At 56.3% G+C, this 130,015-nt stretch overlaps 5 protein-coding genes and 2 non-coding genes across 16 annotated transcripts in view; 1 reads left to right on the forward strand and 6 right to left on the reverse strand.

Moving 5' to 3' along the window:
* HNRNPC (heterogeneous nuclear ribonucleoprotein C) overlaps positions 1–10,713 on the reverse strand; it is an 11,044-nt gene extending 331 nt beyond the window's left edge. Inside the window, exons 1-9 of one of the 10 annotated variants that reach the window (XM_054045587.1) lie at positions 10,614–10,713; positions 8,258–8,412; positions 7,944–7,969; positions 2,902–3,162; positions 1,634–1,748; positions 1,057–1,104; positions 746–906; positions 415–528; positions 50–207 (exon numbers count right to left, since the gene is read on the reverse strand). In XM_054045587.1, coding sequence (XP_053901562.1) covers positions 50–207; positions 415–528; positions 746–906; positions 1,057–1,104; positions 1,634–1,748; positions 2,902–3,142 — 837 coding nt within the window. In that variant the 5' untranslated portion in view covers positions 3,143–3,162; positions 7,944–7,969; positions 8,258–8,412; positions 10,614–10,713. The other 9 variants (XM_054045585.1, XM_054045586.1, XM_054045593.1 and 6 more) reach the window with 9 other exon arrangements.
* Positions 10,714–21,248: 10,535 nt separating this feature from the next.
* On the reverse strand, positions 21,249–26,423 carry LOC128846152 (probable G-protein coupled receptor 132). The gene is made up of 2 exons (XM_054045213.1): positions 26,322–26,423; positions 21,249–22,342 (listed from the first exon to the last, which is right to left on the reverse strand). Exons 1-2 carry the CDS (start codon positions 26,421–26,423, stop codon positions 21,413–21,415), a joined length of 1,032 nt encoding a protein of 343 aa, XP_053901188.1. The 3' UTR covers positions 21,249–21,412.
* Positions 26,424–64,597: 38,174 nt separating this feature from the next.
* Positions 64,598–81,919, forward strand: RPGRIP1 (RPGR interacting protein 1). Its single transcript, XM_054045214.1, has 25 exons — positions 64,598–64,685; positions 64,976–65,032; positions 66,342–66,474; positions 66,798–67,099; positions 67,460–67,616; positions 68,991–69,110; positions 69,391–69,496; positions 69,908–69,931; positions 70,349–70,495; positions 70,676–70,749; positions 71,294–71,403; positions 71,739–71,818; positions 74,338–74,511; positions 74,615–74,732; positions 75,807–76,253; positions 76,622–76,791; positions 77,608–77,947; positions 78,088–78,272; positions 78,514–78,726; positions 79,086–79,227; positions 79,615–79,721; positions 79,975–80,167; positions 80,795–80,879; positions 81,372–81,502; positions 81,773–81,919. Exons 1-25 carry the CDS (start codon positions 64,598–64,600, stop codon positions 81,886–81,888), a joined length of 3,819 nt encoding a protein of 1,272 aa, XP_053901189.1. The 3' UTR covers positions 81,889–81,919.
* Positions 81,920–82,176: 257 nt separating this feature from the next.
* Positions 82,177–96,961, reverse strand: SUPT16H (SPT16 homolog, facilitates chromatin remodeling subunit). The gene is made up of 26 exons (XM_054045646.1): positions 96,836–96,961; positions 93,822–93,914; positions 93,481–93,651; positions 92,751–92,903; positions 92,446–92,592; positions 92,040–92,191; positions 91,531–91,703; positions 91,242–91,332; positions 90,834–90,907; positions 90,404–90,516; positions 89,941–90,006; positions 89,494–89,592; positions 89,167–89,282; positions 88,651–88,804; positions 88,151–88,278; positions 87,672–87,807; positions 87,438–87,564; positions 87,249–87,367; positions 86,971–87,096; positions 86,552–86,664; positions 86,171–86,246; positions 85,737–85,906; positions 84,332–84,461; positions 83,912–84,041; positions 83,517–83,594; positions 82,177–83,243 (listed from the first exon to the last, which is right to left on the reverse strand). Exons 1-26 carry the CDS (start codon positions 96,899–96,901, stop codon positions 83,092–83,094), a joined length of 3,153 nt encoding a protein of 1,050 aa, XP_053901621.1. The 5' UTR covers positions 96,902–96,961; the 3' UTR covers positions 82,177–83,091.
* Positions 96,962–97,822: 861 nt separating this feature from the next.
* On the reverse strand, positions 97,823–120,430 carry CHD8 (chromodomain helicase DNA binding protein 8). The gene is given in 41 exon segments (XM_054045837.1): positions 97,823–98,729; positions 99,119–99,244; positions 99,729–99,908; positions 100,127–100,240; positions 100,542–100,784; positions 101,088–101,227; positions 102,088–102,237; positions 102,240–102,284; positions 102,287–102,538; positions 102,541–102,582; positions 102,585–102,602; positions 102,720–102,928; positions 103,157–103,361; positions 103,581–103,635; positions 103,916–103,991; positions 104,565–104,679; positions 104,904–105,007; positions 105,181–105,270; positions 105,571–105,727; positions 105,865–106,064; positions 106,231–106,439; positions 106,976–107,086; positions 107,425–107,604; positions 107,838–108,005; positions 108,325–108,520; positions 108,737–108,950; positions 109,099–109,354; positions 110,365–110,508; positions 110,785–110,961; positions 111,309–111,552; positions 111,698–111,819; positions 113,307–113,444; positions 113,802–113,885; positions 115,445–115,562; positions 116,865–116,920; positions 117,150–117,218; positions 117,445–117,633; positions 117,940–118,054; positions 118,511–118,878; positions 119,160–119,534; positions 119,690–120,430. Coding segments are annotated over 41 exon segments (7,266 nt in total). The 5' UTR covers positions 120,422–120,430; the 3' UTR covers positions 97,823–98,249.
* LOC128847180 (small nucleolar RNA U6-53/MBII-28) lies at positions 100,354–100,461 on the reverse strand. Its single transcript, XR_008446864.1, has one exon. It is a non-coding gene; the product is annotated as a small nucleolar RNA U6-53/MBII-28 (small nucleolar RNA).
* Positions 104,076–104,177, reverse strand: LOC128847181 (small nucleolar RNA U6-53/MBII-28). The gene has a single exon (XR_008446865.1). It is a non-coding gene; the product is annotated as a small nucleolar RNA U6-53/MBII-28 (small nucleolar RNA).
* Positions 120,431–130,015: the final 9,585 nt, after the last annotated feature.

Here is a 130,015-nt window from a genome sequence, read left to right on the forward strand (position 1 = left end):
ACAGTGATACCCACTCTGCCCTGGCTCTCTCTGGTTTCAGGGTTCATACCTGGTCATCCCCTCGATCCTCATTATCATCATCGTCCAGCAGGTCCCCCTCCTCAGCAGAGTCATCTGCCCCAGCCTCAGACTCCATCTTCACGTTGCTCTCCTCCTTCTTCATGGAGCTGCTGCTCTGCTCCTCCTCAGACTTCTCGTTCTTCATCTCTGCAGGGGGTGAGGTTGGGTATCAGGGGAAATGCCACCCCAGGGCCTTGTGCCCACCCTCCATCCAGGGAGCTGAGGCTGCCCTGAGCAAAGCACACCCCATGGACGGGGACGGATTCTCCCAAGCCTACCACAGCTCCACACCAAGGACAAACCAACGTGGGTCCCCCGAGGGAGCCCCACGTCCTTCTCCACCCCCCCTCTCACCCGTTTGTTTACTTTGATCCTTCTCGATCTTTTCCAGGCTCTCCAGCAGCGAATCCACTTTCTGTTTGATCTGGGTCAGCTCCTTCTTAATGGTCTGGATGTCATCACCTTTCACTGAAACCCAAGAGAAGTAGGGGACTGATTGCCACTAGGACCCATCCCAACAGGGTTCAGGCTGCAACCCTAACTCCAGAATGCAGGGCCTTAAGACCCCGCACAGGCAAGGGAAAGTTAGTATCAGTACACACTACTCAGAATGGGTCTGGCACCTGCAGCCTGTCTGACCCCGCCCCAGACCCCTCAAGTCAGCACTGCAGGCTCCAACACGTACATTTACCAGACTTGGAGGATGATCCTCGCTGACCACTCTTGGAATTAAAGCCACTCTTGCCTCGGCGGGAGGTGTTGCCAGAGACACGCTGGCGTTTGGAGGGCACCACAGCCCGGGCGATGGGGGGAGGTGGGGGCACACGTGCTGGGTAGCTGTACATCCTAGGAGCAGGAGGAAAACAGTGACCCCCGAGCAACAGGAGGACCTCCATGCACCCACCTGCACACTGAGCTGCAGAGTGTTACGTCCCTTGAGAGATTGCATGTGCAGTGCTAAAGCTTATAGTCATCCTCCCAGGACACTCAACGTACCTGTCATAGTAATCTCGCTGGAAATCATAGTCCAGGTCAAAGGAGGACCTGGAAAAGAAAGCCCATGAGACAGGGTCAGGATGGGCAGACAGCCTGGGGGAGAGAAAGGGGGGAAGAGGAGGAGAAGGAGGAGGTGATGGTGGGGAGGGACCCTGCTGAGGAAGTGGGGAAAGAGGTGCTGCTGCACCGAACCTGCTCCTCATGGAGGGAGACAGGACCCAGCAGCCCAGCCTGAGGGACTCATTGGCTTCTCAGTGTAGGTTATACACACACACACACGGAGCCATGCTGCAGGAGGGCTTTGCAGAGCAAACCCACCAGCACCTGTCTCTCCAGTTTGCCTACCACCCAGCTGCTACGAGCTGGGATGGGCCTGGGCAGAACCTCCCACACCCACAGAGCCCCAGCAATTCATACACTTGGGGCAGGGGCCTAGGCAGCCCGAGACACCCAAGGGAGGCATCTAATGTGCAGCCACTTCCCAACATCCCTCCCCACCTCTGGGAGACAGAAAGAGAGAGAGAAGAGGTGCCCACGCAGGGCATAAACGCGATATAAAAAACATAAGGGTCCCGACCTGACTAGAGGGGACGGAGAAGGTGGTGCAGCTACTGACCCGTACATCTCTGCTGCCGACCGCTTCACGCCTGCCTTGCCCCGGTTCACCTTCGGCTCAGCCGCCAGGTTGATATCTGGAAGAGAAGCAGACACATGCTGAGCAGACAGCCCTACTCCTCATTGATGTGAGGAACTAACAACACTTCGACTGACTGGAGCCAGGCCCATAGGGGACAGCTCCTGGATCAGAGCCACTCTCCCCCACTGGAGTGCTAGCTCTGACCAGTGCAGCTCACCGGCATAAAGTGATAGCATGATCCGTGTTCCTCTCCAGCACGACCTGGTACCCAGACCCACCAAATGGGCCATGGGGAACAGCTGGCAGTGGGGAAGCAGACACACAAGCGCTCATCTACCACAGAGGCCAGGCAACGGGAAGGCTCCCCACACAGGCAAGGCTTGCCCAGAAAAAATTCCCAACTCTAGACTGTGACCACAATGTATCCAGCTTGCAACAGGGCCTGTGTGTGTCAGTGACCCAGCCATGCACTGGCAATAGGGAAAGGGGCAGATTGCATAATGGGTGCCTCAGTCTCCATAGAGCCCCACAGACATCCCCTGATTCACATCCCTGTGCCCAAGACTTCTTGAGCATCATACCAACCTCCCTTGACAGGTCAGCACTAGGTGTCTGTTGGCTGCTGGCCAGTGCCCATAATAGCTTCTGAGATAAACCTGAGCCCTGGGGGAAGAGGCAGTGGCATCTCTTGTATCAGAGATCTGCAGAGGGTCAGAAACCTGCTACTCTGAAACACACACCCCCATCCCCACCCACCCCCATCCATTCCATGTTCAGTTCTCCTGCTCCCTCCTAGCTCCTGTGATCAGGCGCTACAGGGGGGCACCTCAACAGCCCAACAACTAGCCAGGATGGGAGTGTTGGGTGAAACTCTCACAGAACCTGGCTGGTGATCAGCTTATCTTCTGCAGTACGCGCGGATGGGGTGGGAGGCACAGCTAGGGGACGCCCACCAAGGGTCTGGCCAGCAATCTCCCTCGTATGGTGGGTAGGGTTAGGGCAGACAGGAGGTGCTTACCTGGGAACAGGCCAATGCTATCCCTGACATCTCCCCAAGTATGTGAGGGTGGAGGACTGTCTGGTCTGGCTTAGGGATGCAGTCAGGAGGCGCTCACCTAGGACCATGCACATGCTAACTCTGCGATACTCCTCGGTGTGCAGAAAGGGGTATCTAATCTGAGTTAGGGATGCAGCCAGGAGGCACTCACCTAGAACCTGGCCTGCGATCATCCGGCCATCCTCCCCAGCCACAGCAGCGCGGGCATTCCGCTCGTTGACATACTGCACAAAGGCAAAGCCCTTGTGCACAGAGCAGCCCACAATTTTGCCATACTTGGAGAAGATAGCCTCCACGTCAGACTTCTTCACCACCAGCGTGTTGAGATTCCCGATGAATACGCGCGAGTTCATGGAGCGCGGGTCTGTCTTGTTGGTGACGTTGCTGGCCATGGCTCACACGCAGCACGGACCTGCTGGGGTGGGGAGAGCTGGTCAGAGGGACAGTCACAGAAATGAACACACCCCATCTCCCTGCATCTCGGAGCCAGGTCCTGTCTCTACTGCCATCCATCCGGGCATCCAAGTGCTTTAGGACGAGGGACCGCGATCTCAGAACCTCCAGTCACACCACAAGGCATGACTCTCACAATTAGACTTGGGTGAGCAGAGGGAAGGCCTGTCCATGACTACAGAGTGATCCAGTGCCAGGGACAGCCAGATCCACCCCCTTTTAGAACTACCACTGTATAAGGCACTGGTGAGAGCTCATCTGGAATATGCTGTGCAATTCCAGTCTCCCATGTTTAAGAAAGATGCAGTCAAACTGGAACAGGTGCAGACAGCCTGCTAGGATGATCAGATGAATGGAAAACCTACCTTATGAGGGGAGACTTAAGGAGCTTGCCTCATTTAGCCTAACAAAGTGAAGCCTGAGGGGAGATGTGACTGATCTCTATAAATACATCAGAGGGATAAACACCAGGAAGGAAAGAGTTATTTTAATTAAGGGCCAATGCTGGCACAAGAACAAATGGCTATAAACTGGCCATCAACAAGTTTAGGCCTGAAATGAGACAAAGGTTTGTAACCAGCATAGGATTGAAGTTCTGGAAGACCATAAGAACGGCCATACTGGGTCAGACCAAAGGTCCATCTAGCCCAGGATCCTGTCTTCCGACAGTGGCCAATGCCAGATGCCCCAGAGGAAATGAACAGAACAGGTAATCAGCAAGTGATCCATCCCATCGCCAATTCCCAGCTTCTGGCAAACAGAGGCTAGGGACACCATCCCCGCCAATCCTGGCTAATAGCCATTGATAGACCTATCCTCCATGCATTTATCTACTTCTTTTTTGAACCCTGTTAGTCTTGGCCTTCACAGCATCTTCTGGCAAGGAGTTCCACAGGTTGATTATGCATTGTGTGAAAAAATACTTCCTTTTGTTTTAAACCTGCTGTCTATTAATTTCATTTGGTGGCCCCTAGTTCTTGTGTTATGAGGAGTAAATAACACTTCCTTATTTACTTTCTCCACACCAGTAATGATTTTATAGACATCTATCATATCCCCCCTCAGTCATCTTTTCCAAGCTGAAAAGTCCCAGTCTTATTAATCTCTCCTCATACAGCAGCCGTTCCAAACCCCTAATTATTTTTGTTGCCCTTTTCTGAACCCTTTCCAAGTCCAATATATCTTTTTTGAGATGGGGCAACCACATCTGCACACAGTATTCAAGATGTGGGCATACCATGATTTATATAGAGGCAATATGATATCTTGTCTTACTATCCCTTTCTTAATGATTCTCAACATTCTGTTCACTTTTTTGACTGCCGCTGCACATTGAGTGGGTTTTTTCAGGGAATTATCCACAATGACTCCAAGATCCCATGCCAAGGGGAGCAGTGGAGGCAAAAAAAAAACCTACTTTGTTTCAAGACTGAGCTTTACAAGTTTAATAGACGTGATGATATGAGGCTACCTACATTGGCAAAAGGCCCATCTGTGACTTCTATTAGCAAATATCCCCAACAGTCAAAATGAAACACTAGAAGGGGAGGGTTGAGTTACTACAGAGAATTCTTTCCCAGGTGTCTGCCTGGTGGGTCTTGCCCACATGCTCAGAGTCTAAACACCATATTTGGGGTCAGGAAATAATTTCCCCCCAGAACAGATTGGCAGAGACCTTGGGGGGGGGGGGGGGGGGAGATATTGCACCTGCCTCTGCAATGTGGAACACGGTTCATTTGATAGCTTGAACTAAAGTAAATGGTGGATTCTTTGTAACTTGACGTCTAAGTCAAGATTTGAGGACGTCAGTAGCTCAGCCAGAGGTTTCAGGCCTACTACAGGAGCATATAGGTGAGATTCTATAGCCTGATGTGCCTGAGGTCAAGCTAGATCATCATGATTGTTTCTTCTGTCCTTCAAGTCTATGAGTAACACTGTGTATACAAGCCCCCAGAGCATCTGTTGCTGCAGAAGACACTACAATACCTACGGAGAGGAGAGGCCCAACACCTAGCCCTAGGCACTTGCCTAGCTCTCCAACTTTTCCTGGTCCTGGAATACAACCAGTGCCAGACCCAGTCACATAGGGCTCCGTCTGGCCCGGAATCACCTGGCAGCAGCCACCACCTCAGAGGAAGCGCTAAGAAACCTCGCAGCAGACAGTTCCCCACCCCCAGCCCCCACAGTTCCGGGTCAATCCAGAGTCTGAAGGAGGAAAGCTTAGATCCCTTCCACCCTTGGGTTTTAGGATGGGATTTCCAAAAGGAGCCTAGGAGTTTGGGACATGGGCAATAGCTCCCCCTCAGTACTTTTGGCTATCCCAGTCTTAACCCCGGCTAATGGAACTCTGGATGAACATGCCCAATCTGCCTGGACCCTACCAACCTCTTGGCCTCCTCAGCGACACCATGTGACGGGGAGTTCCACTGGCTATATGTCCATGGCATGAAACCATTTCCTTTTTAGCAGCATCACACTAGCTGCCTTTCCATTTCATTAACTCTGCCCTTGGTTCTGTAATGCGACTGCAGATCTACCAGCTGTTGTTGTGTACCCTCCATTCTCTCCCCTCTACGAGGGGCCGTCACAATCTCTTTGTGAAGCAGACAGGCTGGATGTGAACAAGCTCATGTGGACCCCTGGACCCTTTCTCCCAGCACGTCATTTCCATACTGGGAGTGGTGAGGGGCTGGACAGTCTTCGTGCAGACCCTGCCTTGTGCTCCACACCAGCCAATTCAGACCAAGGAGGCAGAGTGACCTTCTCTGGGTCACCCAGTGACATAGGGGCTCACCTCAGACCCAAGCACTTCACCAAGTGCTCTCCCTCCCCGACATTCTGTGCATGCTTTCCCAGCTGCCCTACAGACAAGAAGCTGTTCATGAAAGAGCAATAACTTGCCCCTTCTGATGCAGACAAGCACAGGATATGATGGGCATAGGGCAGTATACAGGCACTGTGCATCAGTGGTATGAGGCAAGGATCAGCATGGGGGCCATGCTGCATGACATGAAGATGGAGCACAGCTTTATTTCCACTTGCCTCTAATGAAGGGGATGTTCTCTCATGGAGCTGCAGGGGGCTAGGAGGGGAAGGGAACAGAGGTCTGGAAGACTTCTTGAGAACTGTCCCCCATCTCTCAGGATGGGAGTGACCCTTTACACTCAACTCTGCTGCAAAGAAGATTTTGTGGGGGGCAACAAACAGCCCCACTCCCCAAAAGGGCAAGGCATTGGGGGCTGGTGAGTTAACACACCTGCATTTCGACAGCCAGACAGAGCATCTGCCAAGGGCTCAAGGACCATACAATGAACATGGCGCCAGTGGCAGTCCCTGCTGCAGGAGCCCTTGGACTAAAGTAGCAGGGGTGGCTGCAAGTCAGGATTGAGGGGCCTCAGCAGAGCTTGGTGAGGACTCCAGGTCTTGAGAGCATGTCACTGAGTGGTGAGGTCAGCATGCTCTACCCCCACAGGTGGTTCAACCCCCTGCTGCTTTTGCACATACCAACCACTGACAAGGAAAGAGAGAACAACCTACATACAGCTCTAGCAAGACCCCATCTGGGACCTGGCGCTCAGGTCCAAGACCCTCAAACTCAAAGGCCTCCGGTCCCAGAGCAGGGAGGGGAGAGTCACTCTATACACAGGTTCAGAAGATCCCACCTGGGATCCTGTGCTCAGCTTCGGACTCCTCACTGGGAGGGACATCTGAGGAGAGCAGCAGAAGGGTTCATGGGATGCTGGAAGGCTTCACGTCTGGGGCAGCTGAGCCTAATTGTGTGTTGAGAACAGGATTTCCATGGCTTCCCTTCCTTGGTCTCTTTCAAACCCAGAACTCTTCTCGTGATGCAGCTTTTGGAAGTGGAAATGTGACCACACTTACACAGCCTGCTTGGTTATCACGGCTGATCTTTCCCCTCCCACCACCAGAGTCACATGACCATGGCCCTTACCATGGCAGCACCCCCACACCCTGCAGCTCTGCTAATGTATGTCTCTGCCACAAGCGAACCTTGGACCACGCCTGAAATACAACACTGGCACCCACAACAATGCCTCCTCCATGCCAGGGCCTTTAGTTCTGGCTGCTGAAGCTTGCAATAAAACCTATTGGCCCTCACACCTCTTACCATGGCCCAGGATGGGTTTGTATCTGCGCCGCACGTGGTACCACCAGCTGCCACTGCTGCTCCAGGCTGGGTTTCCATGTCGTTGTGGTGGGTTGTTTGTGAGGGAAGGACGGTGTAGAGGAAGAGCGGGAGGAGGGTTTGGGGGTCAAAGGAGGAGAGGGGCTGTTTGGGGAAGGGCCATCGCTATCAGGAGCGATCAGCACCACAGACATCATATTGCAGCAACAGTTTAAAAATTGTACAAATGAAAGATTAAAAATAAAAAATAAAAAAATAAAAAAAATACAGACTTCCAGAGATGTTCTAAAACAATTCAGGAGAAACCAGGTCCCGCTCTCAGCAGCCAGGCAGTCAGGGGGGAAAAAAAAGAGTTAGCGTGATCAATCCACTTTAAAAATTTAAAAACCTTCCACAGTCAGGAACACTCAGAAAAACTCGATTTCATCCGGTTAAAAATCAGCAGTGTCATTATCATCACCATCAGCAACATATCAGCATAGTCAAGTCATCAGCATTATAGTAGTATAATAGTAATAGTAACTAGCAACAACAATAAAAAGGAAATCAGTGGAAAGGCAGGAAAAATGGAAAAAAAAATTGGAATAACTTACTGTAGCTGAAGATCAAAAAAATCTCACTGTAAAAAAACAAAAATAAAAATAGCCCAGATTAGAAAAACGGGAGGTGCCAAAAGGTCAAGTCAGCAACGATCATTTCTGTTCTCTCCCTCTCTCTCTCTGTTCCAGCCACGGTTACCACAGAACCGCCTGGGGAGAGCTCTCGGTAGGAGACAATCACAGCCCTTTGCACATCATCATTTCACTCTAAAAATACCCGAGGAGAGGTCAGCTCATGAGGGGCGAAAAGGCTCCTCATCTACCCCAGCTGCTGCAGAAAAAATAGAGATAGAGACTTTAAAAATTACATCTTAAATCCAGCTCCAGTTTGGCGCAGGGAGCGCTAGGCCACGGGGACACCGTTAAAATGGCTCTATAAAATTGGGAGGTGTGCGTGTGTGGGGAGGGGGGTTAAAACGAAGCTGAGCTCCAGTGAGAAGGGATGGGGTTTCGCCTCGCTGCCCTGTGAAAGGAGAAGGGACAGATTGAGTCAGGGTTCCTCAAAAACACTGCACGCATCTCCCACTCGCCCACCAAGAGACCTGCCTACCTCCCAGGGGGCCGCAAGCTCACAGATGCCCTGGCTCAATTAGGGTTCTGGGTGCGATGAAACTCTGTCTCCATCTTAATCTCTCTGCTTCTCCCTATCGCCAAGGAAGCAGCTCTGATGACTTGTGAGCACAGACACTTGTGAGCTTGTGGCGGGAGGCAGCTTCAAGTGGGGGTGCATCATGTTCACACACCATGAGGCAATGAGGGCGAAGGGAAGGAGAACATACATATGCTGGAGCCAATCCTGACAGAGGATGGGGAGAGGAACCTGCAAGTCAGTTAACTGGAACTCCAGGAATGTGGGAGGTTTGAGGCACTACAGCCTCCTGGGGTTGGAAGCCCCCTTCCTGTCCCTGTCAGGTATTACAGAAGGCAGCTTGCTACTGGAAAAGGGGATGAGGTTGCCTTCTCTCCCTCTGAAGAGATCAGCATTAGATATAGCTGGAGATGGGATACCAGGCTAGGTGGGCCCACTGCCCTGTGGCCTGAGGGGCCATGGATATGATGTGAAAGAAATACCAGTCTACATGGGCCCATCTATCTGATCCAGCTTGAAAGGGGATGGGGAGGATCCCAGGGTAGATGAGCCCATTACCACACTGGTTCAGAACACAGACAAAGTGGATTAGATGTGCAGAAGTGTACTGGGGGAGACACTGGGAGAGGAAGTGTCCTGTGCCTTTAGTATACACTGCCACCACATGCTCCCCTGGCATGGTTCAGGGACAGCCTGAACTGCAGGGTCCGCGTTACCCCAACATAAGTCACATTGTAAGTCACTCTCTCCTTCAAATCATCTCTGATCACTAGGAATAAGGCAGAGTCCCAGCCTACAGCATAGGGGGACAGGATCCTCTCACTCTCACCTATTGCTATGTTTATTAAACAACAAGAATGTCTACATGAGGCCATGCCTCTAGGATCTGAGCTCCACAAGTTGTTTCCCCAGCCCACTGTTACCCAAGAGAGGTGGTGTGATAGTGGGGAGGCTGACACTCCGGTTTGCAGTCACAACAGACACCAAACGCCTGCTGTTTCACACAAGGTTTGGTTACCCCCCCAGGTAGACACACACACACAGCACTGATTTGCATCAGCTGCCCAAATCCCTGCAGTGATGTTTGTGCCCAGGGACCATTTACAGACACTTCTTGAACCAGAGATGATAAGGGGGTTAGCCGCCCCTCCCGGCAGGGGTCTGAATGTGTGGCCCCTCCCTACCATGTGAGTACCATGGCAAGTGTCCCCAACAAAGTGTGTTTTTGTGGGAGGGTATATGGGCCAGCCGATCCTGATCATGGAGGCAGTCTGTGCACCCTCATGTGGGCCCCCCACCACCACAGGCGCATCTGGGCTCCCTCCATCTGACATCCTGGGGGGAGGAGAGAGCACCCCCGCCCACACATCCCTCCCGCCAACCTCCAGGTCTCAGCCATCTCAGCCACGGGGGTCAGCACAAGGGGGATGCCTGTGGGGTTAGCCCGCCTCCCCCTGCAAGGGGGCACTGGTTTCTCCTGGGGCTGGAGGGAACACATACCAAGTGAGTTAGCGCAAGTTCCGGCACTCCCCCACAATCCTACTCGTTAGGACGTACCATTCCCCCCCCCGGGGGGGGTCCGCCTGAGGCAGGATATTTACTCTACCAGTTATCCCGAACTCCCCCGCCCCGCCTACCCTGGTCTCCGCGTTCCGGGGAAGAAAGGGAGGTTTTGTTTCGGCAGCGCCATCCCCCCCCCCCCCCCCCGAAGAGGAGACTCTCCCCCCGGAACAGACCATTATCTCACCCCCATTTCCGACACTGGCCTTCCCAAAGAAAGGGGTAATTTCCCTCCCGCGGGCCGCACCATTACGGGAGGGGCGATGTCCGCCCACCCGCTATTCCCGGAGAGGAATGTGTGTGTCCCGCCCGGGGCCGGGCTGCGCACCGTTACCGGGGGAGGAGATTGTGCGTGTCGTGTCGTCGTTCCCCCCGCTCCAGGGCCGCACCATTCCCGCGAGGGGGGCAATGTGTGTGCCGAGCCCCTCCCCGCACCGCCACTGGGGAGGGTGACGCCTCCCGGGCCAGGACCGCACCATTAACCCCCAGGAAAGGCTCGCGAACGACTCACTCACCGCTAGACCCCAATACAGCTCCGCGTCACGCTCACTATCTCTACGCGGCCGCCTCACTCCGAGCTCCTCACAAAATGGCGTCTGCGCCGCGCAGCCCGGACTTATCTGTGCCCGCCCCCTTCACGCCTCCATTGGAGGGCGGGAAACCCCCTTCTCAGCAGTAATTGGCTAGCATGGAAGTCGAACACAATATTGGCCAATGAGAGGAAAGAGAGTGAGGGCGAGGCTAGGAGTGGCTCTGCCCCTTTCTCCCGCATGCGACGGAAAAAAAGATAACGATTGGATGAGGAATGTGTCACTCCCCAACCCAGCTCCAACTTTCCATTCTGACTGGCCTGTCATTCTCCCCCGTCCCTATTACATTTTCCTTTCTGATTGGATGAACAACTCATCAGGCCCCGCCCTAGCCTATAGGCCTCTGTGATTGCTCTGCTTTTGTCCTCATTGGTTGGCTGCCATGTCTGTCACTCTAAGACATTTCAACTCTTATAAGCCACAATCGAGGAAGAGGCGGGATCAACAGTGTCTGATTGACTGAAAGGGCTCCATGGCGGCGGAATTGCATCCGGGGCCTGCGCCCTGATACCTTCCCATTGGTCACAGTGGGGATGATGACGATTCTGTTTCCTCGCGTTGTCATTGGTGAGCAAAGGTGCCCCCGCTCCTGCTGTGGGAACGGCTAGCGGAGAACGCGCGGGAGCGGGTAGGTCGTGCTTCAGCCAATCAGCGCCGGGCCGCTCCCTTCCCGTAACGGTGATTGGCCGCTTTGAAACCGACCCTCTCAAATCAACAGCAGCCAGAAGCCGATTTTCGGGTGGGGAGGGGCTAGAGAGGAGCGGATCTGGGAGGCCTTGAGCGAAAGTGGCGGGGCTGAGGCAGAGGGCTGGGGGCTAGGGGCTGAGACAGAGCCGGGGGGGGACAATGAACTGGGGCGGGGAGGGGCTGAGGTGGCGAGAGCCGGCTGTGCCCTTCCCCCAGGGCCTGACTCTGAGCGGGCTGGTTTCGGGGTGCAGACCCCCCTCCCCACGTAGCATCAGAGACCAGCAAGGGACAGGGAGAGGTCGCTGAGTCCAGTCCCCTGCACTAAGTATTCCCTAGGCCATCGCTGGCAGGTGTTTGTCCAGCTTTCTCTTAAAAATCTCCAATGATGGCGATTCCACAACCTCCCGACACAATTTGTTCCAGTGCTTAACCACCCTGACAGGAAGTTTTTCCTAATGTCCAACCAAAGCCTCCCTTGCTACAATTTAAGCCCATTGTGTCTTGTCCTATCCTCAGAGGTTAAGAAGAACAATTCTTCTCCATCTTCCTTGTAACAACCTTTTTTGTACTTGAAACTGTTATGTCCCCTCTCACTCTTCTCTTTTCCAGACTGAACAAACTCAATCTTTCCCCATAGGTCATATTTTCTAGACCTTTAATAATTTTTGTTGCTTTTCTCTGGACTTTTTCCAATATTTGTCCACATCTGGCACCCAAAACTGGACACAATACTTCAGTTGAGGCCTAATCAGCACAGAGTACAGCAAAATAATTACTTCTCGTGTCTTACTTACAACACTCCTGCTAATACATCCCAGAATGATGTTTGCTTTTTTTGCAATAGTGTTACACTGTTGACTGTTTAGTTTGTGATCCATTATAACCCCCAGATCCCTTTCAGCAGTATTCCTACCTAGGTAGTCACTTGTTTCAGCAGCGCCATTCTCCACCCCACCCCCGAAGAGGAGACTCTCCCCCCTGGAACAGACCATTATCTCACCCCCATTTCCGACACTGGCCTTCCCAAAGAAAAGGGTAATTTTCCTCCCCCAGGCCGCACCATTGTGGGGGGGAGATGTGTGCAACTGATTGTTCCTTCCTAAGTGGAGTACTTTGCATTTGTCCTTATTGAATTTAATCCTATTTTCTTCAGACCATTTCTCCAGTTTGTCCTGATCATTTTGAATTTTAATCCTAGTCTCCAAAGCACTTACAACCCCTCCCAGCTTGATATTGTCCGCAAACTTTATAACTGTACTCTCTATGCCATTATCTAAATCATTGATGAAGATATGGAACAGAACCAGACCCAGAACTGATCCCCGCAGGACCCCACTCGTTATGCCCTTCCAGCATGACTGTGAACCACTGATTACTCTCTGGGAACAATTTTCCAACCAGTTATGCACCCACTTTATAGTAGCTCCATCTAGGTCGTATTTAGGGTGACCAGATCACCCAAGTCAAATATCGGGATGCGGGGAGGGAGGGCAAAAAAAAACCCAACAACCCCCCCCCTCCACAAGCGCTGGAGGGAGGCCCGGGAGATGCAGGGGAAGTGTGGGGCTGGAGTGAGTGAGAGTCCGGCCTGGCCCCGAGTGCAGGCAGGACTCAGTCAGGCGGTAGGGAGAGTAGGGGGGCAGCCCGCAGGGCCAGGCGGCGGCTGTTCTCCACCCCAAGGCAGCTGGACTTGGAGCAGCCGCTGCTGCAGCTCCCACTGCCGCAAGGGGAGGAAGCGGCCGATGGCCAAGCTTGGCGGCTGCGGCTCTGGCGCCTCCGAACCCCCTGGGCCTGCTGCGGGGACCCAGCAGCGCACACGCTGTGCCCAGCCCCTGGCCAGTCGCGTCTGGGCTGCTGCCCAGCTGGTGCTATCCCGCAGCAGCCCCGGAGTGGGGGTAGCAGGCCCCAGCCCCCCCCGTCCCGCTCGGTCCCGCAGGGAAACGAACGGGGCTGGGCTGCTGATGCCTCCACCCCAGGATAGCACCAGCTGGGCAGCAGCCCAGACGTGACTGGCCAGGGGCTGGGCGCTGCGTGCGCGCTGCTGGGTCCCCGCAGCAGGCCCAGGGGGTTTGGGCCCGGGTGCCGCAGCCGCCGAGCTTGGCCATCGGCTGCTTCCTCCCCCCGCGGCAGTGGGAGCTGCAGCAGCAGCTGCTCCCGAGTCCCGCTGCCCGGGGGGGAGAACAGCCGCCCCCCTACTCTCCCTACCGCCCAACTGAGTCCTGCCTGCACTCGGGGCCAGGCCGGACTCTCACTCACCCTGGCCCCGCGCTTCCCATGCGTCTCCCGGGCCTCCCTCCAGCACTTGCGGAGGGAGGAGGAATGGTGAGCCTGGGGAAGAGGCGGGGATTCGGGGAGGGAGCCAATGAGGGAAGGAGGGGGCAGAGTCAGGGCGGGGGGTGGGGCGCGAGCACTTCCGGGCTCCGGAGTATTTGTTTGTTTGTCCAGTGTCCCAACCTAACATTGGTCGGGACGCGGGACAAACAAGGAAATATCGGGACAGTCCCGATAAAATCGGGACGTCTGGTCACCCTAGTTGAATTTCCCTAGTTTGTTTATGAGAAGGTCATGCGAGACAGTATCAAAAGTCTAAAGTCAAGATATACCATGTCTACCACTTCCCCCCATCTACAAGGCTTGTTACCCTGTCAAAGAAAGCTATCAGGTTGGTTTGATAGGATTTGTTCTTGACGAATCCATGCTGACTGTTATTTATCACATTATCTTCTCAGTGTTTGCAAATTGATTGCTTAATTATTTGTGTGACGGGTTCGGCCACAGAGACCCCCTTGGGACTGTCACCCGATGGCGCTGAGACTACCTCTGAGCCCGTTTTCTCTGCCAGTTTGGGCTTCCAGAACCCTGCCTTGTTGAGCCAGACACGCCAGTCTGCTCCAACACAGACCCAGGGTCTGAACCACACGCCCCAAAGCTGCAGACTTAACTGAAAACGGCTTAAGAAGTGCTCCTGTCTCCAGCACCCAGACACCCACTCCTAATGGGATCCAAACCCCAAATTAATCTGTTTTCTCTGTATAAAGCTTATACAGGGTAAACTCATAAATTGTCCACCCTCTATAACAACGATGGAGAGAGATGGACAGCTGTTTGCTCCCCCAGGTATTACTTACTTACTCTGGGGTAATTAATAAGCAAAAGTATTTTATTAAGTATAAAAAGTAGGATTTAAGTGGTTCCAAGTAATAACAGACAGAACAAAGTAAGTTACCAAGCAAAATAAAACAAAACATGCAAGTCTAAGCCTAATACATTAAGAAACGGATTACAGATAAAATCTCACTCTGAGAGATATTCCAATATGTTTCTTTCACAGACTGGACGCCTTCTTAGTCTGGGCCCAATCCTTTCCCCTGGTACAGTTCTTGTTCACTCCAGCTCAGGTGGTAACTAGGGGATTTCTCATTACTGGAACCTCCTTTGTTCAGTTCCACCCCCTTATATAGCTTTGGCACAAGGCAGGAATCCTTTGTCCCCTGGGTCCCCACCCCTCCGTCTAAATGGAAAAGCACTAGATTTAAGATGGATTCCTGTACCAGGTGACATGGTCACATGTCCTTTGAGACCCCAAGCCTTCATTCTTCCTGGCCTGACTCACAGGAAGGCTTGCAAGTAAACAACTACAACCAATTGTCCTGGTTGATGGGAGCCATCTAGATTCCAAACCACCATTAATGGCCCCCACTTTGCATAATTACAATAGGACCTCAGAGTTATATTTCATATGTCTAATTTCAGATACAAGAATGATACATTTATACAAATAGGATGATCACACTCAGTAGATTATAAACTTTGTAATGATACCTTACAAGAGACCTTTTGCATGAAGCATATTCCAGTTACATTATATTCACACTCATTAGCATATTTTCATAAAATCATATGGAGTGCAATGTCACAATTTGCTCTATTATCTTTTTGGGTACAGAAGTTAAGTTGACTGGTCTATAATTCCCCAGGTTGTCCTTATTTCCCTTTTTTGTAGATGGGCACTATATTTGCCCTTTTCTAGTCTTCCGGAATATCTCCCGTCTTCCATGACTTTTCAAAGATAATTGCTAATGGCTCAGATATCTCCTCAGTCAGCTCCTTGGATATTCTAAGATGTATTTCATCAGGTCCTGGTTATTTGAAGACATCTAACTTATCTAAGTAATTTTTGACTTGTTCTTTCCCTATTTTAGACTCTGATCCTACCTCATTTTCACTGGCATTCACTGTTAGACATCCAATCGTCACCAACTTTTTTGGTGAAAACCAAAACAAAGAAGTCATTAAGCACCTCTGCCATTTCCACATTTTCTGTTATTGTCTTCCCCACCACCACCACCATCGAGTAATGGGCCTACTCCCTGTCTTTGGTCTTCCTCTTGCTTCTAATGTATTTGTAGAATGTTTTCTTGTTTCCCTTTATGTCCCTAGCTAGCTGGATCTCATTTTGTGCCTTGGCTTTTCTAATTTTGTCCCTACATACTTGTGTTGGGGGAGGGATAGCTCAGTGGTTTGAGCATTGGCCTGCTAAACCCAGGGTTGTGAGTTTGGTCCTTGAGGGGGTCACTTAGGGATCTGGGGCAAAATCAGTACTTGGTCCTGCTAGTGAAGGCAGGGGGCTGGACTTGATGACCTTTCAAGGTCCCTTCCAGTTCTAGGAGATGGGATATCTCCATTAATTTATGTTATTTGTTTATATTCATCCTTTGTAATTTGACTGACTTTCCACTTTTTGTAGGACTCTTTTTTTAGTTTTAGAACATTGAAGATCTCCTGGTTAAGCCAGTGTGGTCTCTTACCATACTTTCTATCTTTTCTACACAGTGGGATAGTTTGCTCTTGTGCCCTTAATAATGTCTCTTTGAAAAACTGCCAACTGTCTTCAATTGTTCTTCCCCTTAGACTTGCTTCCCATGGGATTTTACCTACCAAATCCCTGAGTTTGCTAAAGTCGCCTCCTTGAAATCCATTGTTTTTATTTTGCTGTTCTCCCTCCTACCATTCCTTAGAATCATGAACTCTACCATTTCGTGGTCACTTTCACCCAAGTTGCCTTCCATTTTCAAATTCTCAACCAGTTCCCCCTTATTTGTCAAAATTAAGTCTAGAACAGCCTCCCCCCAGTAGCTTTCTCCACCTTCTGAAATAAAAAAAAATCTCCAATACATTCCAAGAACTTGCTGGATAATCTGTGCTCTGCTGTGTTATTTCCCCAACAGACGTCTAGGTAGTTGAAGTCCCCCATCACCACCAAGTCCTGTGATTTGGATGACTTTGTTATTTAAAAAACAAAAGCCTCATCCATCTCTTCTTCTTGGTTTGGTAGTCTGTAATAGACCCCTACCATGACATCACCCTTGTTTTTTACCCCTTTTATCCTTACCCAGAGACTTTCAATAAGTCTGTCTCTTATTTCTAGCTCAACCTCAGTCCAAGTATATACATTTTTAATATATAAGGCAACACCTCCTCCCTTTTTCCCTGCCTGTCTGTCCTGAGGAAGCTGTATCCTTCTATACCAATATTCCAGTCATGTGTATTATCCCACCAAGTCTCCATGATGCCAACTATGTCATAGTTGTGTTTATTTACTAGCATTTCGAGTTCTTCCTGCTTATTCCCCATACTTCTCACATTAGTATACAGACATTTAAGATACTGATTTGATTCCCTTCCCTCCCCCCCCCCCCAGTTCTGAATTGTCTCTCCCTTATTTCTGCTATAACAGCCCATGCTCCCCCCAGATTCCGACCCTTTTCCCAGGTCTCCATGTTTTTGACTTATTTGTGGGCTTTGGTCACCTGCCCCGCTGAACCTAATTTAAAGCCCTCCTCATGAGGTTAGCCAATCTGTAGCCAAATATGCTCTTTCCCTTCCTCAACAGGTGGACCCCCATCTCTGTTTAGCAGTCCTTCTTCCTGGAACAGCATCCCGTGGTCAAGGAAGCTGAAGTTTTCCTGGTGACACCATCCTTGCAGCCAGGCATTCACCTCCAGGATGCATCTGTCTCTGCCTGGGCCCCTACTAGGGTGACCAGACAGCAAGTGTGAAAAATCGGGACGGGGGTGGGGAATAATAGGAGCCTATATAAGAAAAAGACCCAAAAATCGGGACTGACTCTATAAAATCAGGACATCTGGTCACCCTAGCCCCTACCCTTGACTGGAAGGACTGAAGAGAACACCACCTGTGCTCCCAACTCCTTCATCCTTACTCCCAGAGCCCTGTAGTCACTTCTGATCTGCTGAGGGTCATACTTCGCAGTATCATTAGTGCCCACATGGATGAGCAGCATGGGATAGTAGTCAGAGGGCCGGATGATCCTCAACAATCCCTCCATAACGTCTCAGAACAGGCCCCTGGCAGACAGCATACCTCCCGGGATGCTATGTCAGGGCAACAGATGGGTGCCTCCATCCCCCTCAGAAGAGTCTCCAACCACCCCTACCCTACGTTTCCTCCTGGGAACGGTGGCTGTGATCCTCCCAGCCTTGGGGGTACATAGCTTCTCCTCTTCAACCTTTGGGGATGATTCCTCATCACTCGTTGCGAGGGCAGCATAACGGTTCTCCATCACCATAATGGGTGGGTTGGGAATAGGGGTGGAGCACTGCCTGCTGTCAGAAGTAACCAGCAGACTCCTTGTATCAGAGTCTTATCCTCCTCCGGGGGCATGACAACAGTCCTGTCTAGCTGGAGAGCGTCCTCAGCCTTAGAAGTCTCCATATGAATCAGTGGATTCCTCCTGTGCACGGATACTCCTCAGTCTAGCCACCTCCTCCTTCTGTAGCTCTTCCACCTGCTTCCTGAGAGATTCCACCAGCGGGCACCTTTCACACTGGATGGTCCCCCCAGCCTGGTTTTCTGAGAGTGGGAAATGCAGGCCACAGTTTCTGCAAATCCACACCAGGATCTGGGTAGAGGCATTCATGGTTAGGTTCTCTGTCTGGATACAGGCACAGGTGGAGGAGACAGGAGCAGTGTTGGCACTGGCGATTCGGCCCTTCCGAACCATAGCGATGTTATCTTGTCTCCCTCCTACAAGCTCCCTCTCTCAAACACCCCTGTTTGTTTGTGGTCCCCTATTCACTAGTTCCCCTTGGTCACTTAGCCTCTGGCTTTTAAGGCCTTCCCTCTTAGGTCAGCCCTACCCCCTCGTTAATCACACAGTGGGAGGGTGATCACAAGACTGATTGAGGCTGATCAAGGATGATCAAGGGAACAAAGGCTCAAACTGACCCCAAACACACAATCCCAATTGACCTTGTAACTGAAATAACCTGAAAGACAAAGAACAACACAAACAGCCAAACAAACTCACTCACCCCAAGGTTAGTACTCGCACCTTGTTCCTTTGCCCTCTCTCAAACTCCCCTGTTTGCAGTCCCCTGTTCACTAGCTTGAACACAGAATCTGGGTGGCCAACTCTCTGTTGGGCAGGGGCTGCACGACACCCCATAGCCTGCCACAGAGTCACTGCCAGGTCGGCCTGCACTGCCCAACAGGGGAGAGACCCTCCAGGGGGAAGGAATAGGGATCCTCCCAATCCCACCCCAAAATCATGGGGAGACCAGAGGCCAATAAAGCTTCCTCCCTGCCCCTTTCCCTGGGGGGAAGCCATGGCCCTTTGCACAGGAGAGGGGGGCTGCATGGAGCTGTATGAGATAGCGGTCTTAAGCAGGGAGCCAGCAGTGCTTCCCACTGGCAGGATGGATGAGGAGGTGTCTGCTCAGTGGGCAACACCGGTAGTAGATACATGTAGGGTTCAGTGCAGCTTTGAGCCATTTCAGACACTGTGCCCTCTGCAGCAGTCATCTGGCCTTCACTTCACAACAGCGCTATCTAGGTCCTGACACATGACCGCATCCCCTACCAACAGCATGTCCCAGATCCCCTCACCCCACTCCATCACCACACAGTGCAGCTCATTCCAGGAAGACAGAGAGATTCAGAAGCAAAGGAGAACACATTTAGTGGGCAGATGAGGGAGGCTGCTCCATCCAGTGTAGGAGGAAGCCCTCACCCGCCCACTCTCAGTTAGGAGGTGTCCAGTGTCAGTAAGCAGAGGTTAGCGACCTGGATTTTATTCAGACTGGTACCTTTAATTGTATTTCCCTGACAGAGGGCTGCTGTAAGAGGAGAGGGCAGCAGACCAGGACCCACCTTAGGTCTGTCTCTGCCATCCCCCTTTGTGGGACACATTTTACCCTCCCCCAAGTAGGAGGGGTGAAAGGTCTGGCTTGGAGGATTTCAGCCTGGCTGCTTCAGGCTCCAGCCACCCCAGTAGGAAGATTCTTTCGCAGAACTTCCAGGCCTGATTTGTCATTAGGGTGGTGGTGGTGGTGGGTTTAAAAATAAGGATTTGGTAAGACAATGTGTGTGGGGTACCAGTGGTGCCACTTTACAGCACTCAGGATGAGAGAGAGATGGGCAAAGGGGAGGCACTGCCAGAGGATAGACCAGTGGTTCTCAAACTGGGACTGCCGCTTGTGTAGGGAAAGCCCCTGGCTGGCCGGGCCGGTTTGTTTACCTGTCGGGTCCGCAGGTTCGGCCGATCGCGGCTCCCACTGGCCGCAGTTCACTGCTCCAGGCCAATGGGGGCTGCGGGAAGCGCCGGCCAGCAAATCTCTTGTCCCGCGCTGCTTCCCGCAGCCCCCATTGGCTTGGAGCGGCGAACCGTGGCCAGTGGGAGCCGCGATCGGCCGAACCTGCGAACCCAGCAGGTAAACAAACCGGCCCGCCCCGCCAGGGGCTTTCCCTACACAAGCGGTGGCCCCAGTTTGAGAACAACTGGGATAGATAATTTCTCACATCACCAGTCTCTGTGGCTGCTCAGTACTTGAGCTGGGGATGTGGCGTGGATGTGCACATAAGCGCCAACTTCTCCTGGCGCCGGTGGGTGCTCGACCCCCCCCCCCCGCCCCGCCCCGCCCCCATTCCAACCACTTCCCCAAAGTCCTCGCCCCAACTCCGCCCACTCCCTGCCCCTATTGGACTCCTTCCCCAAATCCCCGCTCTGTCCCCGCCTCTACCCTGCCTCCATCCCTGAGTGCGCCATGTTCCTGCTCCTCCCTCCCATAGCTTGTTACACTGCGAAACAGCTGTTTTGCAGCAGCAAGCGCTGGGAGGAGAAGCGGGGACGCGACGCGCTCAGGGGAGGAAGCGGGAGTGAGATGAGCTGGGGTGGGGAGCTTGGCTGCTGGTGGGTGCAGAGCACCCACCAATTTTTCCCTGTAGGTGCTCCAGCCCCAGAGCACCCACGGAGTCGGGACCTATGGACTTGGGTGCCTTTTTCTTTGTCCCATCATGGTTAAATTGACAGCTCCTTGCCTGCTCTTAGTCTCTCTCTTTCTCCCCAATGGGCACCATTTCGTTGCCTTTCTGCTCTTGCTGAGGGTGGGTCTTTTTTCACTGGTAGGGATCTGGGTCTCTCTCTCACACTCACTCCCATGTAAGTTTGGATGAATATCTTCTCCACTGTAGGTTGCTCCTATCCATCCATATCCACTCCTAGATCCTAGTCTAGTCTAGTGGTCTATGTTTTTTATACCTATCTGTTCAGTATTGCCACCTCTCACAGTTTTATCGTGAGTCTCAAAATATTAAATATTAAAGCCCCAGCTCTTGAAATTATATGATGCTGTTCATTTAAAAGAGCACGATAGCCCCCCAAATTGCAGTGAAAAGCTGGAGCTCAAACAATAAAGGCAAAAAGACCTAAAATTTATTATTCATAAGCCAATCTAATAATTTTTTGTGGCTTGACTCAGCCTGTCTCTTTGGCATTGAATTGCTTCTCTAAGAAGTTCTGAGTGACTGGAAGTCCCTGGGGGACCATATTTCCATGTTTGGCTGCAGGGGGCAGAGCTGCTTCACAAAGGGAAACAGACAGCAAGGCCAAGCCCTGGCATTCAGACCGGGATCAAATGGAGGGACTTTGAAGTCCAAATGGGTTTCCGCCACCTCACTGGGTATCTTATGCAGTGGTCTGGGTCAGTGTCCACCCAGTGTCTCCATTCCTATCTAATCTACTTGTGACCCTGAGCCAAGACCTTGCATTTTAAGTGATTTCCAAGTTCTGTCCGCACGTCTTTGAGGAGCAGGATGTACAGCAGAGGATCCAGGACATTGCCCAGAGTGGTGAGGCACAGTGCTACCTGGCTGTAAATGAAGAGGTTTGTCTCAAAGAGGCAGAGACCTTCATTGTTCTGAACCATCTCCCTCTGGTATTTGTAGAAGGAGGTCACCTGGTAAGGAGCACAAAGCAGGAAGAAGGAGATGATGATGAGGGAGATGAAGCTGTAGATTTGCCTCTTTGTCTTCCGCTCCAGTGATGGCACCTGCCTGAGCTTGTGCAGGACCTGGAGGTAGAAGAAGCCTATGAAGAAGCAGGGTAGGAAGAAGGACAAAGCCATGGTGGCCATCTTAAAACGTGCATAGGAGATGCCCAGTGGGTAACCCTCATAGCAGCGCCCTGCTTCTGGCTCCTTCAGCAGTAGCCCAGTGCCTACGGAGCAGATGCTGAGCACCAGCACCCACGCAGTAGCGCTGACCTTGGTGGCACCATGTATTGTCTGTAGCCCACGGAACCACAGGGGATGGACCACACCTATGTAGCGCTCCATGGCAATGAGGCACAGGAAGCCATTCTTGGCATAGAAGTTGGTGATGAAGCCCAGGCTGACTGCCACGCAGGCCCCGGTCCCCAGATCCCAGTTGTGATCCCAGTAGCTGTAGTAGATCCAGAAGGGCAACATCAGGGTCTGTAGCAGGTCAGCTACTACCAGGTTCAGCATATAGACAGAGAGGACGATGGATTTGTTTATCTGGGACACCAGCGTCCAAAGCGCTAGGCAGTTCAGCGGCAAGCCAGCCCCCAATACCACAGAGTAGACGGGGATGAGGAAGTATTTGGTGGAGTTAAAGGCTATTGGGCAGGGCGAGGCCATGGTATTCACCTTACCCAGCAGAGTCAGTGATTGTTACCAAGGCCCTTGGTTGCCATCCTGCATGGAAGGGGACACAGGCCCCTGTCTTCAAGGTCACTGTCTTACAGTGGAGGCTACATCCAGTTCTCCAGGATGACTGTCAAGGGGAACACAGCCACTCCCCTTACTCCCAAGCTGCACTCTTCAAAGAGTCTGTAAGAGACAGAAAAACCGAGTGCTATATAGAAAAAGCAAGGCAGCCCAAGCACCTGACTGTCCTTGATTCCTTGCTCCCTTTATCAAACAGCTAGGGAGAGATTTCACTGCCTAGTAACCCTTGTGTTAGGATCTGAGCTAGAGAACAAGCCTGAAACTAAGGCCTTTAAAGCCTCCTTGTTAGTGCAAACGCTACAGCAAAGCTGGGCTGTCTGGCCAGGAAGCAGTCACAACTTCCTGTCCCCCTGGCAGGCCAGTTATGCTCTTAAGCAAGGAAAGTCCACCCCAAACTCCCAACAAACTAAATGCAAACAAAAGTGATGAGCATTGGCTCTTGGTGCAAGGCTTCCATTTTGACAAAGCTTTTCCACTATAATCATATGATCTTTACAACAACTGCTCCCCACAAGCTCAAGCAGAGCTTCCCACAGCTGTGGAAGTGATAAAAGCTGAAGACTCAGTGAAATCTCCTAGGGATCTTGCTTTGCCAAATCATGAACTTGGGAGGCACTTGAACATTGTGATGATTGGTGCCAGTATCAGAAAGAAAAGGCTCATCAGAGTCACAGGCCAGGGCTAAAATCAAGGACAGCTAGGCGTTGGCTCCAAAAATTGCACCATGCATGGGTCAAATGCATCTCAGAACCTCCCCTCACCCCTTAGTCCCTTTTCCAACCCTCTTCAGCGAAGGGGCTTTGGACCCCATTCACCATTGTGTTGCCCCTTGTGTCATTATTTACAGTAGTGCAAAATGCCACCTTTTTGATTAAAGCTTTTCACACCCACTTTGCATTGGTGTTAAATGAAGCCCCAAGATGCAAGCCCCTTATGTGTAAAGCACTTAGTGCGCTTCTTGGTGTTGTGCAAATAACAGCGCAGTAAGCATATGGACAAATGCACACTCAGACTTATCGCTCCACCATCATTTGTAAGCACCACACAAGGCCAGGGCCACTGAGTCTGTGTGCATAAAAGAAACAGCCTTGGATACATGGAAGGAGCCTTTGAATGTAAGGGAAGGACCAGGTTCAGTTCAAACAAAGGAAATTGTGCCTGACTCACATACGGCAGCAGAATTGGTGGGGGGCAGAGCAATGAATGAGAGCTATAGAATGATCACAAATGGGGTCATGTTACACAATAACCCAGACTGCTACAGAAACTGTCAACTCTTCAGACTGATTCTGTTGCAGTTTAGATACCGGGGCTGGGATTTTCAAAGAGTCTAAGGAAGTTAAAAGCAACAAAGAGTCCTGTGGCACCTTATAGACTAACAGATGTATTGGAGCATAAGCTTTCGTGGGTGAATACCCACCACGTCTGACAAAGTGGGTATTCACCCACAAAAGCTTATGCTCCAATACATCTGTTAGTCTATAAGGTGCCACGGGACTCTTTGGCCTGGTCTACACTACGAGTTTAGGTCGACTTTAGCAGCGTTAAATCGAATTAAGCCTGGACACGTTCACACGACGAAGCCCTTTATTTCGACTTAAGGGGCCTGTGACAGGGTCGGTAGCTCACCGCTGCGGCGCCTCCTCCTGGCCGCTTCAGGGAATTAGTTTTGCGCCAGTAGAGCGCCCTCTTTGGGTGGCATTCCGCCTGTCGTCTCGCCTCCGTGGGGTGCACGGACTTGCGTTGCTCCCGACGTCGGCGTCCTCTTCCGGAGCACTGCCCTCCGACAGTGTCCCTTTGTCCAATCACACCCCTTCCGGGGGGGGTGGGGGTAAACAACAGCCCCACACCTTCAAGTCCGATCCTCACCGTCTAGGATCTGGTGTGGTTCTGACCGGCCGCTCCCTGCGGCCCGTGGCTGTGCGTGGGGTAGCACAGCAAACAAAGGGGGAAAAAGGGGGGGGGGGGGGGGGACTCAGTCCCGCCCACTACTCTGAGTCCCGGTCCAGAGGCCCTCGTGTGACAGTCTCACTGTCCTCCTTCTCCTTCCTCCTCTGACTATCCCTCTGGACCGCTTCCCCAACAGCCCTTCACTACGCTAGGCCTCCTCCTCCCAGGCCTGCCGCCTAGCAGGCTATGGAGTAGGGCCTTCTCCCACTCTCTCAGGCTGGCCTGCACTGCGCTGTCCGTGGTGCTGGCCTCCCAGCTCTGGAGACAGACCTTCCCCTCTGAAGGCCTGGGACAGACTGACTGCTCCTGCTCTGGGCAGCCTTTTATATGGCTAAGCCGGGCCCTGATTGGCTGGCTCCAATCTGCCTTCTTATTGGCTCCCAGTAAGCCCTCTCCTGATTGGCCGCGCGTCTACGCAGGCGCCTAGGCCTGCCGCAGCCCAGTCTCTCTAGGTGTGGGGTAATCGCCCCACCACACACCCTCCCCCTTAAGAACCCTCCCGGGGGGGGGGGGGGGTATCCTAACCGGCCTAATGGCCTAGAGCACGGAAAGCAACCTTTGTCTCGCAGTGGCTCGGCTTACCGGCTCAAAGTCTAGAAACTTAGCCCTTGTCACTGGGCCTTATGGCCTACTGGCCCCAAAGTCCCGGAAATTAGTCTTTGCCAACGGGCAACCCGGCTTATCCACCGTCTCAGCGGGGGGGTCCCACCGAAACACGCTGAGGCTTGCCGGGTCCGACGTACCAGTCCGTCTCTTCCCTTAAGCTGCCTCCTATCTGTTCCGCTGCTGGAGTGTCCCACGGGTCTCCTGATTCTCCACGGGTCTCGTGGTTCACCGCCTCGGCTGGTTCCTCCCACAGTGAGGCTCCCTCTCGACCTGGAGAAGTCGCAGTCCTCGGCGGTTCCAGGAGTGTGGGCTGGTCCTCCACCAGGGCTTCCCGCAAGGGTTCTTCTCCCACGGCCGTCTGCCTAGGCTGGGGTATGTTCCCTCCTCTCGCACTCTCTGTGCATTTGAGACACACCCCGTACAAGCGTGACGGATCCTCTGCTGGCAGGGCTAACTGTTCAGGGCCTCGGCAGTTGGATGGGAGCTTAACTGCCCCCTTGCAGACCACCCCCTGCGCTAAAGATCCCCCTCCTTGACCCGATTCTTCGCCCTCCTCCCCTAGCCTGGAGAAGAAATCGGCGTTAGTATGGGCCTTACCCGGTCGGTGTAGCACCTGGAAGTCGTAAGGCTGGAAGGCAAGGTACCACCGCATAATTCTAGCGTTCGTGTCTTTCATGCTGTGGATCCATCGCAAAGGGGCGTGATCTGTGATTAATTTAAAACTATTCCCTAGCAGATAGTAACGGAGGGCGTCGATAGCCCACCGTACCGCCAGGGCCTCTTTCTCTATTGTTGAGAAGTGTCTTTCTCGGGGGAACAGCTTCCGACTTAAATACAGTACTGGGTGTTCCTCCCCGTCTACTTCCTGGGAGAGTACTGCACCTAGGCCGACTTCCGAAGCGTCTGTTTGTAGTATAAACTCCTTCGTGAAGTCGGGGTGTCGTAGTACTGGTTCTTGAGCGAGCCATTCCTTGAGCGTGTTAAAGGCTCGCTCGCATTGTGTAGTCCACTGTACCTGTCGAGGTTGGGAGTTCTTCGTTAGGTCTGACAGGGGGGCGGCTATAGATACGAAGTCTGGTACAAAACGACGATAGTACCCAGCTAATCCCAAAAACTGACGCACTTGTTTCTTCGTCGTGGGGGTGGGTACATCTCTGAGGGCTTGTACCTTGCTAATCAGGGGTGTTAGTTTCCCCCCTCCTACCGTGTATCCCAGGTAGGTCACTTCTTCTTGGCCTAAGTGACATTTCGCCGGGTTAGCTGTTAGGCCGGCCGCTCTGAGGGCTTGTAGCACTGCTGCCAGGTGGTGTAAATGGCTCTCCCAGTCAAGGCTGTAGACTACGATGTCATCTATGTACGCCGCCGCGTATTGGTCGTGGGATTGGAGGATCTTGTTCATCAAACGTTGAAACGTGGCCGCCGCTCCATGTAACCCGAACGGCATGGTTACAAACTGGAAGAGGCCGAAAGGCGTAGGGAAGGCCGTCTTCGCTCGGGAGTTTGGCGTCAGTGGGATCCGCCAATATCCTTTAGTCAAATCTAAAGTTGACAGGTACTTGGCTCCTCCGAGGCGCTCTAACAGTTCATCCACTCTCGGCATTGGATAGGCATCAAAACGGGAGATAGCGTTGACCTTCCTGAAATCGATGCAAAACCGAGTCGTCCCGTCTGGTTTTGGCACTAGGACGATAGGGCTTCGCCACTCGCTCGTTGACTCCTCTACCACTCCCATCTCTAACATCGTCTCTACCTCCCGTCGCACTGTATCCCACATTTTCTTGGGCAGCGGCCGGTGGTTATCCGTCACCCTCTTCCCGGGGTCGGTGGCGATATGATGACTCATTAAAGTCGTCCGGCCCGGGCGGGCCGATAAAACGTCCGGAAACTTCTCTACCACCCGTTGTAGTTGCCCCCTTTGTCTAGGGCTGAGGCCTGACCCCAGCGTGGCCGGTCCGGGGTCGGGAAGGTCCCCTGCTAGGGGTCCAAGTTCCAAATCTGGGGTGGACGGGCCAATGAACATGACTTCCCGGGTTTTCCAGGCCTTTAGAAGGTTAACGTGATAAATGCGGGTCTCTTTCCGTCGACCAGGTAGTCTGACTTCATAATCGACTGGTCCCACTCGTCGGATCACTTCATAGGGACCCTGCCATTTGGCCAGGAGCTTCGACTCGGAAGAGGGCAGTAAAAGCAGCACCCGATCGCCTGGGGCGAACTTCCTCCCTCTAGCCCCTCGATTATAGAGGCACTCCTGACCGGCCTGGGCCCGTTCCAGGTTTTCACGGGCGAAGGCCCCTAATGTTTGGAGTCGCTCCCGGAGTTGTAGTACGTATTGTGTGGTCCCAAGGACCCGCGTTTCCTGTGTTTCCCACTCCTCTTTCAGGAGGTCCAGTATTCCTCTGGGCTGCCTGCCATATAGGAGCTCGAAAGGCGAGAACCCCGTCGAGGCCTGTGGTACCTCTCTTATTGCAAACAGTAGGGCCGGCAACAAGGTGTCCCAATGTGAGGGGTCCTCCTCCACAAACTTCTGCAACATGGCTTTTAGCGTACCGTTGAACCGCTCTACCAAGCCATCGGTCTGCGGGTGGTACACCGATGTCCGGAGGGTCCAGATATGGAGGAGGCGACATAGCTCGGCTATTAACTTGGAGGACACATTGGTGCCCTGGTCCGTCAATATTTCCCCGGGTATCCCAACCCGGGCGAAAATCTTTACCAGTTCACCCGCAATGGTCGATGCTGTCGCTGTCTTTAGGGGAACGGCTTCGGGGTAGCGTGTTGCGTAGTCCACGACTACTAGTATAAAGCGGTTCCCTGTCTTGCTTCGCTCAAGGGGGCCGACGAGGTCCATCCCGATCCGTTCAAAGGGTACCCCCACGACTGGCATGGGTACCAGGGGTGCAGGAGCTACCCCTTTCGGTCCGGCTCGCTGGCATTCTGGGCACGAGGCGCAAAAGTCTGCCACTTCCCGGTGGATGCCTGGCCAGAAAAACCGGCGGGCCACCCTCTGTAGGGTCTTCTCGCGTCCCAGGTGTCCGGCCCAAGGGTTTGAGTGGGCTAAGTGGAGGAGGCCGGCTCGCAGTCTCCGGGGGACCAATAGCTGGTGGAACGTCTCTCGGGTCTGGGGTTCCTGCGCTATTCGGTACAGGCGGTCCTGCCATACCTCAAAGCGGGGGCCCTGCGGAGTCCGTACCATCCCGTCCCCCTCAACAGCAGGGTTGGTGGCTTGTTCCCAGGCTCGGCTTAGGGTTGGGTCTTCCCGTTGCTCACGTAAGAAGTCCCCGTCGCGCTCTAACTCTACCCGGGCGTCCTCCACCGAACGGGGTCTGTCTCCCGGACAACTCGCAGGGGTCTCCGCCGTTGAGGAGGTCCCCTCGCCGGGGTCATCCCTTAGCCTGCTCCCAAGCAGCCCCGTTCCCGGTGCTATAGTCCTGTCTGGTCGGGGCTTGGGTGGCTGATATCTTAGGAGGACCTCTCCGAAGCCGGGCCAATCTCGTCCCAACACCACCGGGTAGGCCAGCCTAGGGGCCACTCCTACTCGGAGACCCTCCTCTCGGCCGCCTACTCCCATCTTGACCCAGGCTGTGGGATACTGGCGGATGTCTCCATGCACACACTGCAGGTAGATCGGGGGCCCCGAAAGATTGAGGTTCGGGACCAGCCCCTCTCGTATGAGGGTCTGACTACACCCCGAATCTACGAGGGCATTGGTGGGGTTCCCTTCAACCTGGACCGGGACTATCAATTTTCTTACCCCTTTCTGCCGTGCCCGTTGTCCGGCCATCCAGGCCTGCCCGTAGCTGCAGTCCATAAAAGGGCAATCTCGCCGGAAATGTCCCTCTTGACCGCAGCCCCAGCACCTCTCTCGGGTTTCGGCCGGGCTTGGGCCTCCTCCGGGGGGGCCTGTTCGCTCCGGGGGCTGTTGCTCCTTTCGAGTCGCCACCGGCAATAACTTGGGTCGGGGTTCAGGGTTGGGAGGTCTCGGGTGCCGATGGCTGTTGCCTGCCAGTGGTCCAGAGGCTCCCGTCCCACGAGGGTTCCCCTTCTCTGCGCCGCCCTTGCGACCAAGGCTCTCGGCTGCTTGGGGTGGTGCCTCTGCCCCCTCGGCGGATAAGTAGTCCTCCATTAAGGCCACTGCTGCGGAGAGGGTGGCCGGTCGATGCCGTCGCACCCAGGCCCTCCCTCCCGGGGGTAGGATCTGGGTGAACTGCTCTAAGGCTACCAGCTCCGCCACCTGGGGTCCCGTCAGGCCCTCTGGGTCCAACCATCTCCAGCAGTGGTCCCGGATGCGTTGGGCCACGGCGCGGGGTCGGGCCCCCGGGGGATATTGTTCTTTACGGAGACGCTGTCGGTAGGTCTCTGGGCTAATGCCGGTATGGTCTAGGATGGCCGCCTTGACTCGGGCGTACTCGAGTGCTTCCCGGGGGTCGAGGCTCCGATATGCGGCCTGAGCCTGCCCTGTCAAATAAGGGGCTAGTAACGTGGCCCAATGTTCTGAGGGCCACCGGGCAGCAGTCGCCACCCGTTCAAATGTGACCAGATAGGCCTCTGGGTCATCCTCGGGCCCCATCTTGGTGAGACGTATCGGTAGGGCCCCTGGGGTATCCCCCAGTCCGGTTCCCATGGGGGCGGCAGGGGTGCCTCCTGCCGGCCGTAACAGTGCGGCCATCTGTTGCACCAAATGTTCCTGCTGCACCCGCTGCTGGGTGGCCAACTCTCGGAGGAGCTGCTGCTGATTCTCTTGGTGCTGAGTCATCAGCAGCTGCTGCTGAGTGGTCATTTGCTGCAGCATTTGCATCTGCTGCTGGTGCTGCTGGGCCGACTGCTCCTGCCGCTTCTCTAGCAGCCATTTTAATAACTTCTCAGCCTCCATGTTGGGGTTCAGCGGGTTACTCCCGGTTCAATCCCCTCACTCTGGACCCCTTTGGTGGGTCCGGGTCTGGACCCACAATCTGGGTCGACCGTCTGTCTGCGCAAGACACTGCTCTGGGCAATAGTCCGCAGTCTTGGCGCTGGCCCCTCGTATCAGGGGCGGACCGCTATGCCCGCATTCTCCACCACGTGTGACAGGGTCGGTAGCTCACCGCTGCGGCGCCTCCTCCTGGCCGCTTCGGGGAATTAGTTTTGCTCCAGTAGAGCGCCCTCTTTGGGTGGCGTTCCGCCTGTCGTCTCGCCTCTGTGGGGTGCACGGACTTGCGTTGCTCCCGACGTCGGCGTCCTCTTCCGGAGCACTGCCCTCCGACAGTGTCCCTTTGTCCAATCACACCCCCTTCCGGGGGGGGGGGGTAAACAACAGCCCCACACCTTCAAGTCCGATCCTCACCGTCTAGGATCTGGTGTGGTTCTGACCGGCCGCTCCCTGCGGCCCGTGGCTGTGCGTGGGGTAGCACAGCAAACAAAGGGGGAAAAAGGGGGGGGGGGACTCAGGCCCGCCCACTACTCTGAGTCCCGGTCCAGAGGCCCTCGTGTGACAGTCTCACTGTCCTCCTTCTCCTTCCTCCTCTGACTATCCCTCTGGACCGCTTCCCCAACAGCCCTTCACTACGCTAGGCCTCCTCCTCCCAGGCCTGCCGCCTAGCAGGCTATGGAGTAGGGCCTTCTCCCACTCTCTCAGGCTGGCCTGCACTGCGCTGTCCGTGGTGCTGGCCTCCCAGCTCTGGAGACAGACCTTCCCCTCTGAAGGCCTGGGACAGACTGACTGCTCCTGCTCTGGGCAGCCTTTTATATGGCTAAGCCGGGCCCTGATTGGCTGGCTCCAATCTGCCTTCTTATTGGCTCCCAGTAAGCCCTCTCCTGATTGGCCGCGCGTCTACGCAGGCGCCTAGGCCTGCCGCAGCCCAGTCTCTCTAGGTGTGGGGTAATCGCCCCACCACAGGGCCCTTTAAACCGGTTTCTTTACTCCACCTCCGACGAGGGGATTAGCGATAAAATCAGCCTTAGCGGGTCGGAATTGGGGTAGTGTGGATGGAATTCGACGTTATTGGCCCCGGGAGCTATCCCACAGTGCTTCATTGTGACCGCTCTGGACAGCACACTCAACTCAGATGCACTGACCAGGTAGACAGGAAAAGCCCCGCGAATGTTTGACTTTCATTTCCTGTTTGCCCAGCGTGGAGAGCACAGGTGACCACGCAGAGCTCATCAGCACAGGTAACCGTGATGGAGTCCCAGGATCGCAAAAGAGCTCCAGCATGGACCGAACGGGAGGTATGGGATCTGCTTGCCATATGGGGAGATGAATCAGTGCTAGCTGAACTCCGTAGCAGTAAAAGAAATGGCAAAATATTAGAAAAGGTCTCCAAGGCCATGAAGGACAGAGGCCATAACAGGGACGCACAGCAGTGCCGCGTGAAAATTAAGGAGCTAAGGCAAGCCTACCACAAAGCCAGAGAGGCAAACGGAAGGTCCGGGGCACAGCCGAAAACATGCCGCTTCTAAGCGGAGCTGCATGCCATGCTAGGGGGTGCAGCCACCACTACCCCAACCGTGTGCTATGATGCCTTCACTGGAGAAACACACAGGGAAGAAGGTTCGGGGTACGAGGAAGAGAAGGATGAAGATAATGTGGATAGCTCACAGCAGCAAGGAAGCGGAGAAACTGGTTTCCCCAACAGCCAGGATATGTTTATCACCCTGGACCTGGAGCCAGTAACCCCTGAACTCACCCAAGGCGTGCTCCCAGACCCTGAGGGCACACCAGGGACCTCTGGTGAGTGTACCTTTGTAAATATTACACATGGTTTAAAAGCAAGCGTGTTTAATGATTAATGATTAATTTGCTCTGGCAATCGCGGCCAGTACAGCTACTGGAAAAGTCTATTAACGTGTATGGGGATGGAGCGGAAATCCTCCAGGGACATCTCCAGAAAGCTCTCCTTCATGTACTCCCAAAGCCTTTGCAAAAGGTTTCTGGGGAGGGCTGCCTTATCCCGTCCGCCATGGTAGGACACTTTATCACGCCAGGCCAGTAGCACATAGTCTGGAATCATTGCTTAACAAAGCATGGCAGTGTATGGTCCCGGTGTTTGCTGGCAGGCAGACAACATCCATTCCTTATCGCTCTTTGTTATCCTCAGGAGAGTGATATCATTCACAGTCACCTGGTTGAAATGGGGTGATTTTATTAAGGGGACATTCAGAGGTGCCCGTTCCTGCTCTGCTGAACAGAAATGTTCCCCGCTGTTAGCCACGCGGTGGGGGGGAGGGGTGAAGTGATCATCCCAGAGAATTGGGTGTGGGGGGGAGGGGGGTTAGTTGGGTTTGTGCTGCATGTTAATCTGGGAACCGCAGCCCCTCCTTTTACATTGCAAACCCATTTTAAATGGCCAACCCAACGGGTGCTTGGTATGGGAAATGAGTTTGAAACCATTCCCACATGTTAAGAAGGTGAAAAAAGCCAAAAGATTGTGGCTTACCATGGCTGCCTGCAAGCCGAAATCTGTTGCCTGGCACTGCGTGAGTGATCTCTCACACCAAACCGGCAGGCCCTCAATATAAGAGGAAAAATGCGACCTTGTAACGAAAGCACATGTGCTCTGTACAGCAAAATTTAACGTGAAAGAGTGTACCCATTGTTCTCTAAAATGTGTCTTTTTTAACCACCTCTCCCTTCTCATCCACCAGCTGCAAATGTTTCTCCTTCACAGAGGCTAGTGAAGATTAGAAGGAGAAAACGGCGGACTCGGGATGACATGTTCACGGAGCTCCAGATGTCCTCCCACGCTGAAAGAGCACAGCAGAATGCGTGGAGGCAGTCAATGTCAGACTACAGAAAAGCACAGTATGAACGAGAGGAGAGGTGGCGGGTTGAATCGCGGGATGAACAGAGCAAGTGGCGGGCTGAAGATGATAGGTGGCGTCAGCTTACAGACAGAAGGCAAGAGTCGATGCTCCAGCTGCTGGAGCATCAAACTGATATGCTCCAGCGTATGGTTGAGCTTCAGGAAAGGCAGCAGGAGCAGAGACCGCCGCTACAGCCCCTGTGTAACCAACAGCCCTCCTCCCCAAGTTACATAGCTTCCTCACCCAGACACCCAAGAACACAGTGCGGGGGCCTCTGGCCACCCAGTCACTCCACCCCAGATGATTGCCCGAGCATCAGAAGGCTGGCCTTCAATAAGAGTTAAAGTTTTAAACTGCAGTGTGTCCTTTTTCTTCCCTCCTCCCCCACTCATCCCGGGCTACCTTGGCAATTATCCCCCTAGTTGTGTGATGAATTAATAAAGAATGCGTGAATGTGAAGTAACAATGACTTTATTGCCTCTGCAAGTGGTGCTCGGAAGGGGAGGGGAGGGTGGGGTTTTTGGTTTACAGGGAAGTAGAGTGAACCGGGTGGGGGGGGTGGAGGGTTCATCAAGGAGAAACAAACAGAAGTCTCACACCGTAGCCTGGCCAGTCACAAAACTCGTTTTCAAAGCTTCTCTGATGCTCACCGCGCCCTGCTGTGCTCTTCTAACCGCCCTGGTGTCTGGCTGCGCGTAATCAGCGGCCAGGCGATGTGCCTCAACCTCCCACCCCGCCATAAATGTCTCCCCCTGACTCTCACAGATATTGTGGAGCGCACAGCAAGCAGCAATAACAATGGGGATATTCTTTTCGCTGAGGTCTGAGCGAGTCAGTAAGCTAAACGTCCAAATGCACATTCCACCACCATTCGGCACTTGCTCAGCCTATAGTTGAACAGGTCCTGACTACTGTCCAGGCTGCCTGTGTACGGCTTCATGAGCCATAGCATTAAGGGGTAGGCTGGGTCCCCAAGGATAACGATAGGCATTTCAACATCCCCAACGGTTATTTTCTGGTCCGGGAAGAAAGTCCCTTCCTCCAGCTGTCGAAACAGACCAGAGTTCCTGAAGATGCGAGCATCATGTACCTTTCCCGGCCATCCCACGTTGATGTTGGTGAAACGTCCCTTATGATCCACCAGGGCTTGCAGCAGCATTGAAAAGTACCCCTTGCGGTTTATGTAGTCGGTGGCTTGGTGCTCCGGTGCCAAGATAGGGATATGAGTTTCGTCTATCGCCCCACCACAGTTTGGGAATCCCATTTCAGCAAAACCATCCACTATGGCCTGCACGTTTCCCAGAGTCACTACCCTTGATATCACCAGGTCTTTCATTGCCCTGGCAACTTGGATCACAGCAGCCCCCACAGTAGATTTGCCCACTCCAAATTGATTCCCAACTGACCGGTAGCTGTCTGGCCTTGCAAACTTCCACAGGGTTATCGCCACTCGCTTCTCAACTGTGAGGGCTGCTCTCATCCTGGTATTCTGGTGCTTCAGGGCAGGGGAAAGCAAGTCACAAAGTTCCATGAAAGTGCCCTTACGCATGCGAAAGTTTCACAGCCACTGGGAATCATCCCACACCTGCAGCACGATGCGGTCCCACCAGTCTGTGCTTGTTTCCCGTGCCCAGAATCGGCGTTCCACGGCATGAACCTGCCCCAGTAACACCATGATTTGCACATTGCTGGGGCTTGTACTTTATGAGAGGTCTATGTCCATATCAATTTCCTCATCACTCTCATCACCACGCTGCAATCGCCTTCTCGGCTGGTCCTGGTTTTGCTTTGGCATGTCCTGGCTCTGCATATACTCCAGGACAATACGCGTGGTGTTCATAGTGCTCATAATTGCCGCAGTGATCTGAGCGGGCTCCATGATCCCAGTGCTATGGCATCTGGTCTGAAAAAAGGCGCGAAACTAGTATCTGACGGAGGGAGGGAGGGAGGGAGGGTGGGGCGAGTGATGACATGGCGTACAGGTACAGGGAATTAAAATCAACAAAGGTGGCTGTGCATCAGGGAGAAACACAAACAACTGTCACACAGAATGGCCCCCCCAAAGATTAAACTCAAAACCCTGTGTTTAGCAGGCCATTGATTTCACGGAGAGAGGGGGAAGCAAATGAATACAGAACAAATCTATTTTTTACATCTTAAGTTGGCAGACGACAGTGCAGCATGACTGAATGCCCTCGGCATCTTCTGGGTGCTTGGCAGAAAATACTGGGCGCTTGGCCAAAAATAGCATACTACGACTGATAGCCAGCATCATCAAGACTGTCCATGTGCCCATTGATTGATAGCCACTGCAGTACAATGACAACAGATACCAGGTCTAATATACCATCTTCTACCAAAAGGCAAGGGGCTGCTGTTGTGTGCAATGCAGCCCCAAGTCTGCCAATCCCACATCTGCCAGGACCCAGATTGCCGATGAAGGCTATCAGTCATACTGCACCATCTACTGCCAAAAGGCAATTAGCTGCTGTGTAGCAATGCAGTACCACGTCTGCCGGCACCCAGATGACATATGGTGACGGTGAGCTGAGCTGAGCTGAGCGGGCTCCATGCTTGGTGTGGTATGTTGTCTGCACAGGTAACCCAGCTAAAAAGGCACAAATCCATTGTCTGCTGTTGCTCTGACGGAGAGGGAGATCCATGTATCCAGAACCCCCCGCGACACTGTTTTGCATCATTCAGGCATTGGGATCTCAACCCAGAATTCCAATGGGCGGCAGAGAGTGCAGGAACTGTGGGATAGCTACCCATAGTGCAACGCTCCGGAAGTCGACGCTAGCCTCGGTACTGTGGACGTGGTCCGCCGACTTCATGCACTTAGAGCATTTTATGTGGGGACACACACAATCGGCTGTATACAACCGATTTCTATAAAACCGGCTTCTATAAATTCAACCTAATTTCGTAGTGTAGACATACCCTTTGTTGCTTTTTACGGATCTAGACTAACACGGCTACCCCTCTGATAAGGAAATTAGACATCCAAAGTCCATTGACAATAGGAGTTGGGTGCCTAACTCACCATAGGTAGGGTTACCATACGTCCGGATTTTCCCGGACATGTCTGGCTTTTTGGGCCTCAAATCCCCGTCCGGGGGGGAACCCAATAAGCCGGACATGTCCGGGAAAATAGGGAGGGAAGGACCGGCAGTGCTCAGCCGGGGGCTGGAGCCGCTGGGGCCGGGGGTGCTTGGCCGGCAGTGCGGAGCCGGGGGTGCTCCGCCGGCGGTGCGGAGCCGGGGCCTGGCGGTGCTCAGCCGGCGATGCAGAGCCGGGGGCCGGGCCGGGGGTGCTCGGCCCGGGGGCTGGGTGGTGCTCGGCCGGGGCTGGCGGTGCGGAGCCGGGCGGTGCTCAGCCGGGGACCGGCAGTGCGGGGCCAGGGGCCGGTGGTGCGGGGTCAGGGGCTGGGGCCGGGCAGTGCTCAACCCGGGGCTGGGGTCAGGGGCTGGCAGTGCAGGGCTGGGGTCGGGGGCCGATGGTGCGGAGCCGGAGGCAGGGGCCAGCGGTGCTTGGCCGGGGGCCAGCATCCCAGGGCCCGAGCCAAGCTGGGCAGGAGACGCCGGGTCCAAAGCCTCTTGGCCTGGGCTGGCCAGCCGCCAGAGGGAGCCGCTCGCCCAGGGGGTCGGACTGGGCCGCGCTCCCCCCCGCCCCAGCTTGCCTGCTGCTTCAGGCTTCCCGCGAATCAAATGTTCGTGGGAAGCAGGGGAGGGGGAGGGGCAGGGTGGGCGAAGCGTCCAGGGGAGGGGGCGGAGTTGGGGCGGGGCATGGAAGGGGCGGGGCTAGGGAGGGGGCGGAGTTGGGGCAGGGCCGGGGTCTGTGGAGTGTCCTCTTTTTGGACTCTTAAAATATGGTAATCCTACCATAGGCAGCGAGTTATATGGGCCCGTGGTGCTCCACGAATATTCAGGAACATGGACCAGGCTCCACCAATGTTTGGGCTTATATTTTCAGAGCTGTCCCATCTATAGGACGGACAGAGGCAACCATCTTAGGCCCCGCACTTTGGAAGGCCCTACGCTTCAGAGGGATGCAGGGTCCAGAGAGGCCTGGAGGGTTGGTGGGGGGCCTGATGCCAGCAGCAGTGAGCAACCTAGCCCCAGCCTGCTCCACCCTGCCCCCATTCAACCCCTCTCCACCCCTTCCCCCAAACCCCTGCCCCACCTCTTCCTGCCTCTGCTCTGCCCACGCCCTTCCCCCAAGACCCCGCCCTGCCTCTTTCCGGCTTCCGCCTCCTCCCCCAAGTGACGCTGGGAGCCAGAGGGGTGGATCGGGGCAGGCTGGGGGTGGGTCGCTCACTGCTGCCGGTGCCAGGCCCCCTGGTAACCCTCCAGGCTGCCCTGGACCCCATGTCCCTCTGAAGTGCAGCCCTTGCCCCCCCCAAAGTGTGGGGCCCAGGGTGGTTACCCCAGTCCGTCCTATGGATGGGACGGCTCTGCTTGGACCCGTTCTGGGCACCATCAAAAATTATACAAACCTGGCACCCATGTCACTTGCCTAAGACTGGTCTACACATAAATTTGCACTGCAATAACTAAATCAGATATGTTGTTTTTTTAGTGCAAGTCTGTCTGTATATGGATACTCATTTTAATTGAAGAGTGCCCTACAGCAATTTAACACAATCTTTTATTCTAAAATAAAAGTGTGTCCACCCACAGACTTGAATTGAAATAGCAAAAGGGGTAAATTACAATTGATTTAATCATTTTTATGAAGGTTTGTGTGTAGAACCAGCCTGAAGGGTCCTTTGAAAATCCCAGCCTAATGTAACTGTTAAACACTGGAATAAATTGCCTAGGGAGGTTGTGGAATCTCCATCTCTGGAGATATTTAAGAGTAGGTTAGATAAATGTCTATCAGGGATGGTCTAGACAGTATTTGGTCCTGCCATGCGGGCAGGGGACTGGACTCAATGACCTCTCGAGGTCCCTTCCAGTCCTAGAATCTATGAATCTATGAAACTGGTGCTGTATAGGTACTCTGTCTGAGTGTCTGTGATCTATTTCTTTGTATTGTGGTAAGACCTAGCATTCCCTGATGGGATCAGGGCCCTAACTATGCTAGGCATCATCATACAAACACATAGGCCTGGTCTACACTACGGGTTTAGGTCGACTTTAGCAGCGTTAAATCGAATTAAGCCTGGACACGTCCACATGACGAAGCCCTTTCTTTCGACTTAAAGGGTCCTTTAAACCGGTTTCTTTACACCACCTCCGACGAGGGGATTAGCGATAAAACTGGCCTTTGCGGGTCGGAATTGGGGTAGTGTGGACGGAATTCGACGTTATTGGCCTCCGGGAGCTATCCCACAGTGCTTCATTGTGACCGCTCTGGACAGCACTCTCAACTCAGATGCACTGACCAGGTAGACAGGAAAAGACCCGCGAACGTTTGAATTTCATTTCCTGTTTGCTCAGCGTGGAGAGCACAGGTGACCACGCAGAGCTCATCAGCACAGGTAACCGTGATGGAGTCCCAGGGTCACAAAAGAGCTCCAGCATGGACCGAACGGGAGGTATGGGATCTGCTCGCCATATGGGGAGATGAATCAGTGCTAGCTGAACTCCGTAGCAGTAAAAGAAATGGCAAAGTATTAGAAAAGGTCTCCAAGGCCATGAAGGACCGAGGTCATAACAGGGACACACAGCAGTGCCGCGTGAAAATTAAGGAGCTACGGCAAGCCTACCACAAAGCCAGAGAAGCAAACGGAAGGTCCGGGGCAGAGCCGCAAACTTGCCGCTTCTACGCGGAGCTGCATGCCATTCTAGGGGGTGCAGCCACCACTACCCCAACCGTGTGCTTTGACTCCATCAATGGAGAAACACACAGGGATGACGGTTCGGGGAACGAGGAAGATGAGGATGGAAGTACTGTAGGTAGCTCACAGCAGCAAGAAAGCAGAGAAACCGGTTTCCCCCACAGCCAGGATATGTTTGTGACCCTGGACCTGGAACCAGTAACCCCCGAACTCACCCAAGACCCTCAGGGCACACAGGAGACCTCTGGTGAGTGTAACTTTGTAAATATTTGTAAACATTTCACATGGTTTAAAAGCAAGCGTGTTTAATGATTAATTTTCCCTGGCAATCGTGGCCAGTACATCTACTGGAAAAGTCTGTTAACGTGTATGGGGATGGAGCGGAAATCCTCCAGGGACATCTCCAGAAAGCTCTCCTTCATGGAGAAATGGGGTGATTTTATTAAGGGGACATTCAGAGGCGCCCGTTCCTGCTCTTCTGAACAGAAATGTTCCCCGCTGTTAACCACGCGGTGGGGGGAGGGGTGAAGTGATCATCCCAGAGAATCGTGTGTGTGTGTGGGGGGGGTTACTTGGGTTTGTGCCGCATGTTAACCGGGAAACCGCAGCCCCTCCTTTTACATTGAAAACCCATTTTAAATGGACAACCCAATTCATCCTTGATATGGGAAATGCGCTGCTGTTTGAAACCTTTCCCGCATGTTAAGAAGGTTAAAAAAGCCAAAACACTGTGGCCTACCATGGCTGCCTGCAAGCCGAAATATGCGACCTTGTAATGAAAGAGTGTACCCATTGTTCTCTAAAATGTGTCTTTTTTAACCATCTCTCCCTTCTCCTCCACCAGCTGCAAATGTTTCTCCTTCGCAGAGGCTAGTGAACATTAGAAAGAGAAAACGTAGGACGCGGGCCGATATGTTCACGGAGCTGCAGATGTCCTCCCACGCTGATAGAGCACAGCAGAATGCATGGAGGCAGTCAATGTCGGACATGAGAAAAACACAATATGAACGAGAGGAGAGGTGGCGGGCTGAATGGCGGGATGAAAAGAGCAAGTGGCGGGCTGAAGACGATAGGTGGCATCAGCTTGCAGACAGATGGCAAGAGTCAATGCTCCGTCTGCTGCAGCATCAAACTGATATGCTCGAGCGTATAGTTGAGCTGCAGGAAAGGCAGCAGGAGCAGAGACCACCGCTACAGCCCCTGTTTAACCAACAGCCCTCCTCCCCAAGTTCCATAGCCTCCTCACCCAGACACCCAAGAACACGGTGCGGGGGCCTCCGTCCACCCAGTCACTCCACCCCAGATGATCGCCCAAGCATCAGAAGGCTGGCCTTCAATAAGACTTAAAGTTTTAAAATGCAGTGTGTCCTTTTCCATCCCTCCTCCCCCATCCATCCCAGGCTACCTTGGCAATTATCCCCCTACTTCTGTGAGGAACTAATAAAGAATGCATGAATGTGAAAAAACAATGACTTTATTGCCTCTGCAAGCGGTGCTCGAATTGGGGAGGGGAGGGTGGGGTGGGGTGGTTGATTTACAGGGAAGTAGAGTGAACCAGGTCGGGGGGGGGGGTTTGGAGGGTTCATCAAGGAGAAACAAACAGAAGTTTCACACAGTAGCCTGGCCAGTCACAAAACTCGTTTTCAAAGCTTCTCTGATGCGCACCGCGCCCTGCTGTGCTCCTCTAACCGCTCTGGTGTCTGGCTGCGCGTAATCAGCGGCCAGGCGAGTTGCCGCAACCTCCCACCCCGCCATAAATGTCTCCCCCTTACTCTCACAGATATTGTGGAGCGCACAGCAAGCAGCAATAACAATGGGGATATTCTTTTCGCTGAGGTCTGAGCGAGTCAGTAAGCTGCGCCAGCGCGCTTTTAAACGTCCAAATGCACATTCCACCACCATTCGGCACTTGCTCAGCCTGTAGTTGAACAGGTCCTGACTCCTGTCCAGGCTGCCTGTGTACGGCTTCATGAGCCATGGCATTAAGGGGTAGGCTGGGTCCCCAAGGATCACGATAGGCATTTCAACATCCCCAACGGTTATTTTCTGGTCCGGGAAGAAAGTCCCTTCCTCCAGCTGTCGAAACAGACCAGAGTTCCTGAAGACGCGAGTATCATGTACCTTTCCTGGCCATCCCACGTTGATGTTGGTGAAACGTCCCTTGTGATCCACCAGGACTTGCAGCAGCATTGAAAAGTACCCCTTGCGGTTTACGTAGTCGGTGGCTTGGTGCTCCGGTGACAAGATAGGGATATGGGTTCCGGCTATGGCCCCGCCACAGTTTGGGAATCCCATTTCAGCAAAACCATCCACTATTGACTGCACGTTGCCCAGAGTCACTGCCCTTGATATCACCAGGTCTTTCATTGCCCTGGCAAATTGGATCACAGCAGCCCCCACCGTAGATTTGCCCACTCCAAATTGATTCCCGACTGACTGGTAGCTGTCTGGCATTGCAAGCTTCCACAGGGCTATCGCCACTCGCTTCTGAACTGTGAGGGCTGCTCTCATCTTGGTATCCTGGCGTTTCAGGGCAGTGGAAAACAAGTCACAAAGTTCCATGAAAGTGCCCTTACGCATGCGAAAGTTTCGCAGCCACTGGGAATTGTCCCATACCTGCAGCACGATGCGGTCCCACCAGTCTGTGCTTGTTTCCCGGGCCCAGAATCGGCGTTCCACGGCATGAACCTGCCCCAGTGACACCATGATTTCCACATTGCTGGGGCCTGTGCCTTGTGAGAGGTCTATGTCCATGTCAATTTCCTCATCACTCTCTTCGCCGCGCTGCAATCGCCTCCTCGGCTGGTCCGGGTTTCGCCTTGGCATGTCCTGGCTCTGCATATACTCCAGGACAATGCGCGTGGTGTTCATAGTGCTCATAATTGCCGCAGTGATCTGAGCGGGCTCCATGATCCCAGTGCTATGGCATCTGGTCTGAAAAAAGGCGCGAAACTAGTATCTGACGGACGGACGGAGGGAGGGGCGAGTGACGACATGGCATACAGGTACAGGGAATTAAAATCAACAAAGGTGGCTGTGCATCAGGGAGAAACACAAACAACTGTCACACAGAATGGCCCCCCCAAAGATTAAACTGAAAACCCTGGGTTTAGCAGGCCGTTGATTTCACGGAGGAAGGGGAAGCAAATGAATACAGAACAAATTATTTTTTACATCTTAAGCTGGCAGCCGACGGTGCAGCATGAGTGATAGCCTCTGCAGTACGATGACGACGGTTACCAATCATAATATACCATCGTCTACCAAAAGGCAAGGGGCTGCTGCTGTGTAGCAATGCAGCCCCACGTCTGCCAGCCCCACGTCCGCCAGCACCCAGCACCGCCCTCGGCCTCTTCTGGGTGCTTAGCAGACAATACTGGGCAATTGGCAGAAAATAGTATACTACGACTGGTAGCCATCATCATCGAAACAATAGCATGTCTGCCCAGGTGGCCATGATTGACAGCCACTCCAGTACGACGATGATGGATACCAGTCATAATATACCATCTCCTACCAAAGGGCAAGGGGCTGGTGCAATGCAGCCCTACGGCTGCCAGCCCCACGGCTAATACTCATGCTACACCGTCTACCGCCAAAAGGCAGTTAGCAGCTGCTGCTGTGTAGCAATGCAGTCCCACGTCTGCCGGCACCCAGAGGACATATGGTGACGGTGAGCTCAGCTGAGCTGAGCGGGCTCCATGCTTGCCGTGGTATGTTGTCTGCACAGGTAACCCAGGTAAAAAGGCGCGAATCTATTGTCTGCCGTTGCTGTGACGGGGGGGGGAGGGGGGGGAGGGCCTGATGACATGTACCCAGAACTGCCCGCGACACTGTTTTGCATCATCCGGGCATTGGGATCTCAACCCAGAATTCAAAAAAAAGGCGCGAAAGTAGTATCTGACGGACTAGGGGAAGGAAGGAGGGCGGGCCGAGTGACGACATGGCGTACAGGTACAGGAACAGGGAATTAAAATCAAGAACGGTGGCTGTGCATCAGGGAGAAACACAAACAACTGTCACACAGAATGGTCCCCCCAAAGATTAAACTGAAAACCCTGGGTTTAGCAGGCCGTTGATTTGACGGAGGGAGGGGGAAGCAAATGAATACAGAGCAAATCTATTTTTTACATCTTAAGACGACGGTGCAGCGTGACTGATAGCCCTCGGCATCTTTCTGGGTACTTGGCAGCAAATACTGGGCGCTTGGCAGTTAGTGTTTTACGATGGCCTTCAGGCCTATTGCACAATCTGCTGCTCAGGGAAGACTCTGCTAATGTGCGATGACCCAACTTGTAATAGGACGGTTAACAGTCGTAATACACCATCTACTGCCAAAAGGCAAGGGGCTGGTGCAATGCAGCCCCACGGCTGCCAGCACCCAGATCGCCGATGAAGGCTACCAGTCTACTGCACCGTCTACCGCCAAAAGGCAGTTAGCAGCTGCTGCTGTGTAGCAATGCAGTCCCACGTCTGCCGGCACCCAGAGGACATAAGGTGACGGTGAGCTGAGCGGGCTCCATGCTTGCCGTGGTATGTTGTCTGCACAGGTAACCCAGGTAAAAAGGCGCGAATCTATTGTCTGCCGTTGCTGTGACGGGGGGGGGGGGGGGGAGGGACCTGACGGCATGTACCCAGAACCTCCCGCGACGCTGTTTTGCATCATCCGGGCATTGGGATCTCAACCCAGAATTCCAAGGGGCGGCGGAGACTGCGGGAACTGTGGGATAGCTGTGGGATAGCTACCCATAGTGCAATGCTCCGGAAGTCAACGCTAGCCTCGTACTGTGGACGTGGTCCGCCGACTAGAGCACTTAGAGCATTTTATGTGGGGACACACACAATCGGCTGTATACAACCGATTTCTATAAAACCGGCTTCTATAAATTCGAACTAATTTCGTATTGTAGACATACCCTTAGTAACAAACCCGAAGAGCATACAGTGTAAATAGATCAAGAGTGGGAGAAAGTGGGTGATATCCCTGTAGCGGGGCAGTAACCCCGCTCCTGCCCTGAAGGGCTTAAAACAGCCCTGTGAGAGGGCTGTGGCGGGGAACCAGTAAGCCTGGGCTGATTGGGGAAGCAGCCGCGGCTGGCCCTATAAAGGGGCTGCTAGGCTGGAGCTAAGGGAGTCTCTGTCTAGCTGTTGAGAGGGATGGGCCTGGCTGCTGGGAGCTGAGCAGGGTACTTAAAGTGGAGCAGAGTTGGGGAAAGGCCAGAGGAGCTGGGGAGCTCCGGCCTGGAAAACCCCCAGGCTGCAGGCCTTGTTAAAGGCCAAGAAGGGTACTGGGGTTGCAGAGCGGCAGCCCAAGCGTAGGCAGAGGCAGCAGGCAAACCCTCCTTGCCAATGATGAGTGGCAATTATGCTGCAGTCTGCCCCAGTGAGCGGGGGCTAGATGGTGACTGGCAGTAGCCCAAGACTGAGGTGGGGATAGGGGGTTGGGGGTTCCCCAGGGAGGGGAGACCCAGTGAGACTGTGGGGTACTGCAGGGGGCAGAACCCCGAGAGAAGGGGCACCAGGGTCTGGGAGGGGCACCGGGGCCAGTGGCAAGCAAGACACCGGCCTGCAGAGGGTGCTCCTGAGTGGACAGAGCTAATTCCCAGGATGACCAGCAGGGGGTGCCGCCGGGTGAGTCGTTGCCCTGTTACAATCCCCATGTTTCATGCTGGGAACTGAGGCACTGCCAAATAAATGGTCATATTTTCAAAAGAGCTCAGTACTAAGCTTGTGAAACTCTGGCCACTTCATTTAGGGACCGGAATGGGGGTTGAGATAGTTTGAAAATATGAGAGCAGAATCATGTCCTGAGTTTAGATCAGCAGGCAGCACTTTTACTGAAAGCCAGCTCAGGTTGTCCTATAGACTCATTGTCCAAGCTGAGATATAAAATGTAAGCACAGCACCAAGATACCATTTAGTACACCATCCTCAGACCCAAACGATTAGGAATACAGCTTGTGGGGGAAATGCCATTTAACTTTCGCTTTCAGTGTAGAATTGGAAACAGTTACCCTTTAGCTCAGCCCTGCGCGGCCTGTTATACCTCTCAGTTTGTCTTAGCTCAGTCATGCAGTAGCAGTAACTTGCTCCATTTTTTATTTTATTGAATTACACTCCGAGGTCAGGATTATGTTCCTTGGTTAGAAGGAGTCAAGGACTTTACAGCACCAGTGAATAGTGATAGCATCCAGCATATCTAGGGTTACCATACGTCCGGATTTTCCCGAACATGTCCGGCTTTTTGGGCTCCAAATCCCCGTCCGGGGGGAAATCCCAAAAAGCCGGACATGTCCGGGAAAATCGGAGCGGGCCCGGGCCGGGCCGGGGGCTCCGGGGCCGGGCTGGCGGAGCGGGGCCGGGTGCTCCGGGGCTGGGGGGCCGGGCCAGGGGTGCCAGGCCGGGCCAGGGGCTCGGGGGACGGGCCGGCGATGCCGGGGGCCGGGCTGGGGACCAGCAGTGCGGTGCTGGGGATGCTCGGCCGGGGGCCGCAGTGCTGGGCGGGCCGGGGGTGGTTGGCCGGGGGCCGGGCCTGGGGCCAGCACCCCAGGGCCCGAGCCGACCCAGGCTAGAAACGCCGGGGGAGCCAGCCTGGGCCACGCCTCCTCCACCCCCCCCTTACCTGCTTCAGGCTTCCCACGACTCAAATGTTCGCGGGAAGCAGGGGAGGGGGCGGAGTTGGGCTGGGGGCGGGGCCAGGGCCCCGTGGAGAGTCCTCCTTTCGGAGGCACTAAATATGGTAACCCTAAGCATATCTTGAATAAGCCTGACTTGGTAAAGGGGACACCCAATCGTGACAGGCACGTTTGACTCTGTGTACCTCATGAAGAAAAGTGACAGTAAACTGCAACTTAAAAACAGCTCACTGAAAAATTAAATGTGAGGCAGGGGGATTGAGGAATGGGCTATTGGACCTTTTGGCGATATGGACATGAATACATATGGCTAAGAGGGAGTTTCAGAAATGCTACAGTGTTGAGTGTGGAGGGAGGGAGCCAGAAAAAGCTCACATGCTTAGAAAGCTTTCTCATTTTGTAAAACTAATCAGCAACAGTTCAAAACATTTGTACCAAATGGTCATCTCCATAAACTTTGCTTGTGTGTTCTCCTAAGCAAGGATCCTAGCTGTCCAACGCCATGGCTCTTCCATGTCTGTATGTGCTCTAATCTGCATTTGTTGGTTGTGAAACTGCTTTCTCTGGTGAGTTTATTAAGTGTGAATGTCCCAGTGTTTCTTTGCTGTACCCAAAAACAGTGTTAGTAGCACACCACACCACTCTTGGTAAATTGTTTGTGTTTTTTTTTTTTAAACAGGAAGGGTCATTATTTATGCCATATTTCCAGTCTGAACTTGGCTAGCTTCAACTTCCAGCAGTTGGGTTGGGTTATACCAGGGATCAGCAACCTTTGGCACGCGGCTCGCCAGGGTAAGCGCCCTGGCTGGCCGGGCAAGTTTGTTTACCTGCCGCGTCCGCAGGTTCAGCCGATTACGGCTCCCAGTGGCCACGGTTCACCGCCCCAGGCCAATGGGAGCTGCTGGAAGTGGCGTGGTCTGAGAGATGTGCTGGCCACTGCTTCCCGCCACCCCCATTGGCCTGGAGCGGCAAACCGTGGCCAGTAGGAGCCGTGATCGTCCGAACTGGTAGATGCGGCAGGTAAACAAACCGGCCTGGCCAGCCAGGGCACTTACCCTGGCGAGCCGCGTGCCAAAGGTTGCCGATCCCTGGGTTATACCTTTCTCTGCTAGATGAAGAGCCCATTATGAAATATTTGTTCACCATGTAGGTATTTACAGACTGTAATCAAGTCACCCCTTAACCTTTCCTTTGTTAAACTATATAGATTGAGCTCGAGATTATCACTATAAGTGTATTTTCTAATAATTCTCATGGCTCCTCTCTGAACCCTCTCCAATTTATCATTGAGAGGTCATCTAGCCCAGTCCCCTGCACTCATGGCAGGACTAAGTATTATCTAGACCATTCCTGACAGGTGTTTGTCTAACCTGCTCTTAAAAAATCTCCAATGATGGAGATTCCACAACCTCCCTGGGCAATTTATTCCAGTGCTTAACCACCCTGACAGTTAGGAAGTTTTTCCTAATGTCCAACCTAAACCGCCCTTGCTGCAATTTAAACCCATTGCTTCTTGTCCTATCCTCAGAGGTTAAGAAGAACAATTCTTCTCCATCCTCCTTGTAAGAACCTTTTTTGTACTTGAAACTGTTATGTCCCCTCTCACTCTTCTCTTTTCCAGACTGAACAAACTCAATCTTCCCTCATAGGTCATGTTTTCTAGACCTTTAATAATTTTTGTTGCTCTTCTCTGGACTTTTTCCAATATTTGTCCACATCTTTCCTGAAATGTGGCACCCAGAACTGGACACAAGACTCTAGTTGAGGCCTAATCAGCGCGGAGTAGAACAGAAGAATTACTTCTCGTGTCTTGCTTACAACCCTCCTCCTAATATATCCCAGAATCATATTTGCGCTTTTTTTTTTTTTTTTTTTTGCAACAGTGTTACACTATTGACTCATATTTAGCTTGTAGTCCACTATGACCCCTAGATCTCTTTCTGCAGTTCTCCTTCCTAGGCAGTCATTTCCCATTTTGTATGTGTGCAACTGATTGTTCCTTCCTAAGTGGAGTACTTTGCATTTGTCCTTATTGAATTTCATCCTGTTTACTTCAGACCGTTTGTCCAGATAATTTTGAATTTTAATCCTATCCTCCAAAGCACTCACAACCCCTCCCAGCTTGGTATCATCTGTAAACTTTATAAAAGTGTACTCTGTATGCTATTATCTAAATCATTGATGAAGATATTGAACAGAACCGGACTCAGAACTGATCCCTGCGGGACCCCACTCATTATGCCCTTCCATCTTAACTGTGAACCACTGATAACTACTCTCTGAGAATGGTTTTCCAACCAATTATCCACCTACCTTATAGTAGCTCTATCTAGGTTGCATTTCTCTAGTTTGTTTATGAGAAGTTCTTTTGATTCTGTCTCACATGCTTTACTAAAGTCAAGATATACCACATCAACCACTTCCCCCTAACTGCAAGACTTGCTACCCTGTCAAAGAAAGCTATCAGGTTGGTTTGACAGGATTTGTTCTTGATAAAACCATCCTGACTCTTACTTATCACCTTATTATCTTCTAGATCGGGGTGGGCAAACTACAGGCCAGAGGCTGCATCCGGTCCGTCAGACATTTTAATCCGTCCCTCGAGCTCCCACTGGAGAGCGGGGTCAGTGGCTTGCCCCTCTCCTTGTGTGCTGTGGATCCGTGTAGCTCCTGGAAGGAGCAGCATGACCCCACTCCAGCTCCTACACATAGGGGCAGCCAAGGGACTCAGCATGTTGTCCCCGCCCCAAGTGCCACACCCACAGCTCCCATTGTCCAGGAACCATGGCCAATGGGAGTTGCAGGGGCAGCGCCTGCAGATGGGGCAGCATGCAGAGCTGCCTGGCTGCGCCTCCATGTAGGAGCCGGAGGGGGGATATGCCGCTGCTTCTGGGAGATGCTTGAGGTAAGTGCCATCCAGAGCCTGCACCCCTGACCCCCTCCCATGCCCCAACCCCAGCCCATATCTCCCTCCTGCCCTCTGAACCCCTTGATCTCAGCCCAGAGCACCCTTCTGCATCCCAAACCCTCATCCCCAGCGAGAGCCCTCACCCCCCCAACCACCTGCCCCAGCCTGGAGCCCGCTCCTGCACACTGAACGCCTCATTTTTGGACCCACCGCAGAGCCTGACACCCCCCAGCCGGAGCCCTCACCCCCTCCTGCACTCCAACCCCCAATTTTGTGAGCATTCATGGCCCGCCGTACAATTTCCATACCCAGGTGTGGCCCTTGGGCCAAATAGTTTGCCCACCCCTGTTCTAAATGTTTTCAAATTGATTGCTTATTTTTTTTGCTCCATTATCTTTCCAGGTACTGAAGTTAATCTGACTGGCCTGTAATTCCCCGGGTTGTCCTTATTTCCCTTTTTATAGATGGGCACTATATTTGCCCTTTTCCAGTCTTCTGGAATGTCTCCGGTTTTCCATGACTTTTCAAAGATAATCGCTAATGGCTCAGCTTAGCTAATGGCTAATCTCAGTCAGCTCCTTGAATATTCTAGGATGCATTTCATCAGGTGGCTTGAAGAACTGGTCTAAGTAATTTTTAACTTGTTCTTTCCCTATTTTAGCCTCTGATCCTATCAACATCCTTCTTGAATTCTGGACACTTGAAGTGGACAAAGTATTCCAGCCACGGTCACACCAGTGCCAAATACAGAGTTAAAATAACCTCTTCTCTTCTACTTGAGAGTCCCTTGTTTATGCAGCCAAGGATTGCATTAGCCCTTTTGGCCATAACATCACTCATATTCAGCTTGTCTACCATGACCCCTAAATCTTTTTCAATCTCACTGCTTCCCAGGAAAGACTCTCCCATCCTGTAAGTATCACCTCCAGTCTTTGTTCCTAGATGTATATACTTACATTGGATCCTATTAAAATGTACAGTGTTTGCTTGTGCCCAGGTTCCAGCTACAGATTGCTCGGTCTCAGTGAGCAGCCTGCACTGGATCCATAGCACTGCTGTTTGAAATGGAATGGAGCCTTCACTTAATGAGCTTCACATCCCAAAAAATAGCACTTTATAAATGAATGACAGACCCTCCTAGTGCCACTGTGTCAGAGCTGTGCAGCCAGACACCTGGGTAGGAGCTATGCCCATGATACCAGTACTTGTAACCCTCCTCTCCAATTCCACCCCCTTTGTTTGCTGCTCTCACCTGTTGGTCCTTGCCTTGGGATTAGGCTGGCAGCAATTTGGAGTAGATAGTGCTTGCTGCTACAGCCCCCACCTCATCCTTGGAGGTGGATAGATAAGTAATAAATGCAGTAATAGATAGCAAGAGGGCAGGTGCCTTTAAACCCCAGAGAGTGAATAAGGAAAACAGTGTTTGTCAGGTAAAGGCTTCTTAGATAAGTAAAATCAATTAATAAAACACTCACCATAGGGTCGTGCTGCCATGTTAGGGCTCACTGACATCCTATCTCCTCTGTCTCCGAGTTAGCATGTCTCTGTGGAGTCAGACACTCAGCAGCTGTGGTTTAGTTACGTGACATTTACTCTCTGCAGATAGAAATGTCTGAGCGAGGCAGGCGCTAACCACTAAGTCTGCTTGAATACGTGACAGCGAAGGGCACAAGCTAAGCATAGGCTGGGAACTTCAGCCCACACTGGAACCTGCCATAGCTTATGCTGATGGAGGAGCCAAATTCAAACCGGTGAGTGACTGATAGAGGGAGAAAGGGGGTTGTGCTTCAGCAAAAATCACTTGCACAAAGGCCAAGCAGAACCAGGACCCTCAAACTCTAAGGCTGTCTCCTCTGAGATGAGCAGCGTCTCAGGGGGTCAGGGAATGAGATAGAGGGCACTGGTTCCAGTCCAGTCCCAGGGAGGTGGTTAATGAACTATGGGGACTTTCCCCTCTAGGGGTGTCGTCTCTGATCCAGCCTAAGTCAGGGGGACAGGTTGGCTTAGGGGGATGGGAAATGGGATACTTGGCCTTTTCCCTCTAGGGGGTGCCAGTACCAATGAAGCCCCAGGTCAGCCAAGTCCTTCCAAGTGGAAACTCTTTAGTTGCCTGTCTGTTGGTAGGTCTCAGCCCCATTTCCCCAGTTTCCCAGGGACTGATACCTACATAACAAGCAACTGTCATTGGCCACCTTAGGAGAGAGGCTAAGGAATGACTTGGCCATGGGGACTGCTCTGCCTCCCTCTGCACACCTACCCCCTCCTCCAAGGCAGTACATGTTCTGTGGGTTGGGAGGGAACCCAAGCTTGGACTCTGGGAGAGGGGGAGCTATGAGGCATGGTGAAAGCTGAGCTGGAATTTCACCATCCACCATAGTCCTTTCCTTTCCTGTGCGTTCCACTTCCCCAGGCTACTTCTCCACAGAGCCTTGGCTGTGGTTTCAGCAGTGACCATGCTGCTGCTGAAGAGTTGCAGCCAGAGCAGAACTGCTCCCCCACCCCATGCTTAGAGAAGGGACTAGGCTCGCTGTGAATTCCTTCTCCACCCAGCTGTGACCAGACAGGTGCTCTGCAGCCTGGGGATTGATAACCTTGACCACGGCGATGAAGTTGGTGCCTGTAGGGAGGCTTGGATCCCTCTGCTTCTGCAAGGCACAAGTGACTAGATTCAGTCTCTCAATACAACTCAGGAATAGAGACCCTGCCTGCTCCATGTTGCTGCAGAAGTGAGATGTTCACTGACCTCAGTGGGACACATTCAGAAATGCTGCATTGGAAATATTGCTGGTTCTCGCATTCTGTGTGTTCCTCAATTCCAGCCCAAAATCGCAGCTTCCCTTTGACACGTGTGCACACCCATGCCCCTCACCACTCCCACATATATAAACACAGACCCTTCACACCCCACTGTGCACACACCCCTCATAATCCCACCCACAAACACAGGCACCCACCCTTCACAACCCCTTACACACACACACACACACATGCTCACAACCCCCCTCACACTCACAATCCTGCCACACCACCTACACCCCCTCACAGATGAAGACATGCATCCCTCATAACCCCACACAGATACAGATCCACCCCACTCAAAACCTCTCTCACACACAGACACACACACACTTGCCATCAGAACACACACCCCCCCCACAACCACACCTGCACATGGACAAACACACATCCCTCACAACCACTCCCCCTTGCAGACACCTCCAAAAACACATACACCCCCACAGCCTGACTACATAGACACCCATCCACCCTCACCACCGGAGACACTCCTCCATCCCCCCCTCACAATCCCCTCCCACACATACAAATGCCCCTGTGATGGGTTCCCCAGGGTGCAGCCTGGGACCATGAGACTGCTGTGCCCCCCTGAACAATCTCCAGCCTGGGCTGTCTCTCAGTGCCTGGCTAGTGACCAGCAGCAAACCCTCCAGGCACTGTGATCACTCAGCACAACAGCATGTGGAGCCCCACACCCAGCTCTATTGCATGGATGCTCCCAGAGCCGCTCATGAATCACACCGAGACAGGCATCAGCCCAATCCCCTGAGCTCTCAGCGCTGTACCTCAGGAATATACCATCTTGCACTGTTAAACAAACTTATTGACCATAAAAGATAGATTTTAAGTGACAGGCAAAAAGTCAGAGTTCATTACCAATAGAAATAAAATATAAGCATGCAATCTAAACTCTCAACCCTATTAGACTGGGCACCAACTAGACTCAGCAGTTTTCTCACCCTGCTGGATATTGCAGTTCATAGTACACCAGTCCCCTCAGTTGCAGTCTTCAGTCTTTGCAAGTTTCTGCGCAGTAAAGCAGCTTTGAACGCTGTAACCTCCTGAGGTGTACACATTGCCAAGCCACTTAGTGCATAGAAACTGCACAGTTGTAGCACTTTAAAAAAAACCCAAGAGGCATACAGCTTTCTGCACCAGGGCTACAGCACTGCGGTGCCAGTGTAGACACCATGGCGATTACAGTACTGCGAATGGCCTCCAGGAGGGGTCCCACAATGCCTGGTCTCACTTCTCTAGTCATCGGTTTGCCTTCAGGTGACCAACCATCATCTCCACCCTCTAAATTCCTTTGGAAATTTGAAAGTCCCCTTCCTGTTTGCTCAGTGATGCATGCAGTGGTCTCAGCACATCTTTCCAGGTGACTATGCCTGCTCCATGCACCAGGCGATCCCCCACTTGGAGCAATGCCAAGCTGCTTGGCCTCATCAGCATTTGGGGAGAGGAGGCTGTCCAGTCCCAGCTGCGCTCCAGCCATAGGAATTATGATACCTATGGATAGATTTCACAATGCAGGATAGAAAGGGGCCATGACCGGGACACAGTGCAGTGTAGAGTAAAAGTGAAGGCGTTGTGGAATGCCTACCGCAAGGCATGGGAGGCAAACCACTACTCTGGTGTTGTGCCCACGAGCTGCCGGTTCTACAAAGAGCTGGACACAAGAAGGCCCCTGTGGATACTTTGTTGGCTCACATGCCAGTCGAGAGTGGACCAAGTCAGGAGGAGGAACTCTTGGATGAGGATGTGGAGGGGGACCCAGAGACTGAGGATGACAAGGAGGCCAGAGATGCATGCAGTCAGGAGCTCTTTTCTACCCTGGAGGAGTCTAGCCAGTCACAGCAGTCGGATCTTGGCGAAGCGCAAACCAGAGAGGAGGCCCCTGGTAAGTGGATCTGTTTCTAACCATCAAAGGAGTGAAGTTCTGGAACAGCCTTCCAAGGGGAGCAGTTGGGGGCAAAAGACATGTCTGGCTTCAAGACTAAGACTAACTAGTTTATGGAGGGGATGTTATGATGGGATAGCTTAATTTTGGCAATTAATTGATCTTTGACTATTAGCGGTAAATAGATCCCACCCCATCTAACATCCCATCACAGACCATTGGGCCTGAGTTACTACAGAGAATTCTTTCCTGGGTGTCTGGCTGGTGAGTCTTGCCCACATGCTCAGGGTTTAGCTGATCGCCATATTTGGGGTCGGGAAGGAATTTTCCTCCAGGGCAGATAGGCGAAAAACCTCCAGGGCCTCTGCCATTCTCTACAGCATGGGGCACGGGTCACTTGCTGGAGGATTCTCTGCACCTTGAAGTCTTTAAACCATGATTTGAGGACTTCAATAGCTCAGATATAGGTTAGGGGTTTATTACAGGAGTGGGTGGGTGAGATTCTGTGGCCTGTGTTGTGCAGGAGGTCAAACTAGATGATCATAATGGTCCCTTCTGACCTTGAAAATCTGAGTATGATTTTGGGAATTGCTGAAGCAAGTTGTCAGGGGCAGGAGGGTTGCAGAAAGCAGGCTTGTCTCCCACCGCATGCCTAGTCTGAGCAGCGGAACAGGCTGTTGATTGACTCCCTCACTTCATGGGAATCTCCCTCAGATCTCCAGGAAACTCGTGGAGATACTGGGCAATCCATTGCTGCAATTCTTTGGCAGAGCTGCTTTGTTTCTTGCCCCATTAACGGTATCTTTCCCACACCACTGTGCTGTCACTGGGGGGGGGGGCATTGCTGCACACAGGCGAGCCACATGGGGCCAGGGCGGAAGACGCAGGCTTGGAGGAAACCCTCCCGTGATTCCCTGCTCACCCTCAGCAACGAGCTATCTTCCCTAATGAACACATCCTGTGGAAAGTGTGGGGACAGGAATGATTGTCAGTCCCCCCCTCCCCCCCCAAGTGCTGGTTCTCCCCAAGAGCCACATGCCCAGTGTACAGCAGGGCCTGTGAAGACTGATTTACCCAGCTCCTGCAGCTGGTCACAATTTGGGGGGTCTTGTGGCTCATGTGGGTTTGCCTGGGGTCAGCCAGTTCGTGACAGGTGTGAGAGGACTGGCTGTGTTTTAAAGCACCGAATCACTGTTGTGTGTGTTGCAAACAATACTACTTCTGTAAAATGTGGCATTTAAACTTCACAGAGATGACCTTAAAAAGAAGAACAGGAGTACTTGTGGCACCTTAGAGACTAACAAATTTATTAGAGCATAAGCTTTCGCGGACTTTAACAAATTTATTAGCGCATAAGTCCACGAAAGCTTATGCTCTAATAAATTTGTTAGTCTCTAAGGTGCCACAAGTACTCCTGTTCTTCTTTTTGCGGATACAGACTAACACGGCTGTTACTCTGAAACCTGAGAGATGACCTTGGGAGCCCAGCTTCCCTCTTTGTTAGCAGCAGCAGAACGGCTGCGCAGAATTAGAAAGCGGCCCAGAAGAATTAAGGAGGACTTTGATTGATTTCAGAGTAGCAGCCGTGTTAGTCTGTATCCGCAAAAAGAACAGGAGTACTTATGGCACCTTAGAGACTAACACATTTATTAGAGCATAAGCTTTCGTGGGCTACTGCCCACTTCTTCAGATGCATATAGAGTGGAACGTATATTGAGGATATACATACATATATACATACATATATACATACATATACACACACACACACACAGCATGAACAGGTGGGAATTGGAGCGCCAAGCAGACAGGCTCCAGGCGATACTAGCTCTTCAAACTGAGCAGCTCTGCGCCTGCCCTCCCCTGCTTCTGCTGTCGCAAAACTCTCCCCCATGTGCCCCCCAGATGCTGCCAACCCACTCTTATTAACCTCCTGGCTCCAGTCTCTACCTGCAGCATTCCACTCCTCCCTCCTCACAGTCCAGCACTGCGGACTCCCACTACCCACTGCACTCAACATCCATCCCTCTGCAGTTTGGCCCTGCTGAAGTACAGTACCTACTGCATTGTACTCCAAAGGAGAAGGTTGTGTATGATCCCTGGACATACACAAATCTATAGCGGTCCTGGGACCGCTCCTCCTCCTGGGACCTTCCCTTCCCCTATTCCCCTCCCTGCTGATGTATTTTTTCATTTGACTCTATCCTTCGGTTGTTGTCTTTTAATAAAAGAATTGTTGGTACGAAAGCAATCTTTATTCTATTAATTGAAAGCAAAAAGAGCACTGCAAAGCAACATACAATTATGTTAAACCCCTTTATTGCATCTTGTGCACCAATCACATCCTAGCATTACAAGCACTGCAATCCCAAGCATAGCAACAAATATTAGTGGCTTTCAGCTTCAAATTGCTGCCTCAAGGCATCCCTGATCCTTATGGCCCTGCGCTGCACCCTTCTAATAGCCCTGGGCTCTGGCTATTCAAACTCAGCCTCCAGGCACTGAGCCTCTACGGTCCGGCCCTGAGTGAAGCTTTCACCCTTCCCTTCACAAATATTATGGCGTGTACAGCACACCGCTATAAGCATAGGAATATTGTCATTGGCCAGGTCCAACTTCCCATAGAGGCATCGCCAATGGGCTTTTAAACAGCCAAAAGCACACTCAACAGTCATTCTGCACTTGCTCAGCCTGTTGTTTAACCGCTCCTTGCTGCTGTCAAGTTGCCCCATGTATGGCTTCATGAGCCACGGCATTAAGGGGTAGGCAGGGTCTCCCAGGATCACAATGGGCATTTTGACTTCCCCTACATTGATCTTCTGGTCCGGGAAGAAAGTCTCTGCTTGCAGCTTCTTGAACAGGCCAGTGTTCCAAAAGACGTGTGTGTCATGCACCTTTCTGGACCAGCCTGTGTTAATGTCTGTGAAAAGCCCCCGGTGATCTACAAGCGCCTGAAGAACCATTGAGAAATACCCTTTGTGATTAATGTACTTGGTGGCTAGGTGGGCTGGTGCCAGAATTGGAATGTGTGTGCTGTTGTAGGAGCAGCAGTGATCTGTATGCTCTGTATAACTTGTATGCTCGAAAGGTCTGTTACACTCCCCCCCCCCCCCCACCCCTTGTCTCCTCTCCCTCTTTGAATACCTGTGAAGTGGCTCCCCCACCCCTCCCTCCTTGAATGCTTGTGGGATGCATGGGCTGGTTGAACAGCTGGAAGATCAGAAGAGCTCCCAGGTAGACAAGGTGTCTGGGACTCTAATTAGGCAGCGCTCACACACCCTATGCATGGACACTGGTTGAGCTGGAGGGTGACCAACCAGACGCAGCCAAGTCATCTCTAGTTGCAGGCCATGAGGAGCAGGTCCTTAAAAGGGGAAGGGGCTATGTGCTCAGCAGTGCACCCACAAGCTTGTAGCTCCTGTGAAGGCCCTTCGCCCAGACCACCTGGCCAGTGGTTTGCTGCGTTGCATTCCATCGTGCCTTGGGAAGACTTACCTTCATCACACCCAGGGTCGGCTCCAGGCACCAGCCCAGCAAGCAGGTGCTTGGGGTGGCCAAGGGGAAGGGGCAGCACATCAGGCTGTTTGGTGGCAATTCGGCAGTGCGTCCTTCTTTAAGAGAAGCACCTGCCGCTGAATTCCCACCGAAGAAGAAAGTGGCACGGTGGAGCTGCTGCCAGAGTGCCGCCGATCGCAATTGCGATCACAGCTTTTTTTGTTGTTTTTTTTCCCGCCACTTGGGGCGGCAAAAACCCTGGAGCCGGTCCTTATCATACCATCCATTGCTGTGCTGTGGGATACTTATCTTCAAGGATCCTAACATCTCCAGTGCCATGCTTGTCCTGGGAGTGTGAGTATGTGAGTGTGAGTGTGAGTGTGAGTGTGACACCCCCCCCCCCCCCACACACTTCTTTTGAGCTTAGCTATCAGTATAATAAACGTCCTGCTTTCTGCCAAACTCTGGTGGGTCATTAGTCCTCCCTAAGCTTACTAGCTGGCCCAATTTCAGGTAACATGTGCCATCTATCGCCCCCTCCGCAATTAGGGAAGCCCATTTGTGCAAAGCCATCCACAATGTCACGCACATTACCCAGAGTTGCGGTCTTTTGGAGCACGATGCAATTAATGGCCCTGCGCACTTCCATCAACACGAGTCCAACGGTCGACTTTCCCACTCTGAACTGGTTAGCGACCAATTGGTAGCAGTCTGGAGTAACCAGTTTCCACAGTGCAATCGCTACACGCTTCTCCAATGACAGGGCAGCTCTCATTCTCACATCCTTGTGCTGCAGGGCTGGGGTGAGCTCATCACACAGTCTCATGAATGTGGCTTTGCTCATCTGAAATTCTGCAGCCACTGCTCATCATCCCAGATGTGCATGACAGAGTGTTTCCACCACTCAGTGCTTGTTTCCTGAGCCCAAAAGCAGCGTTCCACTGTGGTCAGCACCTCCATGAATGCCACAAGCAATCTCATGTCATAGCCAGTACGTGTGGCGAGATCAATGTCACACTCCTCTTGCCTTTGTAGTTTAGGGAATAACTCCACTGCCACTTGTGTTGGTCAGAGCGAGCAGCATACTAGTCAGCAGTTCGGGATCCCTTCCTGCAGCCCAAGAAGCAGGGAGTGCAGTACACAAACCATTGAAAGATGGTGCCAAATCCGGACGAAAGCCCAGGGATTTCTGGGAAGCAAAGCAATGCATCACGGGGCATTGGGACAGGATCCAGTGTGCTGCACGACCCCATCCACCTTCCCACAAGTCTTAGCGGCAGAAGAGAAAGAGATGCTTTGTGGGATAGTTGCCCAGAGTGCACCTCTCCGAATACTGCTGCAAGTGCTGCAAGTGTGAACACGCTATTGCGCAGGTAGCGGACAGTGTGAACACAACACAGCGGTTTCCCTTCAGCGCTCTCTGAGCAGTGCTGTAACTTTGCCAGTGTAGACGTGCCCTCAGTCTCTTTGTTGCTTGCAGCATAGGTGGGGGGCAGGAGAAAGGCCTTGCATGGCCCCCCAGTGTTCCATTTTATACTCTCAGTCCATGTGCTTGGAAAACACAAGTCCAGGCATGTCTGGGAGGCATTGCTGAGTCTCCAGGCCAGGCTGAGCAGCAATCCTCCTGGTGTGGCTTCATGCAGGTGAGTCATTGCATTGTAGCTCCCTTGCTGGACAATGGCTGTTGATGGGTTGTTTCACACCCCGCCCGGGCGTTGATTACTCTCCTTGCTGTTGCCTCTGGGGAGCGAATATGTGGCTGATTCCCCAACTTACAGCATGTTTTAGTATCGGGGTAGCCGTGTTAGTCTGTATCCACAAAAACAACAAGGAGTCCGGTGGCACATTAAAGACTAACAGATTTATTTGGGCATAAGCTTTTGTGGGTAAAAACCCTCACTTCTTCAGATGCATGGACTCCAAATAAATGTTAGTCTTTAAGGTGCCACCGGACTCCTTGTTAGCATGTTTTAGTGACAACCATACAACACAATCCTCATAACTTTGCATGTATTAAAGATATGCATATATGGATAGAGAAATGACCTTCAGCAGATCATAATCTTTCCCCTGATACCTTACAAGGCTTGCTTTATATGTAATATCACAATTATATACAGATGAGGAACCTGGGGGGTTACAAGATGCTCCCCCCAACGTTTCGCAAGGGAGTTTGGAAGGGGAGCAGGAAGGGAGCGCGGGTCCCTTGTCAGTTCTATCTTAAACCCTTTATTCCCCTTAAAACCTATAGCCCAAACTACATTCAAAACTTCTTGCTTTAAACAACCCCTTCGTTAACTAGGAGAAAATGCAGGCAGAAGCCCAGCTGCAGAGTGGGGGCTATCCAGTTTATTGCACTGAGTGTAGCATGTCTGATTACCTGCCCTGTGGGCGGGTGGCGTATGTGTGTATTCGGTGCAAGGAGCTCCTGGCCCTCAGAGACTGCGTACGGGCTTTGGAGGCCAGGGTGGCGGAACTGGAGGAGCTAAGGGAGGCAGAGAGGTATGTTGATGAGGCTTTCCGGGACACTGTAGAATTGTCCCACCTCCGGTCAGACAGCCCCTGCGCTGTTGAGGAGGATGAAAGGCCCAGGGAAGCAGAGCAGTCAACGGGAGCAGAGGGAAACCTTCCCATAGTTGGGACCCTCCTTCCAGACTGTGCTGGGGTTGCCTCTCGCACTGAGGTTACCTCTCCGGGGGAGGGAACTCCAGTTGCTAGGAAAAGGCAGGTGTTAGTAATGGGAGATTCGATCATTAGAAACGTAGATAGCTGGGTTTGTGATGACTGGGAGAACCGTATGGTGACTTGCCTGCCTGCCGCGAAGGTTGCGGATCTCTCGAGGCATCTAGACAGACTTATGTGTAGTGCTGGGGAGGAGCCGGTGGTCGTGGTACATGTAGGTACCAATGACATAGGGAAGGGTAGGAGAGATGTCCTGGAGGCCAAATTTAGGCTGCTAGGGAAGAGACTGAAATCCAGGACCTCTATGGTGGCATTCTCAGAAATGCTCCTAGTTCCACACGCAGGGCCAGGTAGGCAGGCAGAGCTTCAGAGTCTCAATGCGTGGATGAGACGATGGTGTAGAGAGGAGGGGTTTACATTCATTAGGAACTGGGGAAACTTCTGGAATGGGGGGAGCCTATCCAGGAAGGATGGGCTCCACCTAAACCAAAGTGGAACCAGACTGCTGGCACTAAACATTAAAAGATTGTAGAACAGTTTTTAAACTAGGAGATGGGGGAAAGCCGACTGCTGCAGAGGAGCATGTGGCTCGGACAGAGACGTCTCTTAGGGGAGAGTCTAATGATAGAGAATCTCCAGGGTATAGTCAGGAGCAGAGGATGGAAGAGGATAAAGTAGGGGCCAGATCAGATGAGAAACATTCACATAAAAAAGAATCTGATACATCAGAAGAGGGCAGACAAATAAACAGTGACAAGTTTTTAAAGTGCTTGTACACAAATGCTAGAAGTCTAAATAATAAGATGGGTGAACTAGAGTGCCTTGTGATAAAGGAGGATATTGATATAATAGGCATCACAGAAACCTGGTGGACTGAGAGCAATCAATGGGACACAATCATTCCGGGGTACAAAATATATTGGAAGGACAGAACAGGTCGTGTGTGTGGGGGGGGAGGGGAGTGGCACTATATGTGAAAGAAAATGTACAATCAAATGAAGTAAAAATCTTAAGCAAATCCGCATGTTCCATAGAATCTCTATGGATAGAACTTTCATGCTCTAATAAGAATATAACATTAGGGATCTATTATCGACCACCTGACCATGATGGTGATAGTGATGATGAAATGCTAAGGGAAATTAGAGAGGCTATCAAAATTAAGAACTCAATAATAGTGGGGGATTTCAATTATCCCCATATTGACTGGGAACATTTCACTTCAGGATGAAATGCAGAGATAAAATTTCTCGATACTTTAAATGAGTGCTTCATGGAGCAGCTGGTACGGGAACCCACAAGGGGAGAGGCAACTCTAGATTTAGTCCTGAGTGGAGCGCAGGAGCTGGTCCAAGAGGTAACTATAGCAGGACCGCTTGGAAATAGTGACCATAATACAATGGCGTTCAACATCCCTGTGGTGGGAAGACCATCTCAACAGCCCAACACTGTGGCATTTAATTTCAAAAGGGGGAACTATGCAAAAATGAGGGGGTTAGTTAAACAGAAGTTAAGAGGTACAGTGACTAAAGTGAAATCCCTGCAAGCTGCATGGGCGCTTTTTAAAGACACCATAATAGAGGCCCAACTTCAATGTATACCCCAAATTAAGAAACACAGTAAAAACTAAAAGAGAGCCACCGTGGCTTAACAACCATGTAAAAGAAGCAGTGAGAGATAAAAAGACTTCCTTTAAAAAGTGGACATCAAATCCTAGTGAGACAAATAGAAAGGAGCATAAACGCTGCCAAATTAAGTGCAAGAAAGTAATAAGAAAAGCCAAAGAGGAGTTTGAAGAACGGCTAGCCAAATTACCTTTGGAGTTTAACAAAATGTTTTTTAAGTATATCAGAAGCAGGAAGCCTGCTAAACAACCAGTGGGGCCTCTTGATGATCGAGATACAAAAGGAGCGCTTAAAGACGATAAAGTCATTGCGGAGCAACTAAATGGATTCTTTGCTTCAGTCTTCACGGCTGAGGATGTTAGGGAGATTCCCAAACCTGAGCTGGCTTTTGTAAGTGACAAATCTGAGGAACTGTCACGGATTGAAGTGTCACGAGAGGAGGTTTTGGAATTAATTGATAAACTTAACATTAACAAGTCACCGGGACCAGATGGCATTCACCCAAGAATTCTGAAAGAACTCATGTGAAGTTGCGGAACTGTTAACTAAGGTTTGTAACCGGTCCTTTAAATCGGCTTCTGTACCCAATGACTGGAAGTTAGCTAATGTAACGCCAATATTTAAAAAGGGCTCTAGAGGTGATCCCAGCAATTACAGACCGGTAAGTCTAACGTCTGTACAGGGCAAATTAGTCAAAACAATAGTTAAGAATAAAATTGTCTGACACATAGAAAAACAAATTGTTGAGCAATAGTCAACATGGTTTCTGTAAAGGGAAATCGTGTCTTACTAATCTATTAGAGTTCTTTGAAGGGGTCAACAAACATGTGGACAAGGGGGATCCAGTAGACATAGTGTACTTAGATTTCCAGAAAGCCTTGGACAAGGTCCCTCACCAAAGGCTCTTATGTAAATTAAGCTGCCATGGGATAAAAGGGAAGGTCCTTTCACGGACTGAGAACTGGTTAAAAGACCGGGAACAAAGGGTAGGAATTAATGGTAAATTCTCAGAATGGAGAGGGGTAACTAGTGGTGTTCCCAAAGGGTCAGTTCTCGGACCGATCCTATTCAACTTATTCATAAATGATCTGGAGAAAGGGGTAAACAGTGAGGTGGCAAAGTTTGCAGATGATACTAAACTATTCAAGATAGTTAAGACCGAAGCAGACTGAAGAACTTAAAAAAGATCTTACAAAACTAAGTGATTGGGCAACAAAATGGCAAATGAAATTTAATGTGGATAAATGTAAAGTAATGCACATTGGAAAAAATAACCCCAACTATACATACAATATGATGGGGGCTAATTTAGCGACAACAAGTCAGGAAAAAGATCTTGGAGTCATCGTGGATAGTTCTCTGAAAACGTCCACGCAGTGTGCAGAGGCGGTCAAAAAAGCAAACAGGATGTTAGGAATCATTAAAAAGGGGATAGAGAATAAGACTGAGAATATATTATTGCCCTTATATAAATCAATGGTACGCCCTCATCTCAAATACTGCGTACAGATGTGGTCTCCTCATCTCAAAAAAGATATACTGGCACTAGAAAAGGTTCAGAAAAGGGCAACTAAAATGATTAAGGGTTTGGAACGGGTCCCATATGAGGAGAGATTAAAGAGGCTAGGACTCTTCAGCTTGGAAAAGAGGAGACTAAGGGGGGGATATGATAGAGGTATATAAAATCATGAGTGATGTGGAGAAAGTGGATAAGGAAAAGTTATTTACTTATTCCCATAATACAAGAACTAGGGGTCATCAAATGAAATTAATAGGCAGCAGGTTTAAAACAAATAAAAGGAAGTTCTTCTTTATGCAGCGCACAGTCAACTTGTGGAACTCCTTACCTGAGGAGGTTGTGAAGGCTAGGACTATAACAGCGTTTAAAAGAGAACTGGATAAATTCATGGTGGTTAAGTCCATTAATGGCTATTAGCCAGGACGGGTAAGGAATGGCATCCCTAGCCTCTGTCTGAGGATGGAGATGGATGGCAGGAGAGAGATCACTTGATCATTGCCTGTTAGGTTCACTCCCTCTGGGGCACCTGGCATTGGCCACTGTCGGTAGACAGGATACTGGGCTAGATGGACCTTTGGTCTGACCCGGTACGGCCTTTCTTATGTACAGAATGTCACAGTCCCCATGCCCCCTCACAACTTCCCCCCGCACAAGCCTCACACCCCCACATCCACACCTACCCCCATAAGCCACACACACACTCCTCTCACACATACATATACACAACCACAACTCCCCATAGACAGATTCCCCCACATGCCTGCCACACCCCCTTCACAATGCCCTCATTTACAGGCATACAAATACCCCTCACAACCTCTCCCATGTACACAGAAACACTCACCCCTCACAGACCCCCCCCACCCAATTCCATCCCACACGTGTATAGGCAAACACAATCCGCCCCCCCCCATACACACCCTTCAGTTCCCCAGCCATGTGCAGCTGCATGGATAGCCCCCACATCCTAGTCACTCTCTTCTGCTCTCTAGACTCACAGGCTCCCTCTGGCAATGTCCCAGATGAGTACTGAGTTGGAGAGCCCATCCCTGGAGCTGTTCTCCACCCCCACCCCCCAGCTCGTGCTCTCCCGTGATCCCAATTGCATGAAAGGAATGCCCCAGGGGTGAGGGGAATTTGCCCCTCTGCTTAACCTCATGCTGCACAAGGTGTCAAGACCCCCCTGGCCTTCCCTCCTCCTGTCCTAATGAGCTTACACAGCAGAGGATTACAAGAGCTTTACACTCTCCTTCCAGACTCACACTGGCATTGGGCAGAGCACCAGGACAGGAGACAGTGACAGGCAAGGTGAGATGGAGCAGAGTAAAAATGCAGGGCTGAGACAGCAGGGAAGCTGTAGGTTGGGACCAAGAGGCACTGCAGAGCTACAGGGGACCTCAGAGCTGGGATAGGAGGAGAACTGTGGGTTGGTAGTGAGGGACATTGGTAGAGCTGGGGTCAGACTGTGCAGCCCAGGGTGAGCAGAGTATGGCGACTACAAGTCACGAGCAGAACTTAAGGGAACCCCAGGCTGTGTTAGCAGGGGGCTGCAGGTCAGGAGTGGGGTATTGACTGAGCTGTGATCAGGATACGGAGCCCTCGGCTGAGAGAGCAGCGAATCTCTAGGTGTGGAGTGAGGGACCTTAGCAGAGTTAGGGGAGCCCTGGGCCAGAATAGCATGGGGTCTGTGGGTTGGGAGCGAGGGGCACTGGTGGAGCAGTGGGGCATGAAGAGTCCAGGGCTGGGAGAGCAGTGGCCTTCTGTGTCTGGACTGAGAGGTTTCAGCAGAACTGGGGTGGAGGGAGCCCAGTGATGTCTGGAGGAAGCTTGCACAGAAGCTGGCTGTTGAGTCTGATTCATGTCAGTGCTGTTCCTCGTGCCACATCCTTGCCATTATACCCCCACGCCCTCACAGGGGCATGACTGGGCAGTGGATCGTCAGGGGGCTTGCACTACTTTCTGGCAGATGGTAGCAGATTAGTTGGGAAGGAAATCCTCCTCCACAGCTGCCAAGACAGCTCTTTCCAGGGACAGAGCAGTCAGCAGGCTGGGAGGGGGTTGTGCGTGAGGGGGAGAAGTACCCAACAGCTGGGATGGGGGGCCAAAAGGAGAGCCTTATGCAGGATTAGTGCTGCTTCTTGTGACTGGGGCAGGTGCCTCACCTGGGGACGGAGCAGACAGCGCAGATGTGGGGCTGGAGTGGAGGTCCAACCCCAGAACTGAGCTGATCCCCCATCCCACCCCCAGGAGCACAGCGGAGGGAGGAAGCCACCTTGGTATCCCATATATCAATGGATACGTGAATGATTTGCCCCAGGCTAATGAGGCAGCTGCAGAGCCAAGCCCTGGTGGTCTTTCCCCACAAGTGTCCAAGCTGCAGCTCTGCCCCCTCCAGGCTGGGTTCACCCACTGTGGGACATGACTGGGGACTGGACCCCTGAAGGCCACCTGTAACTGCCTCTCTCCCTGCCTTCCAGACTGTGCTTCGCCTGCTGCTATGTCACTACTCCTGCTGGATGAGACAGCCGGAGACCTGCCTGTCAGAGATAGCAGCCCGAAGCCCTCAGTGATCACAGCTATTCAAGGTAAGGGCCACATCACAACAACAATGCAGGGATCCCAAGGAATGGGGGGGTGGCACAGGGACCCCCAGATGCCTTCTTTGACCTCCAAGGCCTCCTCCCTCACTCATCTAACCCCCCAATCCATTCTACACCTCACCCATTCAACCATCCCTGATCCCCCTTCCTCTTCTCCTATTCCCCCTCATCTACCCCCATCCTCCTCACTTTCACTGCTGTCCCTGGGCTCATCCCAGCACCCCCGCTGCCCATGACAGACTGATGCTCTAACTGCTTTCCTGGTGACTTCCTAGATGTGTCAGCCATTGCTCGTCCCACGAAGGCCCGTGGGGTGAAGACCCGGATGAGAGGTGAGCAAAGGGGCCCACCCCACACAAACAGTGAAGGGATTCAGGGTTGACACAGGCTGAGGTAGATAGCATGGCACACTAGAAAGGATGAGCCTCTACCCCCACCAGCACCCTATGTCACCACCCCATTCAGAGGGGGCAATGGGGCACAGACAGGGTACTTTCCCCAAGCACAGCTCTGTGCAGAAGACAGGTATCCCCCAGTTCAGAGAGGCAGTCTTTCTCAGGGATACAGTCCATTTCCCTGAAGTCTGAGTTCTTACTGGGGAAGTGCCTTTTAATGTGCCCACCTTCCTACAACAAGGACATATGGACCCACCCCCATCCTAGCTCCTGCCAGCTTCTGCAGCAGGCAAAACACCAGCCAGAACTTCACCAGTTGGGGGTAGGGCTAGCGCTGCCTCCTTGTCTTGAGGACACAAGGCCCGCTCAGACAGACAAATACCGAGCTGGGGATCCACACCACAAAATGGACACAAACACTCAGTTTCACATCCCCTTTTGTACAACCTCCATCACAGCCCATAACAGATCCCACTTCAGTTCCTCTCCTACCCCCACTGCTCCCTGAATGACAATCTTTAGTCTAGAGTCAAAGCTGCCCTTCCCTCAGCTGTTAGGTCGAACATTGTGCTGTCTGCTAGCTTCCTAATTCTTCCTCCTGTGACTGCAGCCATGTGGGCCCCACACTTCCAGTGTGTAATGGCCAGACTCTCAGCACAGGCCCTCTTTCTCCCCAAGGAGCCCAGTGCTTAGTTCTTTCTTTAAAACTGCAACCTCAGCCTCCATACCCTCCAGCTTCTTGTCCTTTTCCTCCAATGGGCTGGCTCTGCAGGAAGATTTAGCTATAGCTCTTCCTCCCACAGCAGCCACTGCTGCTTCCCATTCTCTTCCTTTACCCCTCGGCAGGCCAGGTCTTGCTTGCTCTCACTGACTTGTGTCCAAGCCCTGTCCCTTGAGGCGCTCCTGAAAGCATGCCACTGTCGGACTCCGTAGATGGTTACGTTCTGTCAGCCATGGGAACCACCTTCAGATCTTTCCACTCATGAACTGGGGTGGGGATTTTGGGCTGGGTTGCCTTCTTTTCCTCACAGAGACCCAGCTGGTCCTGTGCTCCTCTGCATTGATTCCAACCTCACAACTGTTTGTTTCTGAGCTCACAGCTATGCTCAGACCCCTAGAGCTCACTCCCCTCCCAGAACTCTGGAGAAAGCCCAGCAGTCCTTGGTCCTAGCCACTAGCCCTAGTCCCCGTAGAGTAGAATCTGTGCAAGCCCCTTGCCCCTCACTCCCTGATGTTGGGCTTTCAGAGCCAGTGGCATGGACACGGCAGCATGTGAGCCAGATGAACCGGGCAGAGCTGGAGGATGGGTTCCTACGTCTACATGACGAGAACCTGGTGCTCAAGGAGTTTGCCTGCAAGCAGGAGGACAGGATCAAGAGGTACCAGCAGGGCCCCATGAAAGCCATCACCCTCACCGTTAGGATCCTAGGCTCCCAGAGACATGGTGGGGCAGAGGTGGGTATGCAGGGCTTGCAGAAGTAGGTGTCTGTGGTGACGCAGGAAGGGGGCCTGGGGTTAGAAGATTCACAGGGAGTGAGTGGGGCTGTGCTCCCCACTCCCTGGGGGGGGGGATGTGTGTGAGACTCCCCCACAAGCAGGCACAGGCTGAGGGACGCACGGGGGGTGGGTAAGATAGGGGCTGTGGCAGCGTGTGTGCGGGGATGGATTAGACGGAGGTTCATTACCTGTGCTTCCTCCCTAGGTTGGGCACTAAGCTGCTGAGACGTACTCATGAGCGGGCACAAGTTGAGGGCCAGCTAGGTGCCAGGGCCAGGTGGTCAGGCCAGGACCTGGAGGAGTCCTTGGAGGAACTGCAGGAGCGGGTGTGGAACCTGGAGCGACACAATGAGGGGCTGCGGAGTCGTCTGCTATCCTACAAGCAGCAGCTGCAGCTCCACGGGTGCAGGCGCCACTGGCCCTACAGCTACGTCCAACCCCGGGTGGACACCGGACTCCGGCAGGTTCACACCGCAGGCGGGAGGGTGACTGAGAGACATCACAGAGGTGAGGGGGATGGATCAGGACAGGGAGTAGGGGAAAGCACCATTGCTAGGGGTTGAAGGGCCTGGATCCTGGGGCAGTGCCTCCCCAAGAAAAGGGGTGGGAGCCCAGGGTCTGTGAGACCCCCCCCCCCCCCCCCCGAGAGCCGGTCTGGGGCAGCAGAAGCTCTGGTGAAGAGCCCAGGGGATGACCCATCCTGGCCTCTGGGCAGGCCCTTTCCCAGCTCTGCTTTTGTGTATTGGAATCATCTCTCAAGTGAAGGGAGTCTGCTGGCCTCAGCCCAGTCCCCTAGGAATCCTTTGCCCCTACAGGTTTAGCATCAGGAAGACACAAGGCCTCATCCCACCTTTTTCTCCTGTGCAGGGATGCGGGTGCGCGGTCCAGAGGCCAGGCCTACCCACACAGCTCCCCCAAGATACAGAGACCACATCACAGAGGGAGTACGAGTCGATATGGAGAGACTATGTGTCCGTCCCCCACCCAGCACCATGGAAGGGGTAGCAGCCCCTGAATCCCAACTGTGAGTGCCTCCACCACTCCACTATCGTCCACAGCCCCATGTCCTCTCCCTCAAATACCTTCCCTCCCTGGGTTCTGAACCGCCGATGGGCATGGGTGTTAGCCCCATTCTGATTCTGGCCTTGTTTTTAAAAAGTTCATAACTGTTCATGTGTTCCTTTGGCATTTCAGCCGCCACCTCTGCTAAGGGTCCACTGAGCTGCAGCCTCAGCTCTACCATGTACTGGTGAACACAGATCCAAACCCTTGGATCTTAAAACAATGAAAAATTAATCAGGTTCTTAAAAGAAGAATTTTATTAAAAGAAAAGGTAAAATTTATCTCTGTAAAATCAGGATGGAAAATAACTTTACAGGGTAATCAGATTTAAAGAGCCCAGAGGAACCCCCTCTAGCCTTAGGTTCAAAGTTACAGCAAACAGACGTAAACCCTCTAGCAAAAGAAACATTTACAAGTTGAGAAAACAAAGATAAAACTAACACATCTTGCCTAGTTGTTACTTACAAGTTTGAAATATGAGATACTTGTGTAGAAAGATTTGGAGAACCTGGATTGATGTCCGGTCCCTCTTAGTCCCAAGAGCGAACACACCCAAAAACAAAGAGCACACAAACAAAAGCCTTCCCTCCAAGATTTTAAAGTATCTTGTCCCCTTATTGGTCCTTTGGGTCAGGTGTCAGCCAGGTTACCTGACCTTCTTAACCCTTTACAGGCAAAAGGATTTTGGTGCCTCTGGCCAGGAGGGATTTTATAGTATTGTATACAGGAGGGTTGTTACCCCTCCCTTTCTAGTTATGACAGGGTGCCACACCCCCACCATTACAGACTGCTCTGACACTTTCTTACTTGAGCACACAAGCATGTACTTACAATACAGTTCCTCAATCCCTCCACCACTAGATCCAGACCTCTGCACTGTTGTCCAGCTTTCTGGCCCCTCATCGGGTGCATTGCAGGTGGGAGGAGAATTGTGGGGTGCTCAGAGAGTTCCCTCTTGCTAGGGTCTCCCAGCTTAGCAACTTCTACTCCAGAATCCAGCAGGCCTTTCCTGTGCTCTTTTCAAACCACTTGCCCATTGGCTAGTGAGCTCATTACCTTCCCAACCCCGCTGGCCCAGTAATCAGGCACAGCCCTGACCAGTTAGGCCTTGAGGGGGGGACCTAATTGGTGCTAATAGTGACCAGAGTGGTGCTGCAAGTGCCCTCTCCGTGCTCTGTCAAACTTCCTAATCCTGCAGTCTGCTTGCCAAACTTGCCTTCCAGCCCCCTGCTCCCTTTGTAATCAATGTGGCATCACCCTAGCACCTGTGTCCTCTGATCCTGCCCCACACTTCCTTAGGGGTCAGTGCGTCAGCCCAGGTCCCTGCTCCCCACAGATCCCACAGCCTGGTGTTGGCAGAACTGGAGCCTGAGTCACAATGCCTGGCGTGGGGGAGAGAGATGGACCTCGACGGGGCCCCGTCCCAGCAGTACCACCAGCAGGCCCTGGAGCATCGGTATGGCACCCCTGCGGGTGCCCCCTGGGCGAGGGGGTGGCTCTGCTGGGCCTGGGGGAGAGTGGGGGTCTAGGCCTAGATAGCCCTGGCGGGAAGAGGAAGTGACTCCGATTATCTTTGGGGCTAGACAGGGGAGAGTAAGGAAGGGGGGCTATGCCAGGCCCAGATGGTCGGGGGAGAGGTTGTGCCAGGCCCACGTTGGGGGCGTAGGACAGATGGACTGTGGGTCCCCTGCAGGGATTGCTGCCCTAGCTCAAGCCACCCACTGCTCCCCTTGCAGAGCCGCCATCCGGGGGAACGTGGAGCTGATCCGGCTGCAGCGGCTCCTGGGAGAGCGGAGCTGTGAGCTGGCCGTGACCAGAGGCCGATTCACTGACCTGCAGGAGGTGAATTAGTCCCAGTCCTGTACCACCTTGGGGGGGGGAAGGGGAGGAGAGAAAGACCCCCCCCCAGCTGTCAGTTCTCCTGCCTGTGCCACCCGGAGGGGCAGGAGGGGGGGGGAAGAGGAGAAAGACCCCCTAGCTGTCAATTCCTGTGCCACACAGGGGGAGAGGAGAGAAAGACCCCCAGCTGTCAGTTCCCTTGCCCCGCCTTCACCCCCTCATGTCTGCGTCTGTTCCTCCAAGTGGGATCAGTGAACCTGCTTCCCGGGGTTGGGAGTGCAGGGGCGGGGGGGTGGGAACAGCTCTGAGGGCCTCTGGGAGAGGCCAGGCCCAAAGCCCTCCCAAGTCAGCACTCAGCAAATAATAGGCTCCACATAGCAGCACTGATGGCAGTTCTGTGATTTCTCTTCCCAGGCGTATGAGAGCCAGCTCCAGCAGGTAAATACTGATGTATGATGGGACCCCTCCTGCCCCAGAACGGGAGAGTCTCTGTGCTGATGTGACAAGAGCTCCCCCCCAGTACCCTACTGGGACCCACTCCCCAGCAGGCGGGGGCTCCCCTGCCCACACAACCCTGATGGGACCTGCCCCCCAGATCCCAGGAAAGGCGCGCCCCTTTACACTGATGGGACAAGAGATTCCCTCCCCCCGCTGGGACCCGTCCCGAGGGCATTGCACTCCAGATGGGGGGGCTGGGGCAAAGAGAGTCTCTCTATATCCAGCCTCCACCCCCTTGTCCCTGGGTTCTCACACTCGGTTCCAGGTCCCTCCATCCTGGTGGCCCTGCAGCAGGGAGGGGTCGGCGTCCCTCTCTCCTGCCTGTGCTGGTCTTTCTTCCTTCCCCTCCCTCACCAGAACCAGGAGATGTTGCGAACCAGCAGTGAGGCCCTCCTGGCCCAGGTGGAGGAGCTCACTGTGCAGCTGAAGGCGGAGACGCAGAAGGTGTTGGCGTTGGAGAGCAAAGTGGAGAGCATCTCATTCCTGCAGGGGGCACTGGAGGAGGTAGGGAGCCCCAAGTCCTGGAGACCCCTTTTTCCCTACTCTGAAGCCAGCTTCCCTGAAGTCAGTAGGGGGGGTCCCTTTCTAACCCTAGAGAAAGAGCCTGACAGGCTCACCCCCCCCCCCCCCCCCCCCCATTGGCTGCGGGAGCCAGGTCTGGGAGCTGATCTCTGTCTCTCTCAGTTTCAGGAGAGAATCAGGTCCCTGGAGAAGGAGCGAGACCTGTTGAAAGAGGATTATGATAAATTGCTGGAGAGGTGAGACTGAATGTGGCCGAGCCCCGCACCATGCAGTGGGGCTATGCCATGGTGCCCAATGTCACGTGAGCAGTCTCAGCCCCCGTTGATCCCTAGAGATGCCACAGCCTGGGGTCCAGTCACACCAGATCTGTCTGATGCCTGCTCAGCCTCCTCTCTGGGCTCCATTCAGGGTCGGACGGCTGGGGCTGGGAGCTCTGGCCTGCAGGAGATAGGCAAAGGTCTGGAGCAGCCCCAGAGTCTGCCAGAGACAGGAGACTGATCCCAAAGGGCTGACCTTGGAGGATGGGGGTTTTGGGGGAGAGCCTTAGGAAGCCCTCTCCAAGTCTGTGGTACAGTGTGAGTGTGGCAGACCCATAGGGACACCCCCTCACCCTCAATCTGCCATGCCTGGGTGGGGCCTGGCAAAGAATTGCCCCAGCCATGCAGAAGCAGCTCCCAGGGCCCTGAGGGCTCAGGGCACCATGTGTGCTGGAGCCCCTCATGGAGGGTTTGGGTTTGTGGCCCTTGGGGTAACACTGTAGCATTGCCCCTCTTGCTGCAGCAGTCTGGCCTGTGAGCAGCGGCATGGGAACATCTCACGGCTGGAGGAGCAGCTGAGCTTGGAGCTGGCAGAGAAGAGAGGGCTGATGGAGGAGCTGGCGCAGGAGAGAGGTGAGGGGGCTGGCAGGACAGTGCGGGGAGGGGGGGAAGGAATCTCAGTACCAGCACAGGGACACGGGACTGAAATGGCAGCTTCATCCCAATGGGGAGTTCTTGCGTCACCATTGACTAATCCCTCTCACTGGGGTGGGGGCATCACACGTGCACTGCAGTCGGGGGGGAGGGGTGCATGTGGTCTGGCCACGTGACACCTGAGGGAGGGGGTGGATCCTTGGTGTGCAACACGTGTGGTGGGGGGCAGAATGTGTCCCGGTCACACGGGGCCAGGGCCTGCTCTGTATCACAACCAGTTTGGTGACCAGACCTGACTCCTGTCTTGTCCCCAGCTCGGAGTGAGGAGCTGAAGCAGGAAGTGGAGAGGGGGAACCAAATTCCAGAGCAGAAGCCTGATCTGACCCGGTCCCAGGTGGGTACGAGCCAGGGAGGAGCCAGGGTTGGCCAATCTCAGGCCCCTTCATGGGGTGTAGTAGGTGCCCCATCCTCTAGCAGCATTTGGCAGGTAAAGGGCATAGAGCTGGGGCCTGTGCGGGGGACGTTGCAGGTGGGGTGGGGCTGGTCCCTGTGTAGAGGAGTCAGGGGGACTGGGCTGGTCTCACCCGTCATGGCAAGTGCAGGGAAGCCATCTGTCATGGCAAGCACAAGGCCATATGTAGGGGAGTCAGCAGGTCTGGAGTGGTCTTTCCTCTCATGGCGACTGCTGTGTGCTATGCAAAGCTTTTGATACGGTCTCCCATAGTATTCTTGCCGGCAAGTTAAAGAAGTATGGGCTGGGTGAATGGACTATACGGTGGATAGAAAGCTGGCTAGGTCGTCGGGCTCAACGGTCAATGGCTGGTAGTGGTCAATGGCTCCATGTCTAGTTGGCAGCCGGTATCAAGCAGAGTGCCCCAAGGGTAGGTCCTGGGGCCGGTTTTGTTCAATATCTTCATTAATGATCTGGAGGATGGGATGGACTGCACTCTCAGCAAGTTTGCAGATGACACTAAACTGGGAGGAGTGGTAGATACGCTGGAGGGTAGGGATCGGATACAGAGGGACCTAGACAAATTAGAGGATTGGGCCAAAAGAAACCTGATGAGGTTCAACAAGGACAAGTGCAGAGTCCTGCACTTAGGACGGAAGAATCCCATGCACTGCTACAGACTAGGGACCGAGTGGCTAGGCAGGAGTTCTGCAGAAAAGGACCTAGGGGTTACAGTGGACGAGAAGCTGGATATGAGTCGACAGTGTGCCCTTGTTGCCAAGAAGGCTAAGGGCATTTTGGGCTGTATAAGTAGGGGCATTGCCAGCAGATCGAGGGACATGATCATTCCACTCTATTCAACATTGGTGAGGCCTCTTCTGGAGTACTGTGTCCAGTTTTGGGCCCCACACACAAGAAGGATGTGGAAAAATTGGAAAGAGTCCAGCGGAGGGCAACAAAAATGATTAGAGGGCTGGAGCACATGACTTATGAGGAGAGACTGAGGGAACTGGGATTGTTTAGTCTGCAGAAGAGACGAATGAGGGGGGATCCGATAGCTGCTTTCAACTACGGAAAGGGGATTCCAAAGAGGATGGATCTAGACCAGTGGTTCCCAAACTGGGGTTCATGAACCGTTACAGGGGGTTCTCAGGAAAAAATTCCCTAATGGCGGACAGAGCTGTCCCTAGGGGCAGTGGGCAGCACGGGGCCAGCAGCCCGGAGCCTTGGACTTCCAAGAGCTAAGCAGATCAAAGCAAACATCTCTATCACAAGTTTCAGAGTAACAGCCGTGTTAGTCTGTATCCGCAAAAAGAAGAACAGGAGTACTTGTGGCACCTTAGAGACTAACAAATTTATTAGAGCATAATAAATAATCTCTATCACACTGAGAAGATATAAACTTCAAGACTTATAAGAAATGGAAAGGGAGATGGATACTTTTTGCTGTTTTTTAAATTAAATAGGCAGCTAGTATTGTTTTTAAAATTACGATGAAGAACAAGTTGAAGCTTTGTTGTAACGTGCGCTGTTTGCATGGATTGCTCAAGACCTGAATGCTTGTATAGGAGGAACTCTTTGAGTTGGCTTCTTAAATACCTTCATGCTGTTTTACATCTGATACTCCTTGATGAAACATAGGAGCCTTGTCCTGTAACAGGCTTATTCAAAGCGATACAAGCTACAAAAGTCAGATCTTGGAAGAGTGTTGCCATTTTAATAATGTAATAAAAATACTGTATTGCTAAATAATAATTAATAAGTGTGTAATAAGCATGTCATAAAAACAAATTTTATATTTCCAAGATCACTGCTTTTATAATTTATACTCAGGTAAAGGAGAAAATCCCTGGAAATATTCATTTTTAGGAGTGGGTTCACAAGACTTGACATTTTAGTGAAAGGGATTCACAGATTGTTAAAGTTTGGGAACCACTGATCTAGACTGTTCTCAGTGGTACCAGATGACAGAACAAGGAGTAATGGTCTCAAGTTCAGTGGGGGAGGTTTAGGTTGGATATTAGGAAACACTATTTCACTAGGAGGGTGGTGAAGCACTGGAATGGGTTACCTAGGGAGGTGGTGGAATCTCCATCCTTAGAGGTTTTTAAGGCCCGGCCTGAGAAAGCCCTGGCTGGGATGATTTAGTTGGGAATTGGTCCTGTTTTGAGCAGGGGGTTGGACTAGATACCTCCTGAGGTCCCTTCCAACCCTGAGATTCTATTATTCTATGTAGGGGGAGTTAAGCATTTAGGGAGGCTGGGCCGGACCCCCCCCCCCATCATGACAAGTGCTGCGGCCTGTGTTGGGAAGACAAGGGGGGGCTGGTCTGGGACCACGCGTCCCGGCGAGCGCGGGGGAGTTGCAGCTTTGGCGACTGTGGTGCTCCTCCCTCATTCAGCAGGGTGGGCGTGGCTCTTTTCTGCTCACTCCTAGCCCATCTCCTGCCCGTTTCCCTACAGCCCCCCTGCCTCGATAGGCTCCCCACCGAGACTGAGCAGGAGGCGCTGTTCACCCAGCGGAGCCTGAGCCGGAGACGCCATGAGACAGAAGCTGCCCATGCTGACACCATCTTGGAGCTGGAGAAAACCCGGGACATGCTGATCCTACAGCATCGCATCAACCGGGACTATCAGGTGGGGGAGGTGGTGGTGCAGGGGGTGACTGACCCCACCCGGGTGCTATGTCAGGATGAGCTGTGGGATGAGCTGCTGTGTAACTGACCTCGTGTGCTGTCAGGCCGAGCTGAAAGGTGTGATGGTGCAGGCTGAACAGGAGAAAAGGGGACATGAGGAAAAGCAGCAGAAAATGGCGCAGCTCCTGGATCTGCGCAGCACCCGCATCCGCCAGCTGGAGGGTAAGAGCAGAGCCAGCCCCACCTGCCCCTGGAGCAAGTCTTGCCCCTGCCTCACTCATGACCACTGCTGGAAACAGAGCTGGGCAGGATGGGCCTTTGTCTGGACCTGTGCTTGCGTAGGGTTACCATATTTTAAGCCTCCAAAAGAAGGACACTCCACGGGGCCCCGCCCCCAACTCCGCCCCTTCCCCAAAGTCCCCGCCCCAACTCCGCCCCCTCCCCTGCTTCCCACGAATATTTGATTCGCGGGAAGCCTGAAGCAGGTAAGGGGAGTGTGGGGGGAGGAGACGCGGCCCAGTCTGGCTCCCCCCACCCCACCCCCCCCCACGTCTCCAGCCTGGGTCAGCCCGCCCAGCACTGCCGGTCCCCGGGCCCCCAGCCGGGCCCCGCCGGCTCGGCTCCCGAGCTCCCGGCCCGGCCCCACCGGCCCCCGAGCCCCTGGCCTGGCCCGGCCGACTACCGGCTTCCGAGCCCCCGGCCCGGCCGGCCCCGAGCCCCCGGCCCTGCCGACCGCCGGCTCCCGAGCCCCCGCCAACCGCCGGCCTCCGAGCCCCCGGCCCGGCACCGCCGGCCCCCGAGGCCCCGGCCCAGCCAACCGCCGCCCCCCGAGACCCCGGCCCAGCCAACCGCCGCCCCCCGAGACCCCGGCCCGGCCCGGCACCGCCGGCCCCCATGTCCCGATTTTCCCGGACATGTCCGGCTTTTTGGGATTTCCCCCCGGACAGGGATTTGGAGCCCAAAAAGCCGGACATGTCCGGGAAAATCCGGATGTATAGTAACCCTATGCTTGCGTTCCCTGCCCCAAGAGGCTGTGCCAGGTCCCTGCATGCCCATGGCACTGTTCAGAGCGGGAACTGGCCCCTCAAGACCACCTGGCTTGCTGTACAGCACTTGGGCTGGCAGATGGCTATGCTGGGCTTGTAGCAAGAGGGGGGAAGACAGCAGACAGGCAGTGGGTCAATCCTGTCAGGAACGGATAGGGGAGGGGGACTTGTACAGGCTATGCCTTAGGGATAGAGGGGGGGAGAAGATGGGGACATGCCCACCCCTCACAGGCCCCATCTCCTCCCCCAGAGCAGCTGAAGGATGTGGCCTATGGGACGTGGCAGCTCCCACTCCTGTGGACTGAGGGTGATGTGGATGTGGAGGAGGTCAAGGCCCCCGTGCTGCGGCATGGTGAGAACCTGTTTGAGCTGCACATTGCAGGGGCAGTGCTGTCAGGGGAGGCACTGCAGCTGCTGGGGGAAGTCCAGCCCATCACCTTCTGCACCTATGCCTTCTATGACTTCGAGACACACTGCACACCGGTGGTGCGAGGGGCCCGGCCCCGCTACAGCTTCACGTCTCAGTATGTGGTACAGGCTGAGCCCCTCTTCCTGCAGTATCTGCAGAGAGCTGCCGCCCGCCTAGACCTGCACCTGGCCACGGCTACTGACCACAGCACTCTGGCTTCCTGTTGGCTGCGCTTCCGGGAGGTTCTGGGGAGCGGGGAGCGCATGCATGCCACAGCGATGCTACATGGTAAGAGCTTTCCCTCTCCACAGTGATGCTCTACAGCAAAGAGCTCCCTGTGCCCTCTGCCATGGCAGCTGCTCCGTCAGGGCGCCTGGCCTTGTCAGGGCCACAGCTCAGTTGCATGCACAGTAAAGGCTCTCCAGCCATGGGAGTGTATACGCTCATCTTCCCTCCCTGGGGCCAAGGCTCACCCTGCCCCAGCCCTTCTGGCATCAGCTTGGGGAATATGCCAGGTTTCTAACCATTCTTATGTCCCTGTGGCCTTCATGTCCTGTTACCTATTGCCCTAATTCCTTCTTGCTCCCCCAATCCCTATCCCCCGGCCTTTGTGTCCCGCCCCGCATGCCCCCCCCTGCCCACTCCACACCCTCTAGGTCCGAGCGGTGAGAACTACGGGATGCTGGAGTATTGGATGAGGTTGTGCCTGCCCATGGAGCAGACCATGCGGCTGCACTGCGAACGCACCAAGGCCTTGGGCTACTTGTCAGCCTGCATGCCCCAGGCCAGAGCTACCCAGCAGAGCAGGCAACAGGACAAGGAGCGGGTGAGGAAGCAGGGGCGTGCATGGGGGAGGAGTATGTGAGGGTAAATACACACACTCACACTGAAGGAAATGCACCCCAGAAAGGGGGAGTCTTATAGGGCCATGCCCACTGATACAGGATCCCGGTATGGACATATGCCCCCACAAAAGGGGCTCCCCATTGTGGCACACAACCACAGGGCCTCATAGGGATATGTGCTCCACACTAGAGCTCTCTGGCACATGTCAGAGCAGGATCCCTGTAAGGGAAGCCTCAGGCACTCTGGACACTAAAGTGGCTTTGTCATGGAGTGTGGGGGAGTTTGGACCCTGCACTCACTTCCTGCGATTTACTGTGACTTTCAGCCAGCCAGTAAAACGGGGGGTTTATTAGACGACAGGAACACAGTCCCAAACAGAGCTTGTAGGTATAACCAGGACTCCTCAGTCAGGTCCCTCAGGGGGGAGGGAGCTTAGACCCCAGCCTTGGGGTTCCCTCCGTTTCCCCCAACCGCTCCAAACTGAAACCCCGTCCAGCCGTCTCACCCAGCCGTCCCCCGGCTCCTCCTCCAGCCTTTATCCAGTTTCCCAGACAGAAGGTATTACCTGGCCTCATCCATCTCCGGGCTCAGGTATTGTTACTCAAGTAAAGTCACCCCCTGCTATTCCATCCCCCATGCAGACAGTCCCAGTAAAACTAGACAACATTCCCAGGTCAGTTTGCCCCGCTCCCTACTGCGTCACAGCCTTCCATGTGGCAAAGCCGTGATTTCTATGGGATGCACTCTAGGCCCTCTGCTCACCCAGTTACCAGCCTTTCTCAGTCTCCCCCTCTAGGTCCTGGATGCTGAGTGGCTGTGGAATGAACTGCAAGTGCAGATTGTAGGCTGCACGGGCCTGCGGGGTCGCTGGCTCAACACCCAGCCCAGCCCCTATGCCATGTACCGCTTCTTCACCTTCCCTGACCACGACACGCCCATCATCCCCTCCAGCAACAACCCACACTTTGGAGACCTGCGGACTTTCCCCATGCGCTCCACAGCTGAACTCAACCGCTATCTGCGTCTAGAGAGCCTCTGCGTGTACATCTTTGATGATGAGGATACAGAGCCAGGCAGTTACTTGGGCAAAGCACAGATCCCCCTGTTGCCTCTGGCACACGGGCACTGTATCACAGGTGAAAGCCACTGGACCCAGATCCTCTATTGCTCATGAGGCACACAGCTAGGCACAGTTCCCCTGCCCCTGGCCTCAGTGCCTTGTGCCCAGAGCCCCACCCCCTGTGCCCCCTTACGCCTCTATTTCTCTACTCTGCAGGAGATTTTGTCCTCACCGACCCAGCTGGGCACCCCAATGGCTCTATCAGCCTCAGCCTGGAGTGGAAGCATCGGTACCTGCCCCCGGGGGCCGCCCTGCACCAAGCAGCCTGGGCCAGGAAACACCAGCGTGAGAGACCCTTGGAGCAGCTGATTGAGGAAGAAAGGGCTGCACTACACAACCAGGTACAGAATGACCCAGCAGCCCAGAATTCACACCTGCCCCATACAATATCACCTTCCTGGTGAGGGGTTTAGTGAGTGAGGGCTGGGAGTCAGAACTCCTGGCTTCTAGCCCCCGCTCTCTCTTTGCCTTGCTGGGTGCTGCTCCCACTCCTGCACCCCAATAGAAAAAGGAGCGGGTTAGTGGGAATGGGGGGAAGCTGCCAGGCTTTGGTGTGACTGTGCTGTTCTGAACCCTGCTCAGGCCCGGCTTGCTCCCAGCATCTCGCCATCGCAGCCTGAGGGCCAGAGGAAGAAGCTCCATATCTTGGCGGTCAAGGCTGATGGATGCAGGGGAAAGTGGGGAAGGTGGAATGGGGAAGCCAGTAGTCAGACTCAGCCTAATCCAGTGCCAGCATCCAGTGGCTACACCCTGGAGGAGGGAGAAGAGGTGGCTCCGGTGGGAGATACCGCCGAGGTGAGAGCTGGGGAGAAGGGAGCAGGAAGCAGGCAGGGAGGGTGCAGCAACCCAAGTCCCCTGCCCAACGCTCACGCCACACCCTGGGTAGTCAGTTATTTTTTTGTCAGGGTCCAAATTTCTTGGGCAAGTACACTTAAGATCCGGACTCCAGAGAAAGTTTTCACATCACAATAACAATGATAGCAATAAGATACAATGGTCTGTTCATGAGCGTCTGGCAGTCTGGATTTGGCCCGCAGGCTGCCTAGTGCCCCACACTGAACCAGCATCCAAGAAGGGGCAGTATTAATGGGGCTGGGCCAGAGCTCCCCTGGCAGTGAGCTGTTCCCTGAGCCTGATGGGGTTTGTCTATGCAGGGGACACTGGAGGGGAAGGAGGCCCAGGCTGGCGAGGAGGAAGCAGAACACTCAGCTAAGGACGCTGAAACCTCTGCCAGGACCCAGCGCTTGGAGCCCAAATCCCTTGCACTGGACGTAGGCTCTGCTCCTGAGGACATGGGTACCAGCTCCTGCCTCCCATGGGCACCCAGCTGTCAGTGCCAACTGGCCAGACTACCCTAGGGCCCTGCTCAGCCCCTCATGCTGTGCCAGATCTGACTCTAAAAGTCACACTCACCCATCCCGAGGTGGCACAATGTAAAGCCATAGACAGGGGCATCCAGCTGTGGACTGGGGCTCACTGTGGTGGAGGAGGGAGACATGGCCATCCAGCTGCAGAACAAACTTAGAGTTGGGCGTAGGTGCAGCTCTGACAGCTCTCACTGCAGCCAGCCCCAAAGCAGGCTGCAGCCATACTCTTCATGGCCCATGGTCTGGGTGGGAGGGCAGGGGGCGGGCAGGTCCATTCTAATTCCCCTCCCAGTAACAAGTACTCTGTTCCTGCCAGCCCCCGAGGAGGCCGGTGAGCCAGCGCTGGAGAGCAGCAGCGATGCACAGACCACAGACAGTGATGAGATTGTGGTGGGGACCAGCCTGGGGAGCCCTCCAAAGGTGGTAATGCCCCCACCCTGAGGCAGTGCTGGAGGAGAGGGTGCACAGACCCATGGGGGAGGGGGGAAAAGCCCTGCCAGGTACAGGAGAATCGGGCAGCTACAGCTTGTAGTGACATTGCTGAGCCCTTCTGGGTTCCGATGGGAGCTTGGCTTGGCCAGGCCAGCCTCCCCTCCCGCTCCCCCCACAAGAGTTTGGGGCACTGTTTCCCGCCCTCTCAGGCCCTGTATGACCTGCTCTCACCTCATCCTGTCAGGACGTGGAGCGGATCCACATTGAGATTGTCTCTCTGAGTCTGCACCCTGAGGCTGAGGCCATGGCCAGTGAGCACATCCAGCAGCTGTACGTGGAGTACCACTTCCCAGGGGTGCCCCTGGCTGAGACGGAGACCCCCCTGTCCCTGCGCAAGCCCCAGGGCGGCGAGGAGATCTACTTCCACTTCAGCAAGGGTGAGCTGCCGTGGGGAGGGTCTGGCTCTCGCCCATCCCACAGCCCTTCCCCCCCAGAGGCAGGGCAGGAGTCTCATGCCTTGTGGAGACAAATGGGTGGAGAGAGGAAAAGCATCTCCCCCCTTTGCGCCAGCTGTACAGTGGATCACTCCAGGCCCAGAAACGCTGTTGATGGGAAAGGGAGGCCATGACTGGTTTAATAGTGCCCCTTTCCCCAGCCCCCTCCCAGGGACTCAGCTCCCCCACTGACAGTGCAAGCTGGCAAAGGCCCCACCGCCCCAGCTCATGCTGCACCACTCCATGGGGTGCTGAGCAGCATGGCCTATGCCCACCCCAGTGGGCTCCCTCCCAACAGGGAGAAGGTGGCAGTGGACCACTAACAGCTTGGGAACCGGAGCAACATGGGGGAGCTTGAAGATGGGTTGACTGTCACCCTCTGACCCCAGGTGAGCATCAGCTTGTTGCCCTGACTCCTCCCCTTGGTGTCCCCCCACCCTTCAGTGAGCATCGCCCAGACTCCTCCCCTTGGTGCCCCCCCACCCTTCAGTGAGCATCGCCCAGACTCCTCCCCTTGCCCCCCCCCCCAACTGAGCATCGCCCTGGCTAACAGCCTTGTGCCCCCCACAGTGATTCAGCTGGACCCGGAGGGGGTGAGCAGCCAGCGGGAAATCCTCTTCTCCATGCTGCAGGCCGAGGAGGCAGGGCAGAGCTGGTGAGCAGCCTGGCTGGGGACAGGATTCCAGTCCCTCCCCCCTCCCCATACAGGCTCTTACAGAGCATGTTCCTGTAAGCGCCTGAACACTGCGACCACTATCTGCCCTGGGTGGAGCATGGGAGGGGAGGGCTTGCAGCACGTGTGTTATATAAGAACATGCGCTGTAGGTTAGATGAGGCAGCTCACAGGAACCTGCCAGTCGGTCTGTGATGGTCCTTAGCTCTTGGAGGCGTTTGTTTCACACAGGCCCAGCGTGCCCCCTCCCTAGGCAGCTCTGCCTCCCGCAGACAAGCTGTACACTTCCCCAGAAGGTTCCCTGGGCCAGAGCAGCAAAGCTGGCAGGCACAGCCCTCCTCCCTGAGGTTTTGGCTCCTTGAGATCCCCTGCGCCCCGGCCCACGAGCCCTTCAACTTGGCTTTTCTAGAGGGAGCCAGGCTAGGATGGGCTGGCTGCAGGTGCAGGATCCAGACCCACTGCCCCCCCTTGCAGGCTGCAGTTCGTGGTGGTGAGCGAGCCCCTGCCTGGGACAGGAGGCGAGTGTGAGGACGTGGGCTTTGCCTACATAGACCTGCGTGAGATCCTGCTGACAGGCAACGACGTGCTGGAGCATGACCTCGATGGTGAGTGACGGAGCCAGCAGCACCCGCATGAGCCGTCTCCTGTGCCCCTGCACACCACCTGCATGAAAGGGGGCCAGGGTCCTGGCCGCTGAGCTGGGATCTATACCTGGGAGCCAACTGCCCTCCAGGTCCTGGGAGCTGCAGCAGTGCAAGTCCTGTCCCTTCCCAGGGCTGGGGGAGGCAAGTCCTACACCAGGCCCAGCCAGAGAATGGCCCTGGAGAAACACGGACCCTTCCCCTCACCTCTGCTCTCTTACCCACTCCCGGCAGTTGTCAGCCCTCAGGACCGCTCTGCCATCGGGAGGCTGAAGGTCTCTGTGGAAGCAGCTGCTGCCCTCTGCGCCATCTATTGGGAGGGGAGACGAAAGGCTGAGGAGGAGGAATGAAGGACCCATCAGCTCCCACAAGGCATGCAAGGACTTGGCACAGTAAGGTTCAAAGGGGGACCTCCCCCCACCTCAAAGCTCACTGGTGAAGGATGTCGCCCCGCCTGAGGCTCAGACTGTGAGCGCCTCGGGGCAGCGCCTAGCCTGTCCCTGCTCTGTCTATACAGAGCCTAGCACAAGGGGGTCCTGGGACATGCCTGGGCTCCCAGGTGCTACCGTAATACAAACGGCAATAGGTGACCAGCGTCCCATCCCCGCTGACTGAACAGACTCAGCACCTGGAAAAGGTGAACTTACAAAAAAACATTTTATTGTTTCAATTCTCCAAAGTCGAAAATCCAAGAGCTATCGGCTATGAAAAAAATTAGAGCCCTCCCCTGCTCCATCACCTCCCAGTGGCCTTCCTCACCAGCAAGGGCAGGTGATGGGGGCCATGGGAGATGACACGATAAAACCCCCCAAAACAAAAGCATCTCTCCTGCCAGAGGCTTGACTTGGCAACTGAGGAAACAAGATAAATACGGGACAGAGCCAGGCGAGTAAAAAAACAAGAAGCTGGATCTTCTCAGGGCTAGACCACTCCCCCCCCCCCATGCACCCTGCTCCCGGCAGGGCTGGGCCACTCCCAACCCCTCCAATGCTGAGGAAGGCAGCAGTAGGGAAGGGATGGACCTGTAGGCGCCAACCTTGCGCAGTCTCACCCCACACTTGGTTACCAGCACCCTGAGGACGAAGTCCAAGACACTCAGAGATCCTCTGCGCTGGCTGTGTCTCCCCAGAGCTGTTGGGAAGGAGGGGATGATTCCATCACCAGATACTCCCTGGGGGGAGAAAGCACCAGCCTGCGCCATGGCCATGCCTACGCCTCACAGGGGAATGTGGGGGTGACTAAGGAGGGACCCCAGGAGGGAGTGAAGGGGGTGTGAGGAGCACATCACTGACATCAGCGTCCTTACTCCGAGTCTCCTCTTCATTGGCAGTGCTCATGTCCATGGTTACAGGCAGGCAGGGCCTGGAATTCTCACAGCTGATTGGTCCGTACAAATGGCCAGAAAAACTCAAGAAACAAAATGGGGAAAATTGAAAACAGGAAAAGACAAAAGTTTGTGGGTGAGGCATGGTGCCCCCCCCAACCCTGGGATTGGCTGTTGAGCAGGGTCTGGTGCCCCAGGCTTGCCACTGGGGAGGGTCAGAGTTCACTGCCTACTTCCTCTTCTTCTTGGGGGGCCCCGAGCTGCGGCCTGGGCTGCGGCTGTGGGAACTGCGGCGGCTGGAACTGTGGGCTGGGCCCTTCCTCTTCCTGCTCAGGCTGCGGCTCTGCTCCTCCTCTTCCTCGTACCGGCTCTCCCGGTCCGCTAGGGGAGTAAGACGGGGGTCAGGGCATGACTGTGTAACCCACCCTCCTCCATCCACCCAACTGCTGGACGGGTGAGAGGCTGGGTACCTATCCCCACCAACACCATCGACTACCAGCTCTCCTGTCCTACTGCAAGGCAATAGGAGGGGCAGGGCTCTGTCCCCTCCCACCATACCCATTAGGAGTCAGAGTGAACAGCGTGCCACAAGGAAACCCAGATCCCATGGCCCTGGTGTGCATTTGGCGAGATGTCTCAAGGGCTGGCACTCACCTTTCCTGGCCTCTTCCTCCAGCTCGTCCCAGTCCTTCCCACTCTCCTCCTCGCTGCCCATGGATTCCTTGGAGTAATCTGCAAATGGAGACACGAGCTCAGACGATGTCCAGTGTGCAACCCCACCCCCCAGCTCAACCCTCTGTCCAATGGGGGGGAACTGTCCCCCTATACTGGAACGACAAGGGTCCCATCCCCACCTCACCCCACCCCTCGGAATGGGAGAACAGGTGGGAAGGGAAATCAGGCTGTGTGTGGAGAAGGGGGTAGGGATGACTCCTGCTGCCCAGCAGTTGAGTACTCTGCCAGGTGACCCCTCAGGGTCAGACCCCCAGTGCAGAGGCTGGTGCCAAGAACCCCTCCACTCCCGGCCTAAGCTGCAGGGACCTCCTCACCAGATTCCTCGGCCTCAGAGGAGTAATCTTCATCGCTGTCCTCTTCCTCCTCCTCATACTCATCCTCCGACGGGTTAAATGTCTCATCCTCTATCTCTGACTCTGACTCCCCGACCTCGGCATCACTGCCCTGGGGAGAGATTCCAGTCAGGAATCAGGACTCCTGGGTTCTATCTCCAGTTGTCACTGATTCATTGGGTGATCTTCAGTGATTCCCATAAATCATGGGGGGCAGAGAGAGGTGGGAGTAAGATCAGATTAATTAATGTTCATTGGGCTCAGACAGTGGGATGTCCAGAGGAAATCAAAAGAATCCCCCCCCCCCCCCCAACTACCATCCCTTTGCAGGGACCCCTCCCCTTTGCGAGAGAGCCCCCCACCCACCCTCCAGGGGAGTCAGAGTCCCCTCTCCCCCCATACCTCTCCCTCGGGCTCCAGGAACGACCAACCCCCCTGCTCGAAGAAGCCCTCAGGGTCATCCACAATCGTCTTCATGATTTTGGTCCAGTTGAGGGACTGCACCCCCTCCGTGTACTTCAGGTCACAAGAGCTAGGGAGAAAGGAGAGATCAGTATCGGGTCCCGGGGATGAGGGGCTGGGGGGATGGTATCAAGAGGCTCCAGAATGGATAAAAATTGATGATTTAAAATAAATAAAGTCAGATTTTTTTATTTAAATAGGATTTATTTTATGTAAAACTAAACAGGTTTACTTTTTTTTTTTTTAAATAAAGCTATTTAAAATTACGACAACCTATGTTAAGGCCTAAATTTACTATAATTTATTTATATTAAATGTAATCAGTAAATGTTTGCTACCAACTTTTAAGGAAAGTTAAACCATGAACTGGTGGAAGTAGCTGGCCAAGCACGTGGAGCCCGAGTTTGTTGAAGGCCTAACAGACGTTTTCTAGCAGTAGCCTCTTCTGCAAGCGCAGAGAGAATATTTGCTTCATTTCAGTGCATTCAAAGTTCAGTTCAGTGACTAGTTTTCAAAGTTGAAAAACCTACTGGGAATTGGAAAAGCTTCCTTTGCTTAACTGGTTTTAAATGCAAAACACGTTTAGATAAACTTTGATATTTCTTTTACATGTATCCAGCACATTAAGACAGTTTATTTAACTAATAGAAAAGCATTTTACAAGGGTTTTGTGCATTTTTAAATTGAATTTGAATTTCTATCCAAACAGAACCTGACATTAACTAGAAGTAAAAAATCATCTTCAAGATATGGATCAGTCACCATTTTCTCACAGAATAAAAAATGTAAAATTAAGAATCTGAATGACATGTGAATTGCTATCATTGCTTAAATAACTGTGTATAAATATAGCTAGTATGTCCTCCTGGGTAGCAAAAAGAACTAAATGTAGTGTAAAGGCTGTATTCAAGTTGCAGATCAACTTGTTTAATTGTTACTAGCCAATGAGAATCAACCTTTCTTTAGGGGAAAAAACCCTAAAAAGTATGAATGCAAAATACGATTAAAAATTGATTTAAATCATGATTAAAAACTGGTGATTTAAATTCCCTTGATTTAAATCAGAGTCCTGGTGTGTGTGGGATAGGCACCGGGAGAGGCGGCCCGGGTGGGGCCTCGGTGGGGACCCCCCATTTGATGATGTTGGTGGGTACAGTGAGGAGGCTGGGAACTGGGATTAGGGGGAGCTGGGGGATCAAGATCCTGGTGAAGTAGGTCTCAGTGGAGGGATTGGGGGGTGTCACTCCTCAGTGGGACCCACCAGTAGATGGAATTGGTAGGTATGGTGGGGGATCGGTATCCTGATGAGGTAGGTATAGGGGAGGGGGACGATGGGGTCACTCACTTGAGCCACTCCTTGATGGGGTCGAGGGAGGCCACAGGGATGGCATTGATCATGGTCACTTTCTTGCTGTAGTCCTTGTAGACGATGACCATGTCAAAGTTCTTCAGGTGGAACTGGACTCGCTCAAAATGAATGAGCTCCACCTCATCCAGCGTCACCACGAACGGAGGCTGGAGGGGAAGGGTGGGGTCAGGCCCAGAATAGAGAGCCTCTCACCAGCCCTGGGACAGAGACCCCCTGCCAATGGGGCCAGTAATCACAGGGGACGGAGCTGCACCCCATCCCTTCCCACCCTACAGTGCCAGCGCTTGCCCTGAGCTCCGCCCACCCCCATAAGCACCCAGGCAGGTCCCTTGGGACACAGGTTTGTGCCAGGCGCTGACGAGGGCAGGGACTGGGATGGGGGCACAAACAGGTCCCCCATGGACACTCACCCACTCAGTGCAATTCACCAGGGCACTGCTGGTCGGCTGGAGCAGGCAGGTGCTTCTGTAGGGGGCGCCATTGAACCTGCCAGAGAGAGCAAAGCCCAGGTCAGTGAGAGCCAGACCCAGTGTGGGGGGGAGGGGCGAGGGGGCAGACAGAGCCCCTGGTGGGCATCTTGTGTCACAGACTGTCCATGGGGCCCAGGGCCACAAACCCCCAGGTCCTGGAAGGGCACCTCCATGTCCCTGATCCCTCCCAAAGGTCCCGCAAGGGCACCCTCCACGCCCTTACTTCCCGACAGGTCCTGGAAGGGCACCCGCCATGCCCCTGCTCCCCCCATCCCTAGGGGTGCTGGAAGAGCACCTTGATGCCCTAGTTCTTCCCCTTACCCCAGGTCCCGAAAGGGCACCTCGAACTCCAGCTCCTCCTTGGTCAGAGCCTCCACCTTCTCGATGAAATTCTTAAAGGCCGTTTTCAGCTTGTGCCTCATCTCGCGCTCCATCTGCGTGGGGCACAGGGACATCAGCCTGGCTCCCGGGGAGAGACCCCCCCTTCTGAGCCCCCCACCTACCCCCTCGCCTCCATCTGCGTGGGGCACAGGGACATCAGCCAGGCTCCCGGGGAGAGGAGCCTACTAACGTACCCCCTCGCTCTCCAGCTGCAGTGTCAGCACAGCCTCCTAGGGACAGAGACCCCTCAGCCCAGTCCCCCATCATCTGACACTCAATCTGCAGGGGCAGCAAGGTCAGCCTGGAGGCTGCCTCCTCCCCCCCCCCCCATCGCAGCCTACCCCGGCCCCACATCTCACCTGCTCGGCATAGAGGTCGTCGCGGTCATGCATGTGCTGGTGCTTGCCCAGGTCTGTGGTGATCTCACCCACCTCGGTGTAGAACTGCACATCCGTGTGCCGCTTCTTCCCAAACATGATGGCGTTCTGGGGGAGTGGAGGGGAGGCATGAAGGCTCCACTGTCTCTCACACCCCACACCATCCCCCGGGTCAAACCCTGCAAGAGACCCCCCCCAGCCCTGCACAGAGCAGGGCAAGACCAGGCCAGGAGGTGGTTCCTGGGGGCGCAAGGCCCTACCTTGAGGTGGAAGTGCAGCACGATGATCATCTCCCCGTCGCAGGGCTGGAACAGCGCGTGTTTGATGTTGTTGTACAGAATGTCGACCTTGTCTCCTCGCACGGACGTGAAGCGGAAACCTGCCCAAGAGACAGACAGTGAGAGGGGACCCTTGGGCTGGAGCTGAGCGGGCTGGGGAAAGGGCCCTACCATTGACGTGGGCCTCCAGCGAGCCTTGCATCCTCTTCTGGGCGATGTTGGGACGGATGTACAGGTCCTTTAGCTTGGGGTTGCTCCGGTTCAGGTTAATGATGAGCGAGTCTTGCTTAACTATGCCCTAGAGAGACACGAGGGGAGCCAGGCAGTGAGATCCCGCGGAGCACAGAGCCCCCCGGGTCTGTTAGTGTCTCTGCCCGATACAGGGCCAGCTTTCCCCAAGCTCACCTCCTTCTCCTTCTCCTCTGCCTCTCGTGTCTTGTAGCGTTTCTGCACCTCCTTGATGATGCGGAAAGCGTTCTGCAGGTTGAGTGCCGGCACTGTCTGCTCACCCGGCGTCTTCATGTTGGAGGCACGATACGTGCTGGGGGAGGCGCGGTGAGCAGTTACTGGGCGTAACAGCACTGCACGTATGCAGCCCCTGCCCCCACAGGGCACCAGGGCGCCCAGCCCCCACAGGAAGCTGGTGCCCAGTCTCCCTGCTGCCCCATACAGCAGGCTGTCAACCTCCCCCATGTACAGAGACCAAGAGACCAGGTCATACAGCCAGACTGTGCCAGAGCCAGGAGTCCCAAGTCTCAGCCCAGCCTGGGGCTCGAGGGGGCTGTAGGGCAGGGGTTGGAAAGCCCCCCCGGGACAGCACAGGGACTGGGGAAAGTCATCCACGCAGTGGGCAGAGGGTGGGGGAGGCAGAAGGGGGCACTCACATCTCCTTGACGAAGGTGGCCTCGGGGTTGGGGAAGATGTTGCCCTCGTTGCGCCCCAGGGCACTGCCCGGGCAGTAGAAGTTGATGCGCAAGTAGGTGTAGTCACCCTCCACCGACATGCTGATGTTCTGCACCACAGGGAGGTGGGGGGGGGGGGTGTCAGTCAGACTATGTGCCCTGAATGCAGCTGGGGCCTTCTCTGTACCCCACAACCACCTGTAAACCACCCCCCTCCCCATCTCCACTCCCCAGAGCTCCTGCCTGTAACCCCCCCACTCCCCAGGGCTCCTGCCTGTATGGCCCCTAGAGACAGGGCCTCTGGAGGAAGTGGCCCCCACTTTCCTTCTAGTGGAAGAACCAGCACCCCCCCTCAACTCAACAGGTTTCCTAACCCCGTCCCTGCCCCGTGTGCTGAGGAGTCACCTCCGTGCTGACGGTGGCCACGTAGAAGCATGCAGGTTCCCCATTACCCAGCCCCCCCATTACCCAGCCCCCCATACCTTGATGGTGGCGATGTGGAAGGGCGTGGCTATGCCAAAGACTGGCATGATGACAGTCTCGTATTTCTTGTCAATGTAGATCTTCATCTCCCGGATGTGCGGCTCCTTGGGCATCAGCGATGGGTTCTTGTAGGAAATGTTCGATTTGCGGGCCCTGGGTGGGGTCGGGGAAAGATGAAACACCGCACAGCCACCCCCCTACCCCGGGGCTCCCAGATATCCAGCAGGCACACACAGCTTCCCTCTGAAACACAGTACAGCCCCCTGGGCCCCCACACACAGCCTCCTCCGAAACACGGCACAGTGCTCCTCGTCCGGCACCACATCTCCAGATCACCCACAGATACAGCGCTCAGCCAGCCCCTCTCTCTCTCACCTCCCCACCCCCCACACCCGACAGGTAGTACACCCGAGGCCTACTCCACTTCTGGATCCACTCTCTGCCCCTCCGGGCTCCCCTCCCACTCACTTCTAGAGTCACTGCCCTCCCTGCCCCCGAGTTCCCCCCCCACTTACTTCTGGATCTGCTGCTCGCCCTTCTGCTCCGTCAGCCGCCGCTTGGCCTCCTCGTTGAGCTGCATGGCCAGCTCTTTCTGGTGGGCTCGACGCTTCTCCTCCGCCGTCAGCTCATTCTGGGGGGAGCAGGAATGCGAGTGAGGCCCAGACCCCAGCTCAGCAGCCCAGCCATCACCCTGCCCTGAGCCAGCCCCGCAGCCATAAGGACGACTCATCCCCAGCCCCTCCCTTGTGCGAAATTAGCCCCCCAGCCCCCTCTGAGCTGCAGGACCCCCGACAGGTGTCCCATGTCCTGCCCAGCTCCCCATGGCAGGAGGGGAACCGCACCCGTGTCCGCTCCGTCAGCAGTGCTGCTGCTCTGGAGCTGCGCCCCAGCAGGTCTTCAGCCTCGTCCTTCTCTTCCTCTTCCTCCTCCTCGTCTTCATTCTGTGGGAGATGGACAGAATGGTCAGAGCTGCTGCCCTCACCCTTTACACCTCTGCCCCAAAGTTGCCCCGCACCCTTCATCCTCCACCCCCTGGAAGGGATGTGCTTGGAATTACGCTGGGGATGTTCGCTGCCTTGTATTCTACAGAACTTCAGACCAGAGGGTTGTAATGGTTCCTTCTGCCTTGGGAACTTACAAATCTATGAAATTTTGCCACTTGGGACCTTCTGTCATCCCCTCCCCTCGTCCATGCAGAACTCACTGCCCCCGAAGCATGGGAGACCCCCATGCCCTGCTCGGATATCGAGTCTGCCTTCCCCCCACCTCTCCCACATCCCCAGCCTCACCTTGAGGAAGATGCCAACGTTCTTGACCTTCTTCTTAACAGAGGTGAGGATGGCGGCCGGACCATCCTTGGAGAATAAAGAGAGTCAGAGGGGGGAGCAGATGGCAGCCCATAAACCCACATGGGGGCAGAGACGCAGAAAATACTCACCCTGTATACCCCCCAAATAACTGTGCGCCCCCCCCACACCCACCAGCACAGTGCCCCCCAAATAGCCCTGTGCGCCCCCCCACCAGCACAGTGCCCCCCAAATAGCCCTGTGCGCCCCCCCCACCAGCACAGTGCCCCCCAAATAGCCCTGTGCATCCCCCCCCCACACCCACCAGCACAGTGCCCCCCAAATAGCCCTCCAGCACCACCCCCCACACCCACCAGCACGGTGCCCCCCAAATAACCTTGCAAGCCCTCCTCCCACCTCATCCACTAGCACGGTGCTCCCTAAATAACCTTGCGACCCCACCCACCTCATCCACCAGCACGGTGTCCCCAATGAACAGTGCATATGTTCGCTCCTCTGGTTTCTTCCCCTCCTTGTTGGTCAGGTCGGAGAAGCCCACGTTGATGCTGAATACCATCCCTGCCAGCCAGATGGGAAAGGGGGTGACACGGCTCAGAGAGATCCAGGCTGGGGTGGCAGGGCCCGGGGGACATGCAGGGAGGGCAGCTGTCGCCAACCAGTCCACATGCACAGGGAGCAAGGCGCACGGAGCTATCCCCTCCCCTCATAGGCTTTAGGGAGAAGAGCTGCATGGGGTGGGGGGTGGTGCAGGGCCTGGGTACCTGACTGTGAGGACAAGGGGTTTTCTCCTCATAACTGAGCTGGCTCTGAGAGCATAGGGATGCAATGGCATCAGCGGGAAGGGATCTGTGTGTGTGTGGGGGGTGGGGTCTTACCTTTCTTGAGCCGGTGCTGGTTCTTGCTGTTGATGACGAGGGAACCTTCTCTGAACTCTATGCCCATGGCAAATCTGGGAAGAATCCAGCGGGCAGTTGCGTTACCCATAGCCACCCTCTGGCCCCGGAAATGCTCCCCGCCCCACAAACCTGGTGCATGTCCCTGCCCTACACTAGGCTTGGCAGGGGATTGCAGGCATCACGCCAGCAGGAGCCTGGCGCCTCGCCCCTAAGCCAGGCTGAGCTGTGCAGGCCCTGGGCGCATGGGGGCTGGGCTGCAGCTGGAACCCAGAACAGGGTTCTCTTCCCCTAGGTTCTGGGTGCTCACGCTCAGCAGACTCAGGGGGCAGTGCAGGGTGTGCGGTGCATGTGGGTTTGTGTAGGGGGGGTTGGGGGGCGGTTTCTTACCCCAGGTTCTTGGTGATCTTGTTTAACAGCTCTGGCTTCTGCTTCTTCACCACATCCATGACAGCAGCATAGACCTCGCACAGCTTCACGCCTGGGGGAGTCTCAGCATGAGCACCAGGCAGCGCGATGTCCTCCCCTTCCCTCCCACGTGGGCCAGGGCAGCATCATGCGTCGCCCCGCTCCACCGGGGCGGGACAGTGCGACATCCTCCACCGCCCACCCTTCCACTCATCAGACAGCATGACCTCCCCCCCACACACTTCCCCAGCACCCCCCCACCCCTACTCACCATGCCGCAGCTCCTTGAGCAGCTCCTCCTGCAGCTGCAGCAGAAAGGTGTAGTTGTCCTGCACCTCCTGGGGCGGGTCCACCATGAGCGTGCGCACCAGGTTGGAGCAATAGGATTTGTAGCGGATGCCCATGGCGCAGGTGATGGCCCCGAAGTGCATGTGGTTCTTGTCGCTGGGGGATGGACAGAGAGAGGCGGATTTCGGGGAGGCGCTAGTCATGGGCTGGGCGTGGGGTGTCTGGGGGCTGAGCCAGGAGTCCCTGGAGCTTGGAAAAGGCAGGGCCAGACAGACCAACCCAACCCAGCCAGGAGCACCAGCTCCCCGACTCCTCTCTAGAGACTGTTCCCTTTCAGCCAACAAGTCTCCAGCATTGGGCGGTTCTGGGGCAAGCAAGGCCTGGCCCTGGCCCTCGCCCTCATCTGCCCGCTCAGCAGCGGTAGGGGTGGGACGGCTGCCTGACGCTTGTACTGGGGTGGAGGAGAGGGCTAGAAACCCTGCGGGCACTGACCTGACAACACTGAACTTGAGGTTGTAGTTGCCGCCGCTCTGGATGATGGGGGGATAGCACATCTCCACCGTGGAGGGGTCAGCCCCTGACAGGTACTTCTTCTCCTCGATGGCCTTCTCCACCGACTCTGCCAGCTTGCTGTGCCGCACTTTCTGTGGGGCCATGGAGACTTTGAGTAGGAACAGCCAGACGGACCGCAAGATTCGCCAGCGTCCCAGGTCCAGAACCAATTCAACTCTCAGCCATGGCTCACTCCCTACCAGCTCCGCCACCCCCCCCCCCACCAGGCCCGCCCCCCTGCCACGGCCCGCCCCCCACCTCCCAGCCGCAGCTCACCCCATACCAGCCTCCACGTCCCAGGCACAGCTCACCCCACTGCACCCCTGGGACCTCCCTACTCTCTCACCTCGTCAGCGTCGACAATCTCCATGACCCGCTCCTTGAAGAATTTGTTAAAGACCTCAGAGGTGATGGCAGCCGCTTTGCGCATCAGGTTCAGTTCCCCATCCTCCTTCACTGCAATAGTGTAGGCTACGACTGCGCTGATATCGACCTGCTCCAGAGACAGCGAGGGAGTGAGGGGGGCAGGTAGGGCTCCCCACATCCCTGCCTCAGCGTAAGGCCAGAACCGCACTGATATCCACCTGCAGAGCCAGAGATGGGGGAAGGGAGGGGAACGCTCTCCCCCACCCATCGTGCCCCCCAGCTCACCTTCTCGAACCCCTCCTTGCTGAGGCAATCATTCCAGCTCTTCATGAACTCCCCGGGGAACTTGTCCTTGCTGAAGACCCCGATGCGCTTCCCGTTCTTGCTGCCCTTCAGCGCCTCGATCATCTTCTCAAAGTTCCCCTTGTTGCTCTCGTTCTACAGGGGCAGGGGCAGGATTAGTCCCCCGAGACGGGAGAGTGGCATTAGGGAGGCAGCAGGTTGCATCACCAGAGCCTGTTTGCTACCCCCAGTCCTTCACCCTGCCTCTCCAAGCAAGACATGAGCGCAAGGCCCTCATCAGCTCTCCCTCCAGCCCAGCCCACCACACCATCAACATCCCCCAATTCCTCCATAAGCAGCGACCTCAACCTCCTCCCAGCCCAGCGTGCACAACCTTCAACTTCCCCCAACTCCCATGGGCTCAACCTTCCCGTAACTTTCAATGGGTGCAGCACAGTGCCCTCATATTCACTCCACAACTCTCCACCCCTCAGCATGCACCACCCCAGGCCGGTCTTGACACCCCACCGCGCAACACCCCCAGCCAGCCGCGCAGTGCCCCCGGCCAGCCTGGTCTGGCCACCCCGCCGCGCAGCACCCCCGGCCACGCCCAGCCTGGTCCGGACACCTTGCCACGCAGCGCACCCAGCCACCCCCAGTCCGGTCTGGCCACCCCGCACCCCCGGCCACGCCCAGCCCGGACACCCCGCCTGGCTGCGCCCAACACACTCGCCTTCTCCCGCACGAGCAGCGTGATGGCCGGCACGCCATTGGCATTCTCGCTGCCTTTGCTGTTGGCAATCTGCTTCAGGAACTCCACCTTCTTCTTGCTGGCCATGAACAGGATCTTGTCCTCACAGAAAACCATGATGGTGTCGGTGAGCTCGTAGCCAAAGAGCCACGTCTGCGGGAAGGGGAGCCGTGAGGGAAAGGAGTCACTCCCTCCTTTCCCCATGGCTCCCCATCAAAGACTCCCCCCGCTCCCCATGAGTGCTACCCCAACCTCCCCTCTGCTCAGCGCTTTCCTCGTTCCCAGCCTCAACAGCATCCTCCACGGATTTCCCTCCTACTGACCTGCAGGGCAGTGGACTTGGCATAGACAATCTCCTCATCCACCCCCACCGAGACCACGATGGCGTCGACATTGGCATAGTCATCCTCTCCCTTCTGCAAGGGAAGCAGAGGGAAATGAGGGCTGGGGTCTCTCCCCCAAACTGTGTCATGCTAATCAGAAAGGCTCATTTGACCTCTTTGGGCTCTCAATGACCTGTAGCCTCAGAGGGGCAGCCCAGGGCTTCGAGGGGTAGGGAGCAATTGTAATGTTTGATACAAATCTGGAGGGTTCTCAGAAAGGACAGAGCAGAAACCTAAGGGGAAGGTTGTGGACGGGCAATGAGGAAGGAAGAGTGGTTAGCAGAGATGAATGAGAAAGGATACAACAGCTGACTACTAAATTGGACAGAGAAGACTGTTTAGCCTAAGGGAGTTAGGGACCCAACCTGCAAATCAATGACTGCTGGGCACCTAACTCCCTTTGAATATCCTAGCCTCTCACTTGGGCAGAGATGGCCTAAGTTACCTGAGAGATTTGGATACCCTACTCCCATCAAAGTGAACAGAACTGGCACCCAAATCCCGTAGGCACGTTAGAAAAGCTGAAACTCATGGCACATTTCTAGGTTCTGGGTAGCAGAGAAAAGCCTGGGAATGTGACTCACGTGCTACCCAAAGACCTAGAAACCAAACAGCAAAAAAACAAAAACAAGACACCAAAGTTCATTTAAAAAAACAAATCACCATTTTAAGGCCATCTCGTGATTTTGGAACATTGGGAGCTGGCAAAAGAGCCCAAAGAATCAGCTCACCACTAACAACCCCTAGGCCCCCCCAAATCAAGGTGGGAGCTTCTAGCAGTCCAAAGTATTTATCCAGACCCCATTCCTGTAGCATCCGAGCATGCCGCAATCAAACATATTTATGCCCACGTACCCCTGCGGAGTAGGGTAGCGTCCCCATTGTACTGGGAGGCTAAGGGACTGGTCCAAGCTCTCACAGAGAGTCTGTGGCAGAGCAGGAAGTTGAGCCCAGCCCCCCAGAGTCTCAGGCACCCTTTGATCTTAACACAGCTCCGGTGGCTGCTCCACCTTCAGCTCTGTGCTTAGATCACAGAAGACTTGGGGAGGCCTCTTCTGTGCAGCAGCTAGTGCGATGGTGCCCCAGTTCCCTACCGGAGACTGCTACATGTTCAATAAACACGGGTGGGGAGGGGGGGCCTGCAGAGGCAGCAGAGCTCAGAGCTGGGCACATCATCACTAGCAGCCAGCGGGACTCCTCATGGGTAGGGAGCTCATTGCAGCATAGTACCTCTCTATGGTGGATGAGAGCATTATGTGGGGTGGGAAAAGAGAACCCCTATACTCCATAATGGCCCCACACCACTACCAGTGCCGAAGTCCCCCTGCCACGGGGAGCCCTTGGGGCCAATTCTGAGCAGTGACCCCCGCCCCCAGATGCGCTGCCTTGCTCCCAGGTTGGAAACAGAAAAACAAAGTTAGGGGACAACCTGTGGGTGAGAGAGAAGTTAGGGCCCCCTGGATGTTGGGGTGGGTGGGCCAGGGTGTCTCTCGCCCTTCTGAACCGAGGGGACTGTGCTGGGGGGCCCAGGCCTAGCCCCAGCCAGCAGGGGGAGATTGCTCCCCAAGAGGAGGAACTAGGGGGTTCTCTTGATCCTGGGGGCATCGGGGCTGCACCTGGGGATCTCTGGGGACTAGGCCTTGGCCCGGGGGGAGGAAAAGGGGACCCCCAGAGCAGATCCAGGGAAGGGTTCCCCAGCAGGGTCTCCCCTAGAGATGTTGCAGGACAGAGAAGATCCCTGGCTGGGCGGATGGGGGGGGGTGCTCAGGCCCAGGAAGCCAGGAGTCTCTGCATGGCGGGTGTCCCGGGTGGGGTCCCCATGGCGAGTCCCGGTGTCTCAGGGGCAGGGGTCCTGGTGGAGGATCCCGGAGAGGGGGCTCCCAGAAGTGGGGATCCAGGAAGTTCTGAGGGGCTGCCGGGGGGGGGAGGGGGGGGCAGGGATGATCAAGACCAGGAGGGGAAAGGGGGCAGGGAGGTCCGGGGGGGCGGGGAGAGGTCCGGGGGGGGGCGGGGAGAATAAGCGAGGCCGGGGGGGGGTACGGGAGCAGGGAGGTCCCGGCGGGGACTGCCGGGGGGGGGGGGGCGGGGAGAAGTCCCGGGGGGCGGGGAGAGGTCCCGGGGGGCGGGGGTACGGGAGCAGGGAGGTCCCGGGGGGGCTGCTAGGGGGGGGGGGCGGGGAGATGTCCCGGGGGGGGGGTACGGGAGCAGGGAGGTCCCGGGGGGGCTGCCGGGGGGGGCGGGGAGAGGTCCCGGGGGGGGGGTACGGGAGCAGGGAGGTCCCGGGGGGGCTGCCGGGGGGGGCGGGGAGAGGTCCCGGGGGGGGGGGGGTACGGGAGCAGGGAGGTCCCGGGGGGGCTGTTGGGGGGGGCCAGGGAGAGGTCCCGGGGGGGGGGGGTACGGGAGCAGGGAGGTCCCGGGGGGGCTGTTAGGGGGGGGCGGGGAGAGGTCCCGGGGGGGGGGGGGTACGGGAGCAGGGAGGTCCCGGGGGGGCTGCTGGGGGGGGCAGGGAGAGGTCCCGGGGGGGCTGCTGGGGGGGCGGGGAGAGGTCCCGGGGGGGGGGTACGGGAGCAGGGAGGTCCCGGGGGGGCTGCCGGGGGGGCGGGGAGAGGTCCCGGGGGGGGGGTACGGGAGCAGGGAGGTCCCGGGGGGGCTGCCGGGGGGGGCGGGGAGAGGTCCCGGGGGGGGGGTACGGGAGCAGGGAGGTCCCGGGGGGGCTGTTGGGGGGGGCCAGGGAGAGGTCCCGGGGGGGGGGGTACGGGAGCAGGGAGGTCCCGGGGGGGCTGTTGGGGGGGGGCGGTGAGAGGTCCTGGGGGGGGGGGTACGGGAGCAGGGAGGTCCCGGGGGGGCTGCTGGGGGGGGCGGGGAGAGGTCCCGGGGGGGGGGTACGGGAGCAGGGAGGTCCCGGGGGGGGGGTACGGGAGCAGGGAGGTCCCGGGGGGGCTGCCGGGCCGCACCTGCCAGTTGCCATAGAGACGCTTGACGCGGCGGTAATAGGCCTCGCGGTCCAGGCTCAGCGCCATGGAGACTCCGGCTCGGCTCACCCCGCGCTCCAGGCCCCGCCGCGGCCCCTCGCCCCCGGAAGCGCCTCCTGACACCCCGCCTCCCGGGACCCACTTCCGCTTCCGGGCCGGCGCCTCGCGCCCGCGGGGCTTTCCCCCCCCCCCCCCCCGCCTTTTTCGCGGTCCCCCCCCGCCTCCTAAAACCGCGCGGCCCCGCGACGCCCCGCCCACGTGATCCCGCCCCGCATGCGTAGCCTGGACACGCCCCTTCCCGCCTGATCAGCACGTGGTTACGCCGCCGCGCGCCCTCGACCACGTGACAGCCTGGCTCCCACGCGGAGCCCCCCCGCCCCGAAACATGATGCGCTCGAGAGGGGAGCGGCCGAGGCCCCCCCGTGAGCTATGGCGGGGGGGGGCAGGGGCCCCGGGGCCAGGCTCGTCTCCCACCTTGTGGCCCTGGAGGAGGCTGGGACAGGCCGCCCAGGCTGCGGCTCCCGCGAGGGGCAGGCGCAGGTCCTGGCCGAGGGCGGGGAGCACCCCCGGGGGGGGGGGCTGTTGCTCACACCCCCGGGGGGGGGGCCGCTCACACCCCCACCCCTCCCCCCCAGGGGAAGGGGCAGCAGGAGGGAGCCAGACCCAAAGGCCCAGTTCAGAGCCAGGCGCGAGGCCGGGGGGGCCAGGGCTGCTCCCAGGCCACAGCTGCTAGGAAACCAGGCAGAGACTTGCTCCCTCTGCCCAGCCTACAGCTCCTCCACACCCACACCATAGGCCAGGCTTAGGGGATTTTTTTTTTTTTTGCACATTTTGTTTCTTTTATTAGAAAAAAAATTCAACTACAGGAAGCGCTAACCCAGGCAGCCCCACCCCCCACCCGCTCCAGCCACATGGCAGCCCCCCACAGGGTCCCGGCCCCACCACAGCAGCCCCTCCCCACCCCTATTACACAAGACATATTACATATTTATATAAATATAGCCCCCCTCCCCCCCATACAATACAGCATTGAGCCCTGCACGGCTGGGGCTGAGGATAGGGGCTGCCACCCCTTGAAGGCCAAGTAAGGAGCAGGGATGCACACTGGCCGATAATGCCGCAGGTTGGGAGGTGACCCTAGCTGGGGCCTCATACTGGGGTGCAGTTTTACTGGCCAAGCCCCCATACATCTAGCCCAGGGAGGCTCCCCTGCCCCAGGACAGGGTCTGTGCCCATTCCCATCATCCCAGGCCAGGGCAGAGTCCCCCCACTCTGTACCCTGAGCCCCAGCACGGGAAGAGGATTGTTTGATGGATGCTGAGGGCCCACCATAGGGTCGCTCCAGCCATCCCCCACACAGTCAGTAAGTTCCAGTCCCCTCTTCCGTCTGTTCAGCTCAGTCGCCCCCGTCATTAGCACCATCACTGGAGTCCGAGTTGGCTGGCATCATGGGGTCATCGAGCAGGGAGAAGTCCTGTTCTGAACTGGCGTAGCCCTGAGATAAGTCATCTATCTCATCCTCCTCATCCTCCTCTTCCTCGTCAGGCTGCGGGTGCCCCAGGGAGCCCAGGTGCACACGCGGGCCTGGGGGATAGCTGCCATGGCCCAACCCTGGGTGCAGCAGGGATCCAGAGGAGGAGGCTATAGGGAAGGGCATATAGGGCAGGGAAGAGCCAGGGGCTGGTCCAGGCTGGAAGGGACTGTGTAAAGACAGGGGCCCCATAGCCCCCAGCTGGCTCCGCCCAGCCCCACCCATCAGGGATACCATCTTGGACAGCTCCACACCAGCCCGGCGACCCCGTAGCTGTTTCAGGCCCCCCTCGGATTCCAATGGCCCTGGCAACAGCCGGCTCATCACAGGGTCAGTCATGAAGCCCTGGGAAGGGAGAGAAAGGGGAAGAGTTAATGCTGCAAGGCTGCCCCCCCCCCCCCCCCCCCAGTCCAGTACCCAGTACTGCTATGGGGCTAGCCTGCCCCCAGCAAGGACAGTGGACCCTTCCGCCCAGCAGTTAGAGATTCCCCACACTGTCACACCCCTCTCCCAAGGGAGCACACACCATGACTGGAGGGAGCTGGGGGATGAAACCCATGGAGAGTCCAGGCAGATACGGACCCAGCCTCTGGGCCCTGCCCTTGCAGGGGGTTAGAAGAGGCTGTATGAAGGTGAAGGGTAAAGGTAGGGGGTAGATCAATGGGAGGGGGCCAGGTGAACGCTGGATGAGATGGAAGGGGGTGGACAGGGAGGGGTTAGCACCTGCCTCTCACCTTCTTGCCGTTGTGGGAGCTACTGGCCCCAGGGCCCTGCTCCAACCCCGGCAGGCAGCTCAGCTCTATTGTGCCTGTCTTTTTACACCGGTGCCACTTGTGCTGCTTGCGCCGATCTTCCATGTACTGGGAGGTGGGAACGGGGAATGACACACAGGGATCGGGGCAAGAGAAAGTGACAACTGGTTATTTGGCTCTGGCTCTGCTTCCCCAGGCGGAGCAACTGCTCAGGGCCCCACCTCCCTGAAGGGCCTCTACCTGACAGCAGCACCATGACACCAGGGGGCAGTAGCTGTCAGAGCCTCCCTCTATTTGGGGCCTATCAGAGTCCATCCCCAGAGGGGCCTGAACCTGCTGAACACTCCTGGAGTGTGTCTCTGGGAGTAAGGGGGCAGTTCTGGCAGATCACATGGCAGGGAGAGAGAAGAGCAGCAGCAGGGAGGAAGAGAGGCATGTGTGCATGGCCGTGTCCAAAGCCCATTTCTCTCCCATCTCCAGACCGGCACTGGGGAGCAGGAGCCCAGGGTGAAGAGGCAGGAGGGCAGGAAGCTGGGGCCCAAGGGCTCTCCGGCATGGCCCTGACAGAAGGGAGGGGCAGGGTGACACTCACAGCCAGGAAGCGGGGGTCAATGGCAAAGTCAGGGTGTGCATGTAGCCAGGCCTCCAGATCAGCTCGGCGTGGGGCCGCCTCCCCCACCAGCAATGTCCCATTCGCCTTGTGCACCACCGGGATCCGCGCCTCCAGGTCGATGTCAGGGCCCCGCAGCCCTTCCAAGCACTGCAGCTCCAGCTGGGGCAGACACCCCCAGTCAGGAGAGTGAGACCCCACAAAGCCCCACCAGCCAGGACAGATACCCCCCCCAGCAATCCCACCTCCCCAGGTACTACAGCTTCCATGAAGGCAGACACCCCTGTGCATACAACCCCCCACAGCCCTCCCAGGCTCTGCAGCTCTTGCTGGACTCAGAAACCCCGCACCCCCTCGGATATGCTCTCCCACCCCCTCACCTCCACCAGCTTCTTGCTGCTCTTCTTGTGGCCTAGCGGGTGCGGGTGCCGCTCATGTAGAGCGCCATTGGGGATCAGCTTATGCTTCTGGAACGTCAGCTTGATCCCCTCCTCCTGGGGGAGACACAGGGTCAGCATGGGGGCTGGGAAACAGGGGCCAATGCCACCCCAGCATGACCCCCGCTCCCCCCCCCCCCCCCCACTGTCCCAGACCCACAGGGGAGCAGGCACCTCAGGTCTCCATGAGAAGTGAGTTTAACTCATTCCTCCCCAGGGCAGAGCCACATGCACTGCCAGGGAGATGTCGGTATTAGCATGGCAAGTCATCACAGGCACCACCTCTGGAGAGACATCCCCCATAACCCCCGCCCTGCCCCCCCTCCCATGGGACTGGCACCCCCAAACCTCCACTCACGTCCTTGATCTGCACAGTGAACTCCTTCTCCTCGGGGCTGTGCCGGAGCCGGGTGTACAGGGCTGGCGCTTCATCCTGGGGGCAGGCATGGGGAGCAGGCGAGCTGGCGTAGTCACCTGGCAGCCGGGGGGCAAGGTCTCCCCCATGGCCACCGCAGAGCTCCTGGCTGCGCTGACTTGAGGGCCACTTCCCCGACAGCACAGCCTGGCACACCAGGTCGATGCGGTTAATGAGCACCCGGTCCTGGGGGAGACAGGGGTGTCAGTATCACTATGGCAACCACCCCATTACAATGAGCCACATAACCATGGCAACCCCTCCATTCCTGCCCAGAACTATGGTAACCTCCCAACAATACCGGCCTCGTAACCATGGTAACACCCCATCCCCCCCACAGAGCCACAGCAACCACCCCATCAAAACCTGCCATGTAGCCATGACAACCCCCACACTCCCCCACAGAACCTACCCCCAATCCTCCCAATGGCCCCACCCAGCTCCCCAGATGATTGGGGCTGGGTTTGTGTCCCCCTCCCCCAGCAGTACCTTGGGCCACTCGTGGGCACGCTGCCGCTCCTGCAGCAGCAGCTCCGGGGCAGTGGGCTGGGGAGAGTCACCCTCCTGGGAAGTGGGCAGGGAGAGCAGGGACTCCTCCTCGGACAGCTTCCCCCCGCATGGCATGGTGCCTGGGGGTAGGGAAAGAGGGGGGTGGTGAGATGGACATCACACTCCTCATGGACAGCTTCCCCCGCAGGGCACTGTGCCTGGGGGTGGTGAGACAGACACCCCCCCCCCCCCCCATGGACAGCTTCCCCGCAGGGCACCAGACGTGGGGAGAGACGGACCCCCCCCCCCCATGGACAGCTTCCCCCCCGCAGGGCATCAGGCCTGGGGGGTGGGGAGAGAGAGACGCTCCACCCCATGGGCAACTCCTGCCACAGAGGGCATCGTGCGTAGGGGGTGAGGGTGGTGGGAGACACCTCCGCCCCCCACTCCTGCCACAGGGAGACGGAGGCCTCCTGCTTCCATGACCAACGCCCATCCTGCAGGCTTCCCTGCCTGCAGAGAGAGAAAAGGGTGAGGAGGATGCAGAGACCGACCGACCCACCCCCACAGATGGACCTGCCCCCCCCCCCCCCCCAGGGGCTTGTCCCTCAGGCCAGGGGACTTCCCTGCACTCCAGAGGGGAACACCTTGATATCAGGGGGGGGGAATTCCTGGCCTTTAAGGGCTTCTGGAGGTGGTCCAGGTGGGCACCCCCACTTCTCAAAGTCACTGGAACGGGGGGGGAGGGGAAGAGACCTGGCTTGTGGGGTCAGGTCATTCACCCTCGTTTGCAGTCAGAGCTGGCTCAGGGGGATCCCTAGCTCAGTCTGGGTACAGGGAGGAGGGGCATGGAGGTCCCACACTCCATGCGGTCCTCAGAGCAGGACAATGACCTGGACGTGGAGGGCAGAGGGGATCCCTGGCTCAGGGAGGGTATGGGTGACCCAGAGGGGATGGGGTGGAACCCCAGGGGGAGGAGTACAGGGGGTCCCACACTCACCCCTCTCATCGTCGCTGTCCTCTGAGCAGGACGACGATGACCCGGATGTGGAGGGCGAGAGCTTCCCCAGGTCGAGCTCCGAGTCCGAGTCATCAGCTGAGTCAGGCTTGGGGAGAAGCACAGGCAGCAGCGGGGCCGGCAGCTCGGGCGTGGGGGACAGGGGGAGGCTGTGGCTGCTCCAGCACCCCCTGCAGGGGTTGAGGCGTCCCAGCCCGGCCATGCAAGTAGCTGAGGCGGGCAGCCAGAAAGGAGAAGTCGGGGTCCTGCATGATTGTGGTGTCGGTCTGGCTCAGCCCATGGCGTGCTGCCCCCTGCAGCAGCTCCCTGTCGTGCCGCCCGCACTCCCACCAGGTGGGCAGCTCAGGGCCCGGTGGCTGGCACAGGGCCAGGCGCTCCTGCAGCAGCGGGTGGCACAGGACCTGTTCCCGCAGCCGGCGCAACAGGTCCACGCGTACAGTGTCCTGGAGGCCCGCTCCTCCGAGATGGGCTCGATGACAGCGTGGGGTCCGGGGACTCTGTGGGGAGAGATGGGGGGCGGGAGGGGTCAGAGACTTTGGGAGCCCAGACCCCCAACTTACCTATCCTCACCCTATCCTATGCCCACTCAGGGCTGCTGGCAGACAGACACTCACCGTCGCTGGCGGCTGGGGGCAGCCGGCACACCTGCCGGCACATGGCCACAAACCCATGGAAATACTTGGTGAGGCTTTCGTCTGTCTTGCGGTCGAGCCGGGCCAGCGCCCGGAAGCGGCCCCAGTGGAAGCGCAGCGTGTCAGGGTCGTACTCCACCCCGAAACTGGACACCACGCGGTAGAAATCCGACTGCTCCCGACGTGTCCACCTGCAGGCGGGGAACAGGAGAGCCTCAGCGGGCCCGTGGACCTGAGCCAGTCCCTGGGAAGATGCACCTCTGCCCCAAGCCCCCCTATCCTCGCCCCAGATATCCCAGAACCAGGGCCCCCCCATCCTAGAGGCCTGTGGTGGCTGCAGGGTGCGTGTCCCATCTCTAAAGCACCCCCTGGAACAGGGTGGGGCTCCCCCCTACGGCTGCATGTTGCCCTGGCCTCACCGCTGCTGCTTCTCCCGGCGCACCATCTCCTTGAGCTTGCAAGCTGCCTCGCAGCGCCGGCGCCGCCGGTCCCCCCGCTCTGCGGCTTCCATCTTCAGCTGCTCCTGCTTGTAGCTGCGCTGGCAGGCAGTGATGAGGCGCCGCAGGCGGGCCGTGAGCACTGAGCCCGGCGGCCAGAACAGGTGCCCGGGCTGGGCCGGCTGGCCTGCCGGGGAACAACAGGGGTCAGAGCCCCTCCATTGCACAGACGTGGCACCCCAACCCCCCGGCTGGCCTGCAGGGAGACAACAGGGGTCACAGCCCCCAAATGCACACAGACCCTGTACCCCAAACCCCTCCCAGCCAGCCCCAGCCTACACGCTACGGGACAGTGCCTACTTTAACCCTTTCTGTGCTCCAGCCACCCTCTTCCCCACCCCCTTACCTTCATCCCCATCCACCACCGAGATCTCCTCGTCCAGCAGCATCAGGGGATCACCCTGGGGGTGGGGAAGGAGAGACACATTAAGGACTGGGAGTACTATGCCCTTCAGCCATGTCACCCACCCCCTGCCCGATACCCAGCCTGCTGCCTGCCCCAGACAAGGATGCCCCAGGAGCCAATGGGGGGCTGGGTTATGGCGGGGGGAGCAGGGGGTCTGTGGGGATGGGGAACCCGGTGGGGAGAGGGTAGAGGGGGACAAGGTGGAGCGCTGTGGAGAGGGACCTGAGGGCAGAGGAGGACCCTGGGGCGAGGGGGTGGCTAGGAGTAGCTCTCACCTCATCGTCCTGCTCCTTGGCCGGCCCGGACAACGGTTTGTATTCGGGGTCCTCGCAGTCTTTGTCAAACTCCGCCCTGAGGCCCATGGGAAAGGAGGGGTTAGTGACCCCCCCAGGAACTGCCCCCAGCTGGGCCCCCTCCACAGCCCCTGGGGGGCTGGTGCCTCAGAACTCCGTGAGAAGCAAGTTTAACTCATTCCCGCCAGGGCAGAGCCAAGTGCTGCTGGGGGGTCGGTATTAGCATGGCAAGTCATCACAGGCACGCCCCTCCGGACAGGTTACCCAGGCCCCGCCATGTTGGCTGCCACTCACCCCCCCCCCCCACCCCCATGCCCAGGCTCTGCCCACTAGACCCGTCAGTCATCTAGACCAGAGGTTCTCAAACTGGGGGTTGTGACCCCTCAGGGGGTCACAAGGTTATTACATGGGGGGTTACGAGCTGTCAGCCTCCACCCCCAAACCCCGCTTTGCCTCCAGCATTTATAATAGTGTTAAATACAAAAAAGTGTTTTTAATTTACAAGGGGGGGGGGGGGTTTGCACTCATAGGTTTGCTGTGAGAAAGGGGTCATCAATACAGAAGTTTGAGAAACATCACTCAACCCACCCCTGTGCCCAGGCCCCACCCCTACCCCTAGACAGTCACTCACCCCTCTCCCACATCCAGGCGGTGCTCTGCCGCGATGGCCTTGTCATCGGGGCGCCCGGCCTTCTCCAGGAAGCAGAGAGCGGGGTCAGCTCGCATGGTGTTGTACTTCTCGTAGCCTGGGGGGAGGAGGCACAGGTCAGGTTCAGCACCCCACTGCCCTCTCTGTGCACACAGACACACACTGGGGCCAGAAACAGCCTTCCCTGGCCCAACCACTCTGGGACTGTTCACTCCCTTCCCACCGCATGCACAATTTATCCCTCCCCAAGTGAGACCCCCCTTCCCCCATGCTGTCAACCTAGGGGAGTTGAGTCCCCTACACCCACCCCCACACACGCACCATGCTTGAAGACCCCAATGAGCAGGGACTTGTCGGCCTCAGCATCCCACCAGCCGGTTGGCACCTCCAGCTGCTCCACCAGCGGGAACCAGATGTCGATCTCGCTGGGAGGAGAGGGGGGCAGAGAAACAAGTGAGACGCAGGTCCAGACGCAGGGAGGACGGACAGATGGGGGGGGGGCCAAGAGACAGGGACGGACCAGGGACAGGGCAGCAATGAGGAACGCGGGGGGGGAGGGGCAGTGGAGCACAGCGTGGGGGGGCAGAAGGTACATTACCTTGCACCAGCACCAGCCAGCACCTTGCTGGCCTGGTCCCCAATCACCTCCTGGCGCAGGTAGTACAGCATCCGCACTCGCAGCAGCACCCTGACAGAGACACATCACAGGGTCAGAGAGAGCACAGAGTCCATACTGGGGAGTAAGATGCCTGGGCCCCATCCCCAGCCGGGGGAGGGCAGCTCGGACCCCTAGGTCCCTTGTACGTGTGGGGGGGGGGGGGGGGGGGGAAGAGGAGAGGAGAAGGAGAGCTGGATGTCTGGGTCCCCTGCTTGTACTAGTGTTGAGTGTGCACGCTGGGGGGAGGGGGCCTGGACACCGGGGTCCCTTACTTGCACTATTGGTGAGCATGTGCATGTTGGGGGGAGCCCAGACGCCTGGGTCCCTTACTTGTTGCACTGGTGCTTGAGGTGCTTCTTGTAGCTCTCGTCCTGGAAGAGCGTGTCGGGGTTGTACTTGCGGATCCACTCGGCTTTGTGAACGTCAAATGTGCTCTGGGACTTCACCTTCTTGCCCTTGCGCCCCCGGGGCACGGGGATTGACAAGCCTGGAGGACAGATGGACAGAGAGGTCAGAACGGGGCGGAGGGCTGGCGGGGCGTCGCACCCAAGGAGCTCCATGGCTCCTCTATGAGGCAGGCAGGCGTGCAGGGAGCGAGCTGTGGGGTGGGCTGGGAACCCTCACCGGAGTGGTTCTGAAGCTCCTTGGCCTTGCCGTTTTCAGCCGGGCTGATCAGGTCCCAGATGAAACCCTTGATGTTCTCGTCGCCTCGGTAGTGCAGCAGGCAGTAGACCAGGATGGCGCGGCAGATTGTCTCCACGTCCCGCTCTGACAAGCGCCGCTTGAATCGCCCGTGGGACAGGATCTCTCGCCAGCGGCCCCAGCTGTGGGGAGTCGCACGGGTCAGCGCTGGCCCTGAGACCCCTCCCCCCCAGTGTCCCGTGGCACGAGGAACCCGGCCATACCAAGCCCTCAGACCAGCACCTGCAGCCCTGGGGGACTGGCTGGGTCAGCACCGGCCCAGGGAACCCCCAGACAAGCCCTCCTCACCCGTAGACCAGCAGGTGCTTCTCCACGCGGAAGCAGTCCGTACGCCCGTATGAGTGGTGCAGGGGGTGGTGGCGGTCATGACGCCTGGAGCGTGGCCGCTCTTCATCCTCGCTCTCCAGGTCCGAAAATTCCACCAAGTCGTCGTCCTTCAGGGTGCTGAAGTGCCGGGTCTGCTTCCGCACGCGCGGCGTGTCAATCACCAGGTTATTCTGGGGAGGGGAGGGATGGTTACACCTAGATTTGGGGGGGGAGGGGAAGGGGGGGGAAGCACACAGGGAGAGCTGCCAGCCCAGACCCCAGAATCAGCTCCTGCTGTAGGAGGGCAGCTCTGGGATACGCCCCCCACCCCTCTGGCTGGGAGAACCTCCTGCTGCCCAGACCCCCTCTCCAAGGTGGCTCTGGACACATTCCCTTTCAGGACAGATTGGGGATTTCGGGGGGCCCAGGGAAGCCTGGGAGTGAGATCTAGAGCCAGGGAGCTGTGGGGGCTCTCAGCACAGTGGGAAGCAGCCCCTCCTCCTGGTAGGGCTCCGACCCGATGCTTATCCACATTACTGGGGCAACTGTCTCTATTTGCCCAGCCTGCTGTGGGGATAGGAGGCTCTGGGGGCCCTAGCAACCCCCCTCCCTCACCCGTTGCTCCCCAGCCCCTCCCCCCACAGCTGAAGAGGGCACGTTCCCCACCCCCAACACCCGCTCGAGTGCCCGGTCCCATGCCCCCTTGGGTCCACTCCTCTCCCCCAACCTTGCTGTTGAGCAGGTCCAGGTCCAGGTCTGCTTTCTTTGCCCATTTCTGCCAGAAGTTGGGGTCGTCCAGGGCGATATCTGTGCGGTTCTCCGAGGCCACGAAGCTTGCCTGGTGGAGGGAACCAGGGGGTTAGGGGTGTGTGGGGGGGGGGGGGGGGGGAAGGGGAGGAGGGGGTAAGGCGGCAGTGCCGCCCCTGGATCTCCAAGCTACAATGTGCCATGTGTCTAGCCATCCCATGTGTCCCTCCGCGCTTCCATTCCCCACCCACAGGCTGACCTCCGAGTGTGTCTGTCTGTCCCTCCCACCGGGATGCAGGTGAGACATGCCCTGCAGGTGAGTGGGGAGGTAAAGCTGGACCATGGTGAAGGGGGAGCTCCTGCACTGTCTCCAGAGAGGGGTGTTGGGGGCATCTGCAGGAAGGATCTGCGCAGGGGAACTGGGGGTACCTTGGCGAAGGTGGAGCCCTTTCCCTCACTCTCAATGGTGATAGTGGTCGTACGGCGCAGCAGGATCTGGTCAATATCCTCCTCGCAGAACTTGGAGCCCTCATCGTCCTCCTCCATGATGGCAGCATAGGCCCCCTTGCGCAGCAGGTCCTCGATCTCCTTCTTTGAGAACTGCTGGATCTGGGGAGGGGAGGGGGACAACACACTGTTCACACGGGTACCCCCAACGTCACAGCCCCCTCAGCCCCCCAGAACCTCCTCCACACCATGCCACCACCCCAGCCCACGGGTACCCCCAACGTCACAGCCCCTCCACCAGCCCACCACCTCCTCCCTGCCACCCTCCTGAGCCCACCAGTCCCTCGCCCTGGGGCCGGATTGGAGCCATGCCACGGCTCCCCGCGTGCTCTCACCCCGGCGATGCTGCCCTCGCGCCCGCTCATGGACTGCAGCACGGCCTTGTCCAGCCCCAGCTTGAGGCTGGCCTTGTCAAACATCTCGCGCTCATAGGAGTTGCGGGTGATGAGGCGATAGACCTTCACCGCCTTGCTCTGCCCAATCCGGTGGCAGCGCGCCTGTGCCTGGGGAGAGAGGGGCATCAGGGCGCCCGGTGCATTCAGCAGGGGAGGAGCCGGTGTCTGGGGCACGGGACCCAGAGCGTTCTGAGGGGCAGGGAAGGGGAGTAGCTAGGGGACAGTGGTTGTTGGGCCCTGGAAGTGCACAGGGGGTGGGACAGCCCCAGGGGATGCTAAGGGATGGGGCTGGGTTGTGGGGTAAGAGAACACTCAGGGACCCCAGAGTGGGGGAAGACACTGCAGGGAGTACAGGAAGAGAAGGGCATGACCCCCTCGTCAGCTCTTGGAGGCAGCACACAGTGGGGCAGGGGAGGGTCCCCAGTACCTGCAGATCATTCTGGGGGTTCCAGTCCGAGTCGAAGATGATGCAGGTGTCGGCTGCCGTGAGGTTGATGCCCAGGCCGCCCGCCCGGGTGCAGAGCAGGAAGACGAAGCGGTCCGAGTCAGGCTTGCTGAAGCGGTCGATAGCGGCCTGCCGCAGGTTCCCCCGCACCCGTCCGTCAATCCGCTCATACAGGTACCTGCGAGGGAGGGGCCAGCACCGTGTTTACGTAGTGATGGAACTCCATGCCCCACTGCACCCCCAGCTTCATTACCACTGATGACACCCCTTCCAACCTACCACAGCCTGTGTTGATGTATGCCCTACAGCAGAGCTAAGGTCACTTCCCCGATCCCACCCCCTGCTGGGGGAGCGTCTATTCACACACAGGCCCTAGAATAGCAGGTGCCCTCACCGCCTCTGGATGAGGTAGTCCTCCAGGATGTCGAGGCAGCGCACCATCTGTGAGAAGATCAGCACCTTGTGGCCGCCCGCCTTGAGCTTGGGCAGCAGCTTGTCAATGAGCACCAGCTTGCCGGCTGAGCGCACCATGGCCTGGAGGTGCAGGTCATGAGGCACGTAGTGCGGGCAGGAGTCCCGGAACTCAGCCAGGATCTTCTCCTCCGCGCCTGACGGGGAAGGAACAAGTGAGCACGTTACTCTGGGGCCCAGCATTCCCCCAACCCGGCCCCACTGAGATGGCCCCATTGCAGGGACAGGCGCCGGCAGTGAGGGGGCAGCGCTGCCCGAGGGGGAAGCCCCCGCCCGGCCCCTCACCGTTGATGAGATAGGGGTGGTTACAGCACTTGCGGAGCTCCATCATGGTGTTGAGCAGGTTGGGCATGTTGGTGTGCCCCGCCCCCTTGGACAGGAAGGAGAAGTTCTTCTCCAGGATGGCCCGGTAGTATTTCTTCTGGATGTTGGTCAGCTCCACCTCGATGATGGTCTCCTGCTTGGGCGCCAGGTTCTTCTCCACATCCTCCTTCAACCGCCGCAACATCATGGGCTTCAGGATGGCCTGGAGCTTCTGCACCTGGGAGCAGGGCGGGGGCAGTCAGCACTGGGGCGGTGGGGGTGGGAACACGAGGGTTGGGGGAGGAGCCCAGGGCCGGGAGAACAGGGGGCTGCGGTCTGGGATTGAGGGGTACTGTCAGTGATGGGTGTTGTGAAGAAGAGACAGAGAACAGGCTGGGATAGGATGGGGGCAGGGAGTGGTGTGTGCGGGGTAGACAAGAGGCTTGGGGCGTGCAGGCGGGGTGGTCTGGGACAAGGCGTGCGGACAGAAGTCGAGGTGCTTGGGGCATGCAGGCAGGAGGGTGGGGGACGAGGGGCTTGGACGGCCTCAGAGGGCAGGGCGGTGGGGCCGGACAGTGGGGGACAAGGGGCTCAGGGAGAGCAGGGCAGCGGTGCGCAGAGGGGCTCGGGGCGGGCAGGACGGTGGGGCGTGGACGGTGGGGGACGAGGGGCTCTGGGACGGCATGGACGGTGGTGTGCAGAGGGGCTCGGGGAGGGCAGGACGGTGGGGCATGGACGGTGGTGTGCAGAGGGGCTCGTGGAGGGCAGGGCGGTGGGGCGCGGACGGCGGGGGACGAGGGGCTCGGGGAGGGCAGGGTGGCGGGGTGCGGACAATGGTGTGGCGGGGAGGGCAGGGCGGCGGTGCGCAGAGGGGCTCGGGGAGGGCAGGGCGGTGGGGCGTGGACAATGGGGACAAACGGCTAGGGGCGGGCAGGGCGGTGGGGCGCGGAGGGGCTCGGGGAGGGCAGGGTGGTGGGGCGTGGACGGCGGGGACAAACGGCTAGGGGCTCGGGGCGGCGGGGCACAGAGGGGCTCGGGGCGGCAGGGCACGGAGACGGCAGGGCGGTGGGGTGCGGACGGCGGGGGACGAGGGACTCGGGGAGAGCAGGGCAGTGGGGCGCGGAGGGCAGGGGATGAGGGCCTCGGGGAGGGCAAGACAGTGGGGCGCAGAGGGGCTCGGGGAGAGCAGGGCGGTGCGGCACGGAGGGACTAGACATGTGGATGGGGTGGATACCCGCCCGCCCTTACCTGCTCCTCTGTCTTTAAGTCCCCAAAGTCCTTTAGGAACTCTGCCTCGGAGGGGAACTGCGAGGGCTCCAGGAAGTGCAGCAGGCTGAACAGCTCCTCTACCGTGTTCTGCAGCGGGGTGCCCGTCAGCAGCACCTTGTGCTCCTGGCATAGGATAGGGCGTCAGGGGGCAGCCCCATTCTACCCCTCCCCCCAAAGAGCCCCACGGAGCCTCCTAACCCCGCACAGCCCCCAGAGGGAGGGCCCATGCCTCACAGAGCCCCAAAACCCCCACTCAGGGCCCAGCTCAGGGCAGGAAGCGCCCACAGAGGGAAGCCCACTGACAGCTCCAGCCGAGCTCCACCACAACCATCCTTTCCCTCCCCCGGGGTTCCCCCCCACCCCACCTCCCGGACACCTCTGGGGCCCCAGTTGTCCCACCAGGTCCATGTGCTTGAGACTGTCCAGCAGCTTGCAGTTGCGGTTCTTGAGCCGGTGGGCCTCATCGATGATGACACAGCGCCACTCGATCTCCCGCAGCTCGGGGCAGTCCGACAGGATCATCTCGAAAGTGGTGATCAGCGCGTCGAACTTGTAGGCGCCGGGGATCAGCCGGCCCTGGAGGAGGGGAAGGGCAATCACATGATGGGGGTGGGGTGGGTGGGCCACATCCAAGAACAGCCTCCCCACAACATGCCAGGCCAGGAAACCCACCTCCTGGGGCCGTGAGACCCTCTCCCCACACCCTTCCTAGCTTTCCCTCCCCCTGTACCTCAGAGACCTGCGCCCTTCCCAGAGCTTGGCCTGCTGGGACCCCTGCTCCTCGCCCAGGAGTCCTTGCATTCCTGCAGCACATGTGTATGGGTGTCCACGCCACTGAGGGTCTGCCCCTCCCTGCAGTACACGTGCATGTGTCCGTGTCCACGCCCCCGTGTGTCTGCCCCTCTCCCGCCCCCCCCCCGTACCCGGGAGTCCTTGCAGTACATCTCGTACTGCTGGATCATCTGGCGGGAGGCCAGGCTGCCATGGTAGACGATGCTGTTCATCTCGGTCCACGTGTTGAACTCGCGCTCCCAGTTGGTGATGGTGGAAAGGGGAGCAATGACCAGGAACGGGCCCCGGATGCCCACGTTATAAACCTCCTGCAGGAAGGCAATTGACTGGATGGTCTTCCCCAGCCCCATCTCATCTGCCAGGATGCAGTTCTGCCTGTGGCGGGAGAAAAGGGGGTCAGCATCCCCCCCAACTACCTCCTCCCCCCGTCCCAGCCCCTCTGCCGGGCTGCAGTTCTGCCAGCTGAGTGGGAGACACAGAGCTAACCCCAGCCTCACCTGCCCCCCCAGACCCAGCTCACCTGTTGTACCAGTTGAAGAGCAGCCAGTTGACCCCCTCGAGCTGATACTCCCGCAGCTGGTTGCGGTTCTTGTACTCGTGGGAGAGTTCCAGTTTTTTCCAGGAGATGGCCTGGGGACGGGCCTGGCGGGACAAGGGGGACACCATCAGCATGGTGGAAAGAAGCCCCCCCTACACCAGCAACGGTGGAGAGGGGGCTGCCCAGAGAGGAGACAGGTGCGGTCACTCACCATACCTGGGTGTTCCAGGTGCCTGGGAGGCAGCTTGGGGGGAAGGGGTGATGGCAGAGCCGGCTTGGGATGGGGGGGGGGGGGGGGGGGAGAGAGGGCAGGCAGGATGGGGGCTGTCACTCACCATTCATTTAAGCGGGGTGGCTGGTGGGTGGAGCCAGGGTAGGGGGTGGAGCCACAGCTGTTACTCCTCCTGCCCCTGAGCTCAGGGCCTGGATACATTTGGGCTGAGGGGGCGGAGCCGGTGTCTGATGGGGTGGAGCTGGGGGCTGTCACTCATCACGCTGGGTAGAGTTGCCAGGCCTCCGGTTTTTGAGCGGAATGCCCGGTTGAAAAGGGACCCTGGTGGCTAGGGTTACCATACGTCCGGATTTTCCCAGACATGTCCGGCTTTTTGGGCTCCAAATCCCCGTCCGGGGGGGAAATCCCAAAAAGCCGGACATGTCCGGGAAAATCGGGACATGGGGGCCGGCGGGGCTTGGGAGCCGGCGGTCGGCGGGGCCGGGCCGGGCCCTCGGCGGTGCTCGGCCGGGGGCCCGCGGTGCTGGGCGGGCCGGGGGTGCTCGGCCGGGGACCGGCATTGCTGGGCGGGCTGACCCAGGCTGGAGACGCGCGCGGGGGGGCGGGCGCCAGACTGGGGGCCGCGTCTCCTCCCCCCCACACTCCCCTTACCTGCTTCAGGCTTCCCGCGAATCAAATATTCGCGGGAAGCAGGGGAGGGGGTGGAGTTGGGGTGGGGACTTTGGGGAAGGGGCGGAGTTGGGGGCGGGGCCGGGGCCCCATGGAGTGTCCTCCTTTTGGAGGCTTAAAATATGGTAACCCTACTGGTGGCTCCAGTCAGCACCGCTGACCGGGCCATTTAAAGTCTGGTTGGCTGGCTCCTAGGCGGAGGGACAGCCACGGTGGCTCCATGTGCTACCCCCACCCTGGCTCCGCAGCTCCCGTTAGCCGTAAACTGCAGCCAATGGGAGCTGCAGGGGCGGCGCCTGTGGGAGGGGGTGGCACCCGCGGGTGCAAGCAGAGCCATCTGGTTGCCCCATGCCTAGGAGCTGGACAGGCCGGTCGTTTCCGGGAGCCACCTGAGGTAAGCGCTGCCCAAAGCCTGCGCCCTGAATCCCCTCCCACACCCCAACCCCCTGCCCCAGGTCAGAGCCCCCTCCTGCACCCAGAACCTCTCATTTCTGGCCCCCCCCAGGAGCCCTCCCTGCATCCCAACTCCCTGTCCCAGCACAGTGAAAGTGAGTGAGGGTGGGGGAGGGGGGATGGAGCGGATGGGGCCTTGGAGAAGGCACAGGGCAATGGTGTTTGGTTTTGTATTATTAGAAAGTTGGCAGCTCTAGTGCTGGGACTGGGGGGGTGGAGCCAGAGACTGTCACTCACCACACGTTTGAGCTCAGGGTGCCGGGCCTGGATGCGTTTGAACTCACGGACCTTCCCCTCGTCCACGTCCTCCTTAAGCTCCCAGGTACTGTCCTCATAAGGCAGGGAGCACCACTTCACCAGGTAATAGATCACTGGCTGCGGGTACAGGGACAGGCCCATGGTCACAAGGGGCTCCCACAGCACCCAGCCGCCACAGCTCATCCCCGCCCCACCGAGAGTGTCACCTCTCTCCAACCAGGCCAGGGCCATGTGCAGGGAGGGGAAAATTGGGGGGAGGAGGTCCTCACTGGTGCCTGTTCCCAGTCCCCAACCCCACCCCCGGAGCGAGTTTCCTTGGAACTTCACTCCAAGCCCCAATAGCCCCCCATAAATCAGGGGGGTTTGCAGCCCCAGAGCCTTGGCCTCTGCCCCAGACCCCACTTACCCCCCACACCTCACTGTCCCAGTTTCCCCTTCCCCACACAGCTAAACCCTCCACCCCACCCTGGTCACCTCTCCGTTGTCCTTATCCACACTGTGAGACTCATCCAGGATCCGGTCGACCTCCACGTAGTCAGGGTTAAAAGGCTCTTCATCCTGGGGAGGAGACGTACATAACTCCCCTCGCCCTGTCCCCAGTCTCCCTGAGGGCTGGCACTCACCCCGTCCTGGCCGGGGACCCCCAGTTCCCACCCGCCCAGTCCTCCACTGCTGCGGGGAAGGAGTCAGTCCCATGGCTACAGTGCCAAACGGACCCCTGGATGCCAATGGGTAGAGGGCACGGCGGGCATAGGGCTTCACAGGGGCCTCCTGGGTCAGTTAGGTGTGTCAGAGCTCAAAGGGTGGCAAGTGAGGTCTGTACTGCGAGCCGGCAGCCCACTGGTCACTAATCCTTGGGAAACGCACGTACAGAGAACATTTATAGAGTTCCGGGTCTGTGCTGGAAATTATGTTCCTAAGGGCTTGGCGTTAGGGTGGCAACACCCTCGGAAACGCTGCTTTCAGGCCAGCGGGACCAGACACTTCTCAAATACTCAGAGACTTTAAGGCCAGGAAGGACCATCGTGATCGTCTAGTCTGACCTCCTGCACGTCGCAGGCCCCAGACCCTCACCCACTCCTGCAACAGACCCCACACCTCTGGTTGAATTATTGTCGTTCTCAAACTATGGTTTAAAACTTCAAGTTACAGAGAATCCGCCATTGACACTAGTTTAAACCTGCAAGTGACCCACGCCGCAGAGGAAGGCAAAACGCCCCCAGGGTCTCTCTGTCTGGCCATGTGGTTATTGTCTGCCTCACAACGTGCACCTATCTGCGGAAGAGATTGCAGCATCTACAGGAATGACAGACAGCGGAGGCATCCTGTATAGGAGGAACAGCCGAGGATTTCTGCTGCACCTCGGAGTGCAAAGCGATGCACTCCAGTGCCTTCACCTGCGAGGCAGCCAGCCAGGGTCACAGCCAACCTGGCCGCAAAGTGCTGCAAAGAATCTGGGTGAGCAATACTCATCGAGACAGGAGAGTCTCTAGCACACTCAGTCCACGCTCTGGAATGGGTGGTGATGTTTCATTTTCTAGTCACTCTCTCTTTCCAATACTTTACTTACTGCAATTGGAATCTCTACGCTTTGTTAATGAAACCATATCCTCGTTTTCACTACTAACCAGAGGTTCTCATCCTAGTTACCATTGCGGGTTGCATATGTAGCTCTGTTTGTTACATAGGCTGCCCCCCACTACCTGTAGGGCCCTGAGGGTGTCACACGGGCTGCAGCTGCGTGCTGACTGGGCCGCGGGCTGAGAACTGCAGCTCTAAATGTATCCAAGTGCTGTGCTGAGGGAGCGATGATCTGAGGGTGTCCTGCCTCTTTGGGAGCAGCAAGTCTGTGGATGCTGCGAGCGGCCAGGGGAGGCATGGAGGGCCCAGGAGCTGGGGCATGTCGATCGCTAACCAATACAGTAACAATGGGGCAGGCGAGGCCCAGGGGGCAGTGCTTGTGTTGCCCATGGAGTTGGGGTGGTGGGTTGCCCTCACACTCAGGGCAGGGGGTAGCGAGGGGCCTCACAGCCTCGGGTACCCCCAGGAAGTGTCACCGCTGCTCCGACCCTGTGGTCCCCCCCATGGCTTTCACCCACCCGCCTGCCCCCTGGTACCTCGTGGAAAAAGTGCCTCATCTGGGTCATCTTGGTCTTGAAGCGTTTGAGTTTCTGGTGGATTCGCTTGTCCTTCTCCAGCTGGGAAATGGTGGCCCATTCACAGTGCAGATACGAGCTGGAGGAAGGGCAGAGGGGTTAGACAGACAGACAAACGGATGGACACCACATGAGCGATATTATACCTGGCCAGAAACTGGAAGTTTGAATTCCGCGCGTGGAAATTCTGATAGTGCTGAGTTTTCTCCATTCAGAATCCGAACAGAAGCAGAAATTTCAGAATCTCCCGAGAAACAAACCCCCCGAAACAAGTGTGACCCATGGGCATGGAAACCCGCCGTTTCCATAGGGTGAAGGTGGAAGCCTTATGAAGTTATGGTTTCAAGTAGTCTCATTTTATATGAAAACAGACAACACGATACGTTGTGCTGGCGGGCGTCGACAGCGGCCATGTCCCACAGAGCTGGTGGTGCACCAGCCATCCTTCAGTCAAGCTAAATGGAAGGAGCAGTTCAATGCCCTGTTAGGTAGTGACTGCTGGGAGCGGTAGGAAACCATCCCCCCAGGCAAAAGGTCTGGCTGCAGAGGCAGGATCTGGGGGCTGACTGGTAGCAGAGCTCTGTGTGTGGGAAAGCCGGAAAGCCAGCAGAAAGAAGTGATGCAGCGAGGAGTATGGCCTAGGGAGGGAGCTGAGACATGGAGCTCCTTGGGCCACAGGACTGGCCGTGGAGGTAGGCCTGGAGAGCACGGGCCAGGAAACTGCCTTATCGTGTCCCAGGGCACAGGATTGTGTGTTGGTTCTTTAGGACTGCAACAAAGAGCAGACCTGACTAACACCAATTTCTCTTCATGGCCCCGGATTAAGAGACCCTGCCTGGGTCTTCAGGCCCCAGGATAATGTTCATAAATGGAACATCCCAATTTGGTAATAGAAAAGTTGAGTCAAAAGAGAGCCAGTCAAAATGAAACACTTTTACTTCCTGGACATCCCTGGAACTAGAATCTTCTTGTCAAAAGTTTGGTTGAAATTGTCACAGAGCCGACACATTTTGGGGCTTATTTATTTATTATTTTTGGAGAGAAACTATTTTGCTGAAAATGTTTCAACCAGCTCTAAAAGGCTCCCATGCTCCATCCCTTCGGCACCCTTGACCCTCCCCATCTGGGTGCTGGTGCCCACATGCGGTGCTAGTGGTGAGTGGCCACACCAGTGCCCCTGACACCCAGGGTCTGTGGCACTAGGTGCTCCAGATCCATCTGCCCCCTCCCCTCCCCTCCAGGCCCTTGCAGGGGAAAACCAGAGCTGGGGAGATGCGGCTGCACCCTCCCCACACCACGTGGGGGCAGGTGGGGAGCTGGACTCAGAGCACTCCAGGGGGTAGTGGCACCTAGACGCCTTGGGGAAGGGCATGACACCTACTAGTTCTTGTATTTGACGAAGAATTCCTCTGCTTCCGTGAACTGCCCTGAGGGGAGCTGGAGAGAGAGACGGGGGGTGGGGGTTAGTGCTGCTGACACCCTGTACTCAAATCCCTAAACACCCCACCCCTCCACCAAAGCACCCAGCTCCACCCTCCTCCCCTGTGGCCAGACTGCAGCCAGCACCTCCTAGAGGAGAAAGGCCCCATATCCCAGTCCCTGGCCCCCTCTTGCAGGACCTGGTGCCTGGAGGCGTCAGACCCATCCTCACGGCGTGAGCGCTCACCTCCTTCTTCACCACCCGCATGGACAGCACCTTGTCTACGATGGCAGCATCCTCCTCGCTGGGGTTCTCCTGAGGGCAGGGATGGGAGAGATTGGGGGAGTGGGAATTACACGCACACCCTGCCTTCCAGACTGCAGACTGGGCCCTAGCTGCAGCTGCATCACACTTCACCGCCCGAACACCCTTGGGGCTCCTCTCACCCCACCCCCAGACTTACACAGGAAAGGTGTAGGGAGCAGTGGTCCTGCTCCCCGCATCCCCGTGGGGCCCAGGCAGGTTGGGGCAGGGGACTCACCACGAAGAACTGCATGGAGGGCAGGGTCTCTCCCTCTGGCTCAGGGGCAGGGGGCTGTGGCGCGGGAGGCTGCTCAGGCCGCACTGGCCCCGTCACGTCCAGCTCCTCATCTTCCTCGTCGTCCGTGATCTTGATGTCCAGATCCTCGGTGTATTTCTTCCGCTTCACTTGCCGGTTGGAGCGACGTTTCTGAGGGTGCGGGAGTGGGGCACGTGTTAGAGACACCCCAGGACAGACACTGCACACAGAGCCCGGACAGAGACCCCACATACACACAAAGGGTTAGAGGGCAGCGGGGCAGACGCAGACACACACACCCACACACATGGGGTGCAGGGCACAGCCCCCTGCCCTACTCACTCCCTCCCCGCAGAGATCACACTGCTTCCCTCCCAGGCAGGGAACCCAAGTGTCCGGGCAGCCTGTGTACCCAGGTCCCCCCGTGGGCAGTGCATCAACCCCCCCCATACACCACGCACACCCCAGTCTCCTCACCTGGACACTGCTTTCCTCCTCCTCGCGGGGGGATGGAGCTGGCATGGCCTCAGTGTCCGAGTTATCAGAGGAGGCGTTCCGCTTCCGTTTCTTCCCCACTACGGGGGTGATGGTGCTGGGAGGGGGGGACGGGGACAACAGGGGGACAGACAGGCAGAGTGAGGGGGGGGCTGAGCTCACACCCCTTTGCGGGGGAAGGGAGGCCAGGGCTCCGCTCTGCTGGGCAGACAGAGCCGCTGCCCACCTCTCACCAGCATCCAGCACAGCTCCCACCCCAGCCCAGATCTAGCCCCAACCCCTCCGGCACTGGCTGCAGTTCCCAATACAACCCCCACCAGGGACCAGCCACCTGCCTGCACCCCCCAAGGGCAAGATGGGGTAGATGGGACCAGAGGGGCTGGGGAAAGGTGGGGTGGGGCTGGAACAGGGGAAGATGGGGAAACTCTCCAGCCTTCAACCCTGCGTTTCCTGTGTCTCTGGGCTGGGGCGGTCAAGTCTCCCCTGGGGGGGACTGCATGATGAGATGGGGGCTCCGGATTGGGGGGGGGGTGGACTGTATGAGGGGTCTCACCTGGGCTTGCTGCGCCCCTTGCTTTTGCCAGAGCCCCCCTGGCCCCGGCCCTTGCGAGGCCTCTCCTCCTTTGGCCCCCCACGCTCGCCCTTGCGGCGCCGCTTGCGTTCGCCCTCCTCCTCGGGCCGCACACTGGGCAGCTCGTCCTCGTTCAGCACCCGGGGGATGTTCTGCTCGCCCCGAGCCCGCGCCCGGGCGATGGCTTCCGCCACGATGCGGTTCGCCTTCTCCTGCTTCTTCTGGTGCTCCAGCTTGCGGGTCTCCTCCGAGCCACCGCGTGTGCCATGGCTGGACAGCGCCGCCACCTCGCTGCTGCTCAGTACCTTCACCACGGAGAGGCCAGGCGAGCCACCCTGGGACGAGCCAGCCTGGGGGGGACGAGACCATCACCCCCTGACCCAAACTCCCCTCAGATACCGCCTTCCCCCCAGGGAGCCACCCTGGGACGAGCCAGCCTGGGGGGACGAGACCATCACCCCCGACCCAAACTCCCCTCAGACCCTGCCTTCCCCCCAGGGAGCCGCCCTGGGACGAGTGGCCTAGGGGAAAGTCATACAATAGGGATGGGCCCAGGGAGCCTTCACAGACACCTTCACAGGCCCCCACCCTTGGGCAGCTCTCCCTAAGCAGGCTCCATTCCCCAGCTCACCTGCGGCTGCAGCACAACCTTGAGCGGCACCGTCAGCCTCTGTCCTGGGCCGCCCACCACCTGGGCCTGCTGAACGGAAGAGACCGCCAGGGAAGGTTGCTGCCCTGAGGCACCTGCTGCCGGGGGCTGCTGCAGCAGCTGGATCTTCTGAGGCCCCCCAGGCTGACTTCCGGTGGGCTGCTGCACCTGCAGCTGGATGGTCACCACCTTGGCGGGCTGGCCCGGTGCCCCCTTGGCCTGGCTCAGGGCCGCCAGCTGGTTGCCCTGCAGCACGATCTTCCCTGGCAGGTTGCCCAGCACCACGTGGCGCTGCCCGGGGGGGCCGCCCCCACCCTGCGGCTGCTGGAGCACCAGGGTGATGCGCTTCGACTCGCCCTGTGGGGGAAAGAGCAATGGGGGTTAGACACCAGCCTCCCCCAAGTGCTCCTACCCCATACCCTGCTCAACAGCCCCCCCACCCCAGAGCGCCAGCAGAATGAGTGTTGACTTTCACATTGGGGTCAGACATGCCTGCCCCCCAGCCCCCTTACCTGAGCAGGGGCGGATGTCAGGGTCACAGCAGGTTTCAGGGGTGTTCCGCCTGCAGCCCCTGTGCCCCCTGCCGGGCTTTTCACGGGCTGCAACACCAGCTGCTTGACGGGCCGACCAGGCTGGACCAGCCGGTGCACAGTGGTGGGGCCGCCCGAGGGGGACACCTTGGTGGCCAGCACGGCATTGCTGGAGACTATGGAGACACCAGGGCGCAGCGGGGTGCCTGTCAGTACCTTGGCAAAGGTCACCTTGCCCCCATTGGCCGCCCCCAGCGGCTGGGGCTGGGCCTGGATCTGAGCCACATGGGCCCCCGTCACTGAGCCGCCCGCCGGGGCCTTCAGGATGACAATCTTGGGGGCTGACAGGGGGGCTGCAGCCTGAGGCAGCTGCTGCCCCCCAACGGAGGAGGACGACACCACGGCAGTGCTGGCACTGGACACGCCCATGAACGGGTTCCCCTGCCTCAGCACCTCCTGCCCCTGGGGGAGCCCTGGCTGCGGAGGGTCCGGCTGGGGGGGGCCGGGCGTGGGATTCGACTGCCCTGGCAGCGTCTCTGGTTGGACAGGCTCTGCGGCAGGGGGCGGAGTCGGCTGGGAGGGGTCCAGTGCCCCCGGCAGTCCCAGCGCCTCTTCGATGGGGTCAGGCGGTGCCTGGGTAAAGCCTTCGTCCGTCAGGGAGTCCAAGCCGAAAAGGTTGGGGTCGTCGAACAGGTCCATGATGGGGTCAGCCATGGCGGGGGGGGGGGGGGGGGGGGGCACGAAGAGGGGGCTGTCACAGTGGGGAGGGGTTTAGGGCTCCCCTCCCCAGTGAGTGTCACAATCGGGGCCTCCGCGGGTCACGTCAGTCAGCACCAGGCCTCATGGAGAAGGGAGAGTAGGAGTCCAGGTCCGGCTGCATGGGAGACACGGGAGGGGGGGGTTACTGGATGCACCTCCAACATCTCAATCCCTGGCTCCCAGCTAGAGAGGCCAGATGCTCCCACATACATGCCCATCCTCACTCCTGCCCCACAGCCCCCTGCCATCCCAGCTCTGCCCCTTAATCCCGACCCATAGCCCCCTGCCGTCCCAGCTCTACCCCTTAATCCCGTTCCACAGCCCCCTGCTGCCCCAGCAATCCCGCCCCGCCCCCTGCTTTCCCAGCCCTGGTCTTCTCCCATCTCCCATACACACACCCCAACTAAGACAGAAAAGGGGACACATATCCAAGAGTCCCCTGTCCCCAGCCATGGGGCCAGACACCCCCTCTTCACGCCTGAACAGCTACGAGTCCCACAGAGCAGGAACAGGAACCCCAAAGTCCTGTCCCAAACCGCCGCTCAGTCCCACACCCTGCTTCGCTTTCACAGCACACAATAGCAGCAAGGATCCCAACCTGCCCTGCTGTCACACCACAGAAACAAGAGACCCCCCCCCCCCCCCCATGCCAAAGTCCTCCCCTTACCAATAAACTTACAATGACCACCAGCCCCTCCCCCCCCCCCCCCCAACCACACACCAACACCAGGGAAACAACAAGAGGAGTTCGGGGCAACCCCAGAGAATCGGAAAGGTTCCAATGCAGGCCCCCCTCACCCCAATGCACCTCACAAGGTGCTGCACAGAGACTGGGGCCAGAAAAGGGCTCCCCGACAGCATCCGAGGGAGAAGAGGGCATTGAGCAGACAGAACTGGGAAAACCACCACATTGCTCCCTCCAACTCCACACGCTGCAGCCCCGCCCCAGTATTACAAATCCAGCCCCGCACCCCCACACAGCGTTCGACCTTGCCCCCCCCCCCAGTGTTCCAGATCCTGCCCCCCCCAGCGTTACACATACCTGCCCCACACAGCGTTACAGGCCTTGCACCCCACACTGTTACAGACCCTGCCTCCCACACCGCACCTCCCACAGCATTACATCAACCCTGCCCCCTCACCCCCCTTACAGCGTTACAGACTCTGCCCCCCACACCGTACCAGAACCCCCACTTCACTGTTCCCAGTTCCCCAGGCTGTCCCATCTCCATCCCTCTCCTGCCCCACCAATCCTCTCCTCACTCAGTGCCCCCCAAACTCCTCCATCTACCCTCTTATCCCTACCCTCCTGCAGCTTGTGTCCTCTTTTCCCTTCATCCCTCCCAACTCTCCATCTCACCATAACCCCTGCCCCACACACCCTTCCCCCCCACCATCCCCCATTTCCCTCCAGCCCCAGCTCCCTGCCCCCAACCCCTCTCCCACAGCACTCCACCCCCCCCTCCCCTCAGTGCTCCTTCTCCCCAACCCATATTGTCCCATCTCACCCCTGCACACCCCCAGTGCTCCCCCACCCCATCCACATGGCTCCCTCCCCTTGTGCACCCCTGCCCCAACCTGGTTCAGTACCCCACTGCCTCTCTCACAGCTCCCCCCATGCCCCTCAGCTCCCCCCACATGTCCCCAGGGCACCCCCCCATGCTCCCCCACCCCATCTCATCCCACATGTCCCCAACCCACCCGTCCCCAGGGCACCCCACATGCTTCCCCACACCCGTCCCCAGGGCACCCCACCTCACCCCACATGTCCGCAGGGCACCCCCCACATGCTCCCCCACCCCATCTCACCCCACATGTCCCCAACCCACCCGTCCCCAGGGCACCCCATCTCACCCCACATGCTTCCCCACCCGTCCCCAGGGCACCCCACCTCACCCCACGTGTCCGCAGGGCACCCCCCACATGCTGCTCCCCCCCCCCCCCCCCGGGGCCCGGGCTCTCCCGGACGCGGCTCCAGCCCCGGCGTCTCGGCGGCGGGTCCCTCCCCCGAGCCGGGCGGGAGGCGGGGCCGGGCCCGGCCGCTTCCAGCAGCGCAGCAGGCACAGGGCCCGGCCCGGCCGCAGCGAGACCCCCCCCGCCCCCTGCTCCCGCACCCCCCCCCCCTCGGCCTGGCCCCCAGAGACCCCCCCGCCCAGAGCTCCCGCCCTCCCCCCCAAGCTTGGCTCCACAGAGACCCCCCCGCCCCTCCCCACAACTCCCTGGGACCCTCCCAGCCTGGCCCCACAGAGACCCCCGTCACCCCCCCCACAGCTCCCTGGGACCCCCCGCCTCCCCACCCCCAGCTCCCGCCCCCACAGACACCCACTGCCCCCAGCCCCACCCAACACCCCGAAGACCCGACTGCCCCCCCACAGCTAGCCCCCCCGGAGCTCCCAAGAACCCCAATATCCCACCCCACCCAGCAGAACCCCCCAAAACCCACCTCAGCCCCCCCATCCTGCCTCCAGCTTCCTCCCTCGAGCTACTGCACCCCCAAGTCACCCCCAGAGCACCTGCATCCCTGGGCTGGCTAAGTGCTAACCCTGCCACGACTCCCCATACACATGCTGGGGCCGACCTCCTCTGCACCCTAGTGCCACACACCAACCCCCCCCCCCCCGGAGCCCAGAGACCCCCCCAATCTAACACTCCACTCCACAGCAGGGCCTGGAGCCATGGGCTCCAGCCACCCACCCCAGCACATACCTACTAGCCTCCCCGCAGGGCTGTGCAAGATACAGCCGCTTCCAGGGTCCCCCACAACTACTCCAGCTGCCCCCTCCCCACTGTGCCCCGATACACCCCAGAGCCGAAAACAACACCCAACAAGCCAATAGGTGGGGGTGCAACCCTTAGTCCTGTACGTTTCCCAACAGCCCCTCTCAGTGCCATCTGCAGGCACCTGTCCCCCATGCTCTCTCTGGGCCAGCTGAACCCCCAGGGCACCTCCCCAAACCACAACCCCCCACTGCCTGGCGCCCACCCACTATCAACCAAGCTCTGCTGAAGGCTCACACCCATGCCACATACCCCATCCCTGCACGTGCCCCCCGAGCTCAGCACAAAACATTGGGAGCCCATGCCACGCTCCCTAGGAGTGTCAGCATAAAACAGGGATCCCCATACTGGGGCCCTGTAGAGCTCAGCTGGGCCAGGGCCACATGACGGGGACCAGGACCCCACTCCCAATGCCAGCTCCCACTTGAGGACACTTTCCTGAAGGTAGGTCCTGGGGGTTGGAAGGATCCTCACAGAGAGGGATCCAAGGCCATCCCATTGCACCAGGGTAAGGGGCTGCCCCAGGGGTAAGCGTGTGATGGGACAGGAGAGAACTAAGGTTCCATTCCCCTCTCCCCTCAACATAGCATCTCTGCCTTGGGGGACAGGCTGGGGTTGTTGCCGGGCAACGACCTTGCATCCAGGTTGCACAACATTACTGATGGGAAAACAGCCGGGAGCAGGGAGCCAGCAATGTGATGGGCCACAATGGGGGTCGAGGAGCACCCCCTACTCCAGGGCTCAGGGATTCAAATGCACTCAGCTTAGGGCCTCAGTGGGCAAACCGCAGAGTTAGGAGGGTGCCAGTGATCTGGCTTGGCCAGCCAGTAACTAAGGAGGAAGGCAGCAGGAGCTGCAGAATCTCGGGTTCACGTCAAAGAGGTCCTTCGTCATTCTAGGGAGCCATGGATTCACACACACACACAGAGGAGTACGCACTTCTGTCCCCTCAGAGCCATGCAATGTGCTGCAGCTACCAGGGCCCTCAGGTGTCAGCCTCGACTTGGCCCAAAGATCATCCCCCCTCCTTCCCCGGTGCCCTCGCTTGGTCTGAGCTGTGCACACACCCTGCTGCTGTACAGAGCCTCCATCCCCTGCCACGCTGCACAGCACAGCCTGCTGCACCCCGCTACTCCCCATCACCCACGCCAACAGCCCTGCAATGCTGTGCAGGGCTCTGTCCTGGCCCGTTTGGGGGAAGAGGCCGAGCAGGTGGGTGATGTATGCCAAGCAGCTCTGCCCACCTGCTGCTGTGGCCCAGCAGTGACCCAGCAAGGGCCTGCCAGTGCCCCCTCAGTCCCAACCCACGAACACCTGCTATCCCTGACCTGGGGCTTTCCACCCACAGCACTACCAGTGCTCCTCACTCCCGACCCACAGTCCCCTGCAATCCCTGGCTGGGCTCCCCACACAACTTTCTCAGTGCCCCTCACTCTGGACCCGCAGCCCCGTTAGCCCAGCCCTGGGCTCCCACCCACAGCTCTGCTGGTGCCCCTCACTCCCGACCTGCAGTCCCCTGCTAGCCCAGGCCTGGGCTCCACCCACAGCTCTGCCAGTGCCCCTCAATACTTTTCCCCTCTAGGGAAAAGGGGCCTTTCCCCCTCACCGGAGCTGCCCCTGCAACACACAGGCACCAAACTGGACCCTCTCCCCAATCCCAAAACGCCCACTGAAAATATCTGTGATAGGATCTTCGGCTGACATCTCCCAGATCATACTTGTAACGGGGCTCCCCGCCTACCAGCCCTTCCCCTCTATACTGCGGACACCCCCTGGGTGCACATGGGGCCTACTTGCTCCTATTCACCATGAGAAGGGAAGGATTGAGCTATTACCAGACACAAGGGAAGAAGAAAACTAGAGACAAGCCATAGTGAGACAGGGGTTCTGAACCCAGCAGAGAGGGGCTGAGGTGATGTTGCAGGCATCCCACATCATCCGTGCTATCTCCCCACCCAATACAATAATATGGGACCAACCTGAGTGGATGCCCCTCAACTTCTAACCAACCCTACCCCCACCAGCTGGGGGCTTCCAGGCCCTGGAGGGGGTGTGGAGGGGAGGGGGTATTTCACTCCAGAGGGAAAGCTGGGCAGCACCCTCCCAACAGAAACCTCCCACAAGGGGCAGCACACTGTATCCTCTCCCTGTGCCCCCCCAGATCAGCACAGCACAGATGCACCAACCCCCCCCCCCCCCACATGTTCCCTGCCCCCCCAGGAAAGCACTACCTGGATGCTTCCTCCCACCACCAATCTACTTACCCCTCCCCCACCCACCAAGGTGACATGGACCCCCCCCCCCCAGTACAATGTGGATTCAAGCCCCCATCCTAATGTGAACCCAGCCCCCCACCCCCTCTCCCACGTGCAGTGTGGACCCAGCCCCCCTCCTCTAGTGCAATGTGGACCCAATCCCCCCCGCCCCCCCCTCCAGTGCAGTGTGGACCCAGCTCCCCCCTACCCCATGCAGTGTGGACCCAGCCCCCCCTCCTCCAGTGCAGTATGGACCCAGCCCCCCCCTGCCCCATGCAGTGTGGACCCAGCCCCCCCTCCTCCAGTGCAGTGTGGACCCAGCCCCCCCCCCCTCCTCCAGTGCAGGGTGGACCCAGCTCCTCCCTGCCCCGTGCAGTGTGGACGCCCCCCCATTATCCCCTATGGGGGGCGGGCTGGGCCATCCCTCCCGGGGGTGGGGGGGAAATCTCCCTGCCTGGCCTGCATCCCGCAGACGGGCACGTCGCCATCCCATAATACCCCTGCCGGGCGGGGGGGGGGCGGGGACCTTACCTGGGGTCTCCCCTGCGGCTGCCTCGGCCTCACCCTTCGCGGCGCTGCCCCCCCCCCTCCCCGGGAGAGAGAACAAGGCAGCTGAGCATGGGCGGCGCAACCTAACCCGCAGCCCCTCCAAGCCCCGCCCACCTCGCCCGGCCGTGGCGACGGGCCCGGCGACCTAGGAGGCGGGGCCAGCCAGCAGGTTAGGCTGAGAGCCTACCAGGAAGTCTCCGCAGAGAGGAGGAGGAGGAGGAGGGGGTGGAGAGGGGGGGCCTCGCCCGGGCGGGGCTGTCCTGAGTGGTGCCTGAATTAAAATAATAATAATTTAATAATCCCCAATGTTTGTGGATTTATTCCTCCCCCACCTCGTTTGGCAACCTGTCGTGGGTAATTTTTTCCCACCCCTTTCACAGTCAGGCAGTGGGTCGGACAGCTATGTGGTATAGCCATCTTGGTTTGGTCTGGATGCTGATTTCAGAGTAGCAGCTGTGTTAGTCTGTATTTGCAAAAAGAACAGGAGTACTTGTGGCACCTTAGAGACTAACAAATTTATTAGAGCATAAGCTTTCGCGGACTTCAGCCCACTCTATATGCATCCGAAGAAGTGGGCTGTAGTCCGCGAAAGCTTATGCTCTAATAAATTTGTTAGTCTCTAAGGTGCCACAAGTACTCCTGTTCTTTTTTCTGGATGCTGAGTGTATTTTGGGGGAGGGGGGGTAACCCCCTATTTAAGCCAGTGGTGACCCCACACTCGCAGTGCCCCCCCCAACCCTCCAATGCCCAGCTGGGGAACAGGCTGCCTGCCCCAGGTGTTCAAAAACCATGAGTCAGCTCCCCCCCCAAATCATGGGACAGGCCTAAAATCATGGGATCAGGGTTAGAAATCCTGGGATTGGATTTAAAAATCATGGGATTAGGTATAGAAATGATGGGATATGGATTAGAAATCATGGGATTGGGTTCAGTAGTAATGAGATTTTCTTTTAAATTAACAGCATTGTGTTTAAAAGTCATGGGGTTTTTTTGTAAACAAGGATAGGGTGATCAGACAGCAAGTGTGAAAAATTGGGACAGTGTGTGTGTGTGAGGGGGGGTAATAGGAGCCTATATAAGAAAAAGCCCCAAATTTCAGGAATATCCCTATAAAATCAGGACATCTGGTTACCCTAAACAAAGAACATTTACAATTCTTTTAATTAATTTTTTTTTTAGACTTTAGAGGTGGTCACTTTTCCAACTTTTCTCATCCAACAGCAGCATCCAACAGTTTACTCTGTAAACTCCCTTTACAAAGTAAGAAAGCTGGGAGTCTCACATAATCAATTATAATAATCTCTAGCTTTTATCCAGTGCTTTTCATCTCTGTTGATCCCAATGTGCTTTAAAAATGAGGTCAGTATAACTATCTGCATTTTAGAAATGGGAACCTGAGGCACAGCATGAAGTGATTGCTCAAGGTCTCTCAGCAAGCCAGAAGCAGAGCCAGGAATAATCACCTAACACTAGGAGCTGGGGCTTTAAGAGAAGCATCCAATGTCCAAGACTTGCAATAAAATGATTAAATCCGGCAACACTGAAATGCTAAAAAACATTAACCACCACCCCGCACCAAAAAAAAAAAAAAGATTTTGTATCCTTCTGTGATTGGAGTTAAAAATGGGGTGGAGGAGTCACCTCAAGGGCAGAACTTTTTGTTAATGAGTAGCTAATTCAAAAGGCTCTAAAATCTGCAGGCATACTCAGACTATCTTGAAAATTACTGTTTCGTTAAGCCTGGGGGAAGAATTAGTGGTCCATGTTTAGCGTCATATGGCCAACGGTTCACAAGACTGCCCCGCACAAAATTAGCTTCTTTTAATCTTCAAAATGCACTGAAATCCACATACACAGTGAGATCTTCTTGATTCCTGGTAGACCACCGACAGGAGCTGGAGTAGGAGTTGTGCTGCGAATTTGGAGTAATTTGGTCAAGGAGTTCTAGAGGCAGAACCCCCCCCAATCCATGCATGTTGGTAATCTGCCTTAAAAGTAGTGCACCCCAGGATATGGGGGAGGTGAACACCCCACTGAGATGAATGGGGCAGCTCACATTCCCTGGTATGGTGTCAAGATAAATCTGTCAGCCAAAAGCACCACACTGAGATGAATGGGGCAGCTCATACCTCTATGATCCTCACCTACTGAAGAGACCCTTTGCCCTCTAGCCCTGTGGGTGGGATGGAGGGGTCAGGAGGGAGACAGAGCTGGTAGCTGAGTGGGAGGTGCAGTTCCCCCCCCCCCCCACCGCCATGTAACCCTATTTCTGTGTAGTACCACAGAAGAGATTTACTTTAGCCCTCTAATTCCCATTTTTCAAAGGAATAAAGTAGTGTCAATCCTGGTTTTAAGAATCTTAAAGGCTGTTCTACACATGGAATTGCTCTTGATTAACTCCTGCAAGCATGCTTAGGCTTGTCTACAACAAGATATTAATCTGGATTAAAGCAGGGTGTGAATTTAAAGTAGAACAGCTATTTTGAAAAACTCCATGTGTGGATGCTCTTATTCTGTAATTCACATCTTTAATGCAGACTAATTTTTCTGAGTGCCCCCATGTAAACAAGACTTGCTTGTAGAATAAGAGCATCCAACGCAGGAAGTTATTCTAAACTATTCCGCTTTAAATTCATGCCCTGCTATAATCTGGATTAACATCCCCATGTAGAAACCCCCTAAAAATGCCCACTTCTGGAGTTATAGTCAGGAAAACTACACGTGTACATAACCCTCAGGCTCTGTCTACACTGCAGCCTCCTGCTGACACAGTTTTATGGGTCAGGGTTGTGATGCAGTGTGATCCCTGATTCACAAAGGTGTGCTAGCAAAGCTCTTAGTGCAGAGACAGCTATACCAGCAATACTCCTCTTCTACTGGTATAGCTCTTTCATTCGGGGGAGACCTGGTCTACATTTACCATTGATATTGGCAGAACTGTTTCACCAGGTGTGGTTTTGTTACCCACATACCTATGCTGTTCTACACTCGAGAGCAGATGGATTTATACTGGCATGTGAACACTTTTGTCTCCACTAGGAGGATTTGCCTGTGTAGCTAGACTGGTCCAGCTATGCCAGAAAAGCTTTTCTAGTGTATACAAGGCATCAGTTGGAAGTGCCAATAAAAGCACAATCTTTTCTTGCTGATATAAACCGTGCTCACACTAGGAGGGTTTGCTGGTCTAGCTATTATAGGTACCCTGGCAAAGCATGTACGGTGATAAACAGAAGCCAGGCACTGTTCTTCATGTGGGGTTCATCTGGGTAACTCCGTGTGTAGCCAGGCCTTAAGTCTAGGCGCCTTCTGGGCTCTGGGAGATGTGAAGGAAATTCCAGGGCAGTGAACAGAGAGATGGTGGGGCTTGCTCCCCTCCAGGTCCCTGGGGATATTATGGCTAGGAGCGGGGTGTGGCCAACAGAGCTTCTGTCAGCGAGGGGACAAACCCTGCAACAGTGTTCACCTCCCGCGAGACTCTTTGGGTCTCTGCCGCACCTTGCCCTCTGCATTGGCACTCTCAGAGGCATCATCGCAGAGTGGGAACAAAGTTATTTGCCCCTCACCCTGGAAGGTTAAAAGCCTGCTTGCCTTGCTCCATTTCTGCTCTTCATTCAGAGGTCACTGCCTGAAGTCAGCGCCACGCCCCTGGTCCCAGAGCTGCAGTGTCTGGACCAGGACCCAGTCTTCACAAAGGAAACTGAGCCCCAGTGGGATTCAACTGAGGCAGGGGCAGGGTTTATTAGACATGCAGGGTCACACAGAAATCAAGAGGAGTCCTGGCAGACAGGCAGACTGAGAAGGGATGGCAGGACAGAGGCAGAGAAAAAAGCAGGTGTGTATGGATGGCTAGAAAGTATGGAGAAACAGAGAGACAGACAGACACCAGGTAGAGATATGTAATGGCAGTGAACGGACAGGCTGAGTAGATTAGGACAGACAGATACTGTAGGGGGAAGGACAGACAGCA

The sequence above is a fragment of the Malaclemys terrapin genome, chromosome 12, assembly GCF_027887155.1.
Source record: "Malaclemys terrapin pileata isolate rMalTer1 chromosome 12, rMalTer1.hap1, whole genome shotgun sequence".
Lineage (NCBI taxonomy): Eukaryota > Metazoa > Chordata > Testudines > Emydidae > Malaclemys > Malaclemys terrapin.

Excerpts from the sequence above, each read along its gene's own strand:
- LOC128846152 (XM_054045213.1), bottom strand. The coding sequence starts at position 26,423 with ATGCCGTTCGGGTTACATGGAGCGGCGGCCACGTTTCAACGTTTGATG. Across the intron at positions 22,343-26,321 it reads CGGCGTACATAGATGACATC|GTGAATACCATGGCCTCGCC; the intron begins GTAGTCTACAGC and ends CTGCTGGGTAAG.
- RPGRIP1 (XM_054045214.1), top strand. The coding sequence starts at position 64,598 with ATGTCACTACTCCTGCTGGATGAGACAGCCGGAGACCTGCCTGTCAGA. Across the intron at positions 78,273-78,513 it reads GGGCTGCACTACACAACCAG|GCCCGGCTTGCTCCCAGCAT; the intron begins GTACAGAATGAC and ends AACCCTGCTCAG. Across the intron at positions 78,727-79,085 it reads CGGTGGGAGATACCGCCGAG|GGGACACTGGAGGGGAAGGA; the intron begins GTGAGAGCTGGG and ends TTGTCTATGCAG.
- SUPT16H (XM_054045646.1), bottom strand. The coding sequence starts at position 96,901 with ATGGCGCTGAGCCTGGACCGCGAGGCCTATTACCGCCGCGTCAAGCGT. Across the intron at positions 89,593-89,940 it reads ACGTTGGCATCTTCCTCAAG|AATGAAGACGAGGAGGAGGA; the intron begins GTGAGGCTGGGG and ends CATCTCCCACAG. Across the intron at positions 87,565-87,671 it reads CAGAGGAGAAGGAGAAGGAG|GGCATAGTTAAGCAAGACTC; the intron begins GTGAGCTTGGGG and ends GTGTCTCTCTAG.